The sequence below is a fragment of the Protomyctophum parallelum genome, assembly GCF_964188405.1.
Source record: "Protomyctophum parallelum genome assembly, chromosome: 1".
Taxonomy (NCBI): Eukaryota; Metazoa; Chordata; class Actinopteri; order Myctophiformes; family Myctophidae; genus Protomyctophum; species Protomyctophum parallelum.
Window position 1 is genome coordinate 7,937,554 of NC_139697.1, and position 144,179 is coordinate 8,081,732.

The window sequence follows — 144,179 nt, forward strand, 5'->3', positions numbered from 1 at the left end:
ATTGGGCATTTAAGTTAAACTAGAAAAGCAGTTCCTGCAGAAACTGCGTGGGCTCGCTGAAAACCCACAATGTATATATGTACAGTACTAGAAAATTTATTAAATTACAAAAAGTTAAACATAGTTTCACTTTTGTAAAAAGAAAAGTAAAAGCATAAATAAATAGCATAAATAAAACGAAATTTATAGCATAAAGTATGTGGAAGTAGTAGAATGCCAAAAGAAAGTGTCGGAATAAAGTAAGTAGAGTTATAACTCTGTCTACTAATGATTTATAATGTATTAATAATACTTTACAAACAATGTATCCATGATGAATTAAGTTATCACTAATGTAAAACAAATGCTAAAACGTTTATAGTTGAATGTATAACTGTACGTGTTTGTGGGTTCAAGTAAACAAAAGGTGAAAAAGCCAGCAGTGCACCGCAAGGAGTTGAACCCCGTCCCGGTAAACCAGGAGTACCATACTACCAGAGCTGTTTGCTGTTTAACACCTTTTGTGCTAAGGACGTGTATACTCGTCTTTAGAAAAGAAAACACGGGGTGCCAAGATCGTGTATAAGAGTCCTTTTTTTATTGATATCAAACTATATTATTAAAAATAAAATAAAAATGGCCTTTCCTTCATCAGCAATCTCCTTGTCGTTCACTTCCTTGTTCACGGACCGACAAAAGTTGCTCATAACTCTAAATCTACGGCGCTATCCATGGTTTTGATCGCAACACCAATGCTCTGTCCTACCTTGGATGAAACTGAAGCAGTGATGCCACGGGCTGTATCAGATGCTGCTGATGCTATTCCCTGAAAAAAGTGTCAAAAAGATGGGCTGGCTGCTGGAACAAAACTTCAGCAGTAGCAAAATAATCTACAGGAGCAAAACATTGGTGACTGAACAGTCATTTACCACAGGAACTGTATCATCAAGTCACTGACTGAGGGCTGAACATATCCCTGAATTGCATTAATTTACATCACGTTACATAAGTAAAGTGCATATTTATATATGCATATATGTATGTATTCATAAGATTCGGTATGTCACGAGGCAAACTTTATTCTGCATCACCCTTGGACTTGCAACACATGTACTCTAGGGTGCTATAGCACCCACATTTAGAATCGCTGATATAGGGATTCATCACCTAACCATGATAGCAACAACACTAATGTACTGCTAACTGTACTTGTACTTTACAAAATGTGAAAATAGTAATGCATAGGCAAACAAGTGCACATCAAAGAATACCTACTGCCAAACTCCACAGAAGCAGATTTATGTAAAGAAGAAGCAACGTTTCAGTCTCTGATGAATGTTATTGATAACCTTCTAAACTGAATGTCAGCAGTGACCAAAATGTTGTTGGAGCTAATTTGAAATCATCCTGTATCCATCATCCAAGTATTTTGTACCAGTAGTATTCTATAGGGTATACTCACATAGTACCTTACTATTCTGTACTCACATAAGTTCCTTTGACAACTTTAGAAAGCCAGTTTCCCCAACAAGATGACTGTAAATGAGTCCGTATGATGAGGGCTAGGTGCACAGAAAAATGACATACCATTACCAAAAATATCCATCGTTGCCAAATATTTATTTCTTCAAAGGTTTCCAAAAATTAAGGTTCAAAATAATTTCGCAGGAAAATATTTTTCACAAAAATAAAATATAACTTCCAAATAAAATGAAAATAACAAACTTAAATGACATGCTTAAATTCAAGCACCCAGTCTGGACATTACCAGTCCTAGGGCAGAGCTTCCCGCATTGTGCCCCTTCCCTCCCCATGTCTCACCATGGACTGACTACATCAATTCAAACTCAGGCCTCTGACTAGTGGCCCATACCATCTGTCTAGAGACAGGTTTCCCCAAAGCATTCACTTACAAATCTAGTGAACATGTAACACTGAAAACATTTCCCAACCTTTACTGTATACTTGTCAATACTAAAGTAATTAACAAACCAGGTTTTAAACAACCCGTCTCGTTGCAATCATACTAAATAGTATGTATTGCCAGACACCTGCACCCCTGCAACATGGTGCAACCCAATTTGAATCCTCCACCTATAAAAGGAGCAGTGGATTCAGTGTTGACTCTTTTGTGTAACTTTGACCAGGAAATGAGGATGGTGTGAGTAGTGGGTGTTTGACAACATAGTAATGATAATACTTAAACTGTTGGACTTTGAAAGGAATAAAAGTATGTTTGACCAACCCATTGTCTCTGTCCAAATTATGAAATGAAATGAATGAATATATGCATATAAAACTGTAGAACAAGTCAAGATCAACTGATTGCTAACTTAGCCGGCATGCATAGTTAGCAAACGGTTTGATAATGACTGAATACTGACATGTGGGAATGCTGAGTATGAAATGAGGTTATGCCAAACAGAAAATGAAAAACAACTAGAAAAAGTGCACTTCTGGGCACAGGTCTCCACCAGGATAGGAATGTAGGACATTGCAGCTTGCCTTCATCTAATGGTTGGATAAAAGGGCAACAAAAGTAAATTATCCACAGATCCGTGCAGTTAGAGGTAAAAACACTTTTCGGCCAGTTATAGCGCCACCTTGAGGCTGAGTTGAAATTGTTCATGTGGCATTTCTTCCTCGGCCTAGTGGGAATGTGCGTGCACAATTTCACGGAAATCACGCGATGTGTTCATGATTTGCAGCATTTTGTTTGAAACTGAGCACTCCTGTGAACTTTGGAAGCCGATCTTAACCAATCAGGATGGAGTCTGAGAAATCTGAAAGATCCGTTTAGTTGAATAGCTCTAGAGAGACTGTGTACCAATTTGCGCGATGTTTGGACAAAATCTGTAGGTGTACTGTGCAAAAACTTGTTTTGCACAAATCGGCCTCCTGGTGGCGCTATAACAGGCCGTTCTGGAAATTTTGGGGCAGAGGTTCATCGTTGGCATTTCTTATCAATGGTCTTTTGTCAGGTGTGCGCTGTGATACAAGGAACAAGGAACTGAACATTTTTAAACTTTATTGTTTCGATTTCCCAGAGTACAATTATACTCTGGGAAATCCCTTCAAGGAAAAAATCCTTTAAGGACAGTTTCGTGAGTGCTGGCATTCTCTTGTTTAACAGGTCATTAACAGAGACATTAAGATGAATTGCAGTCGTGCCTGCTTCCTTGATTTAGATGCGTGGTGACAACGCCTATACTGACTTCGGATGGCGATTACAGTCGAACGATACGGACTAACAAAAGTCTGCCTGTGGTGTTTTAATCGGATAGGTCCAGAGATTATGTGTACCAACTTCTGTGATATTTGACAAAATCTGTACTTATTACACTAATATACTTATATACACTATTACATTTATTACACTTGCACTTATCGGATTGAGGGAACCTAGGGCTGAGGGAACATAGGCATGACCCCAGACAGACAGGTGGGGTACATGGGTTATCCAGCACACAGATGTTTGGACAAAATCTGTAGGTGTACTGTGCAAAAACTTGTTTTGCACAAATCGGCCTCCTGGTGGCGCTATAACAGGCCGTTCTGGAAATTTTGGGGCAGAGGTTCATCGTTGGCATCCAGGGAGTGTGTGTGCAAGGACAAAATCTGTAGGTGTACTGTGCAAAAACTTGTTTTGCACAAAGCGGCCTCCTGGTGGCGCTATAACAGGCCGTTCTGGAAATTTTGGGGCAGAGGTTCATCGTTGGCATCCAGGGAGTGTGTGTGCAAAATTTGGCATCGACCGGGTTAACGGTGCCGGAGATTAGCTGCTCACGGACACACGGACGGACGGACGGAGTGCAAAACATACTCTCCCCCCATGCCTTGTGGAGACAATTAAACATGTGTGGCTCAAGAGGAAAAGTGAGAAAGCATTCTGCCTTTATCACAATGACCCCACCCACCTGTCTGTCTGTGTGCTGGAGAATAGGAATAGGAAAAAACATCTGCACACTAGTTTCTAGAGCTCCAAGAGACTTACTTTACTAACGACAAGGAATTGCAATGTTTCGACCCACTGGGTCTTCTTCCTTGATGGTTGCCTTGATGCCTGACACATCCAGCACCTGGCCTAAATATAGGCATTGAGATATGTACACACAATCTTCTCTGTGATGTGTGCTGGATAACCCAGTACCCCACCTGTCTGTCTGTGTGCTGGAGAACCCAGTACCCCACCTGTCTGTCTGTGTGCTGGAGAACCCAGTACCCCACCCTTCTGACTGTGTGCTGGAGAACCCAGTACCCCACCTGTCTGTCTGTCTGTGTGCTGCAGAACCCAGTACCCCACCTGTCTGTCTGTGTGCTGGAGAACCCAGTACCCCACCTGTCTGTCTGTCTGTGTGCTGCAGAACCCAGTACCCCACCTGTCTGTGTGCTGGATAACCCAGTACCCCACCTGTCTGTGTGCTGGAGAACCCAGTACCCCACCTGTCTGTCTGTGTGCTGGAGAACCCATGTACCCCACCTGTCTGTGTGCTGGATAACCCAGTACCCCACCTGTCTGTCTGTGTGCTGGATAACCCATGTACCCCACCTGTCTGTCTGTGTGCTGCAGAACCCAGTACCCCACCTGTCTGTGCTGGATAACCCAGTACCCCACCTGTCTGTCTGTGTGCTGGATAACCAATGTACCCCACCTGTCTGTCTGTGTGCTGCAGAACCCAGTACCCCAGCTGTCTGTGTGCTGGATAACCCATGTACCCCACCTGTCTGTCTGTGTGTTGGATAACCCAGTACCCCACCTGTCTGTGTGCTGGATAACCCATGTACCCCACCTGTCTGTCTGTGTTCTGGATAACCCATGTACCCCACCTGTCTGTCTGTATGTGTGTTGGATAACCCAGTACCCCACCTGTCTGTCTGTGTGCTGGATAACCCATGTACCCCACCTGTCTGTGTGCTGGATAACCCATGTACCCCACATGTCTGTCTGTGTGCTGGAGAACCCAGTACCTCACCTGTCTGTGTGCTGGAGAACCCAGTACCTCACCTGTCTGTGTGCTGGATAACCCATGTACCCCACCTGTCTGTCTGGGGTCATGCCTATGTTCCCTCAGCCCTATGTTCCCTCAGCCCTATGTTCCCTCAATCCGATAAGTGCAAGTGTAATAAATGTAATAGTGTATATAAGTATATTGGTGTAATAAGTACAGATTTTGTCCAAATATCACAGAAGTTGGTACACATAATCTCTGGACCTATCCGATTAAAACACCACAGGCAGACTTTTGTTAGTCCATATCGTTCGACTGTAATCGCCATCCGAAGTCAGTATAGGCGTTGTCACCACGCATCTAAATCAAGGAAGCAGGCACGACTGCAATTCATCTTAATGTCTCTGTTAATGACCTGTTAAACAAGAGAATGCCAGCACTCACGAAACTGTCCTTAAAGGATTTTTTCCTTGAAGGGATTTCCCAGAGTATAATTGTACTCTGGGAAATCGAAACAATAAAGTTTAAAAATGTTCAGTTCCTTGTTCCTTGTATATATATATTTTTTACCTTCCTTGTCTGGTTACATTTGGCTGAGTCACACTTGTTCACAGCGCACACCTGACAAAAGACCATTGATAAGAAATATTCAGACTGTACATGACCAAGACATCTCCCTTCAGGAAGGGTATTTGTGACACGGGGTGCTGGAGCTAAAGGAAACCCTAATACTAAAGTATGGCTTTCCCGGTGGATTGTGGAGGCCATCCAACTGGCTTATGCCAGTACAGGGTTTCAGCCTCCTGAAGGCCTTAGGACCCAGGATGCTGCCATACCCTGCGTAGAGCAGGGTATGCTCTGCTGTGGGCCTCTGCTGGTAGAATCTAAAGCAGCAGCATCAAATATTTGCAAGAAAAACAAAATAGGTCAAAATGGGCATATTGTTTTACAGCCCAATAAATTGAGTTGAGTGATTGACAGCTGACATGACAAGCCTCTGTTACGGGTCTCAGGGGTGCTAAGTAGGCTACCTCATTAACCAAACTGAACCTGGATAAAGACGGAGCAATGAGTGTAGCTTTTCTTTCCAGAATGTAACTGAGGGGAACCGGAAGCTGCGCTCCTTATATTGGGACCCCAGAGAACCTGGGCTAGAAAAAAAACAAAATTATTAAATAATTAAACAGACTCTTAACACACATTAAGTTGGGTCATATTCTCCTGGCGGTGCCACACCTCCGTTGATTTACTCAACATTGGGGCTAATATTTGTTAGCCCCAATGATGGCGGGTGGGGTGGGGGTTATTTGGTGGGTATTTTGCGTTTGCATGGGTTTCGTTGTAAACTCTAAACGAGTGGTTCTAAAACATTTTCATGTCAGGACCCCCAAATTGACATGCATTCTGCAGACCCCCATATGAAAATATTTTCTGCTAGGGAAATGTTTTGAAGATTTATCAAAATGTTTTGAAAATAGCAGATCTACAAGCTCAAAATGGTCAGTAATGGGACGCGTTTGTGAGCTTGTAGATTGGCTATTTTAAGTATAAAATGGGATTAAAGTGGTAAAATGTTTAATATTTTGCCGTGGACTGCCTGGAACTTCCTCAAGGACCCCTTGAAGTCCTCAGACCAAACGTTGAGCATCATGCAGAGGGCGCTGTTTTTACTTTATGTTTTCAGATTGCAGATTGCACACAACAAAAAAGGCACCCTAAGAGTGCTCCACAGTGTGCGTAGATTCTGTTCTTACCTACGAACAAATCACAGCTAAGAAAAGATTGAGGGATCCCAAAACCTTCTTAAAAACTTCCTAAGTGGGTCTAAGAACAAATTTCCTCTTAAGAACTTCTTAAGAACGGTTGGCGCATGAGGCCCATTGTCCTGAGCACCTCTACTACTCAACAGCTTTCATAGCAGTAGGGTCCTGAAGCACTATGCAAAAACACCACGTCACTATTAAACCTCCTATTCTTTAACTATACTATTCCATTTTCATTACAGTTTGATAGCGTCCATACTCACTCAGAAACGTGTATGAGAAATGTCTCAATACAATTTATTCTATTCCAGCCAGGCTAGTGTGTTAGTTGACTCGCTGTGCCCACTGTATTGTAACATGTTAAGCTGGTTAAGGTAGAAATACTCAGCTCCAAAAACTAACCTTCTATTCTTGTTTTTGCAGGGTTACTGTAAATGCTGATACATCCTGCTGGCACTTCACTTTTAGTCCCACCCCCTCTCAGAACCCAATAGGTTGATTACTGTTGATGAAATCAACGTGAAAGTTTGCATGCACCCACTCCCTGGAGGCTAACAAAGAACTTCCTTCTTGTGAAGTATACTTCTCGGTATTTGTCTTTTATCTGGGTTCGTCCACTTTAAATTAAATTAAATTAATCTTGGCTTTACTGGCCAATGTCCAGAGAACCATTGATCTTGAATGTTAGCCTTCATGTGTCTCTTACTTGTTCCCTTTGATATTGTTCTGACTGACTAATACTATTTCGGAGCAGATTGCCCAAACTGTAAACTACTTTTGGTACCAAAAGCTTTTTAAATCTTAAATCTTAAAAACAAACAAAAAAAATGCAAAATCTCAAATGTATAAAAAATATTTAAAAAATGTATTTAAAAAATACTAAAACAGTCTGTAACAAGCAAAAAAAACAGCAAGTTTTATTGAAACTGTTCTTTTGAAACGGTGTTGCCTTATTGTAATCTTACTTGCTGTGGTGGTCATTCATGTTGATATATATATTGTTATATTTATTGTCATGTCACTTATTGGTGTTAGTGAATCACCTGCCCATGCAGTCGTCATCAGTCACGTGATGTGACGACTGGGTTTAAAAGGGAGTTGTCACATATACTGCCGATTATCACCTGATGAAGGCCGTTCACGGCCGAAACGTTGTGTCTTATTTATGGTGTATTGAATAAAAAGCAAACACCTTGGAGCAAACCTGTGTGTGGACTCTCCTCTCTTCAGTTGTACTTACCTTAGTCCAGCACCAGACAGGAACTGGATGTGCGCTAGCCACCTACCTTTTATACTAACAAAGAACTTCCGTCACAAATGTTTAAAATCAAGGGCACGGTGGCACAGTTGGTAGTGCTGTCGCCTCACAGCTAGAAGGTCCTGGGTTAGATTCCCGCTCGGGGCGCTGTGGGTGCTGGTGGCGTGTTTCCTCCTCCGCGTCATCAGTGCCCATACCCGAAGGCGGGGTTGGCGAAAGGGCCTTTCTGTGTGGAGTTTGCATGTTCTCCCCGTGTCCCCTAGGGTAGGTACCCTCACAAAAACATGCAGTAATCCTGGTCTCTAAAATACTTCCCCCTGGCCAGCCGGGGCGCTTGATGGAGGGCAAAGGAACTGGTTGGAATAACGTGTTCCTTCCACGCGCTACGTCCAACCAGGGAAACTCCCCCTGTCAGGTGTAAAGGAGCAACTTGGACACTCAAGCAAGGAAGCATGAGTTAAGTCTGTTGCTCTCCCCAGGTTGGCGGAGGGTGTGTAGAGCCCAGGATCACATTATTAGATGATTGACACAGGGGTGAAAAATGGGTTACAAAATCGTGGGATAAAAAATATATTAAAAAAAAACAAATGTTTAAAATCTAACAGCCGTGATTACAGAAGCAGAATTTTTAATGAAGGCCTGCAGTCCAGCCTACTGGCATGACCAACATATTTATCTGGGTGAACAGCTGCAATAAGCTGACCAACAATATCACAAACCAGCAACGTGAGCTTAGCCAGCATGAACCAACTAAATTTGAAAGAATGTGAACTAACAAATAAAACAAATTTACAGGGTAGTCCTACATGGCTCAGAAGACAGAGTTCAATGACCGACAGTAGAAGAATGAGCATACCTATTTACACGCACCTCGACAGTGGGTGCAGGGCCAATAAGGCAATTATGGAAGGAGGTAGGGCCCTCATACCATTCGTTTGGTAAAGACAGTGGAAGAATGCCAACACTCAATGAAACAATGAAATGTTCCTCTGATGCTTTTTATTTATAATGGCACGGACAACTAACTGAAGACAGGGAAGTACAGCAGGGGAAATAACAAGACACCGGTGAACCTTTTGACAGGCAGTGAAACAGCCACGACAGGTTTCTCATCTGATCAAGGACCTTACACCACCATGACATCCAGAGTGTTCATTTAACCCAGAGCATATACAAATGGAACACATTTGGTTCTAGTGGTACACCTGCAAGATTTTACTGTTCATAAATGATATCCTCATCTTATCATATTGATAGAAACGTCCCCAATTAGCTTTCAACTGTTCATGGTTACTTTAGTTTAATGACAAAATTTGTATCATATAACTGATTAGGCGAGAGGATTGTGCTATTGGGCTACAGCAACACCAAATAATTACCTGTATTATTTGCCATCTCTTCAGATTCCAACTCACCCCCTATAGCACTTCTCTCTCCTTGTATACCTTCTTGTCACCTTTGTCAAATAAATGGTAGTTTATATTCAGATATCTTGGTGACTTGTTATTTGTTTGGTGACTTAATTGTTATTTGATTTGTGACGGTTCCTGGTTCCTGGTACCAGGGCCATGGTGTACGTGACATAAATACATGCTCCCCCCACAACACACACATATTGCTATATAAAGCAACAAAAAGAAAACAGTATTTTCTCAGTAGGACAGGACAGACGTGTGGACAGACTGACACATTAAAGGCTTGAACAACGTCAGAAATACTTTGACCGTACGTACGTACGTCTGTGGTTTGAACATTGTGTTGTTATAACTATTCCAGGGATACACCTTGTACACTTCTTGACACCATGAAGACTCTGGTACTATGTGCGTTGGCTCTTCTAGCTTCAGCTGCAGGGCAGGTAAATATTCAACTATATAAAGTATTCTTGTCGTTGTTTCAGATTCAGATTCAGATACCTTTATTTTGTGCATCTCACTTGACACATTGTTCATGACATAATGATCTCACCAATGCTTGGTATTAGAGTTGTAGTGAGTTTGGTATTAGAGTTGTAGTGGTTTGTTTTGGGGGGGCGTAATGGTCATCAGTCAATCAGGTGTCCCTATTTATTGGCATTGAATTGACATCTTCAATAAATACAAATAATAAAAATGACAGTATTTTGTGCTGCATGTATATGCAGCACAAAAGTGGTATTAAGTGGTTATAACAATGTTTTTAGCTAAGAGTAACAGATCTACCAATGATTTAAGACAGGTGACAATAGGGCCACAGTCCTCTTTCTGTTGCATTGAATGACAGCAGCTAGTGTTGTATACTGCAGTAAATTGTGGTGCGTTATTTTGTAACTCTAGATACATAGTTATTCATGTAGCCATACAATACACGGACTAATCTCTTCCTCTCCATCCAGATGACGGTAGCAACCACAACGGTAGCAACCACAACGGTAGAACCCACAACGGCAGAACCCACAACGGCAGAACCCACAACGGCAGAACCCACAACGGCAGAAACCACAACGGCAGCACCCACCACCGCAGCACCACCAACAACAGCACCACCAACAACAGCGGCCCCCACGACTGCAGCACCCACGACAGCAGCAGCCACGACTGCAGCACCCACCACCGCAGCACCCACCACCGCAGCACCCACCACCGCAGCACCCACCACCGCAGCACCCACCACCGCAGCACCCACGACGGCTGCACCCACGACTGCAGCTCCAACAACCGCAGCACCCACCACTGCAGCTCCAACAACTGCAGCACCCACCACTGCAGCTCCAACAACTGCAGCACCCATCACTGCAGCACCCACCACTGCAGCTCCAACAACTGCAGCACCCACCACCGCAGCACCCACGACGGCTGCACCCACGACTGCAGCTCCAACAACCGCAGCACCCACAACTGCAGCACCCACCACTGCAGTTCCCACGACTGCAGCACCCACCACCGCAGCACCCACTACTGCAGCTCCCACGACTGCAGCACCCACCACCGCAGCACCCACCACCGCAGCACCCACCACCGCAGCACCCACCACCGCAGCACCCACGACTGCAGCTCCAACAACCGCAGCACCCACCACTGCAGCACCCACCACTGCAGCTCCAACAACTGCAGCACCCACCACTGCAGCACCCACCACTGCAGCACCCACGACTGCAGCACCCACGACTGCAGCTCCCACGACTGCAGCTCCCACGACTGCAGCTCCCACGACTGCAGCACCCACGACTGCAGCTCCCACGACTGCAGCTCCCACGACTGCAGCACCCACCACCGCAGCACCCACGACTGCAGCTCCCACCACCGCAGCACCCACGACTGCAGCTCCCACGACTGCAGCACCCACGACTGCAGCTCCCACGACTGCAGCTCCGCCGACTGCAGCACCCACGACTGCAGCTCCCACGACTGCAGCTCCGCCGACTGCAGCACCCACGACTGCAGCACCCACGACTGTGTCCACTACGACGCACAGTGGAAGCCCTTCAATGAAAGCATCTCTGTTGAGCTTTGCGGTCACGTTGCTGCTGTATGTTGTGACACACTGAATAGATAGAGACGCGTGTGGCTGTGCAGGTGTGTACGTGTTGACATTCTGAAGGAGCCGATATCTCTTCAGAATGAATGAAACACAATAATAACTGCAGAACCATAAACCATGGAGCTTGATTTATACTTGGTAAATAGAATAATCGACATACAGTACTTTAGCTTGAAACAACAACAGCGACTCAAGGTCATTACACACTGGCGAATTAGCGACGCGATGTGAATAAGCGATCAAAAAAATGCGAAATATTTGCCCGGCGAATTTAGTCGCGTCTGTACACATATAAATGCGACGCGTATTGTGCGATTATATTCGCCAGCCCTCCACTCCAATCTCCTCTCCTCCTCTCCTCCTCCACTCCACTCCTCTTCTCCTGCGTTATGTCATAATTGGTATCCTTTCTTTCATACCCTAAAGAGAAGGCAAGGTGCCGAAACGTTGGTCTTTAATAGAAGTGTTTTGTATCGTGATTCGTGACTACGAGCTGTGCAACCGATCCTTCCTTTACAAGTTTGTCTCCCGTCCCGTGGTCAGCACTCAGCATGCACGTCGATCTTCACTATTGGTGTGCAGCGTGCGCCAATACCTCTTTTGTTTGTATTGGTAGCCTATATCCTGCTATCCTTTCCACCACTTCTTGTCTTCTTCACTACCGTGATGTGGTGTCCAGAGTCATTTGGGAATCGGGATCGACGGCCGGTCGGCTGCACACCCATGTGCCATGTCCACGGCACGCACGCACACGCGAGCGCACACACACCCAACAGAGTTGTAGGAGGGGAGGTGTGCAACAGTGTGTGCTGCTGCGCTATCCCGACCTGCGTTAGCCTGGTTAATAAACCAGACTAATATCGCACGGACCACGGGATATTAGTCTGGCGAGGCTCAGCTTGGATTTCATTTCCAGGGAAACATTTTCTCTTTGACGCAATTGGTCAGAGCTACTGTCAGTCAAAGGTCTCAAGCATTGAAAGTCACTGTACCAAAGCCCGCCCATATTGCATACCGTGTCCCGATTGGCCGCCCACATTCTCTGGTGTAGGAAATGGGCGTACAATTGAGCCTCTCCAGACGGCTCTCCAGCGACTGTACGGAACGCCGCTGTTTATACACAGCAACAAGTTTGGGCTGCATTCTGATTGGTCAGAGGTGCTGCAGTTCGCCTGCGAATGTCTGCAAAATTCGACACCAGAGCGAACAAATAAAGAGCGAAAACTGTCGCATTTTCGCACATTCGCCACTGATGTGGAAGCTTGTATTGATTTCAATTGGTTTAAAAAAAATGCGAATTATTCGCACGAATAAATCGCGTCGCCAATTCGCCAGTGTGTAATGACCTTAAGTATGACGGACCCTATTAAAACCATCAATCTATTGTAGTGTCCGGGGTTGCGCAATTAACAAGTTGCCTTCCTAACATATGCCTCAGGCATGGTACAATTCTGATGTTGGGTTATTACAATTTACATGTACTGTGTGTTTTTGGCTAAGGACACCTCCATTCTGTGCTCTTTGAGCGAGTGAGTGAGTGAGTGACTGACTGACTGACTGTCATTAAGACATGTGAATCCCTTGACTCCTTCAAAACCGCTCTCAAAGGGCACCTACGGATGGCTGCAATTCGAAACTGGCCTCTGTAAAATCTGAATCCCCCCCCCCCCACCCCATTTCCCCTCACTGTATATGTATCTTTTCCCTTTTTGCTTTGTAGTGTATTTTCTCCCTATGTTGGTCGGCTGGTCACATCTGTCGGGGTTGAATGAAGACTCTGCGAGGTTTTCACTTATGTTCATTTATTATAAAAGATAGGGATTACATATAGGAAGGAAGGGAGGGAAGGAAGTGAGCACTGGAAAACAGAATCTCTACAAGCCCTAGCTGATCAGAACTCCGAAACTGGTGGCTTTGTCTCCACCTTTTATGTGCTGTAAAATGCGTTGGTTCTGTTCTTTAGCTACATAGAAGTGTCTATTTGTATGTCTCTAAATGTTTTGATGAATTGAACAATGTGGACCCTGTTGTAAACAAGTGTAATGCTTAATTGGGTCATCCACTCACAGTTAACAGTCTTTGAGTTTACAATTTACAATTTACAATGTAGGCATTTAGCAGACGCTCTTAATCCAGAGCGACTTACAATAATCAAGAACAAAAGCATGGGAATACATCACAAAAGCATTTATCATAAAACATGCGTAAGCTAAGAAAGTAACAGTGGAATATCTATATTATGAGACTATACATATAAACTATATATATATACTACTATGCTATACATATGTACTATGGCGTGCTATGACTATATACAATGCAATTATAGTGCCGTCTACATAACATGCTATAAGTCTGTATCAGATGCTATCTAAGTCTACAGAAATGCTATCTAAGGGGGTAGGGTAAGTGCTATGGGCCATGATGGAGTCTAAAAAGGTGGGTTTTCAGACTACCGTGGAAGATTGGGAGTGATGCTGCAGTTCTGACTGCAATGGGAAGTGCATTCCACAGTTTTGGAGCCAGAAGGGAGAAGAGTTTGGGACGTGTGGAGCGTTGTGCTTAAAATGTACTGTAAATTCTACAAACTGTTAATAAATATTTCAATCAATTCAATCAATCTGACTGACTGACTGAATGAGTTGGTTTTGGTGTTTTTGTGAGCTGTCACAATAAAGATAATAAAAAGTGTTGTCATTACTTTGGACCAGAAACCCACACTGATTACAATATGTAACTGATTGTGAGCTATTTACAGTATACGCCACTCTAGTGAATGTTCTTAATCATTATGAAATGTGTGACTGATATATAGTAGATACTAGATATCTTTATTTCTTTTTACTATTTAAATGCTGAAATAGGAAAGAAATTGTAATTTCAATTGTCATTTCTAAATCACATATTTGTGTGATTCGTAGACTTTGAACAGAGAGCACATCAGTCTTCAGATCGACAGAGAGCAAGGAGCGCCTGTAGATAATGTTCTTTGAATGGTTTCTGTGGAAAAAAGAATAGAAAAACTGTAAAATAAAGAATAAAATAAAATGTATGAGTAATAGTACTTCACTCAAAACATAATGTGACATTAATGATTGTATGTCTAATTTCAAACTATGTAACTGTATTATTTTAAATACATGTGTTTGAACAGTCTCATGCATAAACATTACTTGGGTCTGTGTGCATGCGTGTGTTGTATCATTTCTTACAGGGGTCCGTGGATAATTACCTTATTTTCCTAATGTAGCACGAAATGAGTTGCAATTTCCAGGCAAAGCCCTTCTTTTATTCAAACGAGGCATCTCCCATAGTTACAAGAGAGTTAAAAGAGAGCCAATATGAGGGGCAATGTTTGGGGTGTCACGTGTATATAGCTATCTGAACAATGTCTAAATGTTGTCGAACATCTTCATCTGTTGCTTCTGTGCCCTGCAACAGAGGAAGCGCAAGAGACAATTCCATTAATTAATTAATAAATGGACACTGAGGATTTTAATGATCACGATTGAATGAATCAATGAATAAAATGATGCATTCATCAGTGACAATGCTCAACCACCCACAGCCAAGATTAGATTTTTATCCCACGATTTTGTAACCCATTTTTCACCCCTGTTTATTTACCACTGACAACTTTGACTTCGGGTGGGCAAAGAAAAGTATGTCCCAGCTGCCATCCCAGTGTAAATACAAAGGCCCTTTTTACAAACGTGTGGAAAAAACAGGGTCTTAAATGAAAAGTTCTGTCCACCCCCAATACAAATGTTGCCTCTTCTCCACAACAGACTCTCCTAACATGATTCAGCTGTTGGTCAACAAAGGATGACACAAGACGCTTTCCTCTTTCTCGATCATCTGTACATGTACATTTTTTACACACACACACACACACACACACACACACACACACACACACACACACACACACACACACACACACACACACACACACACACACACACACACACACACACACACACGACACACCCTTCAAGGTATCTTTGTTGTGACTGTATATTGGTTCCTGGTACCAGGGCCAAGGTGTATGTGTCATAAATACATGCTCCCCCCACCACACACACATATTGCTGTATAAAGCAAAAAAAAAAACAGTATTTTCTCAGTAGGACAGGACAGACGTGTGGACAGACTGCCACATTAAAGGCTTGAACAACGTCAGAAATACTTTGACCGTACGTACGTCTGTGGTTTGAACATTGTATTGTTATAACTATTCCAGGGATACACCTTGTACACTTCTTGACACCATGAAGACTCTGGTACTATGTGCGTTGGCTCTTCTAGCTTCAGCTGCAGGGCAGGTAAATATTCAACTATATTATAAAGTATTCTTGTCATTGTGCATCTCACTTGACACATTGTTCATGACATAATGATCTCAATTGGTATTAGAGTTGTAGTGAGTTTGGTATTAGAGTTGTAGTGGTTTGTTTTGGGGGGGCGTAATGGTCATCAGTCAACCAGGTGTCCCTATTTATTGGCATTGAATTGACATCTTCAATAAATACAAATAATAAAAATGACAGTATTTTGTGCTGCATATAGGGCTTAACAATGTTTTTAGCTAAGAGTAACAGATCTACCAATGATTCGGGACAGGTGACAATAGGGCCACAGTCCTCTTTTTGTTGCATTGAATGACAGCAGCTAGTGTTGTATTTACTGCAGTAAATTGTGGTGCGTTATTTTGTAACTCTAGATACATAGTTATTCATGTAGCCTACTATACTGTGTATCTAGTCTCTGCTGGGAGGAAACATTATAGCCTATATGCAAAAAATAAAATAGAAGATCTACAGTACAAGCAAGTTAAGTGTGGCTTTGGTCTTATTCCTGTATATTAAGAATTAATTCCATAAAGTAAGTGAAGTTAGTTGTGTGGCTGTGCCAGAGCTCAATCTCAACTGTACCAATCTTATTTGTACTTCTACAATTAACTGTTCATACAATCTGCCTCATATATATATATATATATATATATATATATATATATATATATATATCAAAAAAGAGAAAAACCTTCCAAGGAAGGGACTGCACACTCCAGGGAACAGAGACGGACAACTTACTGCATCAAACTTATTTATTAGCACGACGCGTTTCGCTGTATATATATATATATATATATATATATACATATAGCACCTGACGAAACTCACGGCGAAACGCGTCGTGCTAATAAATAAGTTTGATGCAGTAAGTTGTCCGTCTCTGTTCCCTGGAGTGTGCAGTCCCTTCCTTGGAAGGTGTTTCTCTTTTTTGATGTCTCTGCCTGCTAACTAGACTTGCACCTCCTACGGGTCTTTTTGGATGTGCAGGAGTCCCTTTTTGTCTCTCTCTCTATATATATATATATATATATATATATAAATAATATATGCCAAACGTTATGCGTTATAAATACAATTAAAATTAAAAAAAATTAAGCATAAATAATCTTGTGCTGAGTCTCTGGAGTGTGCGGTCCCTGCCTTTCACGGGCCTGTCATCCTTTTACCATAATGCGCTATAGCTCTCTCTCTCTCTGATAACAACCCTTGTAAATTAGGTATTTCTTGTATTGCACACAATGCCATACAATACACTGAGTAATCTCTTCATCTCTGTCCAGACGACGGTAGCACCCACAACGGCAGCACCCACCACCGCAGCTCCACCAACAACAGAGGCCCCGACGACTGCAGCACCCACGACCGCAGCACCCACGACCGCAGCACCCACCACCGCAGCACCCACCACCGCAGCACCCACCACTGCAGCACCCACCACTGCAGCACCCACTACCGCAGCACCCACCACTGCAGCACCCACCACTGCAGCACCCACCACCGCAGCACCCACCACTGCAGCACCCACCACCGCAGCTCCCACGACTGCAGCACCCACGACTGCAGCTCCCACGACTGCAGCACCCACGACTGCAGCTCCCACGACTGCAGCACCCACCACCGCAGCTCCCACGACTGCAGCTCCCACGACTGCAGCACCCACCACCGCAGCTCCAACAACTGCAGCTCCCACGACTGCAGCACCCACCACCGCAGCTCCCACGACCGCAGCACCCACGACTGCAGCACCCACGACTGTGTCCACTACGACGCACAGTGGAAGCCCTTCAATGAAAGCATCTCTGTTGAGCTTTGCGGTCACGTTGCTGCTGTATGTTGTGACACACTGAATAGATAGAGACGCGTGTGGCTGTGCAGGTGTGTTGACATTCTGAAGGAGCTGGTATCTCTTCAGAATGAATGAAACACAATAATAACTGCAGAACCATAAACCATGAAGCTTGATTTATACTTGATAAATAGAATAATCGACATACAGTACTTTAGCTTGAAACAACAACAGCGACTAAGTATGACGGACCCTATTAAAACCATCAATCTATTGTAGTGTCCGGGGTTGCACAATTAACAAGCGAGGGCCTTCCTAACATATGCCTCAGGCATGGTACAATTCTGATGTTGGGTTATTACAATTTACATGTACTGTGTGTTTTTGGCTAAGGATATGCACCTCCATTCTGTGCTCTTTGAGCGACTGACTGACTGACTGACTGACTGACTGACTGAGTTGGTTTTGGTGTTTTTGTGAGCTGTCACAATAAAGATAATAAAAAGTGTTGTCATTACTTTGGACCAGAAACCCACACTGATTACAATATGTAACCGATTGTGAGCTATTTACAGTATACGCCACTCTAGTGAATGTTCTTAATCATTATGAAACGTGTGACTGATATATAGTAGATACTAGATATCTTTATTTCTTTTTATTATTTAAATGCTGAAATAGGAAAGAAATTGTAATTTCAATTGTCATTTCTAAATCACATATTTGTGTGATTCGTAGACTTTGAACAGAGAGCACATCAGTCTTCAGATCGACAGAGAGAAGGAGCGCCTGTAGATAATGTTCTTTGAATGGTTTCTGTGGAAAAAAGAATAGAAAAACTGTAAAATAAAGAATAAAATAAACTTCTCTTGTATGAGTAATAGTACTTCACTCAAAACATAATGTGACATTAATGATTGTATGTCTAATTTCAAACTATGTAACTGTATAAATGTAACATATAAATACATGTGTTTGAACAGTCTCATGCATAAACATAACTTGGGTCTGTGTGCATCATGCGTGCACATTTTTCACCCCTGTGTCAATTATCTAATGTGATCCTGGGCTCTACACACCCTCCGCCAACCTAGTCCCCATATATGGGGGACATGGGGAGAGCAACGGACTTGAACTCATGCTTCCTTGAACTTGAAGTTCCTTCATGCCTGAGTGTCCAAGTTGCTCCTTTACACCTGACAGTGGGGAGTTTCCCTGGTTGGACGTAGCGCGTGGAAGGAACACGTTATTCCAACCAGTTCCTTTCCCCTCCATTAGGCCCCCCGGGGAGGCAGTTTAGACCAGGATTACTGCATGTTTTTTGTGAGGGTACCTACGCTAGGGGGCACAGGGAGAACATGTGAGGGTACCTACGCTAGGGGACACAGGGAGAACATGCAAACTCCACACAGAAAGGCCCTTTCGCCAACCCCGCCTCGGGTATGGGCACTGATGACTCAGAGGAGGAAACACGCCGCCAGCACCCACAGCGTACCTTCTAGCTGTGAGGGAACAGCACTACCAACTGTGCCCCCTCAAGATCAGATTTTATTAGAGAGATGATCAGGACCTTACCTTCATGGTCTCTAGTCTTTGTGCTAGGTACAGATAAGGATTTAAAATGCATTGCACTGAAAGAGGATTAACAAGTGAGCTTACAGTATCTCTGATCCAGTGTTACTTACAAGAAAGTGCAAGATCATAGTATATGAGCCCTAGACTAGTTAACAAACAACTGTGGAAATGAGAACTCAGCACTGGCATACACAGTAAAAGCCTTATTTAATGGGTACAGCACACATTTTATTGTGCACATATTGTACACTTACATAAAGAGTAAACTGCTGGTTTAGACTTCAAACTTTGCACATACCCCCGCCTGCGTGCAAGCGAGAAGACACGAACACACACACCCACACCCACACCCACACCCACACCCACACCCACACCCACACCCACACACACACACACACACACACACACACACGTGATGCGAAGCCTGCAGATGGCAGATGACTCAGAGCAGCACCTATACTTCTGATCAGGAGATAGGTCACATGCTCACTGCCTCTAATTGGGGTCATTTAAACTGCCCTGCTTGCTAGAGTTCTCAAATTCTGCCCGAACCTGACCCTACCCGTCCCGACCAGATGTTTTCGGGGCGGGCCAGGCTGGGCCAAACATCCATGAAACTCGAGGTTTCTGTTTTTTGGGGGTTTTCGGGCCTAATGTTATACTAATTAGCCGGGCCTGGCCGAGCTTCATTATTTAAATACATTTTCAGGCCCGTTGAGAACTCTACTGCTTACTGCTCATTCTTTTTGCTGATGCTCTGCTATGCTGCTAGCCTGTGCTCTGCTCTGACCACCATCCCAGCATACACATGTGGGTTTAGTTTCTGTACAATCCCCTACATTTCAGTGTAATTTGTACGGTATACGTGCACACACACGCACTCTTATGGATGCACGCGCGCACACACGCACGCATGCAGACACACACACACTCACATATACACACTTACACACACACACACACACACACACACACACACACACACACACACACCCAAGAACACACACACACACACACACACACACACCTTAGACTATATGCACACACATTTATCTATACACATTTACAGACACCCACACACCCACATATACTTACATTCACACACACACACACATTTATTTATACACATTTACAGACACCCACCCACCCACATATACTTACATTCACACACACACACACCACAAGTTCTCAGACTTATACCTATTTACAAAAGTGTTGATAATTGTTTGATTATTTGGAATGTAAGGTCTGAGATGCAGGATTTCACCAGTGATTTGGGGAAGCTAAAAGACTAGAACGGTATGTACAGAAATGTGATACAGGCCAGTCCAGATGGTATGAGTCAAATCTTTCCCTATATGGCCAGAGTACTACAGGACCGAACAAGCACACGCATACACGCACGCCACCCATCCCAGTGTTTATAGAACACGCACTTATACACACACAGAGATAAGCACATATAAACTCAACAGGTGGCAGGCCTCAGATGTATTGTAAAAGCCCTGATAGTGGCCTCTATGGTGTGCTGCTTGATGGCAATCGTCCCACTAGCCTACATTTTGAGATTTCTTGTGTGCAAGTGGACCTTTTGGCCTAAGGGTGGCACCAGAGAATCACCAATAGGATCACCAAAATCAGAATGGCCTATCTGCCCGAGAGCACAACAAATTAAATTGCAATACAATCATTATTCTTAGGTAAACGTTAGGGAAGGAGAGACTAACTGCACATAACTGTAGTCCCAGACTGTTTTCGGAAGGTACATGGCACACCTGTGTTTTCCCATCGCTTCAATTGATTGGCTCAGCAGCAAATTTTAAACCAGCTGCTGAAAAAATAAACTAAAACAGAAAACAGGTGTGTCACCTTCTGAAAACTGGGACTACAGTTTTGCACAAGAGCCCAACACGGAAATAGCAAGACATGCCATCTCCGGATTACTTCCCGTATCTGTGTAAAGTGGGCGGACGCCATTTCAGGAGACAGGAAGCAGGTTGGACTCTATTCATTCCAATGGGAGAGTCAACGTGAACACAGCTTCTTTAGCCCCATGGTCACTGAACTAAATATTGGACACCATCGCCACACAAGCCACACAATAAAAGATTTTCATGGGAAATGGCTTTTTTGAGAGAGTCAAATGAGGATACATTTTACTTTATTATCGACCTTTCTCTGTCCTAGCAACACACTCTCATGGGATCTATCACCAGTAACCATATAGGACGTCCACTTAGGAGACCATTTGTAGGATTTGTGTACCATATCGCCTCTAGTGGCTCCAATCGGGATGGTGTATCTTACCTAAATTAACAGGCAGGCAGGCAGGCAGGCAGACAGACAGGCAGACAGACCTCCATGGCTTTTCGTAGGCAATGAGCCTCATGTTGCATCGGCTTCATCATCAGAGCCAACATGAGGTTCTCTAGTTCTCCAGACAGAGCCTTCTTCACACCAGTCAGCAGGTCCTGGAACACAACCGTCACATCACACCATCACATTAACCATTTGCCATGTTTATTTTTTATTTTTTTATTGTTTGTTTTTTAAACATATGTTTATTAATTTTCAAGTACAAAGATGTATTTTTCAAATACATTTCCCCCCCACATCCCCATGGCAGCACAAATACAAACAAAATCTTATCACAAAATGATTTGACAATAAATATTTGCCATGTATTGCTGTAGGCCTATACTATAGGCTATACTATACCTATTTTGATGAGAAAAGTTTATGGAATAATATTATACATTGGGTAAAATATACCGGTGTTTAGTGATGGTGTAACAAAAAGGATGTTTAGTGTTTCTGAAAAAGCTGAGGGTTTGCGTGATCAATTCAACTACAACCTTCTTTATATTATCATTATTCTAACCAATTTCTGGGAATGTCATAATAATAATAGGAGAAAATGATCTCTCATCTTTTTTGTCGCAAAGGAATTTGGTGTAAGATGAAAAGAGGGGGTAGGGGTGGGGCCCGCAAATACCTAGATATAAGTACAAATACCTGGGGGGATAGAAAGGAATAAACAAACAGGTGTGCTCAAGGCCGACGGGGCCTAAGACCAGTTCACTCTGCAAACATCCTGGAGCATCCTGGAGCAACATGCTAACACACATTGTTAATGTCAACAAATGACATCATGCTCCACCACACGTACACACACACACACACACACACACACACACACACACACACACACACACACACACACACACACACAGTGTAATGCTATATAAAGCTGTTGCAAAAAAACAGTACTCCAAATATTTCTCATATTGGACAGGACAGACGTGTGGACAGACCAACACATTAAAGGCTTGAACGACGTCAGAAATACTTTGACCGTACGTACGTCTGTGGTTTGAACATTGTGTTGTTATAACTATTCCAGGGATACACCTTGTACACTTCTTGACACCATGAAGACTCTGGTACTATGTGTGCTGACTCTTCTAGCTTCAGTGCAGGTAAATATTCAACTATATAAAGTATTCTTATCGTTGTGCATCTCACTTGACACATTGTTCATGACAATGATCTCACCAATGCTTGGTATTAGAGTTGTAGTGAGTTTGGTATTAGAGTTGTAGTGGTTTGTTTGGGAGGGAGGGGGGTCATCAGTCAACCAGGTGTCCCTATTTATTAGCATTTACTTGACATCTTCAATACATAAAAATAATAAAAATGTCAGTATTTTGTGCTGCATGTATATAGGGCTTAAGTGGTTATAACAATGTTTTTAGCTAAGAGATCTACCAATGATTTGGGACAGGTGACAATAGGGCCACAGTCCTCTTTCTGTTGCATTGAATGACAGCAGCTAGTGTTGTATATACTGCCTTAAATTGTGGCGCATTATTTTGTAACTTATTCACGTACTATACTGTACTAGTCTCTGCTGGGAGGAAATATTAAAAAACAAAATAGAAGATCTACAGTACAAGCAAGTTAAGTGTGGCTTTGGTCTTATTCCTGTATATTAAGAATTAATTCCATAAAGTTAGTGAAGTTAGTTCTGCCAGAGCTGTACAAATCTTATTTGTACTTCTACAAGTCAATTAACTGTTCATATAATCTGCCACATAAGATTTATATATACTAGTCCTTACCCGTTCAAATATATGATAACACCAAATTATGTACAGTGTGGGTACAGCGATGTAATAGATCCTATAATTGATGTATTTTGAGGTGTATAATCAGTCTGGTGTCAGAGGCACCTGCCCATGGGGTACATACGTTGGTCAGACATACCAACAGTCCTCCCGTCATTAGTCCGACAACACCGTCGCTCCCGACAAAAGTAACCCGTGCTGCGGGTTTTAAATCACCCGTGGCTCCCAACATGTGTTGCGGGTTTAAACTAAGCTATGTTGCAGGTTTAAAATCACCCTCCTTAATAATGTATTAATAATGATATATATTATATATAGTGATAGGCCAGTGTGACCTGGATGTTGTCTGTTTTGGACGGGCCTGTCATCCTTTACCATAACGCACTCTCTCTCTCTCTCTCTCTCTCTCTCTCTCTCTCTGATAACAACACTTGTACAGTAAGTGAGGCAATTCTTGCATGGCACACAATGCCATACAATACACTGACTAATCTCTTCCTCCCCGTCCAGAGTGTCACAGAGGCTCCCGCGACAGCAGCACCGACGACAGTAGTAGTAGCACCCACAACCGCAGCACCCACGACTGCAGCACCCACCACCGCAGCACCCACGACTGCAGCACCCACCACCGCAGCACCCACGACTGCAGCACCCACCACCGCAGCACCCACGACTGCAGCACCCACGACTGCAGCTCCCACCACCGCAGCTCCAACACCCGCAGCACCCACCACCGCAGTAGCAGCCACGACCGCAGCTCCCACGACCGCAGCTCCCACGACTGCAGCAACCACAAATATGACGGCAGCACCAACAAACACGACGCACAGTGGAAGCCATTCAATGAAAGCATCTCTGTTGAGCTCTGCGGTCACGTTGCTGCTGTATGTTGTGACACACTGAATAGATAGAGACGCGTGTGGCTGTGCAGGTGTGTTGACGTTCTGAAGGAGCTGGTATCTCTTCAGAATGAATGAAACACAATAATAACTGCAGAACCATGAAACCAGTCTAAACCCTGAAGCTTGACTTACTTAGAAAATAGAATAATCGACATACATTAGCTTGAACAACAGCGACTAAGTATGACGGACCCTATTAAAACCATCAATCTTTGAAAAAAATATTGTGTCCCGGGTTGTGCAATGAACAAGGGAGGAACTTCCTAGCATATGCCTCGGGAACGGTGCAATTCTGATGTTATTATAATTTACATTACATTTACTGTGTGTTTTTGGCTAAGGGCACACACCTCCATTCTGTGCCCTTTGTGTGTGTGAGTGAGTGTGTGTGTGAGTGAGTGAGTGAGTGATTGAGTGACCGAGTGACTGACCAAGTGACTGACTGAGTTGGTTCGTTTGGTGCTTTTTATATTATCTTTATTGTGACAGCTCACAACTGTCACAATAAATATAAAAAGTGTTGTCATGACTAATTACTTTGGACCAGAAAGAAACCCACACTGATTACAATATGCAACCGATTATGACAGCTATTTATACGCCACTCCAGTGAATGTTCTTAATCATTATGAAACGTATGACTTATATACAATAGATATCTTTATTTCTTTTTACTATTTAATTGCTGAAACAGGAAAGAAATTGTAATCATTTCTAAATCACAGATGTGTGTATATTCGTGTGATTCGTAGACAGAGAGCACATCAGTCTTCAGATCGACAGAGAGCCAGGAGCGCCTGTAGATAATCTCCTTTGAATGGTTTCTGTGGAAAAAAGAATAGAAAAACTGTAAAATAAAGAATAAAATAAACTTCTCTGTGTATGAGTAATAATAGTACTCTATTTTCAAGCATTATTTTAGAACAGTGTTTGAACAGTCTCACGTAACATAGCCTGACCTAAGCAGAGACATTTCTGGTCTAGAGGGGCGGGTCGCGCCTCAGAAATGCGCGCACCCTGATTGGAACTCATCGATCTGTCCGTCACCCCCGGCCCCTCCTCTCCCCCCTAGTGCAGCGCTACGTCACATAATTTAGAGCGACGCCCACCCGGAAGGGTTGACTCCCACTTTTAGACTGGTTCAGCCCACGGCTTTTTCCAGGCTTTCATCTTTCGCGCAGACGAAATGAAAGCCTGGGTATCGAGGCTACACGTAACATAACTTGGGTCTGTGTGCGTGCGTGCGAGATATACCGTACCTGTAGAGCTGTGTAGAGTGATGTGCCTGTCTGTTGAAGGAAGGTCACTCTGACACACAGCAAATCTTCTTCACAGTGAGACAGCAGGATCCCTTGGACTACAGCAGGCTAAAAGAAAAGAGAGCCAATAGGACGGGAGGAAATTACTAACTACATAATCTACTACTGCAATGTTTGGGGTGTGTAAATATCTATCTGAACATGATTATGGCTAAATATTGTCAATCTTCATGTGCTTCGATATTGATGATTCCATTCATCAGTAAATAAATGGGCACTCAGGATTTTACAGTTTACGATTGAATGAATAAAATGATGCATTCATCAGTGACAATGCTCAACCATTAGAGAGATGATCAGGACCTTACCTTCATGGTCTCTAGTCTTTGTGCCAGGTACAGATAAGGATTTAAAATGCATTGCACTGAAATTACAAGAGGATTTACAAAATGAGTCATTTAGCAGACGAAGCCTGTAGAGCTAGTTCAGGCAGAGCATCACCTATACTTCTGATCAGGAGATCGGTCATGCTCACTGCATCTAATCTGGGCCATTTAAACCGCCCTGCTTGCTGGAGTTCTCAAATTCTGCCCGAACAGACGTTTTCGGGCCAGGGCCAGGCTGGGCCAAAAATCCATGAAACCTGAGGCTTCTTTTTCTTTTCAGGTTTTCGGGCCTAACGTTATACTAATTAGCCGGGCCTGGCCGAGCATCAGGCCGGCCCAGTTAGGGCCTGGTCAAACATTTCAGGCCCGTTGAGAACTCTACTGCTTACTGCTCATTATTTTTGCTGATGCTATGCTATGCTGCTAGCCTGTGCTCTGACCACCATCCCAGCATACACATGTGGGCTATGTTTCTGTACAATTCCCTCCATTTTATTCCTGACAGATCATTTATTTATTATAATATGTTCATGCTTTCAGAGAATTAATGAAATGAGACAGAGCCTCGAGGCAAAATGAATGTAACCCTTTAACTCTTTCAGCGCCACCTGGTGGTCACCAGTTTAGGCTTTGAGTGCCAATTCTCCCATTATAAAAAAATAAAGAAATTGTAATTCTATTATGCATGTAATGTGCATGTCATCACCTGTACACCAGATTAGAGGAATTTTCAAAATATGGATGAAAAAACAAAAAGAAAAAAACAAAGATTTTTCATTTTTAATTCCCACGTCTTGTCGTCCGTGGCATCCGGCAATTAGACGTCTTGTCGTTTATTGCTCTTAAACTGTTTTAACTAACACACACACACACACACACACACACACACACCTAATACTTTCAATCCCCGTCTAATGTCTCCTGAGAATCGCTTTTCCAGGATGGGATCCAGTGTCTGTCCCTGCTCCAGCTCCAGTCTCATCAGCACTGCACATACAGTAGTAGCAAATACATGTGTCAACAACATGCTCCAATAAACAGCTCCAGTACAAGGGCACAAAGAGTAAAGCCAAATTCCAATACCCAAAATCTCGGCCACTCGCTCACTCACACTCGCTCACTCCAGCATGGAGGTGTTACGGTGAAATTGGTGACCTGCTGAAATATGTGACGTGTTGACATCACATGACATCAGTGTCCGAATGTAAATCGTTGCAGTTTGTTTATTAGCAGAGTTCAATATAGCGGTATTCAGGCCACGTATTTAAAGACCTCCATGTAAGTTGTGTGAAGTCCACAAGATGGTCACATATTTTGACAGGTCACCAATTTTACCATCATTTGCCATGCCGGAGTGACCGAGTGTGAGCGAGCGAGTGGCCGAGATTTTGGGTATTGGAATTTGGCTTAAGCTTTCAGATGGACAGATAAGCAAAGGCTTTGTTTATGGGTTTATAACTCACTGACATCACATGAATGGCAGTTGGCACACTAACCCACTTTGTTTTTCCCCCACATAACACAGGGGTTCTCAGCGTTTTTGGCTGGGGACACCCGGAAATGCTTTGGCCATGTATACAATAACATTAATAATAGAGAAAATACATCATAAATAAATACAGAAAACAGATATAATCATTAAGGAGAGTTTATGCATGCACCACTATGTGTACTATGTAAACTCTTAATTTCCATTTCCAGCCATTCAGTTGCACTTTTGTTTTTGTTTTGTTTTGTTTTGCATACAAGTAATATAAATAAATGTGTTTTGCAAAAGTTGGCCTCATGGTGGAGGTTGTGGGGAAAAAAAATTGGGTTCTTTGTTGGCATCCAGGGAGTGGATGCCAACAGTTTGGTCCGGGCCAATGGTGCCAGAGATTAGCTGTACGCAGACACGGACGGAGTGCAAAACATACTCTCTCCATGCCTTCGGCCTGGTGGAGACAATAAACACACATCCTCACACAGACACGTACCGTTATTAAGATGGCCTGAGTTTCTTGAGGTCAGTATATTAATCCAGGGTCCAGCTTCTGCTTTCTTCCCATTCAGCGATGCAGACAATGTCTGATATTTCATTATAAACCACACAAGTCAGTCAAAAGAAATCGTCCATGAAACATATTAAATAAACATAGTACATACAATTCCCTTATATTTGAGATATTATACCCTTTTTGAAAAGCAACATAGCACAAATCTCATCCTACATTTTCACAAATTATCCACACCAATCTAGCATCGTTATTCTGGGGGCGAGCATTGGCCGATATGAGCCAATACATGTTGTGAGCTGCGGGGGGTTCACGGTCAACCGGTGTGAGTGGTTTTAAGTATTAATAATATATAATATAATGTAGGAAAATATCAACAAAACAAAAGAATGACACCGTATTGATACATGGTACTAAGTAGTGTGATTTAACACAAGGCATTCTCTCAAACTGTACCTCAGTATCCGTCTGAACACATCCAGCAACATTTTCCTTCTGTTGGGAGAGAGGAGAGAAGAATTCTAAAGGCCTGTTTCACATGCCATTATAAACAACAGCATAACATACAACCCATGGAATGGATGTGGAATGGATTTCATAATGCAGGTGCTAAATAAATAAATGTCATTGTTTTGGGGAGGGGGCGGTACTAAAGGTCAAACACCTTTAGTACGTAATACAAGTACGTTTTCATTTGTGCATTCTGGGCCCTTGGCCTTGTGGGTCCATTAGGTTATATTTGCACAAAAATTAACACTGCTGATTTTATGGCATAGTAATCTCCCATTTGGTGGGCACTTATAATCTTTTAGCTTCAGCCTATGGCTGTTTTCTTTCATTTGTTGATGTATAAGTTTGTACTGTAAGATGATCAAATAAACTAAACTAAACTGGTGGAAATAGGTAGAAAAGGGTTTTACTGTTACATTTAGCAAAGCCACAATGAGCTTAGCAAAGTCTCCACTGGTTTCTCCTTTCAGGTCCTTCTCCAGCTCCTTCTTGTACACTGAAACACAGAGAGAAACAGCCAAAGGTCCTCAATCCTGCAGTCAATTGAATAACAACAATATATACAGTAGTTCACACGGGTTTGGAAAAGGCTTCCAGCTGAAATGGTCAACGTACGTTCCCATCTACCAAAAAAATATGAACATTTGGAGCTTGTATATCTGCTATTTTTGAATAGCCAAAGTATGAAATATGGATTAAGTGGTTAAAATGATTGCGACGATATATTAACTAATTTTGCTGGTGACCCCCTGGAACCTCCCCACGGACCCCACTTTGAGAACCAATGCAATAGTTGAATAATTCAATAGCTCTGCAAGTTGGCCATTGGGTCAACTTGTGAGCATTGGAAGATGAAGCAAGACTTTGGAAAAGGCTGCCAAAAGTACTGTGACGTGAGTAAATATAAATACAATGACTGTGATCAACATGGATTACTTTCACTGTAGGCAGTAGAGGCGTCTTTGAGTTGCTGTCCGGATCTTGTACACAGGATCTCCAAGAGTGTGTCCTCATCGGTACCTAAACCCTGTGCGCCACACACACACACACACACACACACACACACACACACACACACACACACACACACACACACACACACACACACACACACACACACACACACACACACACACACACACACACACGAGCAGTTAAGACAAATAACCATACTGTATAAGTCCATACTAATTATCCATAATAATGTATAAATCATGGATAAGGGGTCAGGGCAGATTGCCCCTTTTCGGGGAGGGGTCAGAATAAATTGTGGACTTAAACGGTTATTTGTCTCAACTCTAAACTGCTCAACTGTCCATCTTTTTAATCTGTTAGCACCGGCTAGCTGATGTCTTTCCAACTTCCACACACACCAACTGTAGCCTTGCGTTGCGATACTAATATCCCACTGCGCTGCACTGCGTGGGGGCAATGCAGTGCAGGCAGATGAGGCTACACCAACTGCACTGTAGATAATTTACTTTACCTCAAACTACAGGCCTCAAATGTATTGTAAAAGCCCTGATACTGGCCTCTAGATGGCAATCCTCTCACTAGCCTACATTTTGAGATTTCTTGTGTGCAAGTGGACCTTTTGGCCTAAGGGTGGCACCAGAGAATCACCAATAAGATCACCAAAATCAGAATGGCCCATCTGCCCGAGAGCACAACAAATTCAATGGCAATACAGCCAGTATTTTATTTTATTTATTATTATTTTTAGATAAATGTTAGGCATCCTTACAGCCTACTAAATCTATACAAGTAACCTAATAGGGTGCCCATGCGCATAACTAGTCCCAGACTTGCGTATCTTCCCTAAATGAACAGACAGACAGACAGACAGACAGACAGACAGACAGACCTCCATGGCTTGTCGTAGGCGATGAGCCTCTTGTTGCATCGGCTTCATCATCAGAGCCAACATGAGGTTCTCTAGTTCTCCAGACAAAGCCTTCTTCACACCGGTCCGCAGGTCCTGGAACACAACCATCACATCACATTAAGCCTAGGACACTAAACACGGACAATTATATTTTTGTAATTTTCATAATGTTGCTGATGTCTGAGGTGGGTGGGTCTCATAGAAGGTAGGGTTGTTTCCCTGCCCACATCCCTGTTTTTCTTTCCTACTGGCAGGTGTTAGGGTGAATTTCACCCGTGTTTAGTGGACCAAAGGAGTTCCCAGCTCCATCATCGGTGTTTGTTGTTGAAATGATGTCATGATGAAATATTAAAGAAGAGTACCTCAAGTTGCCATGTACTTTTATTTAGCTGTACAATATATTTAGATGAGATGAGATGAGGTAAAATATACCGGTGTTTAGTGATGGATGGTGTGACAAAAAGGATGTTTAGTGTTCTAGGGTTAAAAGGTCCATATCCTGGGTGTGTCATTTAGCAGATTAATAGCAGTACACAACGTAGAGCATTATGGCGCGTCGTGAGCTTATATGATTGGCTTTTTCTGAAAAAGCTGAGGGCATCATTCTTTATAACCAATTTATGGGCATGTCATAATAATGCTGTGATCTTGTGAGCTTTTTTTGCCGAAGGAATTTTGTATAGACCGATTCACAGAGGTCTATAGGAGGAAAGAAGGAGGGGCCGAAGTACAGACTACAGACACCTGGGGGCGATAGAAAGGTATATAGAGGCCCAGGCCGTAGCGTAACGGTCTGGGCACCGGACTGGTGATCCAGTCGCGGTGTGCCGCGGGTTCGACTCCCGAACCCGACACGGCCTTTACCGCATGTCATCCCCCCATCTCTCTCCCGTTTCCTGTCAGCCTACTATCTGTCCCTTAAAAAAATCAATAAAAGGCGTAAGCCGCAAAAAAAATATCTTAAAAAAAAAAAGAAAAGAAAAAAAAGAAAGGTATATAGAAACAGTAGAAGTACAGACTACACTACAGACACCTGGGGGCGATAGAAAGGTATAGAAACAGTGGCCCGAGTATGGTTCCATGCTGTGGTAATGGATCATTTAGGCCTTGAAGATAGTAAAAGTGCACCTGCCTGTTGTTACTGTCATGATCTACAATTTAAGCCTGGATCTATCTATATCTATAATATTATATAATGAAAATTCCCAGAACTGCAACATTGTGGGAAATTCTAGTGCTCCTCCTAGTCATAACAGTTTGCATGTCGACGTGCATTTGACAAAAATGACAGCTAAATTATATTTATAATACCAACTAAGCCCTTTTAGTTCCTCGATCGTCCTATGATCCCAATCCCTGAACTCTTTGTTAGGTTATAAAGAGTTCATGATGTTGCTAAACCTTCTCTTTAAATAAAGGTGCGTTCAAAGCCAGTGTTTGCAGAGTGAAAGACCAGTTCACTCTGCAAACACCTGGAGCTACTGTAACAACATGCTATGGTATGGATCACACACACACATTGTTAATGTCAACAAATTCACAATGAGATTCACCTGAACTATCACAGTCAGCAATGCATGCCTGACGTGGCTGTGCATGGATGGATCTACTCGTAGGAAATAACAGGTAACCCTGAACAACAAGTCATGTACATGTTCCTGATAGAGGGACTTTCTTTCTTGAGGTATGCTAAAAAATGGAAAGGAAATAACCGATCTACAAGCTCAAAAAGAGTCCCGATGATGTGGTGGAAGAAGTATTTTTTTTTACTTAAATATATCAATACTGTAGAAATACTTACAAGTAAAATCCAGGAATTAAAAATGTACTTGAGTAAAAGTATTGGCATCAAAATGTACTTAATGTACCAAAAGTAAAAGAGTCATTAAGCACAGGTTTTCAAAGAAATCTTTTGAAAACAATGCGTCACATCATGACACATTGTAAGCTTTTGGATCGGTTATTTAAAAATGGCAGAAATGTATAGGCTACAGGGCTGAAGTGGTATTCTGTACTGTATGTTTTGTATTAATAATAAAAATCAAGATTTCAAAATAATTAATAAGTGGAGTATAAGTACAATTTTGGCACGTGACACCATCAGGCTTGTTTTTACTGTGTAATGAGAGTCATTACCAACACAATGAAGTGTAGAAGCATAAAATACTAATAGTGGCAAGATCATGCATTAGTTTACCTTCTCTATTATTTCCTGGTAGGTCTGGGCGATGACCTGTCTCTGATGGTTGTTCCGGTTGGTCAGGATTCTCACCAGAGTCACAACATCTGAAACAGAGGAAATATTCAGATTACAATGACAGCATCTGTCTCAACACTGAGCAATGGCTCTTTAAATAGCAATTCTGAGTTATGCTATTTTATTGTACAATTAAAGACCTTTTCTTTGGTTGACTGTCTTGGTAAGACATATTAAGAGGTATCATCAGCACCATTGAAATGCCATGGTAGCTGTACAGGGCAAAATCCTGAGTGTTCATTTAACTCTGAGAGTGTAAGAATGTATCTGTAAGCGTTCTACTCCTAAAGCAGGTGTTATCACCAAGTCTATCATCATTTTTTTATATATATATAATTTTTATACCACGATTTTTGTAACCCATTTATTTCACCCAGTATCAATTATCTAATGTTATCCTGGGCGCTACACTTCCTCTGCCAAACTGGGGGGGCAGCGGACTGACCTCATGCTTCCTTCTATGCATGAGGAGTCCAAGCTGCTTCTTTTCACCTGACAGGGGAGAGTTTCCCCGGCCGGACGTAGCTCGTGGAAGGAACACGTTATTCCGACCAGTTCCTTTCAGGCGCCCCGGCTGGCCAGGGGGAGGTAGTTTAGAGACCAGGATTACGGCATGTTTTTTGTGAGGGTACCTACCCTAGGGGACACGGGGAGAACATGCAAACTCCACAAAGAAAGGCCATTTCGCAAACCCCGCCTCGGGTATGTGCACTTAACACACCCCCAGCGGAAATCGAACCCAGGACCTTCTAGCTGTGAGGCGACAGCACTAACAAGTCTATCATCTGAGGAGGTACCTTTCTTCCCCAGTGCGGTCTCGATCTCCTGAGCATCCCTATCAGGGTGGAAGTTAGGGAATGGACGCACCGTGCCCAAGGTACCCCACGCCATGTCCTAATGGATAGAGAGAGAAAGAGAGAGATCAGTGTTGGTCTGACATCACAAATAAGGTGGTGTACTGTAGAAGTGAGACTTTGTTATCAACATAAGCCCTATATTTCATTGTCGTATGATGAAAACCAAAAGGCGAGAAGCGACCTCGAAGTGACCTCGTCCTATCGGGTTTGATGAGGTTTAATTTTTAGGCATGTTGAGAACTCTACTAATAACTTTGGGGCAGGCCCGTCTAGAGTTTGAATGAACAGGTATCAGTCAAAAGGGAGACATCGAAGAGGAAGGACGGGTGGCGAAGGATCTACATATGGAATGTCAGAACAGGTCAGCTCCATAGATCTAAGGGTTTGAGGTCAGATGTAGAGTTGCTGGCCGGCTCAGTATATGCATTATGGCTATCCAGGGTTTGATGAGGTCAGTGTCGTGATCTTCATATATGGAGACAGCCATATATGGTGGCATGATGCTGTATACTGTATATGGAAGCGTGACACGACGTGTGACACAAGTCACACGACTGACGGGAAATGCTGGTTTTCGAAGTAAACTGCGTCCTACAGTCACAACAATAGAGGGATAGATATACCATAATGTGGAATGTGACAATGACAGGACACAGGTGGAATGTATAGTACAAAGAAGATTATGAGACAGAGATTATAATGACATACATTGTAGGTGTCACACAGAGAAACAAATCACTATCAATCACTTTTCATCAAGATGAATTCAGAGAATGAAAAGCATGTCCACCTTTACAGTATGTTGCGGCACTTGTGTGAAAACACAGTTCACAGTTCAGTTACATTATCAAAATACCACATTAAGACCAGAAGCATTAAACAAAATTTCCCTTCAAAAAGTGTTGAAGGGAAAATACTAATTTGGAATTATACAATTGGTCTTCTCATACATTTGGTAATCATCAGTCGTACATTATTTGTCAATCAGTCATACAGTATTTGACAGCACATGCCTTTGTTACTTGTAATACAGCACCGTTTACAAAAGCTTGGTGTAACAGAGATAACAATAGAGGGAATGTAAAGAATCAGCGGATACAAAGCACAGAGCGTGTCCATTTAGACCCGATAGGAACTTGATAGGAAATGGAATGCAGAGGGAAGAGGATGCCAACTTACATGTGATTTGAAGTAGTCTGGATCCATGGCCTTTTTTAACCTACAATAGTGAATACGGGCGTGTAAGTGACAGACACATTCCACACACTGTACCGCAAAGTACACGCGGAAAACATGAACACAAACTAAATCAAGTAATAACATGCACACATTGAATGCAACAATTTGGTTCCATTCCAGAAGATTGACTTACTTCATTATTTTGTTGTGTGGAGTTGTTGATCAATTATACACACTTTAACAGCTGTGGTGGTAATACACTCAGCAAATACACCCACCAAACAAGATTCTTGAATTTCTAAAACTATTCCCAAATATATTATAAGTGCTCCCATTGCCTCTGAAATACAACAGTGATAATACGGTTAGTCAAATCCTACCTGTAACTGGAGTCTTGTGGCAGTTCCGTAGTGGAGAGTACCTTCCGTCAACCTTTAATCAGCCTTGCAACTATAGTGTCCCACCTTTGCTACACCACACCTGCTACAATACACCCACCGTTGTCTCAATCCAAACATCTGACCAATCGGTTCTCAGTATCTGCCCACCTGTCATTACTATTGGCCTCTACCATTACTATGGTAACTGATATGCAAAATATTTGACATTCCAAGCAGAGGAAGAACCCAGACAAGCGGGTTTGTTTACAGGCGACACAAACACGCTAGTTCTGAAGTGACTGCAAAATGTAAACATTGAATAGAATAAATGAAAATTATGTATTGTTTCTGTATTCAACATAGTGAAGTTTGATTAGTTTTAAGTCCGCTTTTGGCCATTTCTGTACTATACAGTACTGTATATCAAATAAGCCAGATCGAGGTCTTGCAACATGCCCATTCCTGCAAATATGCGAGGAGCCAATCTTATGGTTTCAGGGTGAAATAACTCTCCAACACATGCTCTCATCTCTCTATACCCCGACTTAAAAAACAAATGGAATGTCTGAAACCTGAAAGGTGAATTTCAGTGAAGACAAAATAAGCCCCAACAAAGAGGCTTTTCAACAGACAGATTTGTGAACACCCTGATAAAGATCAGATGTCCATTCAACAATTTAGCAATAGTTTTAATCCACAGTGGCGGTCAGTGGTAAGGTGGATCTGATCCAACTGACTGGAACTGTACCAAAACACACACAAACACATTCCTGCTGGTGCTATGACACGTTAATGTCCTTCCAGATCAATTAACCTTGTGAACCGTAACATCTCTTTTTTTGGGCATGTCATAATAAGTAATAAACATTTGGGGAAAATAGAAAGAAGGCCAAGGGTAGACTCCTGGAGGGATTAGGGTTATAGGGTCTAGTTTAAGAGGTAAAAGTTTAGCTTAGATTTTCATATTGGTTATACCTTTCCATATTAGTTTTTCACCTTCTGCTAAACCCGAGGTATGTCATCAGCTATCTAACACACACCAGCAGAGCACAGGGAATATGGTGGGTTGTCGTAATTATAAACAGTAACTGATGTTGACATTTTTCATGACATTTCAGGATTACTATGACAGAATTTATTTTGGAATGGAAAACAGTTAAGTACCGGTATTTGTATCGTTATAACGGCTATCTAAAACAATGCTTGTTGTAAATGCACCCATTGTTATTGTGTCATTTTTAATACAACACCTTCATAATTAACAAACCATTTTTGGTATCACGATTCTTTTTATTTAGTATTCTAAAACCACTCCCGTTTATATTACATTTCACATTAAAAGTTTTAGTATCAAATTATATGAAGTGAGTAGTGTACATTTGAATGTCAATACGAGTCTCTTACCTATAAAATGCCTCAAGAAACAAGAAAGCGCCTTTAAGAAAATAGCCTCTGATAGGAACAGCATAACATTTAACAGAATCCATACTATACAATGTGATATACAGCATATTAGAACAGCAACATTTCCCATCCAAAAACACAAGTACATTGACCAAAATTACACAGATAAAAAAAACAAGACTTTATAAAACACTGATTATTACACACACAACATTCATCTTGTAGCACACACTACAGTACACATTATCTTTGGCTTCATTCATCCATAAATCTTAAATATACTCCTGGCCATGCAGAATGTTCACATAGCCAAACAGGATGTGCCACAATGTGCTTACAAATCTAGAAAAGCAGTTCAAACTCTAGTTCTTCCATTGTAAACAAAGCTGTTTAACCCATTCTGATCTGAGATCAGATTCATACGAGGTTTCCGCCGGACACACACTGGTCTGATGAACCCATTCTGACCTGAGATCAGATTTTAAAAATGTCAGTCGTTCTTCGATTTTTCAAAAATAGCAGACCTACAAGCTCGTATCGCGCCACTCGGTGGCGCGATATGAGCTTGTAGATCTGCTATTTTTAAATAGCTAAAGCATAACATGATGCTGACACCAAAATGGGTGCCCGGTCAGAATGGGTTCACCTGCAAGTGCTTCTTGACAGAATTTGCACCTCCCTGGAATAAAACAAATAAGGGTCATTCAATACAGGAATCTCCTTTCAAACCCGAATTAACAAACAAGTTCACCCAATGAAACTGTAAGACTTGGATTTATCAGTAACTGTTCAGAATACAAGTTGAACCACTTGAACCCTAGCATCGCTATTCTGGGACAAATATTCGCAGAAAAATAGCAGATCTACAAGCTCACCGATCAACAGCTGGGCTCCTAGATCGGTTATAATCAGCAAAGAGATATGGTGTGGATACTAGGAATACTAGTGGAACTAGTATAGACCCCTGAGGGACTCTACGGTTTAAGTGGTTAAACTGGTCCTTTTTTACTCCCCATTCTCTTCAGAAGATCCCCTTTAAGGCATAGGGTCACAAGGCACCAAGCTTTCATACTGTAGCCGTATAGCATCTTTAGCTGTTGTGAAGTCCGGGGGATGAAGGAAACCACGATTCTAAAAGCCAAATGTCTTCATGGATGGTACAGATGAAACGACTTCCTTAAGGCGATGACGTTGAAGGAATGTTGATGTGTGGGTTACAGTTTACAGTATCTGTATCTCCCACTGTTGGGTGGCCTTCTCTTCACTCAATGGCATAAGCACCACGTGATCCTTGTCATAGGTTTTACCACCTGGAGAGGAAAGAAAACCAGCTTATATATCTATATCTATATCTATATATATATTAGAGTTGTTCCGATAACGATAATGGTATCGGTTACTCAGGCCGATACCACCCTCAAGTACTCTTACTCGGAACCGGCCCTGATACTATGACCCGAGTCACTAGGCACTAGCGCATCACCAAAAACAGCCGATCTACAAGCATAAATGACAACTGACAAGTGTAGATTAGATCCATCTGCATCAATGAGAAAAAGGGGTTAAAATAAGTGTTTACTCAACAAAAATAAAGTACTCAAATACTCTGTATCGGCAAGTATTACAAATTAAGTACTTGTACTCGGTCTGGGACACTCGGGACAACTCTAGTATTATCTCAGGCACTATGTGTACATTTTCTTGGGGAAAAGAGACCCCTTGGTTGTACGGCTGTACAGCCTATAAATAAGATAAGAGAGACTGAAAACAAGCTTGTACATATCTGGAAACCCCTTACTTGTATTGTAAACTATCTCAGAGAGACCCTATGGGCTGTATTTTGCGTGTCTTAAGTACCAGGTCTTATTACCTAACTTGAGTAAACTAAAGACCTGGAGGCGTGATCAATGCCATTTGGCTATTCTGAGTGGACAAAGAGCATTGATCACGCCTCCAGGTCTTTAGTTTACTCAAGTTAGGTAATAAGACCTGGTACTTAAGACACGCAAAATACAGCCCTCTGAGTGTTTGTGTGTGGAACGAGCTTATAAATGTTGTGATGATGTGATGTGACAATAAATACTGTAGGAGTCTGATTCATTTTGATTCTGACTCTCATTGTGTCAAGTTGGCACTGGAGTTTTCCACATTTTGGCGGACTCAAGTGGTGGCGAGAGGTAACTGTTTTTAAACGGTATGTGTATTATCTGTACAGTGTACAGCATTTGAGGGTGTTACAGTTTCTTTAAAGAATACATTAAAGTGCAAATTTTAGATTCATTTTTTTTGCTAAACCATGGTTGCACACTGTAGCTATAGCTATAACTTCAGATGCTACTATATTTTGGAGAAAAGCAAATACATAATTCTCACATTTGTAACGCATTTACTGAAGATAACTGAACTCGTATATATCTTTGAAAATCACACCAAGGAAAGATCTTAAACCCCAGCAACATGCCTGAATTTCTAGTTTCTACCATGAAAGGTACCTTTCATATCCAGAACCATGCCAGGTAAAATAATGCTGGAGATGAAGCCACTCATCTTAGATGACCATGTCTGGATGGGCTGACGGTTCTCTGACCACAGAAGCACCTTGGCTCCTGGCTCCATGTTACCCATCACCTGGAGGCTCATAGTGGGGGCCATCTAGAACCGCAGGAGATATGCATTGTTAACCAAATGTTCCGCTACAGCATATTTCAATACATTTATTTACTTCAATCAAATTTAAATACTCATTGTAGTATTTAGTCAAATATATATTGTAAAAACATGTATGCATTTTAAATAACCTCAAAACTTTCGGCAGCTTATCGACATCTTTCTGAGTTATGTTACCCTTCATAAATCCATAATGTTGACCGTGAACACTTTAACTGAGCTTTCATTACCTTGCCCTTGATCAGCCCGTCCTGGTAGAACCAGATGTCACTCATGGCCTCCACCTCCGGCGTCACCACAACCCGTCCCGTCTTCATCTCCTCCACCCCGCCCTGGATGGACAGGTAGTGACCTCGCTCTTTGTTCTTGATGCGGAAGAACTGCCGCTTCTGCGGGAAGGAAACGATCGACATAGTGATGTGTCAGAATCAAAACGCAAGATGCAGTCACGTCTGCAATCTATGCTCTGTGTGCAGTATGCCGTGTGTAGGATGATCTGATGTACTGGAAGCTCTATGCAGGACGATAGTGTGGACAAACTTAAACTCAGCTGTCCAAGGTCAGTAGAACAACCAGCCATGAAATAATATAAATCTGCCACATTACAAAATGTATTTTATACATAATATATCTTGTTGTGAGGCTAACGCACATTTGATGAAAAGCAAGTCTTGAAAGTTGAATGCTGAAGGCAGTGCTAAAATTGGAGGCAAAGAAAGGAACTGGTGGTCGTACTGTACCTGTCTGACTGGGAATATAGAGCCGATCGTGTTTAGTGAGCTGAACTTGGGCCAGTTGGTGATTTCAATGGGCTCCAGTAGGAACTGCCGCCCCCTATAGTTACTGTGTTCACATATCACCCAGCTGCAGAGAGGCAAGGGAGCAGAAATTAGCAGGTTCTTTGGTGCTTTAGAATCGCACGCCATCACTAAACCATAAAGGCCTACACTCAAGTCAAATTCCACTGTAAACAGATTGAAAGTGGCACAACCAAGGACAGAGAGACAGAGAGGGACAGACTGACAGACAGACACTCGGACACACTCTTACCAGCCGCTGTTGACCCTGACAGAAAGGATGTGGTTGTTGAAGCCCTCTTCCACCAGGCTGAGGACTTCAACATCTGTGGTGATTTCTCGACCCTCCATACACTCACCGCCAAACAACGAGATGGAAGGAATGGCGAACACCTGAGGAGGGGAACAGAGAAAACAGAGGGTATATCAGAGGAAGCCAAACTAAATTAATGGCACAAACAAGTGGAAGGAAGTACGGAAAGCATGAAAGAAATAAAGTTAGATAGTTTAACTACATGAACCTTATTGTCCATATACTGGACATGTTCATACTGCTCCGCAGTAAGAGAACATTCGCTGAAAATTGGTCAACATTCTGTGAAAATAGCAGATCTGCAACACTTGCACTTGAAGATGGGTTGTGAGCATATATATATCAACTATTTTCAGAGCTCGAAAATTGGGCTCCGCCAAACTTTGGTCAACTCAACTGTCATTGCAGCTCTGTATAATCTTATTTTACTGGCGGCACGAGTGGGCGGCCGTGTGCCCCAAATGGGGCCCTGAGTCATTTAGTCACTGGCCAGCCAGCCCCCGAAATATTTTGCATACTAATTTTCCTGTGTGTAATGAATGACCTTTAGGGTTAGAGGGAAAAAAGGAGGTGGCCAAGTACAGAATATACCAGCGGTCGACAAAGCATATAGGGTTTAATGGGCTATATGCACACACGGCATTTTGGAAAGAACTTGGGCCCCTTCCCTACTTCCTTCACGTGTGTTACAGATGATACTAATGAAGGCTCTGTTCTATTCTGGTCAAACAGAGTCAGGGTTCTGCTATTGTGCATGTTGGCTCACTGGAAACACTCTGCTACACCAGTGGGTCTCAAAGTGTCCTTGAGTGGGTTCCAAATGTCCCCGTACGGGTGTGAGTTATGGGGGTCCTTAAAAATAAAAAGTTTGAGAACCACAGCACACTAAATGGAACAGAGCCTTAATAATTAGTATCATCGGTAACACGGTACACCTGTTATAGTAGGGAAGTAGGGAAGCGGCCCGGAAGTAGCAAGAGTTATTCTGTGTGCATATAGCCCATTGCTGCTGTAATGCTGGGTTTGAGAAACGGCTGCGTGGCATTGGTTTGACCTCCCGTTAGTTCGACCATTGCTAACCCTATCTCTAACCCCAACCTAAACATAACCACGGGAGCAGCACATGTTCTCCAACCTTAATGCATGTTCGCCAACCTTAATGCATGGTCGAACCACGGGCAGCCCCCTGAGAAACAAGTGTCAGAGGATAGTTTCAGACAGTACAAAGCAGACTTTGGACGATCTCTCTCACCATTGGCACAGCTTTGAGTGAGCGGATGGTGAAGCTGCTGGGACAGCCCATGCTGGTGAAGTTGGGATAGTCCCCCTCTGACAGGACATACTGGCTCCCTGCATACTGCTTGTTCTCATAGATCACCCAGCTGGAATGCAGCCACAAAGTCACTCATTTTGGTACAGTAAGACAGCTTTCTGTCTAACATTTTCATGTCAAGGACCCCAAAATTTGGCCACTGACCCCAATCTGAAAATATGTTGCTGGTCATAATGCATTATAAACACCTCACCTTCCCCCAACTACTTTGCAGGACTTGGCCAGCACAGCTAGGGTCTCCTGGTTCTTGTTGAACACACGACACTCCCCCTGGAAGTCTTGCTCAGGGTACAACAACACCTGAGACAGACAGAGAGTGGGGACAAACAATTATGTTAAGCATGTTAACCCTAGTCTCCATATTATGGCCAAATGTTACATTTTTTTAACATGATCTACACTTGGTGCTCAATGGATAAAACACACTGTACACGAGAGGCAGCATGTGAACAGAGTCAAGCATCGTAGTTTAGAAGAACAGACTGGTTCAACTTTCAATATTGGCAGAAATTACAGTATCTCACCTCATTCCTGGCTTTGGAGTTTTCAGTTGGAGCCTAAAGGCAGACAGACAGAAATGATAAATTAACTGCAGTGATTACTTTTACATTCTGAGAATCGTTTCCTCTCTGAATCCGAATGAATGGAATTCTCTATGCTCCTCACCAGAAGGATGGGCTGGATGGAGCAGATCTGGTTGTCTGGAGCGCCCCAGTCAGCAGAGTTACCATAGAAACCTCTCTCTAAGATGAACTGGTTACCAGAGTAGTCCACATGGGAGTAGGCTATCCACCTGGAGAGAAGGACAACACATTAACCAATCAATAACCAATAACCACTCATTGACAGTAACACACCAACCAAACAACTCCATAATTTACTGTACTGCACCCTTAATAACAATGTACAAAAGCACAAGAACAACGGACAAGACATGGTCCCTTCTTTTTTCCCCTCTACACTAAATCTCTTCACTGAAAATGGCGGGGTCATGCTTATGTTCCCTCAGCCCTATGTTCCCTCAGCCCTATGTTCTCCCATTCCAAAACAGACCCTATGTTCCCTCAGCCCTATGTTCCCGCATTCCAAAACAGACCCTATGTTCCCTCAGCACTATGTTCCCTCAATCCGATAAGTGCAATAAATGTAATAGTGTAATAAGTATAATAGTGTAATAGTGTAATAAGTATAATAGTGTATAGTGTAATACAGACAGCATTTTTTTCCCAATGAAATTGGCTGACAGCTTGTCTCGTCTCGTCATAATAATAGGTTCATAATAATTACTCAAATTAATTAACTTGTAATTATATCGGTCGGCCTCATGGTGGCGCTATAACAGCCCACTTTACGTTTTGGCTTATAACTCTTGAACCATATACCCTTTTGGGTGTTATTTTGTCCATAAAGTGATGCTATTCTTGTGTGATCCTCAACACAGGATTTGATATATCGAGACTAAAATTATTATTATTGCCGCCACCACCAATAATGATAATACAGCAGCTATCTGCACCCGGGGAAATCACTTTGCCAGCTTGTGAATGTGATGGACATTTCCATTCATATTTTATTTTTGCCACGGACATGCAAAACAAGTGATCAATGATATTACCAGAACACAAATGTATAGCCTATAGTACTACTTGACTCTTGACGTGTCATAGTGTCTACTCTATTCCACTGCGCTACACATTTTAAAATAAGTCATTTATCTAAACTTATTTTTGGGGAAAAGCCGATCTACAAGCTCACAACACATTACGGCATGTTGTGACCTTGTAGATCAGCAATTGTCCTTTCTTCTTAGCCTATAATGACATGCCCAAAATTGGGATTTCAGGGTTAAAGTAGCTATATAGTTACCCAACTTACCCAGAAAGACTGGGAAGTTATCCACTGTATACTGGTGGCCGTCCTGAGACAGGCATTATATGTGGCATAATACATGGTCCAAGTATATTCCATGTTTGGGATTTCAATAAATGGGTCTTATACAGTAAGTAGGCTACAGTTGCAGTCCGAGAAAGGGACACTTAGCTGCAAAGGTGAATGGGTGCGCAGTATACTTAATATTAGGTTATTGCAGATGGCCTTTCAGAGGACAGTGTTACTTGGGGACATGAGGAGACAGGAAGTTCTATAGGCTAAACTAGTTTTGTTTGTCAACGTAGCTTAAATAGTTGGTGTCAGTTCATTAAAGTGTGTACTCTAGGTTGATGAGACAACTATGCAATGGAAATATATCTGAGATTCAAAACAGATAATTAAGTACATGATGAGTGATTCATGAAGAAATGTCAGGATTTAAAGGAATGTTTCACTGCTCACTGTTTCACTGTGTTGTTGTGGAGCATTTGCTATAACAAAGTAGATAGACTAGACCCCATGCAGTAGTGTCATTGCTGTAACTTGGTATCTGTAATGTGTTCTGTTGCTGCAGGGTGAACTACTGTATGGCTAGCATTATAGTATAATTGATGCCTTACAGCCCCCCCCCCCCCTGTCTGTTTTGGAATGAGGGAACATAGGGCTGAGGGAACATATAGGACTGAGGGAACATAGGCCTGAGGGAACATAGGGCTGAGGGAACATAGGGCTGAGGGAACTTGGGTACGGCTCGCTAGCTCACAACTTGTATCTTGTAGCTCTATTTGTGTTGAATGTTCACCTATTAGGACATTTCCTAATTAGGGATGCTAGGGTTCATACACAATTCTTCAACTGAGCCTCAGTTCTTCAACTTCAACTTCATTGTCCAACTTTGCAATTGTCAGGAAAGTCGAAAAGAGCGAAGATAAAAATAAGAACAAGCAATGGTAGAAAGAAAACAAGCAAAAATGTTGCATGATTTTTTTCACTCAGTCAGTTGTGTTAAAAGTCTCTCTTTAATAAAACGAAATACATATTTTGAGAATGGATTGACTGACTGCATCAACTTACGCGCCACTGAGCACATTAATGGAGCGCGTGTTGGACTTGTAGCCAAACAGCTCCACGTCAGCAATGGCTTCCGTCACCTCAAAGGTGTTCTCCTCCTGTTCCTCCCCCTCCCTCTCCTCCTCTGGCTGCTCATACATCACCAGCATGGGGTCTGTCATGTCCTGCAGAGGGAACCATGGAGACAGGGCCGGCCAGAGTTTAGAGCAAAACAAACCAAACCACAACTCATCCGCTGTGGTTTGATTCATGGCTCTGTGGTTGCTACTCTTTAGTTGGAACGCCACTCAGTGACAATAACAAGTCAATTCAGTTCACATAATAACCTCTGAAGTTGGCACCCCATTATTCCCCATATGATGAAAACATGAATAAAATTAGTGTCATTCTTTAGTGCTGAATTTGTGCTGAATTGTGCCGTAAATTTCATAATTTATGCAGGCATCAACTTTGAGATACTTTAAGTGTTTATGAGCTTCCTAATCTCGCCTGGTATACTTGTGCCCCCTCTTGGCCAGGCCCCGTAATGACAGTACAACATAACAAGTAATATTTAAAAAATCTAAATAGCACAATTGTTGATTTCAAAAGCACAAAAAGCACTAAAGAATAAGACAATTTTTGTTCAGCAAACATACAACTTAAAATATTAGCACAAATTGTGAAATGTACGAATTTTTTAAGGCAAATTTACAACCATTTTTATTCATGTTTTCATCATATGGGGAATAATGGGGTGCCAACTTCACAGAGGTTACCTCATAGTGTATATTGCACAATGCCAGTTACTATATACTGAGATGCTTCAGGAGCAATTACAGTGACGCACAGATGGCCGAGTGGTGCGTACAATATATAGGCTCTGATGCAGCCTTAGAGCGAGTCATAGACTAACACCAACCCCATGTTCTGTAGAAGTGGCTTTCAAGTCAAAATCTCAAGACAGACCATAGCAAAAACAGACAAACTAAAAGCTCACGTGTAGCAATGTGACGCCGTGAGCGTACAGTGGTTTTTTTTAAACAAATACATTAATTATAAAGAAATACATTTATATATTTCCCCTATAATGACATGCCCAAAATAGAGACGCCAGGTTGAAATATATCTACTTTCCGGGTATAGTATTTCCCTCTGTATTGGGAAATTAATGCACACAAAATACGAATACAGTAAATTAATACCTTTTTGTATAGTTAGTTACCTTGTAGATTTTGATAATTATTACAAAACAAACATACATTAACCACTTCAGCCCGATATACATTTTGACCATTTCTACATATATAGATCTGCTATTTTCGAAGGATGTTTAGACATTTTTAATGGGACATTCTGCATAATGAGTACTTTTGGTACATTAAAGTACATTTTGAAGCTAATACTTTTGTACTTTTACTCAAGTACAATTTGAATTCCAGACATTCTCCATTGCAGTATTGATACTTTTACTTAAGTAAAACATTTGAGTACTTCTTTCCACCACGGACTACTTGTTCCTTACCGCTCGTATGACCCTGACCGAACGCATCTCAGCATCACAGCCTCCCCACACCCTCCAGTCATGGTACTCTCCTTCTTCTAACAGGTACTGGTGGCCTCGGAAACCCTCTTTCTCATAGCCCACCCACCTTAGGGGGGAGAGAGAGAGAGAGAGAGAGAGAGAGAGAGAGAGACGGAGGATGTACATACTGTACTTTACATCCTTTACAAACTACTAACACTTTTGTTCAACACTTGTTCTGTGCCTGGGACAATAGAACGCCCTGAATCTGATGATAGATAAAATACAAAGGAATGCCCCTGGGGAGGACACGCACAAGCAATGACAGCAATATCCTGTCAGCATTTGTCTGGTACCTGCATTCCAACCTCCACCCATTTAAATAGTACACAACTCACATTCCTCCAATGACTTTGAGTGAGCCGACGCTGTACATAAAGGCCGTCTGCTGTCTGTCCATCCTCGTCATGAAGTCCTTCATGGTGCTGTAGACGGTCCTGGTTTTACCAGTGAAGTAAGCCTTGTCGTAGATGATCATCTGGTCAACACACAACAGAGATTTACACGTTTGGTTAAGTAAAAAAAGAAAAGCTGTGCCCTGACCAATCGCTATAGTGCAGATTCGACCATTAGCCTCCGTGGTGGAGGGAAGGAACTTTCCCCCCTGCACCATCTCTTTCACAGCCTTTTCTCCCTTCTGTGGTTGAAGAATATGGTATAGGAGCATCCGTGCCAGGACCGGAAGGATGTGAAACAGTTAATTTCCCCAGGCAGTCAGACTCTTTAACTCAAATAAGAAAAACCCTGCCCTCTCTCCTTAATCCCCCCACTAGGTAGTATATTGTATGAACTTGGGAAGTATGCATTCCTATGTATTAGATGAGAAGAACTCTATAGAATGCATTCAGCATATGTTGTTTGTTTAATGTTATAAATTCATTTCATTTTATTGTTTTTATTTATTTAGATTGATTTTCTTTTATCAAATATTTTAATGGTTTTTTGTTCTGTATTTTAGGACACTCATTATTCCCAGAAATGTGTCCTCTGTGAGTCTGCATTTGACCCAACCACCGACCTGACTACTTAGGATAAAGTGAGAGTAGCCACAGTGCAGTGCCTGGGGAGCAATTATCTCAGTCAAGGACAATGGCAGTAGTGTATACCTAGTAAGCATGTCTGTCAGTGTGGGAGGAAACCAGAGTACCTGGAGGGGGAAACCCACACAAATAACACAAGGGTTCTCCTTGTATTATTCAATTACCTGCCGGTGATTGAACCGAGGACCATCTTGGCGTGAGGAACCAGTGGCCAACCACTGCACCACCATGTGCCGCTTTAATAGTAATAATAATATCTGGGATTCATATAGCGCTTTTCATGCGTACTCAAAGACGCTTTACATGTGTGGGGTCCAGGGGAGAGAACATAGGAAAAGGACAAATCTTTAACTAATAGTAATAGTATCGGACACCATAATTAGTTGCAGTTTTAGTTTTAGTAATTGCAGTAATTGTAATAGCGTTATTTCTAGTAGCAGCAGCACTACTAATAACACCGACCATTTCTTTTTCTTACCTTTGGTTCACTTGCCCTTTCTACTCTTGGTTCACCCTGTAATAATAATGATAATAAAAACAAAAGGCAGTGCATTTAGTTCCAAAACGTCATCAGTATTGTATTTTCATAACATATTAGTCTGGCATGCAGAATAGAACTATACTTTGGTAGGACGGGACAAAACTTGTCTTACTATTTTGAGCGGGTGAACTGAAGCCACATAGGGCTGTTCCACTCCCCAGGCGGCGGCGGTGGAGTAACCCCCTACCTCCAGGACACGTGGTACGCCCTGGAAGAAGGGCTCAGAATACACCAGCCACCTGCAAAAACAACACATCTTTAACCATATTCATATACAATAATAATGGGGGAATGTTTCACAGTAAAATGATCCATGATCATTTTATACCCATATTATGTAAGAGGGCTAAATGAACGGCTGGAATGAGTTTTCTCAGACGGGTTATACTGTATAGCTGGCATCTCCCTCAGAGATAGGGTGAGAAGTTCAGTCACACGAGAGAGACTCTGAGTAGAACCGCTGCTTCTTCGCTTGGAAAGGAGCCAGCTTAGGTGGTTATATCTCCAAAGTCTGCCCGGAACGCCTCAGGATACCCCAGAATGTTGAAGATGGATGGATGGATTTTATAGAGTAGTTTTTTGGTGTATGAAAGTACTGTACAGCAGATTTTACAGTTAACACTCACAGCCCAGCATTGATGATAATGGAGTTGGCTTTAATGGGGAAACCAAAGATCCGGGCGTCCTCTGAGGTGTCTCTGAAGATGACCTTTTTCCCTTCAGCATTTTCTTCTGGGAAAAGACTGATCTCTGGCACACTGTAGTCCTGGGGAGGGGGAGAGAGAGAGAGAGAGAGAGAGTTAGTTAGTTACATTAAACAGATTCAATGTGTCTGCTGATACGTGCTTTTTATGTTATCTTTATGCCCTGAATTATTATATCTTTTTCATAATTTTGTTCAAAAGTTTTGAACTTGAAAGAACTCTGAACTCATTTCTGACACTAGGGGGCAGTGTCACACATTCAAACGTCAACAATAGCTGTACAGCACAGCACAGCACGGAAAGATGTTCTTTTGGCAAGCATCAGTCTGCATTTGACTTGCTTGATGTCACCACACAAACCAGCAGGTATTACAGGTGCATACTTAAGAACTCTCCCCCACTAACAAGCAAATGTAGGCTAATGCCAAACCCTTCTCTGACTCTTACCCTGACAGCTCTTCGGATAGATCCAATGATGAACTTTCTGGCCGGTACGCTCTCGTCCGCCTTCTCATCCTTCTGTTCTCCATTCTCTTTCTGCTCTCCACCCTCTCCCCCGCTCTCCTTCTTTCCGTCGTGTTGTTGGTCCTCTTCGGGGTGGCTGAAGGGGTTGGTGAGCTCTATATCTCCTTCATCCAGAGCGATCTTCTCCCCTTTAAAGTCAGGTTTTTCATACAACACCCAACTGCAGAAGAGTGCAGAGAAGTACAACAGTAATTAACCCATTAAAAAAAGATTCTTCTAAATCCTCCAGTTTTCTGAAATAAATATTTTCACAAATTTTCAAAAATATCAGACCTACAAGCTCGTAGCGCGCCACTCGGTGGCGCGCTATGAGCTTGTAGATCTGATATTTTTCAATAGCTAAATTATAACATAATGTTTAAAACATGTTTGGGTTCCCGCCCAAAATGGGTTAATACAATGGTCTGGAGCTGGGTGATACGACTTCAAATCAATATTACGATGAAAACTCTTTCGGCTCAATTACGAATAATGAATTATAAAAAAAAGAAAAATAGCAGTTTTACGAGCTTTACAACATCTGCTATTTTCACTATTTTCCCGTGCTACAAACGAAGTAGTGCATAATAAGACTAATCAGACTAATCAAATTAGTTGATTAGAAAACATCTATTCAAATCAAAAATGTGTTGTTTCATTGATGTAGAGAAATGTAAAATAAATTATCACAAAAAACCCTTCTTCTCGATTGAGTCGGTTAGAGGTTCTAAGTTTCAGTTTCGATATACTTTCCAAGAATCCCAAACAGCAGAACAGCCACCAAATTACTCCCTGCTAAGAACGTTGTGACCTTTTGACACCATCATCTTTTTCACATGCCTAACGTGGTACCCTGCGGGTAATTCTTATCTACTGTACAGTATGTTATGGAGAAAAGGAAGAGTAGAAGTGCAGTAGATTTATGTACATGTTGTACCGTGAGTTGTAGTGCTGTGTATATAGTACCATGGAGTTTGGTACGTTTCAGAGGTAGGGTGTGTCCACATGTAAAGAATTAATAACATAGCTGACAATCCAGATGATCAAAACGATGACAGATGACAAATGACTGACATGAGCGCAGTGACAGAGAACAAAGGCCATGATTGTAGCATCGGGGCCTCCTGTCACAGTAGCTCACAGTACAGTAGCTCCACTAGCTTTGGTTATTATTGTGTAATGCAATCACTCGAATAATTATGGCAAGAGAGCTGTTTAGCAGTATTTGACAAGTTAGAACCATACAGTGAAACAGATCTACATTTTAAGTTATGATGAACATTTACCCTCTACCTACAAATCCAAATGAAGAACATAATTATACACATGAGTAGCTCCAGAGTACATCTTAGAGCACCTGAACCCTAGCATCCATATTCTGTGCATTTCATAATACAGTAGGTGAACACTGATAACATTTGCCAAAATTTGGTGTAGAGGGGGAAACCAGCAATGATCAGAAGATATAGAGCTTTAAAACCAATCAAATCAAATAACTTGTTTTAACCAAAACCATGCCACACCGACATTTTGCTGTTTGTATTTCTATTCATTGAGTGTTAAACCCTCTTGAAATCACAACTCTGGCCTGGCTGTTCATGATGAATGAATGCAGATCATAGCTACAGAGGGAGGTGATAGAGGGATACATGTGGTACTTGAAAGCTCTTGCAAGATTATCGGTGTTACTGATGTATGCTTAGTGGTGTACTAGTTATGTGTTGGATAAATATCACTGTATAAACATCTTTGTGTAATAGAGCCTACAGCGATTAGGGCTGGGTCAACATTGCTAGCTGTGGTTGTTGTATGCTGCAGATAGGAATATTATTATCTTTTGAACAATCCCTGAGTGAGTGAGTGAGCATTGGTCTCACCCTCCTCTGATGACCCTGATGGAGATGGTCTCCTGCAGTTCCCAAGGCGTGGCATCTACAACATCACTGCGTACCTCGTACCTCTGTCCATGCATTCCTGGCCGGTCAAAGATATACATCTATACATGGGGAGGGTATACAAGGTCAGGTCACAATGCAGACGTAAAATGTACAACCATACAGTACAGTATGTACCTCTGGGTGGAGTTTAACAATGAGAAATTATACAGCCTGAGACGGCAGATACATTATAACAGGGTTCTCAACGTTTTGGGGACCCCCAGAAATTCTTTGGCCATGTCTCGCCACCTGTCACCACCAAATAGACCCTAAATATGTGTTCCATTTGTACACTGTCAAAGTTAAAATAACACAGGATTCTTACTGTGTAGATTTGGGTCCCAGGGTTGTAAATGGTATAGTATGTTTGTGGACTACTGCATATGAAACTGGGGCTCCTTGAAATGAAAAAGGATGAGAACCACTTTCGCAGTCTCAAAGCCACTGGAAATAGAAAAAAAAGCTTCTATCCCTGAACAATTAGATACATGAATGATTGATAAGAACCAGAGCGAAACCGGGCAAAGGAAGACGCTAGCACTATCTCCTTGCACTATCATGCTCAAATTGCACCTTTCTAAACTAATGTTATATGGAACATAGCCTCAAATTCTTAAACTAAATTGTGTTGTACATACAGGTATGGAACATAACATACTGTGAAGCTGTTCACAAAAACGTTTACCTAGATGTAACAACAATGTACAATCTTGAAGTGGTATACAGAACACCAGCACAACTGTTGAAAATCTGCATAAAAATACGTCCAGAGGCTAAAGAGTGTAACAGTCTTGAATAAAGGATTACTTCACCCTGACTCATTTTAATCATTTTCTCTATCGAAGAAGAAACCAAGTTTCACGTCTATGCATGAAAAATCTGACACTGATTTACACAGAGGACCACGTTCAAGTTTGAGCATGTTATCGCTGCGGGCTGGCGGGCCTGATGCAAATCATGTACACTGTAATTGGGGGGGGCTTTTCTGCCTTTATTGATGGAGATAGTAGACCGACAGTATGGCCCTCATTTATCAACCGTGCGTACGCCAAAATATGGGTGCACGCCGAAATTACCGACATTTACCATTTCCGCCAAAGCTTAAAATTGAACTTGAGTAGGACAAAAAGTCACGTCTGGTCGGGAGCTGTCGTACGCTTTGTCCTCGCCTGTTTTTCTGTCGTAGAACAGCGGAGCAGCATTGTTTGACCAGCTGAGAGGCTGTCACAGGCATCTAAACATATGTTCCCCCCCCCCCCCCCCCCCTCTTCTTTTCGCAGATAAGTAAGCCTGGGACCGAGGCTATACAGCTATAGTCAAGTCTACCAACCAACACCAACGGGTATGGCTACTGCAATCTACAGCCATGTCTTTCTCGCGTTACGTCTCGTCCTTTTAATTAAGGATAAACCCGACATGTCGCTCGAATGCCAAATGTGCCGTGCCGGCGTGCCAGCCAGCACAAGTGCAGGGGAGTCGAGGGGACCGCAGGGGAGTCGAGGGGACCGCATCGGAGATAGGCTAACCCAGCCAGCCCACCAGTGCCAGTGCCATGTACATGAGGCTGGTTTAGGCAGCACATTCATATAATTGACACTGCCCAGCCACTGCAGCGACTCACGAGGCAATCTAAATAGATTGTCATAAACGTGCATGGTCACGGTTTAGAGACAGACAGGACAGGAGGGAGGAGATGCACCTAAAACAGCAGCGTGTGTGCGCGCGCCTATTTAATTGTTATTTAATTCATATGGTTCAAAGGTTCAGGTTTTCGTTCACTAATATATTTTGTTGTATATTAAATGAATGAAGACTTTAATAATTTAGGCTACAACAGTAGCCTACAACTAACAACACACAGCAGGCGCGTAGCGTGGATCAAATGATTGACTGGGCAAATTGGGCATCCCTGGCCGTTAGGTGTGAAGTGTGGACGGTTTGGGGGACCATTTAAAACAAAGGTGGCTTGCATGCTGTGGTTTACTAACCAGAAAGGCAAGCGAGATGAGAGGAGAAACAGACAGGGTAGGCCTTTATTTAATTCATGCAGGTGTTCGTTCTTTATATATTTAAGATACAATAACACACCAGTTGGGCTTGCAAGTTGGGTGTGCGTGCGTGCGCCTGTGTGTGTGTGTGTGTATGAGAGGGGGGTGAGGCGGGCAGCAAGGGGAAACTTTTTTATTAGCTTTTTCCATTGTGTAACTAAGTTACCATGCGTTGTTTGGTCGTATTGCAGAACGTTCACGTCGCAAAAACGAGGGCGAGGCTTGATTTCATAGGGCGTGCCAGATAGATTTCAGCCATCACATTTATTAACGTCGGAATGAAATTAAGGAAGGATCAGCTGTTTGCCGTGGCAATGTGGGTGTACTATGAAACCTGCACTCAAATCTGTGGCAGATTTTACACTCGATTGATAAGTGAGGGCCTAAATGTTGAGAGAGAGAGATGGGGAGTGACACACAGCAAAGGTCATCGGGAATCGAACACGCGACCCGCTGTCAGGCGGCATTAGCACCAGGTGCCCAGACGGCTACGCCAGCACTCGGGCCTGTGCTGTACAACCACTTGAATCCCAGTATATGCCTGTTCTGGGGAAACAGTTGCTAAAAAAGGCAGATTCTTATCAAAGAAATGTGGTGTAAACCAAAAAAAAAGGTGTCCAAATACTTTATAATTTTACTGAGAATAATAGTGTTCGAGTGGTTAAGATTCCCAACATTGGTAACGGGAGGAATTGAACTTATGCAGACTGCGGCCATCTTGCCAGCAAGATGGCAACTAGATGCAATTTCCCATTGATGATCTAAACAGAAAAGTCCTATTTGATAACAACGTTAAACAACGTCAAACTCATCAACATTGCAGCTGTGCGAAACGTTTGAATTATCCTCTATCTGCAAAATGTTTATTTAATAAAAATCCACTGTAGACTGTAAAAACATTTCTAAGTATTGGAGTGTGGAAGCACTCGTTTTTAGTAAAGCAACCTCCTGGTGCCTCCTGCATTATGTGCAATTTCTTTCTTTTTTTTTACTTTGTTTATTGGTTTTTTTCACAGAAGCATTATTGAAATAGAGTTTGAAAAAGAATAATTAACATTAACAGCTTCTCTTAAATAAACCCCACAAGTATGACATAAAAGAGTAAAAACATTGAATTGAAACAGAAAACAAGACACACAAACCTTAAATACAAGATCAGTAAAAGTTGAAAAATAAAAGGCAGACAAAAACAGACAAAACAACAGTACACAACATCCTATATATATATATATATATTAAAAAAAAACATAGGTACATGATACATCCATAATCCAATACAATACAATCCATACAATCCAATCACAGTATAAACTACTTTTAAAACAAAAGTCCAGCAGACCTCACTCATCCCCAAGCAGAGACGGATTCAAATTCTGAATGAATTGAAAGAATGGACCCCATATCCTCCCAAACCTATCGGAAGAACCATTCAATTATGTGCAAATTCTAAACAGGTGGTACACGCAGGGCTGTTGAGTGATTTCAAACTCTGACACTTAGGAAAAAAATAATCTGAACAGAATGTCTTGACAGGAAGTAGCTCATAACATGTCTACGGTGAATTTTTATGAAAAAAAAAAAAAACGTTACAGATTGAAAGAGGATAATTCAAGCTTTCCGTACAGCTACAATGTTGGTGAGTTTGATGTTGTTTAATACAATTAGATAGGACTTTTCGGTTTTAATGGGAAGTTGCACCTTGCTGGCAAGATGGCAGTGGTGTGCATAAGGTCAATAGTTGGATCTGGAGGTAATAATGGAGGAAATCCCAGTCAGCATCAGGTCACGGCTATCCTTTCATAATAATTCTAAAAGGTGTGGAACTACTGTAATCAAAAGTAACTTAATTCATGTGAAGGACCCTGAGGCATGGAAGAGTACTCTACGGGGAGATACCGGACCTAAATGCCAACTCCTGCCAATACCTGCAGGGATATTAAGTGAAAGTCATGTCTGGATTTGAGTACAGTCAGTGCCACCCACGTAATCTAAATCTTGAACGTATTACACTGAGGCATGGAAAATGACACCCAGGGGAGGGACCATTGTTCATCCATCCTCTTAACCTTCATAGATGCTTCGTTGCATGCAGAAGCAGGCCTGACCTTTAAAACAAACGGTCTGTCCATGTTCTCACAGGTAAATGAACAGGCATTGTATGCCAGTCACAGCTGACATTCCTCTGTAATTATCTTCACCTTCACCAGTTCAAAAATAGGTTGATCAGGGTCACACTTGCAAATTCAAAGTCAAGGACCTCAATTCTCAAAATATCTTTTCAGTCGATCAACAATGATTTAGTTTGAATTTATAATCGCAGCGCAATCATCCCTCTGGGCTATGGGATAAATGTTCTGCTTCTAGCCAATTACGACACTTCTGTCCCTCAGGGATGTACCGGAATTTGCCAAACACAGACATGCAAATTTGCCTACGCAAGCCGACGTCAAATGTAATCCCCGAAACCAACACAATTATATAGTATACATAATAAGGGGTTGAAAACTACACACACACACAGCCCCTCCCACCCAGTACCCTGACACTGACTGACGTGAATCTGACATCAAACAGTCAGCCTCGAGCAGTGGTAACCAACCTTTTCAAGCCCAAGTCAAGAGCCCATTTTATTCCCAATTGTAAGCCATGATCTACCACTAAAATATGTAACAAAAGTTACAAAACACTTGTTTTTTGCAATTTCCGACAGGCTCAATGCATGTGCACACATCCACACAAAGACTATAGTTTAAATAAGAATAAATACAATATATAATCAATGCCTAAATAAGCTATTCTAAATACACATTCTGTGTATTGGTAGTGATGGCTATCAGACACCCGCTCACTCCGGGATCTACTTGAATGGCTTGTGTGAGCTACTGGTAGCTAACGAACCCCTGGTTGGTTACCCCTGGCCTAGAGGGTATGCAGTAAAGTCCCATGTCAACACTCAACACAGGATCTCCGTCAAACCAGCTTAAAAAATCCACAAACCCCACATCATCACCCCAAGCATTTGTCTTTCACTCCACGCAAACAAAGGTGTTGGTGACAAATAGGTTAGAAATAGTGTGCCTAGTCTGGGCAAGTCATAGGTGAACATAATGGCAGACCAACAAGTTGCAATGTGGCAACGTGTTGTCAGCTTAGAAATGGTTGTTTATTGTCAAGCACCAAAACTAGCTAAAGTATAAGTGTTGATCTTGGAAGGAATTTACTGTTGGCATAATGTCGGCAACAATGTATGTAGTATGATAGTATGAAAGTGGCAGACAATTTGCTATCTCAATTGGACCCAAAGGATTTTTTTCCCGCTACTGTAGCTCAAGGCACTAGTTGCAAAGGCGTATATATCTTTTCTACGTCCGAGCATAGACATGGTAACGCCCCGCCTGCCACTACAGACTCAGAGGTGGCAAAAAACAAGAAATTAACAGAGCAGTCATTTAGAACATTGATTCTCATGCCCCTTAGATAGCACTTTTGTAGTGATGTAGACAGCACTAGAATTGCATTGTATTGTATGTAGTCATAGCACTTTATAGTATATAAGTATGTATGTATAGTTTATATGTATAGTTTCATTATATAGAGATACCACTGTTACTTTCTTAGCTTACGCATGTTTCTTGAATACTACTTTTTATGTATGTGATTGTGATGTATTGCCATGCTTTTTTGTGCTTGCCTAATGTATGTGGATTAAGAGCGTCTCCAAATGCCTAAATTGTAAATGATCCTCAATTTGCTATGCATTATGCCTCAGAATTGATTATTTTAACTCAGACTCCAATAGTCTATACCGGTACATTACATTACACTACACTGTATGTCTAATTGTCTATGTGTCAATTTGCTTCCATGTATGAGTTATAGAGCTGTAAGGGTCCATTTGGTTCCTAACTATCATCCATTTAGCTGGTGACCACCTGGTATCCCCTTAAGAACCCTTGAGATCCAGTGCTGCAGTGTAGAGAGATAATACATTGGATGGAAGGAGGTTTGACATAACAGTCCCCATCAAGATTTGGTTTCATGTTGTCATGTGTCAGGTAACATCCAAATGATCAGATTGAGTTACCAGCACTGTTTCCGCTAGGCAATTATTTGGCCGCAAGATTTTTCTTCTGGCCAGATGATGATAAATTAATTTACCATATGATATAATAAACATCACGTGCGTGTTTGCAGATACGTGCATGTGCAGTGAACCCCACAACTTAACCAGCTTTAATGTGCGGTACGCGCTAGCCTACTACATCATCCTTGAAATGGGCTGTCCTGGTAACATGGGTGTCTATTAGCTCGGGTTATTACACATGATAAACAGATCCGGGAACCCAACTGATGATCATTAATAAACAGGGACCAGAACTCGTATGGGTCATGGATATTATACAAGCAAGCACAGTTCTTGCAATTGAGCAAATATTATATTTATATATTTATAAATAAATAAATCTAACAGTAACAAAACAAAACAAAGGCTGATGACGTAAGCTGAAGGAAATCATGCATGCAAGTGACATATGTGCATCCCATTCATATTCGCTACAATATTGGGCTAATTAGCCTTATAGTTCTTGAGTAAACGCAAAGAGTTTTCCTATTATTATGATGCACACACTTACAGTATTTGATGAAACCCTACTCCCACAACTCAGAGAAAAGTCAGAAAGAGAAAAGTCTGCCTTGCTACCAGGTGACACTTTTGAAAGCTGTCCAAGTTCATTTAAGGCACATTTGAGAGACTGTAGCCTAGCCAGTTTGACCCGTCTCTTCCTGACTTGTGTGTGCTCTTGAGCTCTTGAGCACACACACAAGTGCTCTTGAGCAAGACATTGAATGTCGCACTGCTCTTATTGATGAGGTTTGTGCTTTGCTACCAGGTGACACTTTTGAAAGCTGTCCAAGTTCATTTAAGGCACATTTGAGAGACTGTAGCCTAGAACAATCTAGAAATCTGTAGTAATAGCTTAAACTAAACTAAATATGCGCATATGGCAAATCATCCATGTGTCCACAAAGTCACTCTCTTAGTGCAAATGGAGGAACAGCTCTTAAATCGTTTTTTACATAATTTACATAATTAAGTCAATTCTGTTTTGGAGCCTTTTTTCCTGTCTTTCCTTTGGGTCATCTGCAATGTAGCGGCTGTGGCTCAAGAGGCAGAGAACGGGGAGCTTCCCACTTTGACCTGTCTCTTCCTGACTTGTGTGTGCTCTTGAGCTCTTGAGCTCTTGAGCACACACACAAGTGCTCTTGAGCAAGACATTGAATGTCGCACTGCTCTTATTGATGAGGTTTGTGTGCGAGTGTCAGTGATGCATTGAACGTACACGCGTTGGATAAAGGCTCTATAGAAATTCAGACCATAATTGTAACATGTGTGAGGTTCAGTGAAAAGTGTTGTTGGATGTAGACTCACCTTTCCAGGGCGAGGGTTGAGTTTTCCATGTTCCTTCTCCTTGGTGAGCTAAACACACACAGAAAAGAAAATGTCACCAAACTAAGCAAGTGGTAAATCTTTCATTTTCTAGAAAAAATTATTCTAGAAAATAAAAAAGTGAAGTGAAGCAAAAAGCAAAACGTTGTGAACGATAAATAATTATCAAACAAGAGAAACTAAAATATACGCAGCTTTGGGATCAAGACACCTTACTTCACTAAATCGAAAAAAAACAATATTACATTTATCTTAGTGCTGTTGTTTTTTTGTTTTGTTTTTTTGGTTATTGTTGTTTTGCTTTCTTTATATCAGTAATTGTCTTGTAATGTTCATTGTTGTTTCTTTGTATATTTGTATTGTCATTTGTGTGGAAAAAGGAAAATAAATACATTGTTGAAAGAAATATTACATTTATCTCATCCGAATACAACTTATTTAGGAAGGTGTGAATGAAGATGACAGGGAATCACTAACAGTCTGAACATTGGATTAAGTCACGCTGCTCAACGGGTTCTGGAGACGCCAGGGAGGGGAGGAGAGAGAAAAGCGTCCATTTTGAACCGAACAGAGATCACTTTAAACAGAAGCAATGGCTTCTCGTACCTGCTCAACCTGTTAAACTTAAACCCCGTTTCATACTGTGTCGCACTGCAAAAATAGCCAATCTACAAGCTCATAACACATAGTGAGTTTGGAGACCTGTAATTTTTGCTCATTTCCTCGTCTACCTATATTAACTTTTTTAAGTGGTTAATAGTGTGCTGCTGCTGATGCACGCGTGTTATTATGTCACTGTTTCATCATATAATAAGTATGTTACAGAAGGTCAGCCGAGTTGCACAGCAGGAAAGGTCAGCAGGCTTTCTGTGTGCTCATCCTTGAGGTTGGTGCAATGATTAGACCATTGTGCTATGGTATGTGGTTGAAGTTTGACAAATATATCGAGCCAATCTACTGTCACTGTGCGTGTGCGTGTGTGTGTGTGTGCGTGTGTGTGTGTTAGGATTTCTGGATGTTTGCCTGTGAGAGTTGGAATGTGCCCGCACCCTGTCATCAGTGTACTGATTTAAACCAGACTGTGTGTTTCATCGGTCTCAGATATCAGCCGGACTCCGATCTCTTTAGTAAACGGGTTATCGTCCATATCATCTTTCCATACACCCTGAAAGAGATCTAGTACTTCAAAAGGGTCTTTCTTTTATCAACATCACAGCGTCACATATTTGAAAATGCGTGGCTGTTTATTTTCAAAGTTTGCCAAGACACTCCTGAGAGCCGACGTGGGAAGATATTACTACAGCTCACTGAGAAAATAGTGTTGCATCTTGACCTTTCTAAACAGCAACACAACACCTTTTCACATTCTTTGGGAAAATGAGATGAGCGGTTCAATAGACCTCCTGTGCCTTTATAGAGTAGACTGAGTAGAGTAGTACTGCTTTATATAGCAGTACAATTGACTGGCTTGCATGTCTGCAAGGGTGCATGGGTCTATTTTAAGGGTTCATGGGTCCAATTAATTAATTAATAAAGAGTTACATCTTGTGTACGAGTACATAAGAGACTCTTTTATTCTCGTTCATTTTCAAGTCATCCACTCAAAACAATCCCATGAATATCAAAGTCTCTCTCTATCCAGGTTACTAAGATGTGCTATTATAACAACACATAGTGTAGCATGTCAAAAACAGCATACCCGCACAATGGAGCTGCATAGCTATAGGCCATGTATCATATATACCATATATACTATTACAACACATTGTTACACATTGTTGATCTTACTACTTGACTTATTTGGGTGGATGCAGCTTTTCTTTCTCACTTAACCACGGATAATACTGCCAATACTAAACAATGACCCTATTGCATGGTCTGAGACAACATTACTGAGTGCTGAGCATCCTTTATGGCTACCTGTCATTTGTTTGTGGCAGCAGAACCTGATTCGAGCTGTTAAAAAAACAATAGAGGCATCCTGACAGGGTAGTCGTCAGTCCTCACTGATGATTGCAACATTACTAGTTGGTTTCTTTGTTTTCTTCTTGTCTCTATGGTATATGTCTTGTTGACCTCTGTGCCTAGTTGGATTAGGCGAGGGTTATATAGGTATTTGTCTGTACAATCTCAAGCTCCTGCCAAGATGCCATTGACGGGTGTGATTTGTGTGTCTGGGAGGCCAGCCTGAATATAACTTGAATCCAGTGTATTGTTGTAATAAATATAATTAGAGTGGCTGTGAGTGAAAGCAAAACACCAAAAGGTATGTGTCCTTACAAGTGAACTGAGAATCCAGTTTCATACAGTATAATCTTTTAAATTTAATGTTCATATCTTAAGTGCTGAGGTTTAAATTACTGTACATCTAGACCATTAGACGCTGACAGAGAAGACCGCATTTAGAAAAAACACTGTTGCTTGGATGCGTGTTATTTCAGACAGTGGGTCATGAAAGATAAGTTACCGAGAATAGACAAATACAACGAGCAGATACTCTTTCCAGCACTTTGTAAGCACTTTGTAAAGTTCTCAACAGTTCTCAACAGGCCCGAAAATTAAGGCCGGGCCCTACCTGGGTCCTCATCAAACCCTGTACACTCAAGACACTGCCCCCACTGCCACACTAGAGATCTCATCAGGCCTGAAAATTAAGGCCCAGCCCTAACTGGGCCCTCATCAAACCCTGTACACTCAAGACACTGCCCCTGCTGCCACGCTTAGATCTCCATATATGGAGCTGACCTGTTCTGACATTCCATATGTTGATCTGATCACATCAAACCCTGTACACTCAAGACACGCTCCATATATTGCCAGTATGTCATTAATTCAATATGTTGATCTGCCCCCCCCACGCCAAAGCGCCAGCACTCGCCCAGCAGTCTGCTGTCACCTAGGGTGAGGTCGCTTCTCGCCGTCAGGGGTCTTACTGGTTATTATTAAAATTAGAAGTATATAACAATGTTATACACAATAGCATTAAAGGAAAGGAAAACCAAATGTTGAACAGTTGTGGAAAAAAGAAATATTTTCTCTAATATATCTTTAGGCTAATTTACATTTAGCCTAAAGTCAAAATATATATTATTTTGCCCAGGGGGACACACAAAGTATGAATTAGCAGCTTTTATCTTTCAGCCATGAGCTACACAATTTACTTTCTCTGTATCATTTGATTTCTCTACTTCAAGCACTGTCATGCTCATTACCTTTCTTAACCGAATACCCGTTTCCTCTCTCACTCTTGTAACTAGTAACACCATCGCCCTGCTTCACCAAACCAATCTATCCATCCATCCATCCATCCACTCATTTCTAATGGAAAACAACTGTTGAATTCAATTAAAGCTCATGCATGCGGCCATACGCACACAGGCTCAGATGCATGCAAGCTCAGATGCATGCAAGCTCACACACACACACACTGTACTGTAGTGTACACTCTTCCCTCCCTACAGGCTGCAGCTGGCCACTTCTTAGGGCTGTTCATGCATGCGGTTAGAGAACATGCAGTCTCAGCAAATCACCAATTCAAAAATATGCGCCGACATGTGGTGACAGATGGGAGATCCAAAGTGAGACTCTCTTGTATTGGGCACTGGGGCAGAGAAAGGAAGAGTTAATCCCTTTCTTCATGCTCTCTTATTATCATTACCTCCTCAACCTCTCCCCACGATTCGCCCAATCGATGTTGTTTTCGTCAAATATCAAACGAAGAGGAGGAGGGATGTGTAGATAAATACAAAAGGTGGGGTGTGTCTCTCTCTCTGTCTCTGCAGGACCAGACAGATAGCTGGGATGGGCCAGCAGCTCAACAGAAACTTTGAAAATAACAGAGGAGAAGAAATGTGTCAAGCGGTGATTTATAGATTCCTAATGCTTGCCAGCAGGGTTTTAGTTTGAGGCGCTAATCTGCATCCTAATAGTTTGGGAAGAGGAGGTGCAATGTACTGTAAAGTCCCATTGAGTATACAACAGAGTGTAGGCGTGCAGCCGTGCACACACGCAGTCACGCATGGCCAAATTCTGTTGCATCTCATTCCAAAATGTAGTGCCTCCATCTCTCATATCTGAAAACTAATTCTCCATCTCCAACTAATTTCTTTCCACTCTGCTGACAAAGTGGAAGGATAAAGCAATAAAAGTTAACCCAGCTTAGACTATTGTGATAACAAAGTCAATATACTTAATAATATCGTAGAGGTAAGACGTCAACAGTTCAGAATGCTGCAAACAGCATATGGCCGCTTAAACTGTGGTAAACTGTTCTGATGCCATGGCTATACTGTAGGTCTGAATGTACTGTTCCAAATGATGATATAGCATTGCAATGCAGTCTTTTCCCCTACTTATTGTTAAAAGCTTTTCAACACAACACCATTTTACCACCCATTTAACAGTCAATGTAAGTTTAAATATTTATGTTATGCTTACTAAAGCTACAACAATGACCATTTATATTTTAGACATCCAAGTCCATCTGACCTTCTAATCATGTGCATAATTATGTGCAATGGTTCAAGACCTACAATTACAGCGGTAAGTAACGGTAAGAAGTAAGACCTAGTTCGGATTTCCCGGTTATTCCTGCTGAACAGGCGCCCTGACGTTGGAGCGCAATTCTCACAGTCCTGATCACCTTCTTGGGGGACTTGGCCATATTCACTCCACGGCCATTTTTCTCTTACATCGGTGGCATAACCCACTCTAACCAGTTTCACGTCATGAGAATCAATTTTATGTATGGATCGCAACCTCTTGTGAGCTAAAGCTGGAAGATGCTTCTGTGGAGCACTAGGTGAATGGAGTGAGTCAATTAAACATAAATACTCAGGAAATTTGTTGGCCTCACAAACAATACAATTCCTCATTGTACAATTTACAGTGAGGAAGAAAACAATCTAGCCCAGACTGAAAGATACTGGCCACAGAATAGAGCATAGTATATCGGCTTGCTTTGCAGGGGTCCTGACTCATGTAGAGGTTCCTACACTGTAAAATCTACAGTGTTTGTTTAACTCAGCGAGTGTACAAATGTAAGTAAATGGAGCCATAAGAGGGTTGATTCAATACATTTTGTACACTCTCATAGAGTAAATTGAACACAGAGTATTTTACAACAGTCGGGGTCAATGAGTCGCAGTCAGTAATATGAGCCCAGGTCTAGCTTCTATGTGCTGTGACCTGAATTGAGTTGCTACTGTATCTGGGCCAACTTTGCCAGACTGCGACCGATGTGTATTTTACCAGTTTCAATAGTGGACACACGTTTTCCCACATGTGCGCAAGAATATACATGAATTAGGGATGTTAATCGATTAATCGCCGTTAAGAAATTAAACAATTAAACGTAACAGTTAATAATTAATCGGACATTCTGCGGTTCTATCATTGGGTAGTTTTCTGTGCTGTCAATCAATTATCAATTTATGACTTTAAATTAGACTTTATTTATCGATTATTCCCGCTGTGTGTGTTGAATTAAATCTTGCTAGATAATGCTTTTACATGAGACTGTTTTAGGAGGGAACATTTAATGTTCCTTGCTTTACAAAAAGTACATAGAGATCTGGCCTCATTACATGTCATAACTTCTCCACCTATCTCCCCTAAGGCACACCTGCATGTCTTGTGGCTGTCAGTGAAAACTGCTCTGACAGCCTGGAATAGTCATTAGTCGTTTTTGTATGAGATTATTAGGGCATGAAAACGAACTGACTAAGTAATGACTTCTGGTTCTCAGAAGGTAGTTGAGAATTGAGATGTTAATTTTACAAAAAAAACTAAAAAAAAAAAAAAAAAAAAAAAAAAAAAGCAGTTGTCCAAAGTGCTGTACAATGAATCACTTCAGTAAAGAAAAAGTACTAAAATAAAGCCTTAGCAGCTGCATTGTGAACTAACTGCAGAAGACACAGAGGGAAATTAAGGCATGCTAGGATCCTTAGATAAGACTATGACATTTTTAACTTAAATTTAACAATTTAAATGTAGCAATGGTTGAATCTAAGCTAGATGAAGCTTCCACCCACAACAGAGTTGATTTGTTTGTCAAATTTCTAAGACAACTTTCAAAATGTAATGCATCGATCGTGGTTAAAATGGAGTTACAATGGGTTTGTATAGGTGGACAGTAGGAAGGGGGCATGTCTGATAAAATTAAATATCTAAATATACTGAATCGAGCAACTTAAAAACGAATGACTCATGAGAGACAAGACTGGGGTTGGATTTGAACCCAGGTCGCCAGCGCATATAGTGTGTGTGCACTGAGCCACCAGGTACCCCTGTCAGCTATTTATTATTGATAGGATATACTAGAATATTTGGCCCTCAGAGCTGGTATGTAAGCAGTCTCTGTAGCTTTCTTCCATTAAAGTTCAGATTTCCTGCACTGCCGCCTAAGGGCACAGGTGACCTTTGGGCTGAGGTCTTCTGGTTTTTACTGGAGCAACAGAGCTTAGAATGAAATATAGAGACCATTGGCCATGTACTGTACACAAGGAGGGGAGGCCTCAATAGAACTGGGTAGGGGAACAGCTACTACACTGTCACTCTAACCCATTTAGACCCGAGTTAAAAACATTCACTTTGAAAGAATAATATATTCAAAGATTTGCGCCACATTTTTCAAAAATAACAGATCTTGTAGATCTGCTATTTTTCAATAGCTAAAGTATAACATAATGCTTGAAAACACCAAAAGGGGTTCCCGCCCAAAATGCGCTAAGAGTCAGAACTACAGTACCTGGCAGTAAAATGGGCCATAGAATCAGAACGACGCGTGATCAGACCAACATACTGTACATCTTTTACAAAAAGATCAAGTGTTACAGTACAACAAGGGCAGGAGTATGGCCACGCTGATATGTAGGGAACATAACTGTACTGCATTAAAAGAGTCAATAACTTTTCTTCGCATCGATTAAAGGCATATCACAAATTCACCAAATGGCGAGAAGTTTGAGAATTATTGAGCTGCCATGTATGTGTATTATATTTCTTATCCGAGTTGCCATTACTGCAGAAAACTACATTTTTTACAGATCCTGCCGAGTCCCTACTAGCACGCATACATGCAATAAACATATGCACACATACTCATGAACATACATGAGTATGAGTACATGCACACAACAGTTTGCTAACTACACCTGCAAGCATACATGAGCACAGGCCACAAACGTGCACAGAGACACACAATAGTATGAAGTCATCTTTCTCTCCAATGCAAAGTTTACATGGGGCGGGGGGTCAGTGTTGGGTAGTGTTGAGCTTGGGCTACATAAGAGGAAACTTCAACAATGTGTACAGGTTTGTGAGATATATATGGAGTAGAATCCATTGTGTTTTGTCACTGTAGACCAGGATACCATTTCAAGTCATCCCAGTCACTGCAAGGATTTTGTTTTGTCAAAGCTGGACATTTCTTAATGTAAATACATTGAAAATAGTATATTAAAAGTGTAATTGGAAACTTAAGTCATACTCTTGTGTGTATACCTGCAACACATAATTTCCACACACGTCATCAGCTACCTCCTGAACCTTTGCACCTATCTTTGCATGGGACCTGATCCAAAATGAATTATTCACAGGTTGCTCTCTCTCCTCCTCTGGGGCCTGCTCAAGCTGAAACACCTTCTGAGACCTATCCACAATGTCTTATACTGTATGGAGAAAAAAATAAAATAAATGTAAAGGTTCTGCAGTTATACTCACATAAGCATCAGGGAAGGCTCTGTATTTGGGCACCACAACTTTCTCTGGTTCAGGCTCTGGTTTCTGGAAGTGACCACCGTGAACACTATTGAAGAGCGGGGTCTGATGGAACCCCTCGTTACTGTTGAAGAGTGGGGTCTGATGGAAGTCATGGAACCCCTCGTTACTGAAGGTCCCCTGGAACCCCTCGTTACTGAAGTTTCCCTGGAACCCCTCGTTACTGAAGTTCCCCTGGAACCCCTCGTTAGTGAAGTTCCCCTGGAACCCCTCGTTACTGAAGTTCCCCTCTGCACTGAAGTTCCCCTCGCTGCTGAAGCTCCTCTGTAGGACCTGTGTGCTCACTGCTCCAGCACCGACACCCATCCCCAACCCCATGCCCATCCCCTGGGTCTGGCCAAACTTAGAGAGGGGGGAGTCGGGGGAACTGAAGTGCCTGTGGTGCTCAATGGAGCCGGTGGGACTGTACGGTGCAGGGCTGTTGCTGGAATTGGGCGAGCCCAGATTGAGATGCAAGGGTCTGCTCATACGAGTGTTGGGATCATCAGCACCGGTCAAGGAACCACCAGAGTTGTTCAGGAGGAAGGAGAAGCGCTCGTAGCGGGATGGCATCTGATCATTTCCAGTGCTGCGTCCGCCGCCGAGCTCCCTCGGTCCCGTGCTTATGCGGTCATTTGTTAAGCCCGTTTCCGGTAGCGAAGCGGTACGGAAGAGCGACCGATGGGCCTGGGAGTTTGCCTTGCCATTTTCCAGGGGCTGATCAACAGATGCTGACCGGTAGCTGGAGAAGAGGACACTGTTGTCCAGACGGGAGCCAGTGTTGGGCATCTGAAAACCGCTGTTCCCGTTCAGAAGCGTTTCAGTCTCTGAGGATTGCCTCATTACAATGCTGTTAGCAGTAGATGCTCTGGGGGGGAGGGTCTGGCCTCTGCTCCCAAACTGCTCCTGCAACTATGAGCAAAAGCACTAGTATAGTAACACGCAATCACTATTGTGAATTGTTATTCCAAGCATTATTCTTATATTTTTTATATTATAATTAAATTCTAACAACATGTACTTTGTAAGGTCTGCACACCATGTGCACAATGCCTTTATACTTTCTTTTTAGCTTTTATTATCAAAGATATTCCACATAATGTCAACGTATACCGTTCCCTGCAGTTAAGCAAATATAAATAAAAAAAACATTTGCATTATCTGTGTGTACACATGCCTTACCTGCTGTTTCAGCTTCATCATTTCCATAGGGCTAAGTGACTCCTTCGGAGTCCATCTGAACCCCATGTTGGAGGCCTCTGCCGGGGCCCCTGGAGCCGGAGGGGACTTGAGAGAGTGGGGTGATTTGTCCGCGCCGCCATGGCTGGGGGTGTCCTCCACAATAGGGGGCAGGGAGTTGAAAAGGGCCTGTGGTACCCCACGCATACCCCGTACTCTCTGGGTGGGTCCCTGCATGCTCCTCAAGGTGTCCACAAGGCTGTCCATTTCACTTTGGCAGGGGGAATCTAGGTCCGGGGAGGCGAGGGGGTCGGGGCCCAGCTCCACACGCGTGGCCTGGAACACTCCAGAGAAAACAGTGTTGTCGTCGTCGTTGCTGCTGTCTGCTGCTGCGTCTGTGTTGTTGCCACTGGTTTGAAGCGACAGAGGGAAACCGGAGAGCGAAAGCGGCTGCGACTCCCAGCTAGACTTTATCTTCTCTGGCACGGCCTCTCTCTCTCTATCACCTGCAGGTGCAGCAGGCTCCTCCCAGCTCCTGACGACACTCCCCCTCCACTCGGCCTCTCCTCCCACTCCTCTTGCTGCCTCTCCTACATCGGAGCTCTCACAGCTCAGAAAAACATTGCTCCTGTCACTCAGCATTTGGCTGGGGGAACTGGGTGTCTCTGGGCAAAGGGTGGAGGAGGAGGAGGAGGTGGTGAGGTGTCGTATGTACACTGGAGCCTCGGGGAGGGGGGAGGAGGATAGAGGGGACACTGGAGCCTCGGGGAAGGGGGAGGAGGATCGAGGGGAGGTGTTTGTCACACTGGAATCCAGACAGTCTGAAAGAGACGACTCCAGTGTTGGGTCAGGTTTATACTGTACAACCCCTTCAAAGCAGTTTCTCCACTTATACTCAGGTTCCGATGAGGCCGTATCGATCCCATTGAACTCGACTGCAGTGGTGCTCGTTCCACAGTGGTCCACCGTATCAGGGCAGTTATCGGCATCACTGTTGACAAGGGACACTTTGCGAAAGCGCTGCTTGGATTCATCCCTGCCCTCATGTGGGGGAGACGGGGGCTTTAGCGTTAAGACGGTGCTCAGGGTACTGTAGCCTGAATTCATCTCATTGGCAGATTCAGGGTCAGGTATATCCTGCTGGATCATTGACGCAGGGACGTATAGAGCTGGCCTGGAAACAGCTGAGGCTGTCAGAAACCTACAACAAGAAAGAGAGAGAGAGATGTATTGAATGATTTCTACTTTACTGTTGCTGAAATTGTATTGTATTGTATCGCAGCAGCACCATTTGCAACATGACAGAAACATAATTAAACACGAAACAATGATGTATACATTTAACACAACATACAACCACATGAGACAATATTCAAGGGCCTTCATTGTAAATTTTGTCTGAGATTAAGCTCTATGTATTTCATTTTAGGATTGACTGGGGGCAAATGCTTCAGTCTAACCCTACATACCGGTAACTGTGGAACTCTGGTTGGATGGTAGCAATTTGCATTCACTGTTCAGGACATGACATGGATGGGGTCAGAGACATTGTTGTTGCCCGTTTCTCAATGGGTTTGGCCTACAATCTTTGAGCATATTTTCATTTGGATGAGCAGTTTTAACTTTAAAGTAAACGACAAAAACAGGGAGAAATAGAGACCCTAGCTAGCCCACAATAGCTAAAGTTTACTTGTGGCCCACATGCTGCAAGAAGTGTACTTAAAGCAGTCCGTTTGAGGTGTGGTGATCATATACCAACTATGCAAATGACACAGGTAAACCTTGAGCATCCTGCAGACATGCCTTGCGTGCACTAGCTGCAGAGGAATGTTTACAGAGGCCCAACACAACAGGAACATTGTCACACAGTGAGTAACAGGTGGCTGGCGATGACTAGGACATGTTTATTAGTCAAAAGGTCTATAAACCTGCGAAGAAAGTAAAAATAAGTGGAGTGGAAATAATAACACATTATTAAGTATTCATTCAACTTCTGTAAAAACTCCCAGCGAGAATGTTAACTCATTGACCTATTCAATGCGACATTGCTTGTGATTGTTTGTTTACACTACAGGGTTAAAAGAGTGACTTTGAGGGCTGTTTCACAGTACAATGTAAGACATATTTTGAGTTATACATTTCTAATCAATGGAGCAAATACTTTTGATTTCTTGTCCACCTTTGGAGTTACACAACCCAAACCTCTACCAAAGTTCTTGTCCTTTACTTTGATCATGCAGTATTAAACAGCATGCATTACCAACTGCTGTCAACGGACACAACTCAAAATGACAATAACACTTCTTAAATACTGCCGTACACTGCCCAACCCTTCACTTAAGTACTTCTCACTAAGGCATTAACAAAGACTTGATTCTAAATCACTTAATCACACAAACAAATCAAACAACAGATGTTGGTTACAGATTTCTTACAAAGATTACACGAATACTGTAGTCTCTGACATTTAACTGACTGCATATGAGTCACAAGCAAAAGGGTAATTTTTAATCCATACCCAATGTATGAATCATTCAACTTTTAAAAGGTTAATCAAGTTTTATGTACAATAGTTGCATGTGTAACATTAGGTGGCGTGTCTATTGTACACACCACCTATATATTAGACACCAAATATATAAATATATTATAGCATGCGAAACAGACTGATGCCTGACTGTACATTGTGCTGTTTGCATTTATGTTGCCTCAAAAATATTCAATCAATCAATGTCATAATTAAGTTTGACAGCAGTGTGAATTTGTCATTGTCACTATTTCCATAACCTCTACTATGAACTATTTAATTATTGCCTCCTGTAGATCATTCTTAATGACTATTATAAAATCACAATGTGAAACGTTGAGAAACCTGCTTTAGTTGAGTTGCAAAGGGACTGTGAAATTATCTTCCCTAAATACACTGCAGTCTCATTATCAAATCACAACACCAAGGCCATGAAACTCCATGTATTAAAGTATCTGACATGGTGCAATTTGATGGTCAAAGCTTGCTTAAGACTTTACTTGCAGCAAGCAAAACAAGCTATTACAAGAAACTGGCTACAGAAAAATGGTCCTACTGTTGGCCTATTTGTCAATATTGTGAAACAATTGCATCTCCTAGAACAGATGACATATTCATTAAGACTCCAAAGAGAACTGGGTGAAAGAAGAAATGGATAGATTTAGATAGCGGGGGCTGATCTACTGTGAACATGGGTTACATCCTTCATGTTATTAATGATTGTAATGAATCCAAAATCCTGTCAAATGTGTTGTTGCCATTTGGTACCATACATCCCATGACCTATTTTGTTGGTTTGATTGTTTTTAGTTTTTTTGTTGCTGTTTTTAGTTTTCTTGTCCTTCTGTGTTACCCGTTTCGTATATATTTAATTAAAAACTAAAAGCGTTAAAAAAAAGGTCTAGGTCAAGATGGTCAAATAACACTGTTGGACACATACAGTATGGAACTTCAGTATTCGTCACATAAGGATGAGACTGATTGATTGATTGTCTCGTGACGGGCGATGTGCCATATGGCTGCACTCGTTTCAGAATTGGTCAGTTGTGGGTGACTCTACGGTGATAGCAATTCTGTAAAATAAAGGTATACGTACTTTATTGGTCCACTGAGGGAAATTATTACAGGAGCGAAAAACACGAGAGAAAAACAGTATACTGTATACAAGGCAGGACAATATGTACAGGGGAAAAAAAGTTCATGGCTATATTCCAAGTTACAACAGTAACATGACACTGACATATGACTAAAACAAACCAACAAGTCCTCACAGGCACATTTAATTAGTAGCAGGAAGGGGCAAATATGTCTTTATTGTAAGGTGGCAATGATGATTCATGCCCTGACCATAATATGCTAGTCAAACCCATGTTGGCATCTTCTTAACTTGGTAGCCAAGTAGTCACCTTACAATATTATATAAATATATTTTTATATGTATAGATTTGTTCCTCCATTCCTGATAAGTTGTTTTAGTGCCTAGAACTGGCCTTTTCTTGTTTGGCTATCATCTTTCCACTACACTACCTGTGCACCTGATTATGTTGTGCTGTTGAATTTAACTTTGCACACATACAGATATACCACAATACAAGAATAGATTAAAGTACAGCATAAAAAAGACAAAAATGGAATATGTATCTAGATCAATGTGATCTTGTGTGAACTTGAGTGAACTTGTGCAGCGAATATCTACCCTAGATATTTAAATAAGATCATATCTCCATGGCAACACTCTAACTACTACACTATGTATTTGGATATGGCTCATGGTCTTTCAATTCTTGATTCAAGTCCTTGTGGATTCAAATTAGAGCCTGACCAATATTATGGGTTTGGCCAATATATTGTTTTTTTTTTTGATGAAATTGGGATGGGAAGTTATGCAGATGCCCCAATTTTTTAATAATAACTCGTATATAACATTGATCCCGTTTGAATGTTGTAATTGCCATTTACTAGAAATTTGTTATTTTCACATAATTAGGCTAAACTTGATAAAAATAGTATTTATTTGTGTTGGAAGAGCTCTCGCCTTTGAACCACAAGTTCATGGGGCAGCCAAAAACGCTGAGAACCCCTGGTCTAGCGCTTTGTTTTACGGGGACAGACTCCCGCGTGTTACCGGCTGATATAGACAATAAGTCTTCCAACTTATTGTCCCAACCCCAAACTTCTTATCAAAAGGTTATGTTAATTTTGTCAAATAAATCAACCTGTATAACATTTTATATTAATAATAATATAATCAAATATATGACGTTGATTTTACAAATTTGTTAACTTAAAAAACGTCAGTAAATGGTCCAGCCCAAAAATTGGGCTTCGGTCAGCCTCAAATTAAAGTGTTGTCCACAGTGGTATTCATATTAATATTCACTCTGGTGAACATTTAATCTAAAATACCGCCTCTTAGATTTCCTAGTGCCCCTAATATTTGTATGGGTGGGAAACGAAGCTAACAGTATCCATGATGTGCTCTTCACAGTGACCACAAAGAATGATTCACTTCTTATACGATGCAAATTGCTCAGGGGAAAGAACAAAATAAACTTGTTTATCAACTCATAACATAGAAGTCAATTTCCCCTGTAGAATGTGGCTGGATCAACGAGGCTGAAGGGCAGGGCTGTGAGCTCATCCGAGAGCCAGAAAAATTAAAGTCTTTAATTCTGAGGCCAAGTGGCATTCCTTCCACAAAACTAAAATACTACTAGGAGAACTTTAACTGATGCTGCTGAGAATAATTGGTGAGAGAATAATTATATTCATTCATAGACTGTTGGACTGATTGTGCATACTAATCTAGCTGCAAGTTCTCTCCATTGACAGACCCATTCAAGAAACAGAAAAGTCTTATCTGATTGTATTAAACTAACGCGATAAACTCACAATGTCAATGCTATGTTTAAAATAAATCCACCAATGACATTTTAACTTTTTGTCAATAAACTACATGCAGCCATGATTATTTTAAGTGTACACTTGTCTGTACCTCTCATGTGTTACACTGCTGTTGATGCACACCCGAAGGTGTCAATGTTTTCTTATATAATATATTATCTTAACTAGTATTTTCATAGCCAAAACACAGCCCCTCCTCTCAACTCAACTCTTTTGACAGTTTCTTATTCTTGGACAACTTTGATTGCTTTTTCATCTTTTTCATTCTTCCAGCATTAACGTCAGGACCACACTTGTCCCTGATGGCAACCACAAGCAAAAACTCACATACCGTATTCCACAGTAAAATAATCCTCATTGAAAATTTTACTCAGAGTTCAATTTAACTCAAAGAGTTAAATGTACACTTACACATCCAAGACAACTGAGCTCACTTCAACCCAAGCGTTAACTTATAAAATACAGATGTGCCATTCCAACACTTCAGGCTTTCGTGTACTTTTCCTGGATTTGTTTTCTGGAAATACTTGTTTTCTTGCCAATGGCACTTATGTTCTCAAATGGCACATCTGGTAAATGGTAAATGGTGCATTTATATAGCGCCCTTTATCCAAGGCGCTTTACATAGATTGTGCATTACATTCACCCATTGAAACACACACACACACACACACGCATACACCGATGGCGGCGGAAACCATGCAAGGCACCAACGAGCACATCAGAAGCAATTAGGGGTTCAGTGTCTTGCTCAAGGACACTTCGACACTAACTCTGGGGGAGCCCGGGATCAAACTGGCAACCTATACATGCACCATTCTGCAGGGTAAACACTAACCAGTGGCTGAACAGTCTCTTTAAAATATCCACACTACTCTGTGCTAGCTAAACAACAATAAAATTCAATAATACATGGGCAGGGTGTTCCCTTTAAGCATTTCTATGACTCAACTCTGCTTCTCAGGGAATTGTGAAATTGATTAGAAACAGATTTATGTTAACCAAATATGGTCTTTGACTAAGAAGAAAAAGAAAACATGCTTTATAGAATAGACAAGGAAACTGTATACAATAGGAGTACAGCACGAAAAAGGGAAAATAGAAGTATAAAAACTAAGGGGTTCAGCCTGTACTCCAGCCTGTCTCTGTGTGTGTGTGTGTGTGTGTGTGTGTGTACGCGAGCTAAAACAAAGTCAAGTATCCTTTATTGGACAGAAAGAGATGACTGTGAAAGATAGTTTAGCTTTAGTTTGTGTACTGTATGTGAGATGATGGCAGCCAATGAAACATTGCTGCTTATGTTGGCATATTACAAACCGGTTTAGTGCTTTATGGTTTACCCATGCAATTACCCTAGATCACAACCTGTCAACTGTAGTCAAATCAATCCTAATATACATCGATGACACCATAGAGCAACAACATGAGATGTGTAGGAACAGCGAACATACAGAATGTACAGTACTTTGGTACATGCACAACATGCTCACATGACTGAGTGCACCGCCGTTACATGTACAGTCATGAGAAAAGGCATGAGCATCAGTACATTGCGTTTTCTTGATTTAACATAATACCCAGGTCTAATCAGGTCAGGTGCTGCTTAACACCTCCTCCAGAATCCAGATACACTGCCAACAACTCTTTTCACTGTTTTCAGTTCCTACTCTCACCTATGATCATAAAGTGTAGGTCATGACCGAAAGAATAAGGTCGTGGATACAAGCAGCCGAAATGAGTTTTCTCAGACAGGTGGCTGGTTTCTAAGACAAGTCACGCGAGAGAGACTCGGAGTATAGTCGCCGCTTCTTCGCTTGGAAAGGAGCCAGCCTAGGTGGTTCGGGCATCTGGTTAGGATGCCTCTCGAGCGTCTCCCTAGGGAGATCCTCGATGCACGTCTCGCTGGAAGGAGACCCCCGGGAAGACCAAGGATGAGTTGCAGGGTTTATATCTCCCAGATACCTGCCAGAACGCCCGGGGTTGCCCAGAATGAAGTAACTAATGTTGCTATGGAGAGGGAAGTCTGGAGCTCTCTGGTGGAGCTGTTGCCCCAGTGACCCGACCAAGGATAAGCTGTTGAGCAGTTGAGGATGGATGGATGTAATCCTCATAAAGCATGGGGCAATGCCTATAAAAGAGACAGAAGCCTGCCTTTTCACACAGGAAACCTGTGTGAAAGAAGAAAATGTACTGGAGAAAAAATGTGCTGTAGGCTATACTGTATATAGCCGGTATCTACCTACAGTATACTGGTTTAGTGTAATATTATGTAATCCGTTACCCCTTCTGCGTGGATGGTGGACGCAAATGTACTTAAGGTGTTTTTTCAGGTAACATTTTTGGTGTCAGATTCATGAATGACGATACAATTCTTGACAGTTTTTCATTCCACTGCTGTCAAAAGCCGACTGCTTAACTATAGAGCTGCTGCTGACAGGTTCAGTGACAAACTTGTATGAAAACAATGTCAGAAATGGAGGTTGTAACAAAAGGGTGTGTCATGACTGACATGTACAAGGAGGGGCTGGATTTGTCTCATGCATGGTACAATTGAATTAGATTTTCTTGGAAACATTTGTCATGAAAAACTAAAACATTACTTTTTTTATTGTGTTCCACTGAGACACAAAAAAATATGTTTTCATGAGTCTGGGTTCTGCGTTATTCATGGCTCATGAAAAAACAAGGTTGCACCAACAGATATTAAGTCCTTCTAACCCCGTTTAAATAACCGTTTATCTGTTAAGCATATTGCACAATATTTTAAGCATCTAATCTAACCCAATTCTTATTGACACCTGGCTGGATTTACATTTCACTTCAAACAGGGATTCATTTTAATCAGGCTGCACCACAAAATTCTAGACTGACATTTAAACCATGACCACAGATTAATTTCAAACTGTCACTTGAAGTGGTTTCTCTAAGATGAATAGAACATTAGAGGCAAATTCTTCACATGGGAATATAAGGGATAGATAGGCTTAAACCATTTGAGTTTTATGAAGATATAGAATTTAGTTTACAATATCGCTGTGGGTGGCACAGTGGTAAAAATGCTTGCACACCACCACTGACTGAGACTGGGGGTTCGAATCCACCGTGGTGCATCCGGCTTTGTCGAGCGTCTATATATACAAACAGGATTGGCCCGTGTTGTTCGGGCAGGGAAGCCGGACGGCAAGGGTGATATTTTGCACGTACTCCTACGGGCTGGGGCGTGTTTGGGCGGGAGGACTAGGACGGAGGCCCCACGTCCTCCCAGTGGGGGCTCCTCACTGGCCGGTTGCGTCAGTTGGACACAACAGCAGTGACAACACACAAATGTGTGTGGGGAGGAATTAATTGGCGAAAGCACAAGAATACTAAATCAAGATGAACAGGTACAGCTCAAGCAATAAAACGTCGCAGTCGGGTAGAAACCACCATATTTCATCTTTTATGTTCTTTTCCTCGATAGATTAATGCCCTAGGCCGATTTATGTTGAACAAAAGCCGTTGAGAACGCCAATCTACTATGGAATGTTCAAATTGTGGCGGGATAATGCCCAAATATGCTGGTGGCTGGATTGTGCTCAAATATGCATAGATATTAACTATTCATCTTACACACTTCACGAGTTTCAGTTTGACTTTCACTGCTGCAGGCATTTCCTCCTGTGTAGCCAGTTTCTCTCTCTCTCTCTCTCTCTCTCTCTCTCTCTCTCTCTCTCTCTCTCTCTCTCTCTCTCTCTCTCTCTCTCTCTCTCTCTCTCTCTCTCTCTCTCTCTCTCTCTCTCTCTCTCTCTCTCTCTCTCTCTCTCTCTCTCTCTCTCTCTCTCTCTCTCTCTCTCTCTCTCTCTCTCTCTCGGCCCGTAGCGGTTACGATTTGTGCCGTTATGCGAGGATTAGTGGTGATTGGTTTACTTTTGAGGCAGAAAACACAACAACACAAACAAACAAACCCTGTTAGATGTCTTGGTCTTTGGCTATCCTGTAAAAAAGGCTAAAATCCACACTAAATGATTATTATAAATTCTACGGGGACAAAGTAGGACGATTACTGTAGGGTGAGGGTCAACTGCTTTGCTGTGTACAAATACGGTAATACCAAGGGTCCTCCATTTGGTTACTTTTGTACACTCTCAGAGTTACAAATACATTTGATTCAATAAGAATTGCATTGCATATTGAGACTGGCACTTATATATGTAATGTAATAACCTCCACAGAACCCAAATCCACAATACATGTGTGCACTGCTCTTGGTTAAACATCTGCCTTAAACTTGTTTCAAATCATTAAACAGGAGAGGCGCTTTATGTAGGAAGCGTAAGCCTATGCTGCCACCTAATGGTCAAGGCAACAAAGCAACAACAACACAGTGATTCAGAAGGCTGTGGTGATTCAGTGGACTGTGGTGTAGCAGCACAGAGGTGGAAATTGCATAATGTGCCACTGCTTTTAGTCCCAAATAGTTTCTCCAGCATTGCTTCTACCCATTTCTGAATGGGCCCATGGTGGAAAATGGGCCATAATTAAGATCAATAATAAAATGGACAATTATTATTATGATGTTCGCTAGCTCAGCGACAAAGATTGCCCTCCACACATGGCTTCCCACCCCAAAACACGCTCAATTGTGTTCACATGGAGCCTCAACAAGCCGGACGTACATCAAGCCTGACGCACAACAAGCCGGATAACCAATTCCAACAAACCAAATAAACAACATTATGCTTTACATGAAACCGTGATACACAGTAATACTATACCGTGCAACGTACATACAGTTATAGTATTCACTAGGGTGACCAGTCACTCCGGTACTAGTCCCATTTTCAAGCATTCATGTGAATCCCAGTTTTCACTACAATTAAAATAATGCTGAACCTAAAGTCTTATGACTTGAAGCTTCATACTTCAATTACAAAAACATTGTGCATTAAAAAGTGTACAGGGAAACTACTATAAATGTTCCTAATAGTTACTAGATCATTTCCACAGCCTCTGCGATGTGTTTATTGAAACTATCATAAGGCTATTCTGAGCGACATTAAAGTGTGTTGAAAGGTTGGTACTCAGTAATGCAGGTGTGCTAAGCGGAGTGCTGACATAACTGTCCCTCACCTTGATGAACATGGCTATAGAGTACTGTATATGCGTATAAGCGCATACATGTGTGCCTGCATGCAAGTACAGTAGACTTAAGTTGTGAAAATAATAATGGTCACCCTATTGTAAGCATCACATGATTGTAACTGCAATACTAGACCTTTATTCCCCGTATGGATTGAGCTTTGATTAGAGCTCTAAGCTTTTTGTTTTCAATTTGTTTGTTTCATTTTTTTTAAGTAAATTTTATTCAAAGAGTTTGACATCATATGCAGTTTTCACAGAAAGAGAATATGACTCTTCGTTTTTTTACATTTTCTCCCACAACTCCTTTCCCAGTCCTCCCCACCCACCCACCTGTTTCATTTTGTTAAACTGAGCTCGAAAAAATGTTTCGTTTTCTTCTCAGTTTTTTTCTTTTTTTTCTCTGTTTTTTGTTTTGTCAGAAACTCTTAAAAAAGGGTAGGCAAAATAAGCTTTTTGGTGCCAACCCTGATTATGCAAACAACTGTACATGTAAAGCACCAAAATAATCCATTAATTCATTCAATTTACAGCTCTATGCTGCTCCATAGAGGCCAGCAAAAGCAGCTCCGATATTCTTTATTCTCACCACACTTAAAATAATGTTGGATTTAAAGTACCGGTAGCTATAAGCTAAATATACAGTATGTCCAGATTTGAATTACCTTTCCTTTTTGGTATTCAGACAGCCAGCAATGAGTAAAACGCTCCCTGTGACACATCTAGGGGCCACAATCTGCATTGAAAGATCTTCCTAGAAGCTTTGTCATTGGTCGAAAAAAAACAAAAAAAACATTCAGAAATGACGTTTGAGTGTTTCACTATTGGGCAATTTATTTTATTGGGGTTTCTTGTGACCCTACCATTAACCTCCTATGGCAGGCAAAATTGTCAAAAATATCAAACTTTCCTTATGCTTTAAGTAGCATGCGACATGTCAAACTAGGGGGTTTTCATGAATCTGAATCCATTCCAAGCATTCGTTTTGCACAAAAAACACTCCTTGGGCTAAAACGGCCATAGACGTCATGACAAATGTGATGAGGTGAGCACATTATAGGGCAAGTGGCTATGGCTGTTTTTAGCCCAAGGAGTGTATTTTGTGCCAAACTAATGCTTGGAATGGATTCGGAATCATGAAAACCCCCTAGTTTGTCACATGCTACTTTAAGCAAAAGGAAAGTTTGACATTTTTGACAGCCATAGGATGTTAATGGTAGGGTCACAAGAAACCCCAATAACAATAATTGCCCAAAAGTGACAGTGGCCAATAAAAAAAGACTATATATGAACTTTCCCACCCCTCCACCTCGACTGCCAGACTATCATGAAAATTGTTCATCGAATCAACTCTTTAGGTTTATTGCTTGTTACGCTATTATTTCCTCTGTAATTGGCTCCCTCTATGTGATGTGTCTATTGAAGCTATCACAATGCCGTTCTTCAACATTAGAAAGTGTTGAAAGGTGTGCTCGTTACTGTACGTCTGCTAAGCCCTGAAATAACTGTCCCCCATCTTGACGAAAACACCTAGGGCATTTAATACGTCCATAAGCACATGGGTGCGCCTGTGTGTGTATGCAAGTTGATGTGCAGTATACTTAAGGGTCCCTTAAGTATACGGTCCCATAAGTTTGGGGGTTTAACAATATGTTAACCCTAATGTAGCTTGCTCAATAATCTACAAAAAACCCTCAAACAAATCTATCCAAAAGTGTGGACTAAAACTAAAAGACAGCATTACTTCGAATACTATCGCTGGATTCACATTGTATGCAGATTACATTGCATTCAGATTAAGTTTATTCACATTGCACCGTATTCAAATGTCTGTCTGCATACAGTATACAACAAGGTCTTGTTTTAAGAGAAGCATCATCTGGCATGGGGATGACACACACGCACGCACGCACGCACGCACACACATGATGACAGATGACAGACTAAGCACAGGAGTGAAAACCAATTTGACAATTCTTGGGGTTAACCAAGAGTTGCTGTGTCACCATTAGGCTGTTTGATGGTTGATGAGAGGAGAGAGGCACATGGATTTAAATAAAAGGACAGAACTGAGAACTCTCATGTTCTCGCCAGTCGCCACCATGTCTGACAAAACATAGATTCCATGGCAGCTTCCATTATGTGCTCTGCAGTAACTGTATAGAATGAGGACGCCCAACAGTGCATTGTGTTATAAAAGCAGACAACCCACGCTTCCAAATAATACATGTACAGAGATCTCTCAAACACGTCTGAGAAGGAGAGGCTACAATTTGAAAACAAGCAAATGAAGAAACAGTGTAAGCAGGCACTGATCGACCTAACCTAATGCAGTGAGCCCACGTTACGCACCAATTACCTGTCCAAGTGCATAATGTATGACGTTGTCACGTTACGTGATAGAATGTGTACGCCTATTCATCAAGCCGGTTGGTAGAGTACACACAGTGCTGTTGGTAAACCTGACCCAATGCTGACCTGAGGAATACTGTCAGAAACTGTCACAGTCGAGTGCTTTATCAGATAAGTGTGCACTGTGCAGTGAGAACTGCTGTACGTTTGTCTTTGTAACTACAATAGAGCAGCTAGTATACAGCTACGGTAATGTACACTTACGGCTCCATACAGCTCCATGGAGGCCAGCAAAAGCAGCTCTGATATCTAAACATTTCCCATATAAAAGCAGTCCTAAATTGGAGCAATACTTTTAATCTCACAGCTGCATTGCCATAGTCTCACTCAAGAGTTCATCTGCATCATGTCATATGCTATCACTTTAAAATAAAAGTTAACCATCGTTTTCTCTTTTTTGCATAATTTATCTTAGGATTGTGTTTGATCAAACTAAATCAACTTCATGGCATACCTCTGACTCTGAGACAGGCTGGGAAGCGTGGCTGGCAGCCGGTCGTCTCTCTCGCTGCGTGTGACAGGAGGCTCTGCGTTGTGCTGGTGTGTGCCTGCAGTTGTTACTGACAGGTTGACTGCCACCTGGTCGTCTGCCACCTGGTCTGACACGGCGCTCGCTCCGTCTCCTCTCTGACTCATAGTCCCCGCCCACTCACAGCTCTGGGCTTCTGTGTTGTGTTCAATATCTACATGGCCTGAGGGCAGCTGCACACACCATATCGGACGATCTTGACCCCCATCTTCTCCCTCTGATATCGGACTTCCTGCCGTGGTGCCCATGCTTTTGTTGTGCTCCTCAGTGTTTGAGGCTTGGGCCGTTGCTGTGACACTATCGGCAGAGTGGCCAGTTGTTTGAACGGCGCTCCCTGCCCTCACTCCCTCTGCCCTGCCAAGCCCTTCTGTCTCTATAAACGTGTGCGAGCCTATTTTCTCGCTATCTGAAGGCAGGAGAGTGTGAGTGAGAGTGTCCTCCTTTTCCCCCACATGAAGAGCGGGGGAGGGAGACTGTATGTTCCCAGTCCTGCGGGAACCTTTGTATAGGTGACACTGTATCCCCTGCCCTGGGAGCTCTGTATGGATGCTGGGGTAGGCCTGTGTTCCCAGGCCTGTTTGTGTGTCCATGCTCAGGTTTCCCTCTGACGCCTCCTCCTCCTCCTCCCGTCCATGTGGCTGAGAGTAGGGCGGGGCCGCCTGGCATTCCACCTGTGTGTTGTTCACCTGCCAGACCGGTGTGGCCGGTAACTCCTCCTTTCGCTCCTCTTCTCCAACATCTTTAGATTCCTCCTCTTTCATCCGTGGCTCTCTCTGCCGTCTCTCTCCTTCCTCCTGCCTCCTTCCATCACAGTCTTCTGGAAACACAGAAGTGGCAATATTCTCCTTCTCACAACTGTATTTTTCCTGCTTTTCCGTGTGATCTTCCCGTTCTGTCTGCTCATCCTCGCACAATATTTCACCTCGCTTGTTCTTCGCTTCCGTCTCATAGCTCAAATCCGGCGTTGCACTCTTGGTTTGAGAGATGTCTTCCATCTTCTCCGGCTGTACCACCACGATCGCACCCAATCCAGGCTCTTCTTGTGAATCCTTCTCACACTCCACGTACAAACACGTTTGCTCATTCAACGAACACGTATCGTCTTTGCTTTCCGTGAGCGACGTGTCCAAATTCTCCGTCATGAACATCACATATGCATCTACTCTTTCGTCTTCGACTGTGTCTTCATCGCTGCCGTCCTCAATGTTGTCCTCCACAGTGTCTTCATCGCTGCTGTCCGACTTGTTGTCCTCCACAGCAGTATCCATTGAGTCTTCATAGCTGCTGTCCTCAATGTTGTCCTCCACAGCACTGTAGTAGACGTCCGTCACGGTGCTGCCTTCCTCCGTCGTGGTGCTGTCGTCTGATCCAGTTCTACGGAGTACTGGGTTACAGGGCACAACATAGCCCCCACACACCCATCCTTCAGGCTGGGTCAAGGACCCCTCTTCTATTGCCTCGACTTCTGTCTCTTGACCATTTGCCGCAGCCATTGTTTCAAATGCCGGAGAGGGACGGCCAGGGTCATTGCTCAGCGGGGCGGTGTGAGATGTCTCCAGTGAGCGGTGATGGGCGAAGTAGGGAACAAAGTTAAATGAGTCCGTATTGTCTGTGTGAGAGAGCGTCATCACCGAAGGATTAAGAGTTTCATCAACGTCTTGGCCAAATCCATTGGAAACTAAATTGCAAGAGGAAGTTGCATGGAGGCAAGTTGAGTCCGTTTCAGAGGGAGTAGGGTGGAAAGAAAACCCTGGAGGGGAGGGATGGCCATAGAGAGCATTAGGCACCTGTTCCTTAGACCCAGTATCAATACTGGACGCTTCAGCAGCACAGCTGTTTTTGACATCCATGTTGGTACATGCAGCATCACAGCTGTTTTTGACATCCATGTTGGTACATGCAGCATCACAGCTGTTATTGACATCCATGTTGGTACATGCAGCATCACAGCTGTTATTGACATCCATGTTGGTACATGCAGCATCACAGCTGTTATTGACATCCATGTTAGTACATGCAGCATCACAGCTGTTATTGACATCCATGTTGGTACATGCAGCATCACAGCTGTTATTGACATCCATGTTGGTACATGCAGCATCACAGCTGTTTTTGACATCCATGTTGGTACATGCAGCATCACAGCTGTTATTGACATCCATGTTAGTACATGCAGCATCACAGCTGTTATTGACATCCATGTTAGTACATGCAGCATCACAGCTGTTTTTGACATCCATGTTGGTACATGCAGCATCACAGCTGTTATTGACATCCATGTTGGTACATGCAGCATCACAGCTGTTATTGACATCCATGTTGGTACATGCAGCATCACAGCTGTTATTGACATCCATGTTGGTACATGCAGCATCACAGCTGTTATGGACATCCATGTTGGTACATGCAGCATCACTTGCCTCTGTCCTGTGACCAGAAAGGGCAGAATTTAGTGGAGTCTCATTCAACAGACTGGTATCACTATTAATAGTCTCTGTGGGACCCGGAGCATCTTCAACCCCGTCATGACCACTTCCTGTTGCCACAGAATTAGCCTGATGATGGGAATGAATAAGTTGCAGGTCCTCATTAAGGGCATGGTCTGAAGTATCAGTAGGTGGAATATGACGAATCCTCTCAACAGAATTTAATATCTCAGTAGCAAATGACTGATTGAAAATGGACTCGTATGTAGCTCTATCTGTGTTGGCAGACGGAATGTCATTTTCAGTACTGGTAACAAGAATAGCAGATGCTTCCTTGTGATCGTTTGAGTCGTCGCTGATGTTTTGGAGAGGACTAGTCTCCGTTTTAAGATCAGAGGTGTGCATGTGAGCATCAGAGTCTGCTTCAGTAATGATGGTGTCGGTTTCAGAGTCACAGGTTACCAGAGATGGGTCATTACTTGGATAAGTGTTGTGCACCATCTCGAGGGCACGAGGCCGTGTAACGGAGAGGGTGATAATTGGGGGTTCATTATCAGACACATCAGGTTGGGTCTGTGATTGCTCAGGGGTGACGGCATCAGCCAGCTTTACAGATACTGAAGTCAGGCGATCAGAGTCCAGTACTGCCGCGTGGTGGTTTGAGGCACCGATTGTTGCTGCTGACCCATGGTCTGTGATGCCAGGCGTTGCTGAAGGTGTTACGGGAAGAACGTCGGTTGTAGCAGGAGCATCCATGGTAGGCTCGGCATCCATCTGTTGTGTTGACGAGTCAGCATTGCGGAGTGGCTGGACCACATGGGTCTCCACCACCGTCTCCGAGGACAACGGCGTCACAGATTCATCCCATTGCAGCTCAGAAATGGTGGCAATCGGTGCTCTTCCCAATTTCTCAAGCGCGTCAAAAGGAGCAAAGCCGTCATCTGCGTTTTCCCAGGATTTCAGCCGGTGGTTGAGAATGACGGGGGATTCACACTGGCTGGTCATAGGTTTGTATGGTTGTTTGTATGGCTTGTTGGCTAAGGGGGGAGGAGATGGGATGTCAAATGGCGAGTCAAAATCTGAGGTGATGGTGTCCAGCTCATTTTGAGATTTACTAGTGAACACCTTGTGCGCTTGATCCAATTCCCATTGACTGAGGTCAACAGCAGCCTGTAAAATTACATAATTATGATTAATTAAAGGAAATAAATCACAATGATAAATTATTGATTATTATAAATATATCAGTTTATTTTTTCTCAGGATCGTGTTGGATAAAGCAAACAGTTATTAGTCATGCTTGGAAAAAAGATGATAAAAACTTAAAGAAAGTGTTTTAGGATTGCAAATCTCCTGTGAATGCAAAATAATACATTATAGTATGATATTAAAAGGCTCCATTAGCAAACTGAAAAATTCCAGCTTGTTACAACTCAACTATACAACCTTGTCTTGCTCTCTGGTGGCAGGGCTGTGGAGGCCAATGGTGCTCTTGGAGACGTTTTCTTCAGTCTTCTTCTTCTTCCTTCTAAGGCCAAAGCTGAAGGAACCAAACGTTTTCGGCTTTCTGAGGTCCAACTCTGAGTAGCTGAAGCCTTTCCCCTGAGAGTATGAGAGAGAGAGAGAGACAGACAGACAGACAGACAGACAGACGACAGATGAGTGACGAGGTGCACAAGCTGGACATGCGGTGAGGAAGGACATTCTACAAGTGTTTGTGGGTCAGCATTTTTAGAATAGAAGCAGGGAGACACCCTGCTTCCAATTCAACAAACAGAAATGACTCCATTTTTTTAATAGAATCAGGGAGACACCCTGCTTCCAATTCAACAAACAGAAATTACTCCACACAAAGATGTGGGTGAAATGTTTTTGCCTAGTGGAAAAATACAGCCGTGGGTGTATTTTGATTATTATTAAAATTGATTATAGTGTCAAATAACAGGGAGTCTCAAGACACTTTACATATAGAGCAAGCAATTGGCAACAGTGGGTTTTTTTTTATTGAAATATTTATTAACAGTTTGTAGAATTTACAGTACATTTTAAGCACAAACTCAATACAAAGACTGTCAACTGTGAGTGGACGACCCAATTAAGCATTACACTTGTTTACAACAGGGTCCACATTGTTCAATTCATCAAAACATTTAAAGACATACAGACATTTAGAGACATACAAATAGACATTTCTATGTAGCTAAAGTACAGAACAGGAATTCATCATATGGAAAGCAAAAAAGGGAAAAGATACAATATACAGTGAGGGAAAATGGGGGGGGGGGGGGGTGGGGGGGATTCAGATTTTACAGAGGCCAGTTTCGAATTGCAGCCATCCGTAGGTGCCCTTTGAGAGCGGTTTTGAAGGAGTCAAGGGATTCACATGTCTGGCCTGAGAAAAACTCCAGTTTAACAGAAAGAAACCACAAGCAGAATCAGGTTCGAGGGTGGAAGGCAATCTGCCTCTACCATGTGGTGTTGAAAGAGTGTGGGAGGCAGCAAGAAAAGTAATACCTAGAATGACAACACTAACAATATTGACTACAGTGTCCACAACCCTCGATCCGCAACCAGGCTTCCCCAATCTCAATTGATGAGATGCAGCCAAGTGTCTGCACACTGGATCAAGCTCAACAGATATTTTTTTGACATTTTGAGTCTGGTAGAAGAGCCTGGTAGCTCTTCCTCAGATTCTCAGAAGTCTGGAGAAGTGCTACCAGGCTCTAAATGTCACCTGGGTGGTAATTTCAATTAAAAAAATACCCCTGGAGCTTGATCCAGTGTGCAGACTCATCTATATTGAGGTTTGTTTCTGCCCAGCACCTGTCATTTTAAACTTTGGCTGTACGTGATTCATTTACCTTTTAGCCTGGGAGACAAGTTGATTGACAGATAAAAAGCATGCCGTCTGAATCTGATAAAATGAGATTATGTACGTGAGAGGGAGGGAGACACGGTTAAGAGTACACCCATGGAATGAGGTTTCACACAATACAACATTTCATATACAGCAATTACTAATGAAACTAATTGTTCATGTTCATGTAACCGATAAGAAAGATAAGCGTGAAGGAATTCTGCTGAACAATGACATGTGTTTTTCGTGGAATAGACAATGACACATAAGGCTGCTGCTTAGTGCAGATGAGACTTTCATCTGGGTGTGTCAGGTAGGAATTCCTTCTTTATTGATAGAGAGTTAGGGGATTATGAATAGGTAAGACAACAATGGAGGTGGAATTCAAGTCGAGGTGGCAGTGGATGGACGGATTTACTCCGTTTTGTCTCTTATACAAACTGTGAATTATAGAAAACCACATTCTGCAAACCCGTACACACGAAATCATTGGATCACTGCAAGGACAGACAGAGATACTACATACAGCAGAGACAGGCAGGCACAGATGCATATACATACATACACACATCATATTTGTTCATGTCCAGCTGCCTTTTTGAATGTTCTACCAACTGATTTAGCATCTCAGATCACAGGTAGCCATCATCTATTCTTAATCACTTAAAACCTATATGTCAAATAGTGGAAATGTGGCATGCACACGCAGATTAGACACACCAACAGACCGACATGCGGAAACAACGGTCAGACATGCGGTCGAACATGCGCTGCTCCTCTGCTTGCGGTTAGGATTAGGTCAGGGTTTTAGGTAGGTTGTCGGTCTAATGACAGTCGGATCAATAGTATGACTAAACTAAAGCCTGTAACCGGAAATGTACACGATCAACATCAAGCTAAAAATGTGTGGCATCATGACACACCGATCTGCTACTGAAGATAGGCCAATGTTTGCCTATTATTACACACCCAGAACAGGGCGTGTCATAATAGAATAAGTATCAGATCTCCAATGAGGTTAATTACAGAGTTTAGGTGAGGGTTGGGTTGGTGGCCTATAAGATTGTAAGGGAACAAGGCAACATTTTGGTGATCATTTTGTATCAAGTGTTTGACTGTACTCTGTACCGTTTACATCTCTAACTAATAAAGTAATCAATCAATCAAACTAGTGTTTCAATCCAGGCAGAAGGTTTACTACTGTTGGCATGGACTATGATTGATAATTATTGACTGAAGTCCAACCCTTCCTCACCACTTCACCATCTGACTTTACAACTTCACAGATATGTAAACAAATGGCACCCTGACCCTATACATTGGCGTTATTATCTATGAATACGTGCATACTTTCACACAATGTACAACAGTATACAGGCATGCATTGTACATGCTCATGTGTGCTTGCACAGGTCTATCCACACAGACAAACAAACATATACAGACTTATGTTTAGCTTACTGCACTTCCAAATTCCCTCTAGCGAACAGAAATTTATAAATAGTGTAGAGAAGAAATGTTTTTTTTTTCTCATGCCAGCTATACAAATGACAGCTATTAAGCTGTCATAACATGATTAACATGACACTGCCCAAGAGAAATGCACTGGCTCCCTCTACTGGTGGGACAAATACCTGGGATCTTATTAATCCTTTACATCCTATTACTCTGCTCATCTAACAAACTAGGGTAAAGTTACAAGTAAAAATGACACAAAGAATACCTAAATCTTGTTTTTAAACTAGTTATTACACCAAAATGAAAGAAGCAGGGCTTCTTTATAGAGCAGTGTTTCCTAAAAGTATTTAAAAGATATAAAAAAATGTTAAAAAAAAACATGAAATAGCAATTCTACGAGCAATTAATTCACAGCCTCAAAGTGATTCAGGTTAAAATGCATGCACGCCATGCAGATAATGCTGTGTTAAGACATAATGGTGCACAGTTATATACATTAAACAGAATTCACCCACGCATGCCCACTGGCATTTCTGGCATTTAACCAGGCTTGCCTGTTTTTATAAGCGATTAAAAAGAAGCGACATGGGAACGGCGTGGATCTCAGACTATCTAAACAATCGGATATCTTGGCCTACTGATCGGATACCGATACGTCTGGTGAAACTGTGTGGAAACAATCAGGACATTTAAAAAATAGCAGCATGAAGGTCAGTATAGACCGAAAGCTTGCAAATAAATATATTGATTGTGCACAGATTTGAGTGTGCAGAGCTTCCCTTAATTCTTTCTTAAAAAATAGTAGCGTTGCATAACCAATGCAAAGACTTTAGGGTAGTCCTTCATATGGTATGGTATAAGGAATAAGGATTGGTTTACAAAGAAGTGTCCATAACTCTAGTAATTGAAAGTAATCCCTAGAAATTTCGTTGTATGCTCAGTGTATGCTTTGTGTGCAATGACAAATAAAAGTCTATTCTATTCTATGTGTGGAAATCAATACCACATTGATTATTTCAATCAGACATTTGGTGCTGATCAATCCAGCAGTTTGCTGGCTCTGGACACACAGACTGACCATCTTTTACACGGCTCGCCTCGGAGGAGACATGCTGTTAAAATTAATTCTTTATGACCCAGGCTTTGACAAGAATGCAGTACTCCATTTCCTGAATGGTGAAAAAGGCACAAGCTTCCACTGGTGTCATATTATATATATTATATGCAAGGTGCCATGTTTGATTTGCTGCAAATTGGCACCCTCTAGTGCTGAAAATGAAAACTCAATATCACTTTCAACCTGGCATCCCTATTTTGGGCATGTTATACTGTAGGTGACAATTTTCCAAATTGTGTTAAAAAATGTGATCAAGTTATATGCCAAACTATACCGGATGCTTAAGTGTTCAATTAACATCTGCTTCATATCATCTACATAACTAGAGCGGTCTATTGAGTGGTGCCCGTTGGGCACTGGCCTACTTGGAACGTTGGAAATGCATGCCCTCCCCAGTCATTATGTCTGTGTCTCTTTTATGCCCATATATGGCGTTCTTTGTCAGGCATGCCCAAATATGGAATTTATGCAGATGTCAGAACACATGGTGATGTCAGAACAATCATTGTGATGTCAGAACAAGCCAGCACCATATACGGGCAGAGGCTTTAGTACTGTGTGCATATCATACATAGTATATGGATACATGTGTGCTCATGTGTGTAGGTATGATGTATGTTATCGTTAGGTCATAGTTATGCAAGCAGGAGCCTCAGGGAGAGGTGTGTACTGTGTGTAGCCGTAGACCAACGGAGGAATGCAACTACCGTTAGCGATGACACCAAACTCATACAGTCACAGGGGGCCATTTTCTGATCATCTCACAAAATATCTCCTGCAAGCAATATTCTTGTTCTGACAGGCCTCCAGTAGCTTTTAAACGACTGACGGTAAGAAAACATAAAGCAGTGGTTCTCAAAATGTATGGGCTCGGGGCACCCCTATACCATACATATCCATTCCGGCAAATAAATGAATACAAAATGCAATCAGGCTGTGTTCGGACAGGAGGTTGTCCTAGTGCCTGAGTAGAGAAGTGAAAAAACCTTAACAAAAAATAAGAAATTTATTTTGAATATATTGAGGTGTATTGTATGTATTCAATTCAAATCAAATCAAATCACCCATATGCATTGATATATGTATGTATTGTACATATGTATGTATTGTACATATGTATTGATCTCTCCATAGTTTTTCATATACGATGATCCACTGTAGTAAGTAATTTCTCTACGGAGTAATCTCCATCTATGGGGTCATCTTAAAATCGTATCTTATAAGCATTGTGGTCCAAAAATAAACAAGCCATCTCTGCGTTATTGTCAGGGGGGTGTCTCTGTATCGTTTGTGACAGTCAGTCACAAACGATCCGTTTCTAGCAAAAATGTAACTACCGGTAATTCAGTAGCAGTAACAATAGCGTTTTCTCTCAGTCAGTTGATTCTTCATATCCATATGTTTATTTTTCAAACACAGTTCTTATACGAGGCGATCTAAAATCCCCCTATGGGGATTACAATGCAAATAAAAAGTACATGAACCCGTGGATTTGCGCCCTCTACAGATATTGATGTCAGACTTCGGTGCGGGTCTTTGTGCACTTTATGTGCATTCTTCGGAATGGATTAACATACAGTACATTAACATATCCTGTCCTACGGAATGGATATGGACACAGCTAGGTTTCATCCAGAGGGTATTGTGTGGCGTTCATGGATCTATATTTAAAAAATGGATAGCATGACATTGGAGGTGTGCCTGCTGAGGGAGGCACGCTGAGGGACCTAATAATTCAGCTCCAAATGTGTCAAATGAAAATAAATAAAACTATAGATTAGATTGTTTGACATCTGTTTTCATGTGTTAAAAAATGTTGGCCACAAAAATATTTTATTTGAGGTTTTGCACTACTGTAATTGATTTAGCTTGAAGAATATATATAGGTATATATATGTAGGTATGTATAGTTGTGAATTGGTGGTCAGTGTTGAATCGCAACAGCGGCGTTCCTCACAAGATGGCGCCCCCGTCCATGGAGCTAAATATAAGTTTCATGTGGTTGCCTTAAAATCACTATAAACGGGATAGAACTGCCAGTTTTAAGTCAATAAATTGAAAAATAATATCACAAAATACGATTTGCTGTATCTTGATGAAGCCATACTGTAGTTAACACATAATGGTATTTCAAGGTACATAATCGCACAGCATATATAAAGGGGATCATAGCAAACTGGCCAGGCAACAGTGAGCTAAAACATGTGTATGGTAGATTACAGAACATGGTATGCTGGGGAAGGGGAGTGAATTGACTTTGCATACTAATTAGAAATTGTTTCCATTGATCTGTATAAAAACAGCTGGATGAAGTTAACAGAAATGCCATATTTCTATAGCATCAATAAATTGTCAACTAAAATCCTTTCACCGTGACAGCCCTAATCCCTGGGAACTGACAAGGGTCAGTAGGTCTGCTTTAGCTGGTGATTGTGAAAACCATTCAGGCACTGTGAGAGTGTAGGTGTGTGGGTCACTGGGTGTCATCGTGTTCACGGCACGCCCTCTCCCCTATGCATACACCGCTTTACACTGTGGGAGTAAACTGAGGAGATAATGGCTCCATTTGGCAGAGAAAACTATACTGAGAAGGGGTAGGGGAGGTGTACTGTATATATTCGTTTTTGTAAACATTAGTGATATCACCAATAACAGTAAGATGAACTGGACGCAGATTATCAAGTATGTATTGTATATTACCGACTATTGCATCTCCCGTCACATGTTCCACGGTTTACTCCAATAAGGCCGGTTTGTGCCACGCCATCACGTGTGTCTTTACCAGCATGTGAAATATTTCGTCATAAAGTCAATAAACAAGGGGGAAGGTTAAGTGAGGTGTGGGCTGTGGGGCCAGCCCACTCCATTTGAAAAAATACACAAACCCTCAGGTTTTTTTATCTTCTCCCTGTGAACTGACAGGGCTCAATAATGTTTAGAGCTGGCTCCAACTGACCTTTGACCTAGGGGCAGTGGCGTACAGACTTGACTTGTTGCCGTCAGGACTGCGGACGTCGTCCCAGGCCTCTCCATCTCTGGCTGCACCACGGGACTCTGCAGCGCTGTGGAAGCACACGTACAAAGAGACATTCAGCAAAAGACTATAAAAATTAACCTGAAAGAAAAATGAGGCCTTGTTATTTTGTGCTATACATGATCATCGAGGTAACTTATTGTTAAAGCTGGTCAAACTATCTGGAAAGAATGACTTCTTTCAGAAACAGATCTCTGTGTGACCTCATGCAGTGCCAGTACTGTGCATAATTCTGCATCACTGACTCTGTCACCATCCTTAATATCAGTGTATTGTGCCAAAATTAGCAGCTCTACAAGCTCACAACGTGTTGTGTGACGCACCACGTTGTATGATTGTAGATCTGCTATTTTCAGCATAGTAGAGTATCATACAAGTTACTGTAGCTGGCAACAAAAGTGTTTGATTGCAGCGATGGTGTTCATGAGACTAACAGTTCAAGCATGGATCGTGTCCTGTGTTTGCACCTGCAGTGCATTTCAATGCATGTTATCGGAAATAAATAAACTGCATCTAGAGGGCTAAATGAAAATAAATAATGCTATATGATTCAATTAAAATCCTCAGAGTTAGGGGTGCCGATAGCTGAGTGGCTAAGGCACCCACCTACTACATAAACTCTGATGAATTAAAATCCTCAGAGTTAGGGGTGCCGATAGCTGAGTGGCTAAGGCACCCACCTACTACATAAACTCTGATGAATTAAAATCCTCAGAGTTAGGGGTGCCGATAGCTGAGTGGCTAAGGCACCCACCTACTACATAAACTCTGATGAATTAAAATCCTCAGAGTTAGGGGTGCCGATAGCTGAGTGGCTAAGGCACCCACCTACTACATAAACTCTGATGAATTAAAATCCTCAGAGTTAGGGGTGCCGATAGCTGAGTGGCTAAGGCACCCACCTACTACATAAACTCTGATGAATTAAAATCCTCAGAGTTAGGGGTGCCGATAGCTGAGTGGCTAAGGCACCCACCTACTACATAAACTCTGATGAATTAAAATCCTCAGAGTTAGGGGTGCCGATAGCTGAGTGGCTAAGGCACCCACCTACTACATAAACTCTGATGAATTAAAATCCTCAGAGTTAGGGGTGCCGATAGCTGAGTGGCTAAGGCACCCACCTACTACATAAACTCTGATGAATTAAAATCCTCAGAGTTAGGGGTGCCGATAGCTGAGTGGCTAAGGCACCCACCTACTACATAAACTCTGATGAATTAAAATCCTCAGAGTTAGGGGTGCCGATAGCTGAGTGGTTAAGGCACCCACCTATTTCATAAACTCTGATGCCAGCCACCGTGTCCTGGTTTTGATTCCCAATACCGTTGCTGCACGTTACTCCCAAAACCTATATCCCCCGTTTCCCCGTTTTTAACCAAATAAAAACAGTGAGAAAAGGGTAAGTACAGTGCAACTCCAAGAGCACATTAACTCACATGTTATAATAAAGTAGGTTGGTCTTCCCTCTCTGAGAGGAGAACCATGCACTGGCACCAGTTCATCTTTAAAGCCATCGATGGAAAGCTACCATCATACATCACGTTGCTATTAAAATGGAAAATAAATACTCGCCAGACCCGTTCAAGTGAAACTAGAGGTCCAATCCGTACAATCTGAACTAGGAAAGTCAGCTTTTTGCTTCGATGCCCAAACCACATGGAACACTTTACAGCAAACATACCCCAATATCTTATGGTCAATTTAATAACCTGCTTTTGAACCTCCCTACCTCAATATGTAACTGTTTTTAACTTATGTTTTGTCTCATTGTCTATATAATATGTCTATGCCTTACATGAAGATTTGTTTTGTGTTTTATATACTGTATGTAATCTCGTCAGCATTGAAAATGAGGGAGAACCTCAATTGCTCTTTCGAGAATAAATAAAGGTTTCAATCAATCAATCAACAAACATGTCTGCATAAGTTGTCATGTACAGAGTAAATAGACACATTCACCTGTCTTGTATTCAAAGGAGTGGCACAAAGGTGCTCGATACAAACAGGTTGTCTCACTTTGGGAGTTAAATGGCAAACAAATATGGGTAGGACTGAACATGCTGCATCTTTCACTTTAAACACTTTCAGCCTGCCGTCAATTTGCATGCATGCCGGATGAGAACCCTTTAATGGCATGTTTGCACCCTTAGGGGAGAGGGTGATATATCATTACAATAAAATATCAACCGCCAGAAACAACATGATTTAAGTTCCCATTATAAACTGTGCCAGCTTTACCGGTATTTATCCATGTGCATGCCATGCAACAGGTGACACACACACACACACACACACACACACACACACACAGTTATGTATGATCGTACAATGATACCAAGGCCATCACCAATCACTCATCGCAAAGGCGAGACAATTATGCAGCTGCTTGGCCTGAGAAGAGGTTTAGCAAGCATCTGTACTACGTACAGTAGTTTTCATGTGACCCCTCCACCCGGTGTGGACTTAAGAAACCCCATCAGCAATAAAACTTCTTGTGACAATGTTAAAGCCCGGGTTATACCAACCAGGGTTGAATGCCATGCCACTCAACGGAAATAGTCTATTTATGCAAATGTTTTGAAAGATTTCTTTTTCCAATATTCTCGTCGTCCCCATAATTTGATATCTTCACAATATCTTCACAAATAGTGATATTTTGAGCCTCCACATGAGAGAATTATTCAATCCAAATACATTTTGGTACAGGTCATATACTTTGTGCTTTCTCTTTGAATTCTCAAGGACAATCTGTGAGGCTCTTGAATGTTGATTTCAGAGTGCATGGATTATGTAGCAAGCTCTGTTCATGTACGGTAGTTACAGTTTTAACTTAGTATCCAACTATTCACACAGACAAAGACCCACTGCGAGTCACATTGTTCCATGAGATGATGACAGATGGACAACATTTATGTTTCACTGACTTCTGAATGAGACTTCTAACATATACTGCGAGCATGTACAACAAGTTGTACAATTAGCTAGTGTGGCATATTTGACTGATAGTTTCATTACGCACACAGACATGTAGGCGTACTGTAGATTAACAGGTTCCTTTCAGGGCCCTGTGTTGAACTTATGATACTGCAGTGCACTCATTAGAGTTAGTATTCATAAATCTGAAGATACTGAGGTTTTTGGTTTGGGGGCATTTTACCTCAAATGAACTGTCTTGTGTCTTGTATTCTGTTTTCAACCACTTATTTTCACCTGACAGTGTGGTGTTTCACCGGGAGGCGTAACACGTGAGTAAGAATATGCCATCGACCCCAGTTCCACTCCCTGCTCAACAGACAGCTTGAAGGAGTTGAATGCCGTGAATGCCCTGCCCGTGCTGGCTTCCCCGCAACAATACTATAGCAGCCAATCGTGTTCGACCAAACCATGTGCACTGTGGAGGCTGAGGAATCAAACCACAGTCTCACTGTCTAGCACAAGACATGCTGGAAATTGGGATGTCAGTTAAAGTGGTTAAATAAGGGATAACTACAGGGTATATAGCCTATAGAACAGTGTTTCATCTCCTGTGGAAGCACAGTGCGTTCTAGTGATGACAGATAAGACATTCTTGCTGACAGCATGTGAAAGGTAAACAGACGCACTGACCTTAACCTGGAGCATAAAAAAAGCAGATACTGTCTGGGTGGAGCAATGGACTGGTTTCCACAGACATTGAAAAAGCAAGCCCTTAACTGATAAAAATTCCAGATTAAAAGTATTTTACAAAAAAAACATCTGGTCCTTACTGGATTTAAGTTGTATTTCAGGCTGAATCGTCTCTTTTGAGGGAAGGAGAATCATTCATACCAATTAAACACAATTTGACTCTAATAGTGATCATTCGAAAAGATTGCGAATATCCTATGTCAGTGCCAGGTATAGGCAATAGTACTGTATAAAATGTCTTGCTAATTGCTATTGACAATTTCGATAACTGGCCCACAGTAGAACTATTGTTAAGATGCATACAGAAGGTGCGTGCAGTGCTACAGGATCATGTACCACTACTTTGTTTATCTAAACACGGAGGTGCTTTGAACTTTCATGTTTGTTCTTTACTTTAACGACAGGTGTCAAATGATAATTTGTAACCACAGGATCCAGAGGATTTGATTGCCCGGTCATGTGACTATTACCTCGTCATTTGTGGTAGTGTTGTAGTGTGTATGAGTATGTTCATTCCTTTCTCTGTGTTAGACAGTACTGAATAAAACATCTGAGACTACAGTCTTAAACCATTAAGACCGATTCTTCTACAAATGTCTTCTAAATCCTAACAATTTTCTGAAACGTATGTTTCTATATCAGTGGTGCTCAAACTTTTTCATATCAAGGACCCCCCCCAAATTTTGAATTTGTCCATGGACCCCCATCTCAACATTTTGACCGGACCAAAAAAGCTGATCGGAGCACCTGTAGACAGAATGTGCCATCTCTCATAACCTTATGGCTGATAATTCAAGTCCCATGGCTCTCTGGGCAGCAGGCAGGGAATGCCTTCAAAGAGAACAGGCTTTACTGACAAGTTTGGGATAATTCACAAGGACAGGTCAGGACAAACCACATTTACAGTTGATGAACAGCTGTCTTAACAAAATGTCATTCTCCCATAGACTCCACAGATGATGTTTTGCAACAGAACCCTTTGGCAAAAGTATGAAAAAATTTGATGTTTTTAATAACACTACATGAGGCTACATGCCCAAAACACGCACACCACCCACACACTTCTCTATTTTAATTTATGACACATACATAGGTAAAAAATAAACTATACTACTAACTAAACTACCTAACAAATCGTTCTTATTCGTTTTATTTTATAATTTGGCTATTCAAAATCAATATACAAGCTAACTCACATATCTGCTATTTCAGAAAAATCTTTTAAAAAATTGTGCAAATCAATATAATTTTAAGTGAACATTATAACTCAAATCTTTGCTTCTGGGGGTCCCTAGAACAAAATATTTTGGGGGGGTCTGCGACCAAATAAAAAAAATTGGGGATCCTTTACATGAAAACGTTTGAGAATGATTGATAACACACTAGCAACATTTTTTTTAGAATGACATTTGTAGAGTCGGAGTCGGAGTCTTAAGCCCAAACCACACCAAAGGGTCGGGTTGGGATAAAACGGTATTTAAGATAGACCACACCAATGCAACTCATTGCAACTCAATGAGTGTGTTTTGGGCTTTAATGTGTTAACCCATTAAGACCAGGAAAGCATCTGTATGATCATAGATTTTAGCCTTGGGTATTGAAAAATAGCAGATGTACAAGCTCACAGCTTGTACTACATCTCCTATTTTTTTACATTTTTAAAAGATCTTGAGAACTACTAAGAATTTCTATAGAATCGGCCTCAGGTCTTGAGACATGTCTTAGCCAGCATCCTTTACATAGTTGACAGGTGTTATCTAGGGCTCGATACTTTGTCTGCTACTATTTTCACTCGACACCAAATCTCCTCACTGAAAATAGCCGATCTGCAAGCTCACAATACAAACAAGTTTAGGGATGCTAGGGTTCATGTGGTTAAGATGTTTCAGATAAACAAGCAGGATAAGGGCGCACACCAGAATTGAGGAGGTACCGGTACTAAAGGCCTAAGGCGATGAACATCAGAACAATGAAGAAGAAGAAAAAGGCTGCACACTCGTAGCCACAATGCTGGAAATGTATTTTACAGAAACCTTCTTAAATAAATTTCCAGCATTGTGGCTACGAGTGTGCAGCCCTTTTCTTCTTTTTCACCGTTAAGATGTTTCAGGACATAATGTCTGGGTATGTTGCCATTCAGGAATGAGCTTTGCTCATCCGTTTCTCTTCAATTCAACCATTAGTGTGGAAATGTCAAATTAACCCTTTTACTGCTGCCATTTATTGAGAAATTAGGACCTAATTCATGCCAGCATTTTTTTAATTTGAGCTCTTATTTTGAAAAGCCACATTTTGCCTCAACCGGAAGTGAGCTTATCCCTGCCAGCTTTACGTTGCCAAGACAACCTTTGTTTACATGATCGAATCATGCCGGTACATTTTAGCACTCCACAACGTCGGCTCGTGCCGTCAAAGAAACGCTGTTTTGACCAAAAATGCCATCTGGGACAAGGAATAGGAGATACAGGCGATTGAAAGAAACGGATAGAATGGATTCTTATGGCGACGGTGAATTAATATGAACGATCCAGTGCAGTGCTAACAACATTGCTAGCTAACCGGCTAACGTGAGTAGCATTATGGCTTGATCAATCATATTCACTATAAAAGCGCAATTGCCGAAGGGCTTCGGCAATGGCAGCAAGCGTTAATATCAAATTAATGCTTCAATTGCCGAAGGGCTTCGGCAATGGCAGGAAGACGGTTAACAGATTATTTCCAAAGAACTCATCAGCAACACTGTATGAATTTAGTTTAAATTGCTTTTGTTGTCAAGTTGTTTCGTCAAGTAGGCTACAATCATGATATGACTGGTAAGTAATCATACAGATTCCTAGTTTAACACTTGTTTAACACATCTTTGGACAATAATGTAGCACACAAAATGTGCTTAAAATGTCCAGTCTTCCACTACGAGTCACAGGAAATTATTATAGGACGTTGAGAAATCAAACACTGAATTTTAAAAAGGAACATTTAAGTAAACCCTGGACCCTATTTTAGGGGTCAACATTCGGTGAATAGCAGATCTACAAGCTCACAACGTGTCACAACACAAGACATTGTGAGCTTGTAGATCTTCTATTTGAGGCGAAGAGATTTGATATAGAGGGGGGAAAGACTCAAAACCTAGCATAGGAGCCATGGGGGAGCCCAGTCAAATAACAAATATAGAAGTGTTTAATCATCAAACAACTTCATTGTAGATAATGGCTGAATATGACACAGGGCATTTAAATAGCAATTTACCGGTAATAGGCTAGTGACATTGGCCCCAAAAATTGGAGATACCCCTACCGGAGGTAGAACCAGACACAACATAGTTTTTCCTCATCTCTAAGGCCTCCCACACATGAAATGGATTCTAGTGAAAACATATTTTACTGCAAAAGTGGTGAAATTGATATATAAAGTTATACACCCCAAACTAAAACTAAAGCCTGTCCGTCTGGGGGTTGAGGCACTTAAAGTCATGTAGATTCACAATGGAAGCTCTGAGGTTCAAAACTTGGCATACTGAAGCCAGGACATACCTCTACATTCTAGAAGAGAATATCTGAATGTCAATATGAGATAGTCATTTGACCGTTACCGTATTCATTTCTGTAGAGTTATTTGGTTACAGCTATTTGGTTACAGTCAAGTTATACTACAGTATTTGGCTCCACCTGCATCTTATTGCCTACAGTATGTGGCTTTCTTCATAAACTGACAGCATTTAGTAACCCTAACCCAATAGCAGAACCCTGCCCTGACACTATTTCACCAGAATGGAAAATAGACTTAATTAGTATCACTTGTAATATGGTTACTGCACATATACTATAGCCTAAAAATTGTGTGCGCAATGCACAACATAGATAATGTACAAATTCTGAAGTGTATCTTTAACATTTTACCAAAATGGAATATTGGATCCAAATCTTTGTATCATCTTTGCTAAACAGTTAGAAAAAGGCACGAAACAAGACCTATAATGTATAAAGCCCATGGCAGAAGACCTTCAACACATACTAACTGTTGCTCAACAGAGAGATGATGTTCATAAAACCCTGGCAAACCCAAATTCAATATACTCTCCTCATTTCATCACATATCATAACTAGAAAAAGTGCCCTTCCGGGCACAGGTCTCCCCCAGGTTATCCACAGATCCGTGCAGTTAGAGGTAAAAACACTTTTCGGCCAGTTATAGCGCCACCTTGAGGCTGAGTTGAAATTGTTCATGTGGCATTTCGTCCTCGGCCTAGTGGGAATGTGGGTGCACAATTTCACGGAAATCACGCGATGTGTTCATGATTTGCAGCATTTTGTTTGAAACTGAGCACTCCTGTGAACTTTGGAAGCCAATCTTAACCAATCAGGATGGAGTCTGATAAATCTGAAAGACCCGTTTCGTTGAATGGCTCTAGAGAGACTGTGTACCAATTTGCGTGATGTTTGGACAAAATCTGTAGGTGTACTGTGCAAAAACGTGTTTTGCACAAAGCGGCCTCCTGGTGGCGCTATAACAGGCCGTTCTGGAAAGTTTGGGGCAGAGGTTCATGGTTGGCATCCAGGGAGTGTGTGTGCAAAATATGGCATTGAAAAACTTGTTTTGCACAAAGCGGCCTCCTGGTGGCGCTATAACAGGCCGTTCTGGAAAGTTTGGGGCAGAGGTTCATGGTTGGCATCCAGGGAGTGTGTGTGCAAAATATGGCATCGACCGGGTTAACGGTGGCCGAGATTAGCTGTTCACGGACACACACACACACACACACACACACGGACACACGGACGGACGGAGTGCAAAACATACTCTCCCCACATGCCTTCGGCCTGGTGGAGACAACTACTCCAGTAAGACCAGAGTGAGAGCATGCAGTCTCGTCAAGAAGACTGAATAGGGTACAACATTGTTGAATAGGATACAACACTGTTTAACATACAAAGATATTGTTTCATTTGTGGGAAGGCCATATAAGTAACTGCATCCCGTCCCACACAAGCGATACATCTGTCCCTCAAATGAACAGCTTGGATCTGGTCACCCTAACCACAGCCCATGCTAGCCCCTCTCGGGACCCTACGTAAAACTTTTCTGATATTTTGTTGAGTTTTACGTTGGGTCCCTGCTCACTACTGTATTTTCGTATGGAAATTCCTATACGCGGAAGTGGAGATTCTCTCTAAAATAGGACCCGCGGCATGTGACGCCATTATTTTCCTTGAGTTATTCTGAATTCGGTAACTTTAAGTAGCTATACATCCAGCTGCGAATATCTCCTGTGGCGCGGAAGCCGTTAAGTATTTTTAATCTTTGTTTGACCGATTTGGTCGCTTTATTTCTTCTTGTTTGTTTACCGTTTATTGTACCGCCTCCCGGTGTGCGGTTGGCTTGTGCGGCTACGTCCCTGCCTCTGATCTGCTGTGTCATAGCTATAGCGCCACTAGCTAGCCAGATAGGCGGTACAATGAGGTGTCAATAAACAAGGAAGGAAAAGAAGAATCCAAGCTTCCAAATCGGGCAAACATATATTAAAAATACTTAACGGCTTCCGCGCCACAGGAGATATTCGCAGCGGCATGTATGTGTACTTATACTTTACATATTCAGAAAGCCTCACACTGAATAATATCGTCATAGAGCGCGGGGAGCAGCGAAACATGGAGTAAATGTTTTAAACAGGTGGCATGGACGACGTGGAACAGGACCCAATGCACTGGGTCGAACAAATGTCAGAAACTTCAGTAGCATTTGGGTTCTGCTTGGAGGGCTAAGCCCATGCATGCTGTAGGCCCAGTGGTTCTCAACGTTAAGTAAAACTACCTCAAAAGTCCACAGGGATCCTATCATCCTTGGAGGGGGGGGGGGGCAGGGGGGCTCCAGCTAATGCAACAATATGAGTCAATTTGTTTCCATTTTTAAGTTAAGTGAACACTGGGAAATAAATGAAAAAGGTTGAATAAAAAATGATGTTGATGTAGCAAAACCATTAACCAACATCTCTCTCATGATAACCTGTATAGGCCTATGGCTAGCCTACAGGGCTATAAACGTCAATACTGTAAGTTCACACGAGTTCAAGAGGGGGAAAGCAAACACGAGTGAGTACTGAGTGGTAGTATTCGGGTCAGAACAGTCAGTAGACCCCACAAGCAACAAAAGCCTACGGTAGACGTGCATTTAATGCAGATATCTAGGCTACTGTAGGTTGCATTGCAGCCTAGCCCTCCAAGCAGAACCCAAATGCTACTGAAGTTTCTGACATTTGTTCGACCCAGTGCATTGGGTCCTGTTCCACGTCGTCCATGCCACCTGATTAAAACATTTACTGGCTCATGTTTACATGTTTACCGCCTCCCCGCGCTCTTTGACGATATTCTTCAGTATGAGGCTTTCTGAATATGTAAAGTATAAGTACCCATACATGCCGCTGCGAATATCTCCTGTGGCGCGGAAGCCGTTAAGTATTTTTAATATATGTTTGCCCGATTTGGAAGCTTGGATTCTTCTTTTCCTTCCTTGTTTATTGACACCTCATTGTACCGCCTATCTGGCTAGCTAGTGGCGCTATAGCTATGACACAGCAGATCAGAGGCAGGGACGTAGCCTCACAAGCCAACCGCACACCGGGAGGCGGTACAATAAACGGTAAACAAACAAGAAGAAATAAAGCGACCAAATCGGTCAAACAAAGATTAAAAATACTTAACGGCTTCCGCGCCACAGGAGATATTCGCAGCTGGATGTATAGCTACTTAAAGTTACCGAATTCAGAATAACTCAAGGAAAATAATGCCGTCACATGCCGCGGGTCCTATTTTAGAGAGAATCTCCACTTCCGCATATAGGAATTTCCATACGAAAATACAGTAGTGAGCAGGGACCCAACGTAATACTCAACAAAATATCAGAAAAGTTTTACGTAGGGTCCCGAAAGGGGCTAATTGCAGCCTATAATAACGCCAGCCACTGAGCCATGAACATGACTGTCATGATAGATACGAGCGTCGTCATGTGAACCATGGCTAAACCAGTGCATGGCATTATCATAGCCAGCAGTGCTGCTGTTCCACGCGGAGACAAGACACAAGCTTTTAAAGAAACGTGTTGACTCAAGGCTCAAGCAAGCATACCTGGCCACCTGGTCCCCATCAGCTGGCTTCTCAGGGTCGGCGGGGGTTTTCGACTTCAACTTGAATTTGAACAACTTGAACTTCTTCTTCTCTCCACCGTTGATGTTTTTATCCATCTCATCAACGGACTCCTTCAGGTTAGCGTCGCTCTTGGAGAAGAACTTTTTCAGAGCCTTTCTGGGGTTATTCTTTTTCGCCATGGTTCCAAATTAAAATTATTTCACACCACTAAAAACTAAAACGTTGAGATATTTTGGTGGCCTAATAACGAGCTGATAAATCTTGTCAGCAAAACCTCAGAGGAGGAGAAAACACTTGAGTGTGTGACTGTGCCTCGTTGACAGCAACCTGAACCTTCAGCTGCTTCATTTTCTCTGCACAGAGACACAGGTGTGGCAGACGAGCGCGACACGCCCCCTCTGTTGAAGAGCATCAAATGAACCTTTACGTGGCCTAGGCTGTAAAATCTAATAACGAAAGGGAAAAAATAATTATAATTATAATTATAATTATAATAAAGCTTCCTTCATATTTATCATATATCATAAAGGTGCTGTAAGTGATCTATTTTGTTAAAAATTAGCTATCAACTATTTTCTCTATTTGAAATATGTAGCCTATAATGTATAAATATTGTAACTTTCCTCTTTGAACCTGGTTTCCTGTGCCATTGGGCTAAATAGAGCCTGCCTGTTTTTGTTGTTGTTTCAGATCCTGTGGGTGAGACATTTGAGCAGGGGAACAAAATACAACCACCCCCAGTTGTATAGCCTACATTTTAAGTGGTTAATTCCTAAATATATTGTGTCTTTGGAATGGAGTGAAAAGTCATAAAAGTAACCAAAAATACAAATACAAGTACTATAGCCCTAGGCTATACAAAATGTATTTGCAGTATTTTATTACTGTCCACTGCAGCTGGTAGGAGGGTAACAAAAAGGTGCTCTGAGTCAGTGGTGACATCTGGTGGACCGTATGTGAATGATCATAATGGACACAAGAGGGGGTAAAAGCACAGCGGATAAAGGCAGTGGAACAAATGCAGTGGTATAGTAGGCTACTTGTGATACAATCAAATTAACACTTCCATTCAAAGGCAAACAGTGACGGAATAAAAAGAATAATAATAATACCACAATGTGGGACAAGACAAACCTTTTAAGATTCTTAATGGACAACCACAAACACATTCTCAGAAGATCTAATACTACAACAAAGGGATCAAAAGGCATCATTGGAAACAATTACTTAACAGTTATACAGTATGGTCATATATACATTGCTTATCAATTATTATATTTTATGTAATGATGCATTTGGGTATTAGGGAGTCAGACTATTATGTAATCAAGTAATAATCAAGTTGATTGAAATGGCTTCATTAAATGAAGCCACGCCAAAATACTGTAAAATGTATTTTCTGCGTGTCTATATGGATTAAACCAGTCCATGAATTAGGTTTCGATATTACCACGCCTTAAGTTTATTATTATATGACCCACTCCCTTTCTAGGCCTGGCTATGTGACTAAGGATAGCAATGGAAAAACAGATCAACGCGTAACAACTGATCTTCAGATAAACAGTATAAAAATGAAAACTAAATGAAACTATAAGAGGCATTTACTCTCACTCATACAATACACTTCCAAAATATAGTGACATGACATCTTCAACTAGTGGTCCCATGACAGAGGTCCACCCCTGTTGAATAATTTCAGAATCAGTGCCCAAAAAAAAGGAAAACAAACATAGCCTACATTATATTTGACCACAGTAGGCTAGTCAATAATGATTGTGACCATACGTCGCAGATTACTATGAAAACCTGCAAAACCTGTCCGCCCGTCCATCCATCGTCCAACCGTCCGTCCATCAGGCCACCATGGTTGACGCTCCATATATGGCCGTCTCCATATATGAAGATCACGACACTGACCTCATCAAACCCTGGCTAGCCATACATGGAGAAGACTGGATCATCACCTATAGATCTGCATGGGGCCGGCCAGCAACTCTACATCTGACTTCAAACCCTTAGATCTCCATATATGGGGCTGACCTGTTCTGACATTCCATAGCGGTAGGGCGGTGGGAGAGAGGGCACACACAAACAATTACCCATGTAACAATGACTATATTTCAAAAGAAATTCATGGTGTTGCCAAATTATAAAATTTTCTTTTTACAATTTTGCATTCATGCATGTGATGATGCATTTCATATGAAATTATATCATCTTCCTTTTGCTAAAATCCCACCAGTCAGTTAGCCCCTCAGCATCCCCCTTCTGTCTTTAATATTACACATCCCATAATAAATAACATTTAATAAATAACATTTCTGTCCTGTATGTTATTGCCAATATTAAAGGTGTTATACTGTACATGATTTTGTTTTATTTAAAAACAAGAATTAATCACATAGTGATATAATGGTCAGGTGAAGGAAGCGCTGTCTCCGTTGTGTTCTCCCCCATATTAGTATGATTATTGTTTTATTAGTAGCATGTATGTTTGTGTGTCACAACCTCGTCATTTGCGTGCGCTGTCTCCGTTGTGCCAGAGTTACGCAAACTCTGTTCACTTCATGAGGCCAGTTCAATGGTGGCTCTTCTACATAGACTTCTATTGAATGGGGACAATGAATGGGGACAACCGGAAGTTGTTTTCCGGTTGTCCCTTAATATCACAATATTAAGGGGGGCTAGGTGGCGAACATGTCGTCTACGGGTGTGTTCGGAAATGCGCACCGGGAATGTGGTCAGTTTGTTGAGTGTGGTGGGCGGTGACGTCACAGAGTGTGTTCAGTGTGCCTTATTTACGAACGACCACAGCTGTGACGCATTCACAACCCCGGCTTCAGGGTAGGGTCGCTCAGTGCGGGCACTCGGCACACCCGGTTGCGTGGATTTTCGAACGACAACGCACCGAGTGCACTGAATAAACGTACAACAAGAGAGCACACTAGTGCGTTCAGGGTGCATTTCCGAACACACCCTACATTTCATAAGTAGATGTTAGGTCAGGTCGTCACCTGACCAACAAGTAGATGTTAGGTCAGGTCGTCACCTGACCAACAAGTAGATGTTAGGTCAGGTCGTCACCTGACCAAAAAAAAGGAGCTGGAGACGGGGAGAACACGGTATAGCAATGATTACAATCCGAATATAGAGCTTTAACATTTAGTTTAGTTTTGTATATAAAAAAAGGATCTCCTGTTCTTGTATTCTATTTCTGTCTTGACTCTTTATCATCCATCCAGTTTAGACTATGGATTTCCTGCTGTGAATCATGGGTACCAGAAGCTGAGGTCCAGGTATAGTACAAACAGGAAGTACGGTGGTGGGTTTTCAAAGAGCGAGTCAAGTTTCAAGATAAATCAAACCGGAATTACGTGTTCTGTAAACAGGATGTCTGCCCCTTCCTCTTAAACCAACCAACCAACCAACCAACCAACCAACCATCCAGCATTATTTCTTTCATGGTGATTGTACCTGTTTAACAAGACGTTTAGTTAACAAGTGCCACTGTTTTCTATACTATTCTATATCAATGAACTGATACACTGATGTATAAACTAACTCAGTATGACAAAATATATGTCACCAGGCAATAATCTATAAATAATAACTTTGCTAATTCTACTATTAAGAAAGTTGCAAGTACTTGCTACTGTAAAGTTGTTGTCTAATCGTAGACACACTGATGTAGCTATACTAGCTGGCAGCCTGAGATTGGATTTTCTGTTTGCAGTGTGTCAGACGAGACTGTCTGTGTGTGTGTGTGCGTGCATGCATGCGTGCGTGTGAGTGTGCGCTCGTGTGTGTGTGTGTGTGTGTGTGTGTGTGTGTGTGCGTGCGTGCGTGCTTGATGCACGTGCGCATGTGTGTGTGAGAGAGAGTAAGAGAGAGAGAGAGAGAGAGAGAGAGAGAGGGAGAAAGTGAGAGACAACAAGGCTTTGTCTTTGCCGTCTGTCTGACAGACAATATTTACAGTAACTTTGTGAAAGCAGAATTTCAAGGGAAGGGGAGGCTCATGAGATGAGATCACACACTGATTCCTGTTGGGGACGATGTGGGCACTGGTGGTGTGTTCTCTCCTCCGCGTCCGCACCGGGTGATCAATAATAAATAGTTACTAGTGTGTGTGTGGGTGGTTGTTTTTACTACTGTGTCCACAACACCTTTAATCCAGAGGCGTTTCCAAGAATTACATGCTGGGCAGGCAAGATGTGTTGTCGTTGTCGTCCCTCCCCCCCCCCCCCCCCCCCCCCTGCACCTTGCAATCTGGTTCCCAGATTGCAATACTTTTTACTATTAGACATCTACTCACTTTTGTCAATCTGCACATTGGGAGCCAGGGCGAAGAAGAGTCTTATGACACTTAAGGGTCAGGCAACATCTTCTGTACGATTGCATGAGTGGATCATGTTGGGATCTCAAATGCTATGAATGTTGTTTAGACAGATGCTAGTGTGATGTTTAACTGGTATCCTATAGTTACCTGTTGCATAATTGTTTTATTTTCACTATTTACATGACCATTTACATTGTCATTTGTTGACTAGTGTATGCTACTCTGACCTTCCAAGACTTGGGAATTGATCAACTAGGAATACGTTAACTTTGACATCTTGATTTTCTAATCCTCCACCATTTAAAAAGTGGAACAAAAACAAAGAAAATATTGAAAAACACCAATGTAGAGAAACAATATCTTTAATATGCTACATAGTGAAAATATAAAAGTATCATCAAAGTAGCCTCTCACATAAATTATCAACATTTCATACTGTATCAAAAAATAAACTACACAGACAAGCATACTGTACAAATAAGAAACTACAAATATGATGAAAGGAATACTCAGTCGTAGTTCTGCCTTTTTCCAGTGCTACTCAACGAGAAAATAATAATTTATGGTCAACAAAAACAAGTGCCTGTCTAGCTCCCTTTTTTAACCTTGGAATATGAACTGATGCCTGTGGTAGCTGGACAGAATAAACCTATAGCAACCTAATCTATTGTCACTTCAAGTGTGAAGTGTGCAGTAGTTGAGTACTTGAAGCAGTACTTGAAGCGATGAAACAGTAATGAAAGATCTCGATCGAGTCTTTCAATGTACTGTGGTACACTGAAAGACTCAAGATTTGGATGAAGCTCATGTTATTGGTTAAACATAAACAGTTTGGAGAATGAACAGGGAAGCTTGGTCAGCAGAAAAACCATTGAACTACCTCAGGATTAAGTTGAAGTACATTGCAATGCAGAGAAGAAGCTAGTTGGCAGTTAAAAGGTCATTAGGTTATTGGATAATTGCAGCAAAAGGTGTATAAAGCATTCGTCACTTTGTTACATTACACTGGTAAACAAACAAGTCATGCTACATATAGTCAATTGGTCCATGTTCAGGTTTTCCTCGTTTCCTCTTTTTGGCAAATGCTTACATGAATTCAAGATACTTAACATTTCCCTTTTTCGTTACATCACATTAATGGCAAAACATCAAAAGTGGTATTCTGCACTGCTTCTGGTATACCCTTTCATACCCCGGGTTTACACATTTGTGTGCCCACACAAAGTAGCACAATACACAATAGATGGCCACTACAGTAAAGATTCATCCACAAATGAATACCCTGAATTTGTTCCTGTACTGTGGCAAATCCTTGGACATGTGGGGAGAGAAAAAAAGAACAAAAGAAGTACAGAGTTGTTACATAAATATAGACGACACAAGGTCTCACAACACATAATAAGTTAAAGCACAAAAAACAACACTTGTCTACCTGAGTAAAAAACAATGATATTTCACAGACTACAAAAAATAAAAAATACACCCTTTCTCTCTCTTCAGGAAATGAGTAGAGTTATAGGTGGAAGTGCAATCACTCAATACACTAGCCCAGTCTTTGGAATGCTCTTCTTTTGGTGCTGTGCTCATTGGATAATGTTCTGTCTCTCTTCCCTGCTTTGTCCCATTTGGATAAAACAGAAAGATGTATTTGGCGAAGTAGTCTCTCTTTCTTTTCTGTCTGTTGAACCGTTGACTGCATGGCTACTGTATGCTCTGTGTCTACAATTCACAATGTCCTTTCCTTTCCTGGCCCCATCCCCTCTCTCTCCTGTCCTTTCACTTCCTCCTCACTGTCCTTCCGTCTTCACGGTTGGCCTGCCGTACAGATGCACCACGCTGGCCCTCTCCTGGTGTGCCGGCGGCGGTGGGCCACGGTGTAAACTGGCGGGCGCCGCCGGAGCATTGATAGCCGCCACCAGGGCCTTCAGCAGCAACGTGGCCTCCTTCTGGTCCTCCTTCCCCTCGCGGCCCTCCAGGCTCCTGGCCAGCCAGCGCTCGGCCGCCGCCTCCACCTGCGCCGGCGAGGCCGCCTCCGGGAGTGCGTCGGCCTCTTGGCTGGCGTCGAACTGCTCCACTATGTCTTTTGCGCGCGCGTCGAGGACGTGCGTGGCATTGGCATTGGCATTGGCCGCCGGGCAGCAGCTCCGCTGGTGGACGCGGAGGGAGAAGCGATGGAGGAAGGTCTGACCGCAGGGCTGGCAGAGGTAGGCGCGCTCACGGGCACTGTGGAGGCGGCGGTGCAGCTTGAGGTGGATGTACTGCGTGAACTTGGTGCTGCACAGCTTGCACTCGTAGGGCTTCTCGCCGGAGTGGAGGCGCAGGTGGGTCTTCAGGTTGCTGGTGCTGCTGAAGCGCTTGTGGCACACCTGAGTGAACGAAGGGACAAGAGGAGAGGTTAGATTCTAGACAGTGGTTTTCTGACTTTCTGTGTCCAAGGCAGGCACACCAAAGGGCAAGTCATAATCTTAAGTGACCTCTATATCACGTGTTATCACTCTGTAAATGGAAAATTCTATTTACTAATGCCAAATGAAAAGTGTAACCACTTAATAACGTCATAACAATAATCAATCATTTTCAGCAATACATTATTGCTGAAAACTATTGGGCATGTCATTAATGCCAATAATGACATGCCCGATCTAATGACAGATCATCAGGTTGAAAGTGGTTAAAATGTGTAGGGCGTAGAATTCATAACTTTTTGTATAGATAGATTTAGAGACTTTGAGCATTAGGAGTGCCATCTTTATCAGATCGCCATGACGTCACTGCGATAACAGTGTCAGTATCTGTGCTGCCTGAGCTCTTCCAATCCGGACGTGTTTTGCCAGAACAAACAGGAGGGGCTGCCATTCTCTGTTTGAGTGTCATTTAACCTCAAACTGGTTCTCGTACATGATGCATTTCATAACTTTCATTAAGGTATAAAACACGCCCATAGTGAGAGTGAAGAAAACAAAGATTCTTATTACAGTACGTCACAGATTGGGGAGAGGCACAGGGAAAGCCCTTAGTGCAGTTATGTGTGTTATAACAACTCTTACATCCTTATTGTTGTTCCAAAATATCACTATGTTTCTATTATGTTTAACCACATTAACCGTGACATCCATATGTCCGGCATGTCATTATAGGAGAACATTTTAAAAGGTATTGAGGTATAAGATGAGGTCTTTTGTCTCTTTTCCAATTGTATACAAAAAATGCACGCACGCACGCACACACACACGCACGCATGCGCACACACACACGCACACGCACACTAGTCAAACAATTCTCATCTCACCTGGCATTCGTGTGGCTTCTCCCCTGTGTGGACCAGGTGGTGTTTCTGGAGGTGTGCCAACTGGGTGAAGCTCTTCTTGCATAAGTTGCAGTGGAAAGGCCGCTCGCCACTGTGGACTCGCAGGTGAACCTATAATTAACATGTGACAAACAGGATAACAGGATGAGCCACAGCCACATGACTGAGGTGATAGAGGAAATGTTATTACAACGATCATCACTGTTATACGCGTGATTATCGGTGTCGAACTCATTTGCGATCAATTAATTTATTATATTATTCTGAAAAGTAATGATGAATGATAAAAAAAACAACGCTATTTACAAAAGCACTTCAAAACAAAGAATCTAAACCCGTACCTTGAGGTTGGACAGCTGCCCGAAGGTCTTGAGGCAGACATTACACTCATACTTGATCTTCCCGTTCTGTTTCTTCAGGGGATAAGGCAGGGACTTGTAGCCGGGGCCGATGCGTTGCGCGGCGTTGGCTTTGGTCATGGCCAGGCTAAGGTTCATGGCCTCGTCGCAGCCTGAGGGAGACTGATGAGGGGTCTGATTCTGGCTGTCAGTCTTGGGGACGGGGGAGAGCTCGGGGGTGGCCGGGGCCCCACAGGGAGGGGACATGTTAATGGTCCGCTCCTTCAGCCCACCCTGGGGGGGTGGAGGGTAGGGTAAGGACACGGGCAGCAGACCCGGCTGGCCGATGGGGGGGTATGGGAGCCCATCGGTACCTAGGTAGCTGCTGTACCGGAGTGACCCACAGGAGGGCGACATTCCAGGGAAGGGAGGCGAGTACTGTGGCAAGAGGAGGCGAGGGTAGTGGGGGCTGTACGGCGGTAGGAGCTGGTAGGAGGGTTGAAGGGGTCTGGCTTGAGGGTACAAGGGGTAGGAGGACACCAGGCCTTCCCTGTTGCCATAGAGGCCGTGGAGGTGGAGTGGGAGGTTGCGGTGCAGGGATGGGATCGCAGGGCAGTGCTCGCTGGGCAGACAGGGGTGTGGTGAGTGCAGGCCGGGCTGAGAGGAAGGGAGAGTTGTGTAGTGATCTGATTCTCTGTCCTCCTCCTCCTCCTCCTCCTCCTCCTCTGCCTCCTCCTCCTCCATCTTGGCACTGAAATCCACAATGTGGTCGTCAGGCGTATCCGGCGGCGTGTCTCGCTCCAGCGCCTCCACGTCGATGTTCTCCTCGGTGTCCTCGTGCCTCTCTGCTTTCACACCTTCTCTCATCCTCTCCCAGAACCATGTCTGTTGAGGCAGGCGAGTTTGAGTTGAGTTGTTGAGTTTGCCGCCTTCCGGCTCAGAGTCTTCATCCGCACTAACGTGTTCTTGAAGGAACAAAGAGGAAAACAAAACAAAACAGGTCAACAATGGTAGTTTGTGATAGGGGATTTGAACCACAAGTTTAGGCACTTGCGAACCTGTGAATTTCCAGAGTTGCTAACAAGACTTGGTTTTATTATTGGATTGCGCAAACCCTTATTTACTTTGTAAAGAGACCCATTATCATTCAGTCATCAAGTCATCATACCCCTACATTAAACATCTTGGACTTCCTTTGAACTGTGAGGTGATGTGTGGTGAGTGACACACACCCACACACGCGCGCGTGTTACAGTACATGTACACATGCACACAGTCACTCATGGTAAATGATAGTTTAGAGAGTATGAACATATAGTTTCTGTAAGTCATTGATGAGGTATGTGTGGGGATATGATTTTGTGTGGGTTGTATAGGCGTACGTCTGTATGAAGTTATGAACAGACATTCTTGAAGTGTTATTCTCGGTACCTGCCGTACGTGTTTTAAAGAAGACACCCCCGCATCACTGTGACATGACAAAAAAAGCTTTCTCTTTCTATGACTAATTTATTCCTGCTCTATTTAAACAACTTGCTTAGTCACCACCAGTGTGTCAAGTCAGGTATCAAAACAATACAATGAGGCCACCATGACATCGGTTTACATAGTTGAAAAGGCGTGTACCCGTCCTTCAATGAATCACCCAGCCTCAGCCTTGTGGCAACGCTGGACCATCCGGTAGGATGACAGAAAAACCTAGCTACTCTAATAACAGCTGACATTCACTGACTCACAGGAAGGTACTTTGACCAGCCATTGTATTGTACTTTCCTTTGAGAGTCGTCTTACGTGATTGAATTTGCGTGTAAGATGGTGGGGGGTGGGGAATATGAGTAGCTTGAGGGGCAACCAATTGTTTTCCCCCTTATAACAAACAAAACCTATGTATTTCTGTGAAAGTTATATTATATTATATTATATTATATTATATTATATTATATTATATTATATTATATTATATTATATTATATTATATTATATGCAGTTATACATGCTGGTTACTGTCACCCTTCAGTTTAGACTTCCTTACTGCCAAACATCATTTATTAGATGTAGCGTCCAATAAATAAATACATAAATAAATAAATAAATACTTTTTTTTCTTCTTTCAGAAACAGAAATCTGTCCCCATCCTATATCTTTCAACCAAGTATGGTGAGAGTCTAAATGTACTTATTAAAGTTTATATTTGTTTATATATTATGTTCATAATGCAACTCATTCAGACCCAGTCCCAGTGCACATATTTAGTCTAAGTTTCATTTATCTTATTATTGTAGTTTTACTTATCTGCTGTTATCTCTAGGTATTGTGTGTTTCACTCTGGACACCTGGATTTGGAGATCAATAAAGGTTTATCTTCAAGCTTATCTTAAAACTGTGATGGAAAGGTTTGTGGTGGTTGTATGTACTTCTGTTATTTGTCAACTTGATTCAAGCAGTTCTGTAATTGTAGGTCCTTTGTATAAACCAGTAGATACTGTGTAGTCCAGTGGTTCCCAAACCTTTTGGCCCGTGACCCAAAAGAGAAATTTGACATTTTCCCGGGACCCATACTAGTGAAATTAGCAGATCTACAAGCTCACAATGTGCCACTTCAAGCCACGTTGTGAGCTTGCAGATCGGCTATTTTCACTAATTCTTAAACATTTGTTTTCTAATTTATAGAATTAATAAAAAATGTATTTTATTTCTTCCCAGAAATGACTTAAAAAAATGTATTGAATTTAGTTTTTATTCATTGGGAATGTTTCTTTGTAAATGTTTTGAAATCTGAATAAAAAGTCAGTTGTTTGTCTGTTGTATAGTGCATGTTATAACTATCTGTTCTGTATCTAAAACAGTCATAATTAAACAATGCTCTACCAATAGATAAAATGTCTCTACCAGAGTACTCACTCTGTCTGACATCATCTTGCTGGCTGCAAAGTCTCTTGGCAAACTCCTGGCTGTACCACACCAGCAGCTCCTGTTTGGGCTCCACGGGTCGGATGGTGTAGAAGTAGACGTCGCGGCCGTTCTGACACGCCACCAGGTTCTGTTCGGACAGCGAGCGGGCCGGGTTGACATATCGCATCCAGTTGCTCCTGTGGACGTCATAGCCATCGACGAAGTGGTTGAGCTGCCCGCCTCTGTAGATCTGTCAGAGGACAAGGAGACAGGAGGATGGGATTAAAACATATTCTGGCATATAGTTGTGTGAGCCGTCATGGATAAAAAAATGTGAATAAAAAAACTGCTTATAGACATTGTAAGTTGTAGTCCTCAATATTGAAAATGACTGGCTTGGGTTTGCTCCATCCATAATTTGACGCAGGGTCAATATACTTTACTGAAAATGTTTTAAAATATTTGAAGAATACATTATTATACCCTTAGCAGACTGTTTTCTAAACTATAACCTTTTTTATCCACAGGGATGACACTTGATCGAAGACGGTATTAAATAAACACAATGAAAAATGTATAAACCAAAAAAAAGACAAAATAAAGAAAAAGAACAGAAAGATGCAAAAAAACAATCATAATTCACCTCTGCCATGTACAGTTATCTTCACTAAATCCTCTTCAGTAATTTTATATGCGCCTCTTGCCAGTATGGTCTGCTGCGCACAGCAAGTATAGGCTGTGTGTCCTTGTGTGTACTATGCTGTACTTTGCATTTGTATGTGAGCTTTAACTTTTATCAGTGAGCACGGATGGAGGCGGGGCCTAAAAGTATGACTCTGTCTCTCTTTCGCTCTCTCTCTGAGTGTTTTCTCATCGCATGTTGTAACATGACTGACTGACTTGCATGCACTGGAATGGCCTGTCTGTCATATTATGTTTTCCTTTTCAAATAAAAATACGAGCTAAAATAGGAAAGGTTGCTGTTATAGATAGAGCACGCGCGCACACACACAGGGCTCCTACAGTAGCAGTAGCCTGCTCACCCTATACAACACCTGTCTCACCAGAGTGTGTTGACACTCCTGAGGCTCGCTACGTACGTCACACTTTCACTCTGCTGTCTGCTGGGGCAGGAACACCCCGCTGCGCTGCTATGATGACAGATCTTACAGGAAATACAAGAGGAAGGACGAAGGAAACACCTTCTCTGGGAATTAACTTAACTGGGAATTAAAAATCCTGGTTGACACAAGTCATTACCAGGGGGAAACAGAAAGGAAAATGGGTTGGGAGAGGTGTAAGCTGGGAAACAAAATCATGAGTTGTGTCACCTCTTCCTTTGTGTGGGAAAGGCGGGCTACTGTGTGAAAAGTGAAAGGTAATTCACATGTACGATGTTGCAGTGCATGTCGAGTTCCAGTAAGGCTGCTGCGATGACTGCGTGAGAGTGGCTCATTTTGTTTCAGTGTTTACATTACTTCCTCTAAAATTCTGACCACCTTTGCGTTCGTTGTGGTTCCTTTTTGACGTATGGACCTGATGTGAAACTGTGTGTGGTGTGGTGTGTGTGTGTGTGTGTGTGTGTGTGTGTGTGTGTGTGCGACCCTTACCCTCCAGAAGTATTTTCTGTTGGCTTGCTTGGGGACGTTGTCTTTGGCATACACGTCCCCTTGGAGGGGGCCAAAGCGAGTACCCTGGGGAATGTACTCTTTGCTGAACACCCCTGTCACCTGGAAGACAGACCGAATACATCAATGAATAACCTACTAACATATCTGCATCATTTTAAATCATGAATTATTTTTTAACATAAGCGGCATTAAACATCGGTAGAGAGGTCATTAAGAGAGTAGCCTACTTAATTATTATGTAGAAACCTGACTTGGATTTCAAAGAAAACAAAACTAAAAGTGTTTGAACGTTACATGTACAGTTATGTTATGTGGTACACCTCCCATGGTGGTGATTCATAGGCCTTGGCCCGCAACACCTCTGATAGCCATCAGGCACTTCCTACCCTGAAGCCCAATTCAGACTTTGTCGCATGCCACCGCCGCTGTACCACAAAAATAGCCAGCCAAGCTCACACCACGTCGCCTGCGACCTGCGTGATGCGTTGTGAGCCGCGGTGCAAAACAAATAGCCGACCTACAAGATCACAATGCGTTGTCTACTTAATTTGCAATGGACATAAATTAGGCATTAGATACAAGACACTTGAATATAGACTAATAATTCAAGGTTTGAATTAATCAGATTGATGTGGTTGATATTGGCTGTATCTAGAATGACCTGTGCCTTTCTACTATATAAGGACCTAAGGTGACCCACTTTAAACGTTAATGACTTAAACGAATGATGGGTATTATTGTACACTTTCTCTGACCTACTCTACTGACTCTGAACTGAACCGCTGTCCTCATAAACAGTAAACACTAGACTGACTAGAGAGAGAGAGAGAGAGAGAGAGAGAGGTGCTTGTGGTGTGGTTTTATGTGGTGTCATGTCACCTGACAACCTCAACCAGTTTGCTGTTTAATAACCTGTGCTGAGAATTGATTTGTGACTTGGAACAAAATGGTATGGTCTATAGTTAATTATTATGGTCTATAGTGAGTCTTTCTGGGGAAGGGGTCATGTCCATGAGTTCGTGTATGTACTAGCAAACTCTTAGATGTCACCATATCCAGGTTTCTACTGTATACTCGGCGCAGGTTAATTTCTTGGCTGCCTTTCTACACTCCCATTGCATACATCCCGATGCCTCTGATGCTGCGTGGCTGCCATAAAGCTATGGATTAGTCTGACGCACAAAGTATGTCCAGTCATGCTTTTGGCAACACAGTAAATGTTCAGGTAACAGTCCTAGCATAATACAGTACACTATGAGCATTGAGCAATACATCAATGTACAGTTTGTCTGGAAGAACTTCCTGTTAGCAAAGTAAAAAATGAAGAAACACCAGAAGAAAAGTGTGGCGGAGTGATTCATGAAGTAAAAAATGTCTATATGTGACAGCCCAGGGAAACTACAGAGTGCTACAGTCTATCTATGTCAGTCATCCCTGCTGCTGGGAACAGCTCTCCCATAAATCTAGTGTAGAAAGTCCACTGAGGTGTACCAGGATATTAGGGCACTCCCTTTTACACAACACACACACACACACACACACACACACACACACACACACACACACACACACACACACACACACACACACACACACACACACACACACACACACACACAACAGCGTCTGTGGGTCTCAGGTCCAGCGTGGGGGTCTTAAGGAGCTTTGTCCTCCAAAACGTAAACCAGCAACCCCCCCACCCCACAGCTAAGCCCAACCCACCCACCTTAGCCCCGTCCCTCCATACCGTCTTCCAGCAAATGAAATGAGGCCGTATAATTCAAACCGTCCATCAAAGTGATTATTCAGAGGTCAAGGGACTTTTGAAAAATGCATCATAAAAATGTTTATGTTTTTACACCTACTTCCACCCCCCCCCCCCCCCTTTCTGCCTTTTGTCTATATTTGCTAGAAGATAAAGGGCTCTATTTTCGTCGATGCTAAACCCCTTATCCCTAAACTACTTGCCTTTTTTTTTTTTACTATTTTGAATAGTTAAAATAGCCAATCTACACAAATCTGTTTTTGAAAAATATAAAAAAGCATAGGGATAAGGGGTAAAGTAGCGTATAGGGATAAGGAATTTAGCGAAAATAGAGCCCAAAGTGTCTAAACGAATAAGTGGGGAAAATACTTGAAAAAGTAAGTACCCTATTGGCCTGAATATACTGTAAGACTAAGTTTTTTTCCAATGGAAATATCCTAAGAAAACGGGGTCGTATTATAATCGGGGGACTACACAATTTGATATTCGATGTTATTTTCCCACAAATGAGTCTTGAAAAATGGGGGTCGTCTTATAACCAGAGTTGTCTTACATTCGGGACAATACGAGTAATTTCCCCCAAAAAGTAATTGTTAGTGGTGCAGGGTCGGTGACAAATAAGATGACAACCTGTTGATGAGGAGGAGGAAGGGGAGGGGGAGGGGGTTGGGGTGTAATGGACAAGGAGTAAGTGTGACAGGGACATTGTACTTTGCCGCCGTTGCGTGACTAACGAAGCAACGTGCTGTTGCTGCTGCGCTGCTTAATAACTGCTCCGTTTTTTTTGTTTTTTTTGCCAAACCGACGGGGGTGAAGGGGTGGGGGGCTGGGGGGGCAGCGGAGGGGGCTGGAGAAAGGAAATAAGCGAAGGATGTAAGGGAGAAAGAAAGAAAGAGTTGTAAGGAAGGAGGAAAGGGAGAACAAGCACTTCTTAAACTAAAACAAAGGTGCCCTATACTTCCTCCCTCCCTCCTTCCAGTATCCTTCTCCTGCATACTATACTGCCATCCTTCCTACCTCCCTCCTCCCAGTATCCTTCTCCTGCATACTATACTGCCATCCTTCCTACCTCCCTCCTCCCAGTATCCTTCTCCTGCATACTATACTGCCATCCTTCCTCCCTCCCTCCTCCCAGTATCCTTCTCCTGCATACTATACTGCCATCCTTCCTACCTTCAGCTGCAACGGAGCTGAAGGTCTAACGACATACGACAGAAGAAGAAGAAGAAGATCCCTCCTCCTCTCACAGTCGCGTTCCCTTTTGGGGCGGCTCCTGGCTCTCAACACCAGGTTGAGGGCATGATTCCCGCCTCGATGGTCGCCTGCTCGCCACAAACGAAAGTTAATCGTTGGGGGCTTAACCTAGAAGCCCCCCCCCCCCCCCCCCGCCCCACCTCCCTCCCTCTTTCTCCCCACGTATACAGAAACCTGCCACCAACGCCTGCCTGTGACGCCCCATCTGCCACGTGCCCCATCTGCCCCCTAGGACCCCACATCACCCCCCCCCCCCCCACACACACACACACACACACCCCGGCACACTTCAGGTTGATTGAGAATAGCCTACATGGCGAGAGGGCCTGGCGAAGACGGGATTAGGGTATAACCTATTCAAATCCCTCCACGCATTGACTCAAATGTTGCAGTTGCTTGCTTGAGTGGGTGTATTTATGAGTGTGTCTTTGAGGATTCCTGTCGGAACTTTTAATTAATAGTAATAATTAAATAATATAATAGTAATAGAATTGCTTCAGGCCAAAATATATTAAATGAAATAAAATGACTTATAGGAGCATTTATCATAATCATTGCATGATACTACAGTAAATGTAGCCAGAGGGGTAGTTATATAAAAATGAAACCCTAACGGTGTGTCTGACTAAATTATTGCATGAATGGACCAATATGCAGACAAATTCACACAGTCAACAAATTCACATGTGTACAATCCTGCATCTCACAATCTTACTGGCAGTGACGCATTGGTCTGCTGCGTGCACGCGCGCGCACGCACACACACACACACACTCACACTCACACACACACAAAGAGCCTGTCTCTCACGACCTCCTTAAGAAATGGACTTCCCAGCCTATGAGGAGGGAGTCTGACATGACATCGTCAAGAGGAAGAGAAACCAGCCTGCGCACGCCATGAAGGGAAAATCAGCTCACTGCGTATGGTAAAGTCTTGGAGATACAAAAGGATAAATGAACATTTGTTCATTGTTGCATGCATGCATGCACAGGCACGCACGCACGCACGCACGCACGCACGCACGCACGCACGCACGCACGCACGCACGCACGCACGTCGCACGTCGTCAATGTGAACGCACGACCACAGTTCTGACACCTTTCTCAGTCCCAGGCGAGTGAATGTAGCAGAGAGGAAGAGGGGGTGGGGGTCGAGGTGAGAGAGGTTTGCAGTGAAGAGAGGAAAAAGAGGAAGGTGAGTGTCAACTACAGAATGAAATGCTAATGATAAGAGACATGATTAGAGAAGTGAGCACGAGAGAACTGCAATACTGTCCTTCCCATCGATCTCTCTCTCTCACTTTCTCTTTTGACATGGTCGGTTCCTCGCAGTAAAAATGGTAAATAGTGCATTCATATGACGCCTTTAATAAAGGTACAAAGTGCATCACCCAATGGCAGCAGAGGAAACCATGCATGGCACCAACCTGCTCATTGGGAGCAGTTAGGGTTTAAGTGTCTTGCACAAGGGCACATCCAAGAGGAGGCGGGGATCGAGCCGGGAACCTTCCGGTTCCGAGACACCCTGACTCTACCTCATGAGCCACATAGTGAGACACACTCACGCAAGTCCACTTGATCGTGTTCAAAGGTATGACTTCAAATTCAAACAACCAGCTGATTTAGTAGTACATGTGCACACACACACACACACACACACACACACACACACACACACACACACACACACACACACACACACACACACACACACACACACACACACACACACACACACACACACACACACACACAGCCATATATATATATATATATATATATATATATATAGTGTGTGTGAACAGCACACACATGTTTGCATGAGCATGGGTACTGTATTGCACTTCCTCCATTCATGTGTGTCCTGTGTGTGTAACACTGACCCAGAGACATACAGTAGAGGCTTACAGGTACTAACTTTAGGCAGCCTTATTTGCGACACAGTGAGTCAACAGGATCAGAATAGATGACACGTCTAATGTAATGATTCCTGACTTCAGGCCGTCCTTGTCCTACATTCATTCACAGCCACACTGGGCTGTAGCCTATGCGTGTCATTAGTCAGCAAATATATTGTTGAAATCTACTGTATAAGGTCTGATATTATATGATGTAAGTACTGAGGTTCTGGAATGTATTATTGTGATATTTGAATTGAATACATATTACTTTTTGTGTTAACCTTTTAGCCATAAAGACTACCACGCTTTGTTTACATTCCTGATGAACTTCTTCAATCAACTTCAATCCAAAAATTAAATGTACATTAATTTACATAATGACTTGCATTCATCTGAAAGAGATTCTTCTTAAGAGAAGACAATAATGATATACAATATTTGGAAGTGCTTATAAGCATTGGTGTATGTTTGTTCAGTCTTACCTCGTTGTCAGCACTGTATTCAAAGGTGAGGTTGCGTGGGATGGAGGTCATGGCTTTGGGCAGCCTAAAGCTGGGGTCGGAGACTTGGTCGGGAACAATGTAAGTACAGTTGAGGGCAAAGTCCGCCTCTCTCCACTCGCCCATGTCTCCCGTCGCCATCTCTAGCTTCATCTTGACTATACTGTGTATGTAACTTTGTGCCTTCGGTCTTGGTGCAGTTTGGTTTGGTTACGTTTGGATCGCTTTGGTATCGAAGTGCTTTGGTTCTGTTGGGAACGGGTCCCTTGTCTTAGGTACGTTGGTTAAAGCTCAAGATCTGTAGTAGGGAAGAGGCAGAAAAAAGAGGGATTCAGTGTCATCATCATGACAAAGTAAAACAATAGAAAAGTTATATTTTGACAGCTTAATAATTTGTAGCAATGAATTTCATCAACAGTCCACACTTCATCTTGTTTCAGTCAAAGGTAGACAAACTTTGCAGCAATTCACTCCAACATCTGTGACTTTCAAACAGAATTCCTTCAGGATTCATTCGTATGGTTAGTTGACCCAAAGGGTCAAAGCACAAAATATGGATTGCTGCAATATCGCATACCAAACATCCTTGGTATTCCTTCTCAACAATACGTTAACCTACAGTTTGTCAAAGAACAGCAGTCATCATCACAACATAGACTGGGCCTAGTGTTATCCAATCCTAAATCCAAAGTAGACAATCTCCTCCATGACTTGAAGTACAATCAAATATTCCAACCAACTTCCTATAGCCCAACTTCCTATAGCAGTGTCCATTGATAACTGCTGTTGGACATATCTTAAGGCATCCAGTTAATTTATTCAAGGCACCAAGTGGTATGATTAATTTCTCATTCAATCAAAAACATCAAGTTCACTATAAGCAATAGTTTACTTACTCTGAAACATTCATTCAGCTGTAGGATCCTCATTTCTTTGGTTAGGTCATCCCTTCATCCCTCTTTTCCTCTCTTTGTAAGTCTGTGAGGAATCCTTTTCTCTTCTTATAGTGTGTGTTATAGTATTGTGTGCACTTTGCTTTCCACCAGACCTCCTGAGCCAGTGTGTTGGGCCTGTGTGTTTTTAGCCCACAGCGCCGTCCAATCACCAGCCACCGCTGCCCATGTGACCCATGGAGATTACCGTCTCGCAACTGTTGGCTTTAGACAACAACATCATTGGGCGAGAACTGGCCATGTTGCGGTGTATATCCTTAAGCATGTAGAGCGCACGCACACACACAAACACACACACACACACACACACACACACACGCACACACAAAGGAACAGCCAGCGCTGGTAAGAAGATGTCTTAATGAACGAATAAAGGAACAGCAGATGGCTGGCCTGTTGCCAGTGAAAAACACACTGATAGACTTTTGCTTCATTTGGCACTTAATGAGCAATCTGCTGCCACTGTATCTCCTTGACCTATATCTCCAAGATGTGGAACATCTTGGACCAAGACCCCCCCCCCACCTCCCCCCAGAAGCACCCCCACTTCTATTATATACAACGAGTCATCAGGCAGTGCAATTGAGAATCTGAAATATCAGCAAAGCATTTTCAAAGATGTGCAGTCATTAGAGTCATATGCAACCCGTGCAGCCGTAAAACATGGATTCATGTGTTTACAGTTTACACGGACGCACCCACACACTTACTGTAACTACATTATACTGATCTGATTCACAGGTACAGTAAGGATATAGGTCAGAACGTCAGATCATTCCCAGCAGAGAGACTAAAGGAGCATCTTCGACACTAAGCTTTCCCGTTACTTTCAAACACACACAAACACACACCCGCGCACGCACACCTGGGGGAGTTTTGAATATTGGATCATCATTGTACAAGTGTCAGTAGAGACTGATCCTTTGAAGCAGGGGTTCTCAACCTGGGGGTCGCGACCACTTATTTTGGGGGGTCACCAAATTATAATAAAGAAAAACAAAAGAAAAAGATTATTATATTAAACTTTTTTTGCAACTGAATGGCTGGAAATTCAGTAATATACACATAGTGCATGCATAAACTTTCCATAATGATTATATCTGGTTTCAACTATTTATTTATGATGTATTTTCTCAATTATTAAGGTTATTGTAGTGGCCAATTTGTATTGGGGGTGGGGAGGGGGGCGGTGCAGGTGTCAACGCATTTTCGGGGGTCCCCAGCCAAAAACGTTGAGAAATCCTGCTTTAAAGGATCTCATTTAGTAACATTGTAGCCTAATTATTTACTTGATGATTACAATGATTGGTGGTTTGCATACCTCCACCAACAAAAACATTACATGACAGCCTGTTAATACTTTGCGGCCACAGAAGACACAGAAGTCTAGACATCCTACACATATTTCTATTCTATCAGCTCTCTCAGAACTATAATGTAATTTCATAGGCAAAGGATTAAAAAATCCCCAGCAATCCCATTTCATGTAAAGATACACAACAAAACACATAAGCACAGAATAACGAGCAGTTTTGTTGTGCCAAAAGATGCTGCTTCTGATTTGTTTCCAAGTCTTTATTGTATAAAGTTGTGTTTAGACTTTAGAAGACCATACTTTCAATTCAAACATTCCGCCCCCCCATCTCATATTAACAGTGAAACAGTCAAATGCCTGCCATATGGCAAGACTGCTATTCCGGGAGTGCCGAGCGCTTACTTGCTGCGCGTGGCACGGGGGGTTAAGTTGGGGGCAGAAGGAGTGTGTGCGTCTGTGTGGTGGAAGGCGGGGGGCCTTCGGTAGATTGAGGATTCTGTTGGCTCTTTCACTGTCCCGTGCCTGACTGGGCTAATTTCTGTAATTTGCAGACTGTCTGGGCCTCGACACAGGACTGAGAGGCTAAAAAAAACCTCCAGAAATGCAGGCAGGCAGACTGACCTCACTCAGACACACACACACCACGTCTTGGATATAAACACCGCTCCACTTACACTCCTCCAAGGAGGGACAATGCATCAGGGATTGGGGCTTCGATCTTCAGCCTGGGCGAGAGGGAGGGTGAGGAACAAGGGAGGAGAGAAAGGGGGGGGCAGTGGGGACACCACCAGACGACACAAAAAGGATAAGTGGAGAAAAGAACTGAGGTCAGCTATAAAGAAGCTTTCTGAGAACAGACAAAAGCTGACAAGGTGATGCGACCCTAGACACCAGTTAGCATATGGATTACCCGGTATACCTGTTACTTTGTCACAGTCTGCTCTATAAATACCTGCTGTCATTTAACGGTTTGACCTACAGAGAAAACTTAAACATATATATAGCCTCTGCTGTAAGTGGTTCTCAAACGGCACACTGGTGTGCCATGAGACAACCCATAGGCTATGTGATTTTGTGACAATATACTGTAAACAAAAGTAAAAAAAAAGTTATAAATTAATGTGCTGCAGGTAATTTCCCAATGCAAATGTAAACTCTATATACCCTAAAAAAATATATATATATATATATAGCTAATTTAACCACTTTCAAGCTGGTAGCCTACCCCTATTTTGGGTATGTCATAGTAAAATCTTTTTAGATCGTTTTTATTTATTTATTTTCACACATTTTCACAAATGGCAAAAAAGGAAGACAAAAAAAAAGCTATTTCTGCATTTGTTTTTAAATCTGTGAAAGGAGGAAATAGAGCTTCAGTGGTTAAACGTTTCACTGAGTAATACGAGTGATAACACCTTCGGCAGTGGTTCAGAGATATAGTTCAATTCCAGGCTCCCCTGAGTTAGTGTTGAAGTGTCTATGTAAAACGGATAAAGGTGCTATATAGATGCACCATTTACGTTTTACACGGACATCATCAATGGTGTGCTTCAGATTTGGGCTTGACCTTCAGTGTGCATGGGGCACAAAAGGTTTGAAAAGCACTGGCTCACTGCTCTATGCATTCACTGTGTGTGCAGAGAACGCCACCATCTTGGTATAGAATAGCCGCACACTCGTAGCTGCCAATGCCACGCGTTTATTGAGGACACAGAGTCCTGTGGCATTGGCAGCTACAAGTGCGAGGCTATGCAATCTCTTCATTTTGTATCTTTCCCGTTGGCTGCCACCTCACAAGGACCGGTGTGCTGTGCACCCTTTTGCTATGAATAGTGAATCTTTTTATCCCACGATTTTGTAACCCATTTTTCACCCCTGTGTCAATTATCTAATGTGATCCTGGGCTCTACACACCCTCCGCCAACCTGGGGAGAGCAACGGACTTGAACTCATGCTTCCTTCATGCATGAGTGTCCAAGTCGCTCCTTTACACCTGACAGGGGGGAGTTGCCCTGGTTGGACGTAGCGCGCGGAAGGAACACGTTATTCCAATCAGTTCCTTTCCCCTCCATCAGGCGCCCCGGCTGGCCAGGGGGAGGCAGTTTAGAGACCAGGATTACTGCATGTTTTTTGTGAGGGTACCTACCCTAGGGGACACGGGGAGAACATGCAAACTCCACACAGAAGGAGTGTATGCTGAATCTTGATATAGAGCCTTGGATGTACAGTACCTCCAAATGTTGTGCATCATCTGTCTGTTGCTTCCGTGTTCCATGAATTCAATGTGATTCCTTTCTCTCTCATTGAATGTCAAAACAGGCCTCAACATCACACAAACCTAACAAAGTGTTAGTAGGCATTGCCTATTTCCCCTAATGGCGTCGGCAGCATCTTCACTTGTGTTACACACATCCCATAATTAGTGTCCTATCAATTTCTGTGATTCTGCACAATCACTCTTGCTTTTTAATTGGCAGAATCTGCTTTGCATTTGAACAATTCACATTAGTGTACAGTATGTGGTAAATGCGTGATACTGTCTGAGATCTGTACTGATACAATGAGAGTGAATCACTATTTCTGGTTCCTCAACCACAGAGCACAGAAGCACATAAAATCACTGACAGTATTTGGACAATACAAGACATACAGTATAGTATACTGAATCGTGGAACAATAAGTATATGTACAGCCCAAGATTATACCAAAGTTCAAAACTGCTTTAGACTGAGTGAAGACAGTACTGACCACCACATTTTAATTGAGTATAAGTCAACCTTCTGCAGAATCAAGTTTATTATGTGCTTGCCCTTGATTCAAATTGGCCAATAGCAATAACAACAAAGAGCTAATAGGACAGCTTAGCATGAAATACATCTGTTCACCGTATGCTCCACAATAAGCAAAGGAGGGCAATTAGTAACTAATCCTGGTTATCCACTGCTAACCACCAACTCAATTACAGCACCCAAATAAATCTACCCCCACCCTTCCATCAATTCATACCCCAACACCCTTCCACCAGCCCTAATCCTTTATCTACGTCAACTTGTAACCCACTGCATTGTCTGGATTCTACTTATCCCCTCTGATGTGTCCCCTCAATCCCTAATAAACATTTGTACAAAAAAACAATTGCACGCCCACTGACTGCGCCCCGTCCCCACATATATACGCACACACTTGCTGCATGGTGACAGACAGCATTAGCAAGCCACACACACACACACACACACACACACACACACACACACACACACACACACACACACACACACACACACACACTGGCGTGCACAGACATTTAGAGGGGAAGGTGCTCAAGTGTAAAAAAGGGCACCTTGTGCAGCACGTGGAACCAGCCGGTTGCCTTAATAGTGTGAGATGTATAGATTGTGGGGCCTAAATAATATATTAGAAGCTTTTTATCAAGAATTGATCAATGTCCACATACTGTACACTGTAAAAAATAAATACAAATAATAAAAAATGTGTGAGTGTCTATATGTGCACGCCACTGCGCGCGCGCACACACACACACACACACACACACACACACACACACACACACACACACACACACACACACACACACACACACACCTACTCAAATTAGAGGATACATTTGTATTGCTAGCTAGGTTTTGCAAATTTATTTAAGCTTTCTGTGTATCACAGAAAGCTGTTCTTAGAGTGAAATTAGGCCTGTGACTGTGGGTTCCATAAGTAGAGAATCACATACATACACAAATTGATCTGTATCTTCAGTTGTATCTAGATAACCTTTTATTATTAAATTACTCACAATTACTATTGTGAGTAATTTATGAAGCATCATAACCCTGTGGTTATCATGTGGTATTACTACCTATAGCCTACCTGGCATAATGCCTGGTCATTCAGTCTGCTAATCCTTCCAGTGAAGCCTTATCTCACCTGCCCTGTGACTCAACAGTAGTAGTGCTCACAGGCTAAGTCAGGGGACTTTCAGTTTCCAATGGCATATTTCTCTTTCATTTACAGTCACAATACTATAAACCATGAGCATATAGAATCTTATTTTTTTCCTTTGTCAAGTTGTCGATAACATATTACATAAGAAGTTCCCTTACTAAAGCCCTATACATCTTGAGAAAAGAGATGTCAGACAAAGTTGAACATTAAAAACGTACTGTATCAATAAATGTACCAAATGAATAACCCGAGTTCTTGACCTGGACTTGTACCAACTACCCAACAACCTACTGCTACAGCAACATATGATGAATTCCTGTTCTGCTCTTTAGCTACATAGAAGTGTCTATTTGTATGTCTCTAAATGTTTTGATGAATTGAACAATGTGGACCCTGTTGTAAACAAGTGTAATGCTTAATTGGGTCGTCCACTCACAGTTAACAGTCTTTGTATTGAGTTTGTGCTTAAAATGTACTGTAAATTCTACAAACTGTTAATAAATATTTCAATCAATCAAAAAAACATGCACCATCACCACCACACATGCACTGTATGAAATTAATTTTCACTGAATAGAAGAGGTACAAGACAAAAGCACAGAATCAACAGTAAACAATGCTGCTACAATTGTGTAGGAACAAGAACAAAATGAATGCACTCTTATCAAAATGAATGCACTCATACCTGACCTGTACACAAGTCACAAGATGTAACACCTTGAACCTTGAGACAAATATAGAAACTTAACAACACAGGGAGTCATGGGACAGTGATAGAAGTGTATGTTTTCCATTCGCTCAGAGATAAAACATCGGCAGGATCACAAGAATAAATATACCCCTCAATATTACAGCCACTCCTTGGAAACAGATTATTATTGATGCTGATAAGCTGCAAATAATGACTCAGTAGAGAGATAGTTTCTGTTTTTCAATCACACATCCCCACCCCTTCCCATGCCCTCCTAGAGACTGTAGCAGGTACTGTCACCCATAATCCATCTCAACGTCATTGTTTTTCCGCTGACCTCACGCCGACCGCTCAGTGTGGCGGTTCTTGTATTCTATATTTTGTTTTACTAATGATAAGGTTAGAAAGGGTTATGCATAGTTTTACTGGGGTTACGTTTAGGAATAAGGTTAGGTTTAACCGTTTAAGCATAATTAAATTATGCTTAACAGTTAGTCCGCCAGCATTTATTAATAAATTGTGATATATTTCACGCAATTCCCTGTTGAGCTCTCATTTTGAAAAGCCACATTTTCAGACCAACGCCAATGGCGGATTTTGGGTTAAACTGCTCACCCCTGGTATTCCTAAAGTAACCTAAGTAAATTTTACTTAGGTTACTTTAGGAATACCAGGCTGAGCAGTTCCTCCGGCTTTACACCCGGAGCGAGTTGGTAAATGGGTTAACTTCGTTGGTATTCCTAGAGACTACCATTCCCTTGCTTGTTCTGCCTTGTTTTCCCACTGTGCCAGAGTAAACAGTAAACAGCTGAGAGACAGTTCTTTTAGAGGCAAAGAGGATTATCTCTGCATGTGTTTATGCATCGCTACTGTGCCATTACGGTTGTTGGGGGAATCCGTCATTCGTACCTCCCTGGCAACGGCCCCAACCACCACGGATCTTAACCAGGAAGGGGGTGACCTGTAGGAAGCAGCCATGGTGATGTGATTTCCGCGCGTTAAATTGTTTACCGAGTCTGACCAGCTTAGCGCTCCCCTCAGATCCCTCTAAATGTAGAGATTACACCCCTTCCACTCACCCCAGCAGAACCATAAATACGTGTGATTGCATTATGTTTCATCATTGAAATGCTGGGGTTTAGGTTTTTTTTTTATTATTCCAGGAAACATCTTCTATCATCTGCATTTTCAAAGCCAGTTGTTGTTTTCTAAAAGGAGAAATTGGGATTTACTTCCCAACCTGGTTTACGAATGTTAATGATGAAACTTGAACAAGCCTAATAAAGCTGCTACATAAAGAAAGTAATAACACATTTATTGTTACAGAGCTTATAGAAGTAATCATTTACTTTACCCAATAATAATAATAATAATAATAATAATAATGACATATAATTCATTTATACTGGTCAATATGATCAACACACATAATCCAGGTAAGATTTGAGACACAAAACCATAATCTTAATCTTGATAATCCCTTTCAATCCATTGAAGCAGACTGTTCCAGCATTCTATAAGATGTTTTGTCCAGTTCCCTTTCTTTTGGACATTGTACACAAAACAAACAAACAAAACAAACAAACTAACAAAAGAACAGCCTTAGACATTCTCCATCTGTTCCAAGATTGGCGCCATGTGTTGCTTCTTCTTTTACCTTCACAAGAAACGCTCTTCAGTTTTAGGAAATAAGGCGTGTCAAATTACTGGCAGCCAAAAGGCCATATATTCTTTATCCTTGTATATTAATGGAGTGATCTGAATATTTGTGCGCCTGCTTGATGGTGTAAGGCAGTGGATCCCAAGTCCAGGTGTGTTTTGGGATTTTGTGACAAACACACAATTTTTATGAAAAGAAAGTTACCTTTACTTGAGTGCTCCAGTAATTTATTTGGGTAGTCTATTTTGAAGTGCCCCAGGTAAAACATTACTTTCATATTATAATGTCCTATATATTGTTGAAGCACTGAACATTCATGTTTTATTTGGCATTAGTAAATCAAACTAAATGTTTAGAGAGTGATATGATTTTGAATTGCTCTTTGGTGTGCCTTGGGCAGAAAAAGTTTGGAAACCGCTGGTGCAAGGTATTGTGAAAGGGAACATCTGGCAAAGCTGAGTTGTCATTTTGATACAGCCACCTAACACCTTACTACCTAAAGCGACAAATCTGCAGCAGCGCATGTGGATCATCGTCAGTCAACTTCACCTATGAAACTATTGTTAACATGTAGACAACTGATGTAGTCTTTTGTATAAAGTGTCCAGATCTCTCAACTCTCATACTGTATACAATATTAAATAATGTATAGCCATAGTTCCACTGTAATGCCTGAGTGATTTAGACTTCCTTTTACACCTAAAATAGCTCAGTGTGTTGTCAACATGTTCCTTCCCACCTTCATAAGGGAGGCTGAAAGAGTGAGAACGGAGAACTAACACTTTCTCTCCTTCAGCGACCAGAATTAGAAACCTTCTGAGGGGCTGACTGAGACAGACCACAATGCCATGCTGTATCTTCACACCTCTGGGCTGCTTGCGTGCCATCACATGAGGAAGGAAGGAGAGTGGTATAGTAGATGTAAGAAGAAGCCTCAACAACTGCATACTTAAAACCACCATGTTTACCATGTATATGGTTTATAGGTCAATGACCTATAAAGAGAATACTCATTCTTTGCGAACTCTGGACAAATGCGCGCCACGGGCAGGCACACACACGCACACGCACACACACACACACACACACACACACACACACACACACACACACACACACACACACACACACACACACACAGTGTTACAGAACAAGCAGAGACGCCTCTAACCCTTAGTTTGTTAACAAGAGGAGATCCAGTCAACTAACACACACTTGCATCCTCTTCCCAAGGGCAACTACTGCTGTGCTACAACTACAAGTGAAATAGTACCAGGTAAAACATTTCCAATCAAATATGTCATCACTTGTGCTGCATTCACATTATGATTCCATGATTTCCCTGTGGACTGGCATTTGTTGGGCAAAAACAACTCTTTATTTACATACAGTATCTGAGCAGTGGTGACCATGACAAGCTGCGTGAGGCTTAGTGGATTCATACTCCTCAAACATTGGTTCCTGAGGGACTAAATCATACATGGGCAAGTCGGCCACCTTCGGAAATATACGAATAATGACTAGTACAACAAGTTTACATGACCTGTTTTAATTACCAAATTGTAATGAAATGCATTCTATTTGTTTTGTTTACTTTTCCTATTGTTGATTTTTCTGTACGTTCACCCAACAATGGGACAGCATTTATCCCGGTCAGTATGATCAGTTTGGACCTACTGTATATACATGACTTATAGTTACCTAAGTAATTACATTTATTGCTTTGAGGCTTTGATAGGGCAGAGGTGAATTTGATCATTTTATATGAATCCATGATTTGGTTTGTATTTTATAATAATAACAGTGCCTTAGATCTAGTTTTTTTTTTTACTCGACTACTTGACGTTTTCTCACTCCTAAGTCTTGGTTTGAGGATTTCAATTTATGAATCATTGTTTGAAAGCTTATCTGAAAAATGCAAGTAATTTTACTAGTTAGAGTGCATTCATAATTGTCACTATAAGCAGTGTTTGTCTCACTTTTGTAGCTCTGTGTACAGTATAATGTATTCATGCCTTTATTGCACATGGGGATTGAAACTAATTGCAAGCTTCCAGCAAACGTTTATTAAAAAATGCCTTCTCATTGTCACAAAACAAATTTGCCTGATAAAGGTCCAACAGCCAAAACGTCGCAATAAATATATCACTGCAAATTAGATAGTGTGTGTTTTTTTTGTTTGCAACAGTAAACACCAACAGATGCTGTGTGGTTAGCTGGAGCGTGTCGGCTAATTTGCGATTCCTAATGCTTACATAATCTGTCTAAACCCCTCAGTTACCAGGGGATGTTTATCTCATCCCACACTTTCCAAATTAATTGGCCTCTACAAGGCTAAAACCCTAATTACTGCCAGCCAACTCCAGTGCACCCCCTCCACAACACACGCGTACAATTAATAGCCTGCAGGCTTCAAGTACACGCCACCCACGCGTGCCTCAACAATTAAATAGCCAGCACAGTATGAAACGGTAGACAGAGAGAGAGGGGCGACGGATTATAAGAGAGGGGAGGTGATCAGCAAGCAAGGCTGCAGCAACTTCTGCTGGCCACGGGCTTAGGGTCAACAGGTGGGTTTGTCTGCCTGCCCCCCCCCCCCGCCCCCCGTCTTTCCACATACACAGTCACAATCCACGACCCCTTTAAAAAAAAAACCCAAAGGCCATGAGATAGAAGAAGATTTAAGCACAGATCTGTCTGGTAGACAGAGTAGGGGAGCTCAGCCCCAAAATCCAACGGATCAATAAGTGTCTGCTAATTAGGCAGTCTGAGGAGGGTTTGAGGGGTTGGGGACAAGAATCGGGAGTGTGTGTATACTTTGGCCACGTGTGAATCTCGTTTGCGTCCGAGCATATAGGCATGGTAACGCCTCCGCCTGACTGTGATTGGCCTACCGACACTGCCCGTCTTGACTGTCCTCCGAGGTGGATATAATGCTGGATAGTCATATGGGAGGTTACTCTCCGTGGTGTACAGTACAGTATGATACAAGAGAACTATGTAAGAACTTGTAACTTATGATTTGATTTGGGTGTATTCTAAAATAAAGTGTTTGTGTTGATTATTGTGTAATTTGTTTGTATGTGTAAACTTGAAACATTATTGTACTATAAAAAGGTCTATTTTCCCTTCATCTTTATCCTTTTTAGTGTAATAGTATTAGTTAACTATAATTAGATTAATACACGATAATCAACACTAACACTTTATTTAGAACACACCCAAATCCTATTACAGAGTGCATGTTCAATCAAAGCAAACACAATATTATAGTTAGTTACACGGCTGCATTCTGTCGCACGTGCCAAGCTGTCATTCATGTTGTATTATTTATTTCTCAATCAATTTCTCGAGGACAGTCAAGACGGGCAGTGTCGGTAGGCCAATCACAGGCAGGCGGGGCGTTACCATGCCTCAGCCATGCCTATTGCCTATGCTCGGACACAAACGAGATTCACGCTTTGGCCACAGGGAGGATTTGCCTTTGGATGAGTGGTATTGTAGTTATGGGAGACGTCACAATCCAGGGTGGTTACATACAAGGAAGAAGAGAAACATCAACTGTACCAACTACCAGCCAATGCTGATTCAAAGGGGTGCATGTGTTTTGTCGGACACCCTAACCAAACCCTAAACCTAATCTCACAGGAAGCCACAGGTTAGTTTTAACCTGCCACGCATGTCGAGAGCCACAGAGTTTCAACTGGCCACGGGTTAGTTGTAACCGGCCACGCATGTCGGGAGCGACTAATGAGCGTCGCGCCTGTCACAGACATGCGCAGAGCAAGTTCTGTCAGGAAACTCAGTGAGGTTGCTGGCAGCCGTCCATTGCGCTGCCTCAAGTCCACATCCAATCACACTCATTTCATTATCAGACTGCTCTATTTAATCTTTGCACTGCTCATTCCTCCATTCCTGCTTGCTGTCATGCTGCGCTCACTACTGCTGTCTTGCTCAAACACTGCTGCTCACCCTCCACCACCCCAGCTACCACCTAGCTGTTGTTTTGGATCTGCTGTTTATGAATGGGGGATTCAGAGTCCCTATGGTTGGGAGATGCGCTTTATAAGAGGACATAAAAGCAAATCCAATTAATCTCCATGCCCTGTCCACAGTACAGACATTGCCACAGAAGAAAGAAGGTGAAGTACAGTCAGTGTGATGTCACCTCAGTCACTCCAACTCCATCCAATATATTTCCTCTCACCTTCTTTCCCTCCCCTCTCTTCTCTCCCTCGCTCTCCCTCCTTTGCGCTCATCTCAGTACTTGGCCGTTCTTCAATGTTATGGCGATCAGTTTCTCTGAACCAAATCCTCCCTCCTCCCTCCTTCACTACACTTCACAGCCACCCTCCATCTCCCCCCCCCCCCCCCCCCCCCCCCCCCCCCCTTCCCCAGGCCCCCCTCCTCCATCCCCCCCCCCTTCCCCAGGCCGTCGTCACTCTGACCTAATTCTGCCCATTTAATCAACCCCCTAATTGTCTTAATCCCGCTGGTCTTTAACTGTCCCCGAGGCTTCATGCGTACTGCACGACAAAAAAACGCACAATCCTCAGATCAATACTTGGCATCAGGCCAAAACCATCATCATTATCATCATGTGTTGTATAAGTATTGCTCTGGCAGCACCAATTTTGTGTTTATAGGTTAAGATGCTTTCAATTGAAACAAGAAAAAAACAACCTAAAAAGGTTATGCACATAAATAAATATAAGACAAAGCGCTGCAGCTCTGTCAATAAGTACAGTCCAGCAGTTGTAAACACCTTTTCCAAATCTCTCCCAAGCCTCTTGTTATGCTCTCTAAATACAGCAGATCTGACCATCCCTCCATCAATTTATGAAATGAGAAGCTTATGGAACATGCTTATGGAATAAGCAATCTTTGGCCATGAGAAGCGCTGAGGGCAAGCTCAAACAAAGGTTAGCAGGTCATTTTTATATGATGTCGAAATGATCACCAGGCGATAATCAAAATATTCAGAACAATAAGGGATAATCCGTTGTCCTTCGCAACACTATGACCATCTGTTGAGGAGTGGGGAGGGGGATCAACACAATGTTGTCCACTTTTATGTTTGTGCTCGGTGTGTGTGTGTGTGTGTGTGTGTGTGTGTGTGTGTGTGTGTGTGTGTGCATGAAGTTCAGGTGTTGTAGCAGAACAGCAACAAGCATGAATCACAGGATTGATACAGTTGCAAATACAGCGCTACGATTAAGATTTTAAAATAATCTACATGAATTGTCTTAGTAAGGACCAGGCCATGTATAACACACAGTGTCTCTGGAACTACTGGAGGAACACCATACAAACAAATATATATATTCCCTCATTTGGTGTTTTGATGATGGTGTTTTGTGCCTTATCGTCATCCTGGAAGAGACCACTCTCATCAGGATAGACCTGCAAATGTTGCATCAGATAAAAGGTGATGCCTCTAGCTTTTTATTGATTCGCAGTAATCCTTCCCTATAAGATAAGGGGTCAAGAAGACCCAAACCATATGCTATAGAAATATGCCCCCCACAACATAACCAAGCCGTCCTCACTGTCAGTGCCAAGCATTCAGGACTGTACCACTCTCTTGTGTACACTCACCTTTGCAATGAGTGGTTTATGCCTTGTCTTGTTGAATGTGTGTACTGTATATGATAAGATGTTAATTGATCAATTGTATCAAGCAGTAAACTTGTACGAAGTATCTACCAATTTGTTCAGGTTTCCCCTTTAATTCATCATTGCCTGTATAAATACCATGTACTGTATTTTTTCTGTGCCCTTGGTTCCAGACATTTGAGAATTCAGTCGTTTTTTAGTTTTCCTTTCCTCTCTATTTTCTGCTCCAGGACCTCACCTCCTCTCCATGCAACTGGTCATTGGCAGTCAGATGACAGTGAGTCTGTTAGCTAATCTAAGCCCTCAGTCTCCACAGGCTGGCCCAGGGCCAGCTCAATGGAAGCCACTGTACAAGGGGAGACCATGCCAGGGCGACCGCTGCAAAGGAGAGCTCAGGGATGGCTCAGTCTGTCTGGGGGCCCCAGATATCTCCTTCCATAACAGCCCATCTGTCCGTGGCTTGGCCTAGTCCACTTTCCTCCCAACCAGTCCCAAAGATTAGGAACTGCCCCTCGTCTATTGCCAATTAAGGCACGCGCTTGTTAGGTAATGCTGACAGTTGTTAGGTAATGCCTGAGGTAGTGATTAGCAGTAATTAGGCCACTTTATTGTACCTTTGTTGCCCTGCTGTCATCATTGCTGTGATGCTTATTAGAGAAGAGTACTTTTACATGAGGGGCCAGTTCAATAATTGCAGAGAGCAAGCAAGAAGTGAGGTGAGGTCAAGGGCGAATAGGGGGATTGAATTATCTCATCATTCAACCTTTTTGACCATGTACCATTATGTACTGTAGCCTTTCATTATAATCTATATTATTTCTACACTGTACTTACTGTATAACATTTATGAACACTAACTCCAGTGCCGTTACAAACAAAAGTGAATGTATCTTTAACTTAGTCAATGCAGTATAATATGTACCAATATGAAAAACAATGTAGGCCTTATTATGTTAAGACTGTGATCTTGTCTCATGAGGGTTGTATCTCAGCATTTATATTTCTCTCCATCTCCATTTGAATTCGAAAGAGCATTAGGTTTCCACATGCATGCAGGACCGGGACATTACGTTTTCATTGATTGCTGACTTCTCATCATGTTTACTTTGCACTGCATTTGCCGGCATGTCATGGTTTGTTTGTTTGTGTGCCTCTGACCATAAAGGCGCGGGCACATGGTAACAAGGCCAATGGCTGCATGTCCAGCAGCTTATTTTCTCATCAAGCCAGTCTCACTTAATCACTTTAGCTGAATTAGTCTGAAATTAGCCCTCTTTCTATCCTCCGTCCCCACCCCTCTTCTCACCAGTCGTTTTCACAGCTTTGTGGATTAGACAGATTGAATGTCTGAAACTGTTTATTGCTCCTATACTGTATGTCCAGCTTTTATTGAGCGGCGCCTCCTATGTGCAGCTTTTAGTGTGCGTGTGAACCAGGGGGGGCAGTCAGACAGATATTGTGTGAAGCCACTGAGGAAATCGGGATTTCCTGAAAGTTCATATAATGGCCTGTTGTGGCGCTGTCATTGGACCCAGAAAAACCCATAGCCCCATAGAAGTCCATGTATTTGGGCCCAACTTCACCTAGACTGTAATGCCTTAATAAACATGGTCATGAATACTTTCTGCTTCCAGTCACTAGTTTAAAGTCTAATTTCTAATTATTTTTGGAAAATTATGGTCCCATTTATTTAAAAAATGACCATAAAGTTGCGTATGTTCTGAGGGGCGTGGCTACCGTTACAGTCTATGATCGGGATTCCCCACCCACTCGAGTCAAAATAAAAACCAACGGAGAAGAAGGGGGGGGAAGTCCCGCCTCGTTGTCTGGGCCAGCCAATGGCCAGCTGGGCCCAAACGGATCTAGAAAGATGGCGACTTACAAGGACAGACAGGCTTCATTTTACGTTCATGTTAGACCCGGAGAACGCTTTGCCCATATTTTTTACAGTCTATGGTGTAAACACAAACATTGTCCTAACACAAACATTAAATGCCATTGATAATGAATGGCCAGTTTTGAGTGTTTATGTAAACACAAACATTGTCCTAACACAAACATTAAATGCCATTGATAATGAATGGCCAGTTTTGAGTGTTTATGTAAACACAAACATTGTCCTAACACAAACATTGAAGACAAAAGTGAGGACGCAAATTATGATTGGCCGGAATGGGATGATGTATGATGATGTAGGATGATAAGAGCGCCCCTCACTTCACACGGGTGTGATGTTTTTCTCTCCCTCCATTAAAAAAAATGTAATCCTCTTCTATTAATACCTTGTCATGTATATAGTAGTAGATCACAATGCAGACATGGATTGACATACTATATGCACTACAGATTGAACAAGCACTAGTATTTAATTATGACACCATGTCTAAATGTATAATATGGATTATTTATAGTAATCTTTGGAAGGACAAAATATGCTAAATCTGTCAGGTCACATAGAGTACAGTAGTACTGTACTGTAGGTCACACAGTCCAGGTCACATAAGACTATTCTCATGTGGTTTCAAACTTTTTAAGGTCAAGGACACAAAAATGTATTATATATTTGGCCGTAGACGCCCCATCCGAAAATATTTGCACCAGGAACCCCCCACCCTATACAGTAAGTGTCGCACACACACACACACACACACACACACACACACACACACACACACACACACACACACACACACACACACACACACACGTTCCGTATAGCTAATCATTTTCTAATGATTGATTGATTTGTTCTACAGTGTGTCTATGGGGGTGCATAGTTAGTTTAGACTAGTCATTACTGCACCCCGTCTATGGTGTCATCATGCAGACGTGTTCCTTATCTGGGGAATCAAGGGGATTACTAGAAGTACCTGAAGTACTGAAGAGAGAAAGAAAGAAAGAAAACGTAATTGTGCAATCCACCTGACCTCCTGCAGACCTTGTTGCATCAGACTTGGTGGCAGGCCTCTGATATTACCATTTGATAATAGTTTATTCTGAATGCTTATAGTTTGTACTACTGTGAAAAAAATATCTATTCAACTACTGTATATTAACATTCATTTCTCTGGAATTCACATTTCAGTATAATCATCACCTTAATTTTCCGTTTGAACATCCTAAATTATTATATGATCATGGTCATGGAGTTGATTGGGAGTAGCACAATTAGCACAATATCCGGACCTGAGGTTGGAGTTCTATGGTTCTATAGGCCTCAGGAAAACATTGGAAGCACTGACTACACTGTCTGTAACTTGGCCATAAACTGACACACACCACCCATACAGTACATTCATTCACATGTACCTTTCACCTGAGATTGACTTCTTGCAGCTACGCCTTCAGGCAGAAAAGCACATTGCCTAACTCAGTGGTTCCCAAGTTAGCCCCATGAGACAAGTCTAGACACGCGCACGCGCACGCGCACACACACACACACACACACACACACACACACACACACACACACACACACACACACACACACACACACACACACACACACACACACACACACACACACACACACCAGGGAGGAGGGCTTGTACAGCACAGTAGTACAGTGCCACCAAAATGTGGAACGCCCTACCAACAGTCATTAAGACATGTGAATCCCTTGACTCCTTCAAAACCTCTCTCAAAGGGCACCTACGGACAGCTGCAATTCGAAACTGGCCCCCGTAAAATCTGAATCCCCCCCACCGCCCCCCCCCCCCCTTTTCCACTCACTGTAATGTCTCTTTTCCCTTTTTGCTTCCTTTATGATGAATTCCTGTTCTGTTCTTTGACTATATGGAAGTGTCTATGTGTACGTCTCTAAATGTTTTGATGAATTGAACATGGTGGACCCTGTTGTAAACAAGTGTAATGCTTAATTGGGTCGTCCACTCACAGTTAACAGTCTTTGTATTGAGTTTGTGCTTGAAATATACTGTAATTCTGCAAACTGTTAATAAATAAATCAATCAATCAAAACGAGTACAGTACAGCACCACTCACTTCAGACTTTGAGTTGAGATAGTACTTCTGCCACCTACCTCTGTCTGGGAGATCAGCATGGGTGTGTGTATACAACAGTAGCCTAGCAGCCTACGTGTGTTTGTGCATGGCTGTTTGAGAGGAAGTGCTTTCACTTTCACTTCTATTCAGGCTCTCCGTCATGATTCAACAGTGTGGCGTGTGTGTACGAGAGAGATTTAAATAAAGACGGAGACGAATACACAAACAAACAGACATAAGAGTCAGACATAAAATGCAGGAAGAGATTATACGGACATTCTTGCAGAGCAAGATAAATGATCTCTACAGCTGCTTGGAGAGATGACAGTGTCATGTTCTTGCTGTGTGTTTCCCATTGGCTCTGCAACTGCTGTCTGTCTTACAGTGACATGTCATACAGTCATAAAGCACACAATCAGGAATACCATAATAATAATAAATGTAATAATAATAATAATACACTTCATTTGTATATGTTTTAAAATATATAATAAATAGACGGCAACCGGGTGAGCAGTATGGGTTAGCGCCGCAGCCTGTGTCCTCCGTGAGGAGGAAGCCCAACAACCCTCGGTGAGGCCTTTAGGAGGGCCATGCAAGCAGCAAGCGGAACCGCAGTACCATGACCCTGCGGAACCATTGCCCACCACTCCTTTTTTTTTTTTTTTTTTTTTTTTTAAAGATATTTTTTTTTGCGGCTTACGCCTTTTATTGATTTTTGAAGGGACAGACAGTAGGCTGACAGGAAACGGGAGAGAGATGGGGGGATGACATGCAGTAAAGGCCGTGTCGGGTCCGGGAGTCGAACCCGCGGCACACTGCGACTGGATCACCAGTCCGGTGCCCAGACCGTTACGCTACGGCCTGGGCTGCCCACCACTCCTGAATGAACTGTCTGGTGCTGGGACTCTGGTGCAACGCACAGGTCCTCGCTCTGGTGAGAGCAGGAGTGGACCTGGTGAGACGTAGGAGGGGCCCGGACAGGAGACAACCCACAGAGCCTAGTCCCTCCATGTGCCAGAAGTGTACCTCCAAGCCCTGGCAGAGTAGTTCTGGAGTAGTTCCAACGGATTGTGTGTCCCTGGTTTTTCCCTAATGGGACTGATTGAGGGTAGCTACTGGGACGTAAGTCGGGACTTGATCACTCCCGGCTGGGTCGCCTGAGTGAGGGGTATGATGTTGCGAGACCCGAAACCCCATTGACCTCAGGATACATCACTGAGGATACGTCCCAGGTGCATCCATGCGATGTTTTTTGTTATAAAACAGTTCACTAAGATTTTAAAAATAAAATAAAGGGATAAAGTTTTTGCAAGAAACAAATAAATAATAATTGTGACAGACACACTGCAAATACTACACGCGCACACACACACACACACACACACACACACACACACACACACACACACACACACACACACACACACACACACACACACACACACACACACACACACACACACACACACACACACACACACACACACACACACACGTCACTCTTCCAATGCGGTTAAAGATCATGTGTGTTGTTGGCATGTCAACGGGGAAGCAGTCAAGCAAAGTTGTCTTTCTTCTTCTGTATAATTGTATTTCCACAACAAGTCCTTTCACTGTTAGTGTTAGGCAACACCTTCTGATACATTTTCCATCACAATTCCAACTTCTCTAAACTTCTTTGTGGCTAAGCCATCTCCGTCAGAGGGAAATGCTCAAAACACTAAAGTTGGCCATTAAGCAGTTTTAGTTGTTTTGGTTTGGTCCTAGAAATGATTGTATATCCATGGTTGCACTGATATAATCACACACACACACACACACACACACACACACACACACACACACACACACACACACACACACACACAGTCACACACACACACACACACACACACACACACACACACACACACACACACGTGTGCATGCTTGTTTAACACAGAGGAACACATGGTGCACATTCAGACACCCTTGCATTTAAAAACTATAATAAATAGGGCCTGGGCCGTGGCTCAGCGGTTCAGTCTGCCAGTCTGGCAGTGTGCCGCGGGTTCGACTGCCTTTACTGCATGTCGCCCCCCCCCCATCTCTCTCCCCATTTCCTGTCATCCCTCCACAAAAAAATAAAAATAAAATAAAGGCGAAAGCCACAAAAAAACATTTAAAAAAAAAGAAAAACTATAGTAGATTGGACAAATAATGTATTATCTTAACTATCCGAAGAATGTATAATCAGATGATTGGTAAAAAAAACATGTCTCAAAAACTAACAAAACATATTAGAATGAAAATAACAAATGATTCAGCCTAAAAATGCATTCATAAATTGGATGACAAAACTATGACTGATCTCAGAGCAAACATCTAAAGTATCACTCAAGCATAATGATCATGTTGCCCCCCCACGGCTGTTAGTATAAAGGAAACTAAGTAACTCATTCATCATGTTCTATAATTATGGGCTATTGGTTTTCATGATGCTATGGCTGGTGACAGCACACATTGCCACCCATCATCTTTTTAAAGGAAGTGCAGTTGAGTTAGTAAATAATAGGTAGAATCTAAGTAATTTAAGAGAGCATTGTCTGCCGAAAAAATTGTGCTTGTATAACGACAGATCATACAGTATGTGTGTAAACTTTAGTAATTAGACCAAATAATCCTGGTCTTTCACCACATTTTGCACCCATGCATGTGCTCCCCCCTCTCCCCCGACATGGTCGAGGCAGATGGCCGCCCACCCTAGAGTCGGGTTCTGCCTGACGTTTCTTCCTAAAGGGGAGTTTTTCGTTACCATTGTCGCAATATTGCTTGCTCTGGGTGAATCTTTGTTGGTTTGTAAAGTGTCTTGAGACAACTTGTTGTGATTTGACACTTTAATAAAATTGAATTGAATTGAATTTCCTCTTAGTGAATGCCATTTCTTCCTGAATGACACGAACGAGATCACCTGTACATTACACACGATAAGCTCATGCAGCAACAGCAGCATGCAACACACACACACACACACACCTACATCAAATCAACTTTCTTTATTTCCATTACTCTCTCTGTGATTTCTTCTAGGCATGGTCTCCTGTGTGAACCAGTGACACCTGCTGGTCAACTACAGTATGTCCATGACATATAATTCTGTTTTCACTTGACGGAACACACCCTGTCTTCCTGTATGGATATGGAGGCCTCCATCCAACCACACTACAAGTGAGTTATTATCATCAACTTCTTTATAATCAGATAACTCTACACGGTGAAACCCCCAGTGCTAATTTACCTACACAAATGTAACCAAATTGACCCGTAAGAGCACTGGATTAATTGGATGCTGTGTGTGTGTAATTTCTCTACCAGGCGAACAAGCAAGCTAATGAGAGAGTCTTTTGTTTTAAGTGGAGCAGCAGCATAATATGAATGCTGATTGTCTGATTGTGTCAGTGTGTGAAGACTTTTGCCTACAGACAAGCCCAAAAAAGGGCCACCAGTTTGAAAGTGATTAAGGCCTGTTCACACAAGGAGTCATTGACATGTAAATAAACTTTCAATGAGAGGCGAGCGTGCAGATAGGGAGAGACGTGAGCCATCTGACAGACCGAGTGGATGCAGTCCCTTGACTAACACTGACACGGTTGTGGCCCTCGCGTACCATTGAAATGTGTCACACAAGCCCTAGAAAGTAGAAAAAAGAAGAAAAGAAAAATGCGACCCCACGGATCTAAGCATGTATGCAGGCATGGCGTGATTCGTGTGAAAGGTCCACTATAAGCAGTAGTGGAAAAAGTACTCACTAGTACAATCTAGTGGCATATAAAATGACTAAGGCCCTTTCCCAATTCCTTTTTTAACCCTACCCCTCAGCCCTTGCCCCTTCCCCTTGTCCCTACATAATGAGTGTCAAGGGGTAGGGAGATAAATCATCCCCCTAGGAATTGGAACGTCCCTAAATATTGAACGTCCCTTGTAGATATTGATATACAACCTGTTCTCAGAAAATAGCTGATCTGCAAGCTCACTACAGGCCAGTGGTCCCCAAACTTTGATGGCATTTCTGTCTCTAGGACCCCCAATTTATATTGTAAAATCAATGTTAATTAACTCTGAGAGTGTACAAACTATCATTTAGCCCATAACCCACTTTGGAAACTACTTTCCATTTGATTTAAGCTGTAGAGATGGAACGTAAATATAACATTGCTGTGGTTATGATGAAATAAATATATTGTAATTTTGTCTCATGTTGGTAGCCCACCCACCATGCAGAATGTAATTCAGCTAGATATAGCTCATTCTGACACCTGCTCTACAGTTGTACCTGATTAATTGATTATTGTATTAACAGTTTGGTATAGCATGGGTACAGATATATATACAGGGTTAGAAAAAGGAAAAACAATTTACAGTATAGAAAGAAGGGGCTGTGGTCACTGTTCATTGTTTTTAATATCATTAAGAACAGAGTCATTTTCTATCAATGAAAATGCCATTGTGATTCATCTCCATCCAATGTACAGTCTGCACAGCAGCTTGCAATCTGTTCCGTAGCTGGTTTGCCTGGGGAAAAAACACCATTGCTAATTAGTTATGCAAGTTTTTCAACTTGTGGGGATTAGTTTAACATTGGTCATGATAAAACCATAGCTATCACTGCAGCGAGTAGCCAACGTTATGCAGTGACAGCGTTATGTAGGTACAGTAGGCTATTTCACGGCTTTTAAGAGCTCCAAAAGCAGAATGTTGACATATCGTGGTCTGGGGGGTCGGACTGATGCCTGCTAATAAGCTAGCTTGCATCCGAGTTGTATCACCGGCGCACCAGCGATAAATAAAAAAAGAATAAAGCGCCGATGCGGCGCCAAATGAATGGGTAACGTTGTATGAATGCAACGCCGTATCATATCGTTAGTTCACGTGAAGTAACGTTAACCTTTGCTAGAGATTGCGATATTTTTGGCGATGCAGATTGTTAATACATTCAAATAATATTGGTTATTATAATATTTTTCCATAATAAAGGACATAAAAGGCTTCTTACCTCGTCCGCCTTTCAGCCCTCAGTGATGTTGCACGAGATATCCCTTCAAACGAAGGGGATTCTACCCCTCACCCTCGGCCCTTCCCCTCCATCCAAAGACAATTGAGATAACCCTTCCCCCTCACGTGAACGCGCATAAGCAAGGGCAAGGGCTAAGGGCCAGGACGAAGGGGGGAATTGGGATTGAGCCTTAAAGCACGAAAAGTAAAAGTACTCCGATACCGATCTACAAGCTCACAATAATAATTTAATGTAATAACGCAAAACCTACAAAGTAACTGTTTTCAAATAAATGTAGTGGAGTAAAAGTAAAATATTTGCCTCTGAGATGTAAGTGGAGTAGAAGTAAACGTATTGGAAATACTCAAGTAAAGTACAAATATCTCAAAATTGTACTCAAGTACAGTACTTAACCCATTCTGAACGGGCACCCATTTTGGTGTCAGCATCTTGTTATGCTTTAGCTATTGAAAAATAGCAGATCTACAAGTTCATATCGCGCCACTGATTTGCATGATACGAGCTTGTAGGTCTGCTATTTTTGAAAAATCGAAGAGCGACTGACATTTCTAGAATCCGATCTCAGGTCAGAATGGGTTCATCGGACCAGTGGGTGTCCAGTGGAAACCTCGTATGAATCTGATCTCAGGTCAGAATGGGTTAAGAAAATGTACTCAAGTACTTTCCACCACTGCCTTATACGGATGCTGATTGTCTGGTGTCTCTGGTCAGTGTGGCT

The 144,179-nt window shown here is 42.2% G+C and overlaps 5 protein-coding genes across 6 annotated transcripts; 2 read left to right on the forward strand and 3 right to left on the reverse strand.

The window, feature by feature from the left end:
- Window positions 1-15,627: 15,627 nt before the first annotated feature.
- LOC310865030 (uncharacterized protein) lies at window positions 15,628-18,357 on the forward strand. Its single transcript, XM_083773971.1, has 2 exons — window positions 15,628-15,793; window positions 17,104-18,357. The coding sequence occupies exons 1-2, from the start codon at window positions 15,757-15,759 to the stop codon at window positions 17,676-17,678; spliced, it is 612 nt and encodes a 203-aa protein (XP_083630097.1). The 5' UTR covers window positions 15,628-15,756; the 3' UTR covers window positions 17,679-18,357.
- Window positions 18,358-22,506: 4,149 nt separating this feature from the next.
- Window positions 22,507-24,222, forward strand: LOC310875438 (uncharacterized protein; the record flags this gene model as incomplete). Its single annotated transcript, XM_083788667.1, has 2 exons — window positions 22,507-22,663; window positions 23,822-24,222. Exons 1-2 carry the CDS (start codon window positions 22,633-22,635, stop codon window positions 24,220-24,222), a joined length of 432 nt encoding a protein of 143 aa, XP_083644793.1. The 5' UTR covers window positions 22,507-22,632.
- A 722-nt stretch (window positions 24,223-24,944) lies between these two features.
- On the reverse strand, window positions 24,945-34,984 carry anxa14 (annexin A14). 2 transcript variants are annotated; one of them, XM_083767513.1, is made up of 13 exons: window positions 34,921-34,984; window positions 34,541-34,580; window positions 33,302-33,398; window positions 32,445-32,533; window positions 30,227-30,340; window positions 29,299-29,389; window positions 28,779-28,858; window positions 28,309-28,347; window positions 27,835-27,925; window positions 26,750-26,845; window positions 25,841-25,896; window positions 25,473-25,580; window positions 24,945-25,037 (listed from the first exon to the last, which is right to left on the reverse strand). In XM_083767513.1, exons 2-13 carry the CDS (start codon window positions 34,565-34,567, stop codon window positions 24,978-24,980), a joined length of 948 nt encoding a protein of 315 aa, XP_083623639.1. In that variant the 5' UTR covers window positions 34,568-34,580; window positions 34,921-34,984; the 3' UTR covers window positions 24,945-24,977. The 2 variants fall into 2 exon arrangements, with proteins under 2 accessions (XP_083623639.1, XP_083623638.1); XM_083767512.1 differs by lacking the exon at window positions 34,921-34,984 and adding an exon at window positions 34,734-34,835.
- A 1,988-nt stretch (window positions 34,985-36,972) lies between these two features.
- On the reverse strand, window positions 36,973-102,514 carry crybg2 (crystallin beta-gamma domain containing 2). Its single transcript, XM_083788712.1, has 24 exons — window positions 102,268-102,514; window positions 91,403-91,508; window positions 84,461-84,616; window positions 80,514-84,184; window positions 67,102-68,299; window positions 65,884-66,831; window positions 58,144-58,191; window positions 50,605-50,723; window positions 48,671-48,908; window positions 48,146-48,285; window positions 47,632-47,758; window positions 47,457-47,492; window positions 46,277-46,416; window positions 45,879-46,005; window positions 44,378-44,538; window positions 42,101-42,227; window positions 41,959-41,991; window positions 41,628-41,734; window positions 41,354-41,483; window positions 40,042-40,181; window positions 39,732-39,855; window positions 39,222-39,380; window positions 38,817-38,976; window positions 36,973-37,634 (listed from the first exon to the last, which is right to left on the reverse strand). Exons 1-24 carry the CDS (start codon window positions 102,465-102,467, stop codon window positions 37,546-37,548), a joined length of 8,484 nt encoding a protein of 2,827 aa, XP_083644838.1. The 5' UTR covers window positions 102,468-102,514; the 3' UTR covers window positions 36,973-37,545.
- Window positions 102,515-106,970: 4,456 nt separating this feature from the next.
- prdm1b (PR domain containing 1b, with ZNF domain) lies at window positions 106,971-113,922 on the reverse strand. The gene is made up of 5 exons (XM_083771992.1): window positions 113,805-113,922; window positions 113,171-113,411; window positions 110,273-111,234; window positions 109,914-110,042; window positions 106,971-108,990 (listed from the first exon to the last, which is right to left on the reverse strand). Exons 1-5 carry the CDS (start codon window positions 113,811-113,813, stop codon window positions 108,412-108,414), a joined length of 1,920 nt encoding a protein of 639 aa, XP_083628118.1. The 5' UTR covers window positions 113,814-113,922; the 3' UTR covers window positions 106,971-108,411.
- Between the last annotated feature and the right edge of the window lie 30,257 nt (window positions 113,923-144,179).

Excerpts from the sequence above, each read along its gene's own strand:
- LOC310865030 (XM_083773971.1), top strand. The coding sequence starts at position 15,757 with ATGTGCGTTGGCTCTTCTAGCTTCAGCTGCAGGGCAG. Across the intron at positions 15,794-17,103 it reads TAGCTTCAGCTGCAGGGCAG|ACGACGGTAGCACCCACAAC; the intron begins GTAAATATTCAA and ends ATCTCTGTCCAG.
- anxa14 (XM_083767512.1), bottom strand. Across the intron at positions 29,390-30,226 it reads GCCTACGACAAGCCATGGAG|GGTTTAGGTACCGATGAGGA; the intron begins GTCTGTCTGTCT and ends TGTGGCGCACAG. Across the intron at positions 28,859-29,298 it reads CTCTACTGCCTACAGTGAAA|TGTACAAGAAGGAGCTGGAG; the intron begins GTAATCCATGTT and ends TCTGTGTTTCAG.
- crybg2 (XM_083788712.1), bottom strand. The coding sequence starts at position 102,467 with ATGGCGAAAAAGAATAACCCCAGAAAGGCTCTGAAAAAGTTCTTCTCC. Across the intron at positions 42,228-44,377 it reads ATTAATGTGCTCAGTGGCGC|GTGGATAGCCTACTCCCATG; the intron begins GTAAGTTGATGC and ends CCTTCTCTCCAG. Across the intron at positions 37,635-38,816 it reads CATGGTTCTGGATATGAAAG|GTGGTAAAACCTATGACAAG; the intron begins GTACCTTTCATG and ends TTTCCTCTCCAG.
- prdm1b (XM_083771992.1), bottom strand. Across the intron at positions 110,043-110,272 it reads GGCAGCTGTCCAACCTCAAG|GTTCACCTGCGAGTCCACAG; the intron begins GTACGGGTTTAG and ends TGTTAATTATAG. Across the intron at positions 108,991-109,913 it reads AGAAGCCACACGAATGCCAG|GTGTGCCACAAGCGCTTCAG; the intron begins GTGAGATGAGAA and ends TCGTTCACTCAG.